At 44.3% G+C, this 109,235-nt stretch overlaps 1 protein-coding gene across 5 annotated transcripts; it reads left to right on the top strand.

Moving 5' to 3' along the window:
• Positions 1-8,145: 8,145 nt before the first annotated feature.
• Positions 8,146-59,985, top strand: OCRL (OCRL inositol polyphosphate-5-phosphatase). Of its 5 annotated transcripts, none has more exons than XM_086387208.1 (24): positions 8,193-8,405; positions 8,680-8,750; positions 13,115-13,194; positions 16,211-16,249; positions 24,436-24,546; positions 25,007-25,096; positions 25,806-25,926; positions 26,015-26,176; positions 27,482-27,583; positions 28,099-28,213; positions 29,295-29,411; positions 29,518-29,705; positions 31,655-31,766; positions 33,291-33,400; positions 35,770-35,905; positions 41,282-41,392; positions 42,002-42,167; positions 42,437-42,672; positions 51,858-51,881; positions 54,642-54,758; positions 55,658-55,742; positions 56,330-56,457; positions 57,227-57,338; positions 57,544-59,985. In XM_086387208.1, the coding sequence occupies exons 1-24, from the start codon at positions 8,367-8,369 to the stop codon at positions 57,666-57,668; spliced, it is 2,697 nt and encodes an 898-aa protein (XP_086243334.1). In that variant the 5' UTR covers positions 8,193-8,366; the 3' UTR covers positions 57,669-59,985. The 5 variants fall into 5 exon arrangements, with proteins under 5 accessions (XP_086243336.1, XP_086243334.1, XP_086243333.1 ...); XM_086387207.1 differs by having other exon boundaries at positions 8,226-8,405; positions 8,671-8,750; XM_086387210.1 differs by lacking the exon at positions 51,858-51,881 and having other exon boundaries at positions 8,146-8,405.
• Positions 59,986-109,235: the final 49,250 nt, after the last annotated feature.

Raw genomic sequence — 109,235 nt, 5'->3', positions numbered from 1 at the left:
CTGAACTGAGCCTTTCCCTTCTCCAGGGGAGAACCCAGGGATTGAACCCAGGTCTCCCACATTGCAGGCGTATTCTTTACCAGCTGAGCCACAAGGGAAGCCCAAACAGGGCAGGAATAGAGTAGCAAAGGGAAGGTGAGATGTAGAGAGTTGGAGGAGGCCTTTTCAGGGCCTCGTGTGTCAAAGGAGACTAGCTGTGCCTATTCCCTTCACATGAGTCTTTTTCACCCCACATTCTATAAGGAATGAAAAGTATAAATGGAGATACATAAATAAAAATGAGCTCTTTGTTATGCTGCTCTGCATGGAGCACAATATCTATGTTGGATTTGTGTATTTGAAAATCGAGGCTTTTCAAGTAGTGATGATTTAAAAATCAATGAATCATTTATGCCTCTGCTCAGTCTGTCTTCCAGCCTCTGGCTGCTGACTCACCTACGAGAATCTTCTTCCCCAGCCTCATCTATGTTAGGCAGGCTTGTTTTTGCCTTTGCAGGCCCTACACACTCTTTCTGGTGAAGGCTTCAGCCGGCATCATATTAAACATATTAAAATGCGTCCTCATCCTGCATTAAAAATTTATATTTTTGCTATAAATTTTTGAAAGGGCTTTTGTAATTTTGCTCTTGAAATTATGTGTCTGTGCATAACTAATTTATAATGGCTGTGATTTCTCCATAATCATTGTGCATACTTGGAAATTCTTGGGAAGTCAGAAGATCTAACCTAAAAATTGCTTTCAAAGACAATAAACTTTTTTAATAAATGTAAAATTAAATAATTAATGAACTAGATAGAATGTTATATTTTGTGTCCTTTTAATTGAAATTATTTTTTAGTTTTTTTAAAGTATTTTATAGTCTATGTTAAAGATCTCACTTTTTTATTTTGAGAAAGCCCAGAAGTCCTAAGCACTTAGTTATAGTTGTTTGATAGATAAAGGCAGGCACTGAACACACATTTATTCATGTGTATGTGTGTTGAGGGGATGGTTGTGGTGATGGTGAATGTGAGACTTGAAGCCAGAGTTTCATTTCTTTGAATTTTGTTCAATGACCATTTAATTCTTTGAACTGGATGCCTCTTGTATGTAAATACAAGTATAGGACATAAGACCTTTATTCAGTTAGACAAAATGCCATCTGATGATAGATGAGAATGATCAGAGCTATACATATTAAGGAATGTACTACAGAATTGACAAAATTTAAATTGTTAGCTATCAGAGATGAAGGAGATGCAGAGTTCAGGGATAAATCTGGTTTCAAACTTGGTGACTAGATAAATAGTAGTATCATTAACAACCATAAGTAAGTCAGAGGGCAGTTATGGATAATATAATTATTTTAGCCATCTTACAGAAATGCTTAACATATACAGAAGCCCATAACTAAGTGGGGTACTTAAAGTGATCCTAAAAAAAAGATGTACAATACTTTGCTACAGTAGTAGGCCTAGAGATCAGAGATCAGATCAGTCGATCAGTCGTGTCCGACTCTTGACGACCCCATGAATCGCAGCATGCCAGGCCTCCCTGTCCATCACCAACTCCCGGAGTTCACTCAGACTCACGTCCATCGAGTCAGTGATGCCATACAGCCATCTCATCCTCTGTCGTCCCCTTCTCCTCTTGCCCCCAATCCCTCCCAGCATCAGAGTCTTTTCCAATGAGTCAACTCTTCGCATGAGGTGGCCAAAGTACTGGAGTTTCAGCTTTAGCATCATTCCTTCCAAAGAAATCCCAGGGCTGATCTCCTTCAGAATGGACTGGTTGGATCTCCTTGCAGTCCAAGGGACTCTCAAGAGTCTTCTCCAACACCACAGCTCAAAAGCATCAATTCTTCGGTGCTCAGCCTTCTTCACAGTCCAACTCTCACATCCATACATGACCACATAGCCTTGACCAAACGAACCTTTGTTGGCAAAGTAATGTCTCTGCTTTTGAATATGCTATCTAGGTTGGTCATAACTTTCCTTCCAAGGAGTAAGCGTCTTTTAATTTCATGGCTGCAGTCACCATCTGCAGTGATTTTGGAGCCCCCAAAAATAAAGTCTGACACTGTTTCCACTGTTTCCCCATCTATTTCCCATGAAGTGATGGGACCAGATGCCATGATCTTCGTTTTCTGAATGTTGAGCTTTAAGCCAATTTTTTCACTCTCCACTTTCACTTTCATCAAGAGGCTTTTTAGTTCCTCTTCACTTTCTGCCATAAGGGTGGTGTCATCTGCATATCTGAGGTTATTGATATTTCTCCTGGCAATCTTGATTCCAGCTTGTGTTTCTTCCAGTCCAGTGTTTCTCATGATGTACTCTGCATATAAGTTAAATAAACAAGGTGACAATATACAGCCTTGACGTACTCCTTTTCCTATTTGGAACCAGTCTGTTGTTCCATGTCCAGTTCTAACTGTTGCTTCCTGACCTGCATACAGATTTCTCAAGAGGCAGGTCAGGTGGTCTGGTATTCCCATCTCTTTCAGAATTTTCCACAGTTTATTGTGATCCACACAGTCAAAGGCTTTGGCATGAGTCCAGCTTGCCTTTATCCCCCTCTGCTGGCCCTAGGCTGAGTAGATAAAAATTTTTACCCAACTTTGAATACATCCTAAACACCACTTCAGACTCCCTCACCCCATGGCCTCTGCCTACTATACTAATCCCCAAGCCTAAGCACCATCTTGGGATATTTTCCCTACTCCTGCTTTCCATCTGCCAAGCATTGTAAGAGACAGTTACAGACTCATACTGCTTTGGACCACTATGGTAGTCCATGCCATCTGCCTCCAACTGGGCTCTCTCTGTCGCTCTAAAACCTTCATTAACTTTTCTGGATTCACTATCACTCTCTACCACTAACTGTTCCCTCCTCTACCTTGGTCATGTTCCTAAACCCTCTACTCTCAACTTCAATTTCATCAGAAATTACATCAGATTAAATGTGATCATTCAGGCAGAGCAGTTACCATAGTGCCTGGCACATAGAAGTTTCTAAATAAAACACTTACTGTTATGACTGTGAACATCGAATGAATGCTGTAATGTGTTGGATTAAAAGCTCAGACTTTGGAGTCAGACAAACCTAAGTTTGAATCCTGATTCTGACATCAACTAGCTAATGAGTAAGTTGCTAAACCTCTCTGACTCTCAGTTTTCTAATCTTGAAGATGGAAACAATATTTAGTATTAGTATTATCCAAAGTAGTATAATGTAATATTATACTATAGTATAAAATATTATACAGAGTAATATAATGATATACTACAGTATAAAAAATACTATACAAAATTGCATAATATATAATATAATATTATACAAAGTAGCATAATGTTACTACTTTACAGGAATTTCATGAGAATTAAATGAAAATATGTATGTGAAGCCATGTAAAGAATGCCTGTCATAGGAATTCAGTGTTAAGCCACCAGGATTATTATTTTGTTATTTCTATTAAAATATCCACTTATTACTTTTTTTAAAAAAATCATCATCTCCCTTGTAAGAGACCACAGTTTTTAGTGTCATCACCTCAGTAGATTTCCATTTCTTCACAACCTCTTATTCTTGGTTTTGTTTTTTTTTTTTTTTTGCCACCTCTAGGCTTTTGGGATCCTAGTTACCCTAACGGTGATTGAACTTGTGTCCCCCTCCTCAATGACTCCTCCTTTGCTTTAAGGAGGCTTCACATTTTGGCAAGAATTTTTGTTCAACCCTTCAAACTAATTATATTAAAATTATATTTCGTTCCTTTTTATTTCCAAACTCCTTCAATACATAGTCTCTTGCCTCCATTTTCTCTGAATATAGTCTCTCCTCAATTTCCTGTAAACTTGTTGCTACCCTCTCGTGCGTGCTGCATGCTCAGTTGCTTTAGTCATGTTTGACTCTTGGCAACACCATAGACTGTAGTCTGCCGGGCTCCTGGGTCCATGGGATTCTTCAGGCAAGAATACTGGAGTGGTTTGCCATTTCCTTCTCCAGGGGATCTTCCCAACCCAGGGATCAAACCTGAGCGTCCTGTGACTGCTGCACTGAAGGCAGATTCTTTATCACTTAGCCACCAGGGAAGCCTGCTACCCTCTTATTGACCACTTATTGAAATTACTTATTTCATGGTCTCCAATGAACTCCTTGACATATCCAAAGAGACTCTTTCAATTCTCATTTTCTTTGTCCTGTTTTCAGTGTTTGACACTGATAACCCTAAGCTCCATATTATTTCTTTATTTTTCATCTTCATTGATTGCATACATTTTCAAATGTAGAAAAGTACATGGAATGACATAACCAACATATGTATCCTCCATTTAGTTCTATCAAATCTGGCCAGATCAACTTTCAGATTGTGTTTGAAAAAATAAGTATTTCAGATTATAGTTGATATTTCTTTTATGCCCTTCCCCAGTCTCAACCCTCTCCCTTTCTTGAATTTAACAATGATCATGCTCTTTCATATTTATATCTTATTACTATTACACGTATGTAGCCATAAGCAATATATAATCTTTTCAAGCTTTATATAAATGGTATACTGTACATGTTTTATAATTTTTTCTTTATGCTCAATATCATATTCTTGAGATTTAACTCTGTTTATACATGTTGCTTGAGTTATTCATTTTAATTCCAAAATAATATTCAGTTTCATGAATACCAGGGTTCATTTTTTCATTCAACTCCTGATGGACATTTAATTTGTTTCCTTTTTTTTTTTTTTTTTGAGATTGCCAATCATGCTGCAATGAGCATTATTTTACATGTATCCTTATGCACAAAGCTTAGAATTTTGCCCAGGTCTATAGCTAGAAATAGAATTTCTGGGTTGAAGGGTATTATACAATGTCAAATGGCTCTTCATAGCAGTTCTATCAGCCTCAGAGTTCTATCTGTTCTACATTCTCAACAACACTTGGTGTTGTCTGAATTTTTACATTTTTATCAAACCAATGATTGTGTAATAGTATCTCATAGCTTAAAATTTAAAAAAAAAAAACTTATTGGGTTATAATTGATTTACAATATTGTGTTACTTTCAGGTGTACAATGAAGTGAATCTGTTATACAAATACATATATCCACTCTTTTTTAGATTCTTTTCCAATATAGGCCATTACAGAGTATTGAGTAGAGTTCCCTGTGCTCTACAGTAGGTCCTTATTAGTTAGCTGTGTTATGTATAGTAGTGTGTATGTATCAATCCCAATCTTCCGATTTATCCTTACTGGCCCCCCCATAACAATAAGTTTATTTTCTATACCTGTAACTCTATTTTCTATACCTGTAACTCTATCTATTTTTGTAGATAACTTCATTTGCAGCTTTCTTCTGGATTCCACATATAAACATATCATACGACATTTGCCTTTCTCTGTCTGACTCACTTCACTTGGTATGAGAATCTCTAGGTCCATCCATGTTGCTGTAATGGCTTGAATTTTTAATTTCCCTGAGTAGTAATGAGGTGAATCATCCTTTCATTTCTTTTTGTCCTTTCATATCCTTTGGATATCCTTGATTATGAATTGCTTAGTCATTTATTCATTTATTTATTTTGGGCTGTGTCGGGTCTTCGTTGCTGCATGAGCTTTTCTCTAGCTGTGGCAAGTTAGGGCCACACTCCAGCGGCAGTGTGCAGGCTTCTCACTGAGGTGGCTTCTCTTGTCTCAGGGCATGGGTTTTAGGGCGCAAGGGCTTCAGTAGTTGCAGCTCCTGGGCTCTAGATCACAGGCTCAGTAGGTGTGGCACAGACTTAGTTGCTCCACAGCGTGTGGAATCTTCTTTGACCAAGTATCGAACCTGAGTCTCTAGCATTGGCAAGTAGATTCTTTACCACTGAACCACCAGGGAAGCCCCTTTATTCATATATTTTGTCAGTTTTTGTTTGTCTTGTTTTTCTGGGGGAGGGCATGCCCCATGCAAGGCATTTGTGATCTTAGTTCCCCAGCCAGGGAGCAAACCCATGCGCCCTGCACTGAAATCGTGGAGTCTCAACTACGGGCTCTCCAGGGAAGTCCCTGTCAGTTTTTCTACAAGGTTTCTTTCTTTTTTCCTCACTGATTTGTAGAGGTTCTTATACATTCAAGATACAAATTCATTTATTGATTTAATCAATATTTTTCTAGGATCTACTTTGTTCTAGGAATGGTTCTAGGTGCTGGGAATTCAAAAATGTAAGAACTCCTGCCCTTCCAGAACTCACATTCTGATAGGGGAAGGTAAACAATAAATGAAATTGATAAGTAAAATAAATTAATGAATAGTGAAAAATCTTCAGGAGAAAAAATAAACAGGAAGGAGAGATAGGGAGTATGTGTGTATGGAAATGGGAAAGGAAATTGTTGAACTGCAATTTTTAAAAAACCTTTATAAAATTTAAAATGTCTCTGCAAGGATTTAGACACCAGCTAGGGTCTAAAGCCGGAGAAGGCAATGGCACCCCACTCCAGTACTCTTGCCTGGAAAATCCCATGGATGGAGGAGCCTGGTAGGCTGCAGTCCATGGGGTCGCTAAGAGTCGGACACGACTGAGCGACTTCACTTTCACTTTTCACTTTCATGCATTGGAGAAGGAAATGGCAACCTACTCCAGTGCTCTTGCCTGGAGAATCCCAGGGACGGGGGAGCCTGGTGGGCTTCCGTCTATGGGCTCGCACAGAGTCGGACACGACTGAAGTGACTTAGCAGCAGCAGCAGCAGCAGTAGCATAGGGTCTTGAACAAAAGAATCAGTTCAGTTCAATTCAGTCGCTCAGTTGTGTCCGACTCTTTGCGACCCCATGAATCACAGCAGGCCAGGCCTCCCTGTCCATCACCAACTCCTGGAGTTTACTGAAACTCATGTCCATCGAGTCAGTGATGCCATCCAGCCATCTCATCCTCTGCCGTCCCCTTCTCCTCCTGCCCCTAATCCCTCCCAGCATCAGGGTCTTTTCCAATGAGTCAACACTTTACATGAGGTGGCCAAAGTATTGGAGTTTCAGCTTTAGCATCATTCCTTCCAAAGAAATCCCAGGGCTGATCTCCTTCAGAATGGACTTGTTGGATCTCCTTGCAGTCCAAGGGACTCTCAAGAGTCTTCTCCAACACCACAGTTCAAAAGCATCAATTCTTCGGCGCTCAGCTTTCTTCACAGTCCAACTCTCACATCCATAGGTGACCACTGAACAAAAGAATAACACAACTGAAACATTACTCTAGGAAGAATATTCTTATGACTGTCAACAGAGTAAAATGGTCAAATGAGATATCACAAGGGCTTACACTCCAGTGATGGCAGTGTGAATGGCAAGAAAACAAAGAATCTAAAAGTAATTCCAAAGAACATATTAATAAGACTTGTTGGCTGATTGGATACGGAGCAATCAGGAGAGAGGAAGCAAGCATATGGGGCTTCCCAAGTGCATGCGTGCTAAGTCACTTCAGTAGTGTCCGACTCTCTGCAACCCTATGGACTCTAGCTTGCCAGGCTTCTCTGTCCACTGGGATTCTCCAGGCAAGAATACTGGATTGGGTTGCCATGCCCTTCTCCAGGGGATCTTCTCGACCCAGGGATCAAACCCCCGTCTCTTACATCTTCTGCTTTCGCAGGTGGGTTCGTTACCACTAGCGCCGCCTGGCAATGCAGGAGACACAAGCAAGCACATGGCTTTGAAATGTCAAACCTGCATCGCGGTGTGAAATAACCGTGGGTTTTTGTCATCCAATGCTTTCCTAACAATGAGTTATATTAGGCAAGGGATGTGGGCCAGGGATAATATATTTGGTGTTTGCCTGCTTACAAGTGAGCTTAAAGGGGGACAGAGAAAGCAAAGGTATGATCTCTGGGGATTTTTCCGATGTAGGGTGTGGAAGGATGGAGTGAGGTGGGAGGACATCTGAGTAGTAGGATAACCAGCATGGTCCATTCTGTAAACCATAATAAGGATATTTTGAATGGAGGATATGGGTCCTAGTGGCCCCAACACCTTTGAGTTATTTGATGGGTATGACTGTACTTTGTTTCTATTGCAACCTTCAAAATCCCCAAAACAAGTCTGGCGTCACAGACAGCCTTGAAAGCTTATCCCTTGCTGGACGTGGGGGAGACGCCCCCAGTCCGTCGAGTTGGCCTGCAGTTCCACAGGTTGGCCGCAGGGGGCGGAATCTGCGGCGGCCTGGAAAACTGGCGGGGGTGGGAGGCGCCGCTCTCTCTCGGGTCAGGCTCCCGGCTCCCGGCTCTGGGCTCCAGGCTGCGGGCTGCCCGCGCCCAACACGGAGCTGTTTCTCTAAGGACGCGCAGCCGAGGCTAAGGGGTGTGAGGACGCGGGAGGCAGTATCGTCGGATCAGCCCGCAGTCCGCAGTCCCGCCGAGCCTGGAAGCCGCCGGGATGGAGCCGCCGCTCCCGATTGGAGCCCAGCCCCTTACCGTATCCGCCTGAGAGAAGGGGGAGGGGAGGCCGCGCAGGGCGGGGGTGGGGGTCCGCGGGACTGCGGATCGCGGCGGAGGGGCGGCTAGGGGGCAATCGGGCTCCGAAACCCAGCCGAGCGGGAGAGGGGGGCCGGCGCGGGAGGCGCTGCCTCGGACGCTGGGGAGGAAGGGTGGGCAGAGGGGCAGGAGCCTCTCGCCACCCTGCACCGCGGGTCCCCTCCTGGGCCGCGCTTGTAGAGAAGACCCTTGACTAGCGCCCGCATACTATCGAGGGTATGGAGATGAAGGGTCCTCTCCGGGAGCCCTGCGCGCTGACCCTAGTCCAGAGGAACGGGCAGTATGAGTAAGTAACCACCTGATACCCACAAAGGAGGGGAGCCTGCCATTACCTCCCAACCCCAAACCGCGACAAGCCACGCACCCTCCTCCCACTGAGGCCACGTGGGCAACAGGTTCGGCCCGGGTGTGAAGTGCCAGTGCTCTAACCACCCGGCTTTCTCCCCAAGTTTGCTCCTGGCCTGTGGCTCAGGAAAGGGCTTCAATGGGCAGGCAAGCAGGAAGCCTGGGTTCTTAGTTCCTGCCCTGCAACTGACATGGGTTGTGTAATCCTGGGCTGGTCAATAAAGCTTTCTGGGCCTTAGTGTCCTCATCAGTTTAATAAAAACATGAACTGCCTTACCTTATAGCCTTTGGAGTTATAACTGGGAGAATAATAAATACGAAAGTGGTTTACAAAGAAGTAAAAGTGCTGTAGAAATGCTTCATTGTTAACCTTCTCTTAATCTCATTCAACTGGTTCCTCCAGTCTCCCCACCCCTTTATTCCATTTGCTTGAAGGCATATTCATTAATTCAGTCATGATTTTGTGTAGGCCAGTAACTGCTTCACTTACTGACTTGACTATTAGAAAAAGTAATGACATGTGTAGAAATGTAAACGACTTTGGGCCTTTCATCAGGGTGTGTTACCTTCCACTCTGCCTTGGACAGTTTGATCAAAAGGTTTTGATAAGCCATCACTATGGCTGCTGATCTCACTTCTTTGCCACTAATGCTTCATCTAAAGTATCTCTGATGACTATCCTATATAGGTAGGTCCCTATCCCCTTATGCCCCAGCCACCGCCCCTGGTTGTTGGCTGGTTTCTTGACATCAGTGAAGAATTGTCAGTCACTTAAATCCTGCCATCCCCCAACAATGGATTCTGCTTAAAAACAATTTTTCTCAGCCCCTGCGTTTAGATTGTCCAGATTCAATCTTTGTCTATGCTGTCTAGTTTACAGAGAAGAAATTTCCATTAGCCTAGCCTGCCCTATTCTGAAACTCTTGGTGCCATTCAAACTGGATGTCAGCTGGTTCTATGGAAGTAGCTCTTCCCTAGATTCTGCTTGGTCAGTTCTGTTGATGTGATAAGTTCGTATTTTTCCCAGATTTCATCAAACTGGAAGACCAGTTTAATGAAAGTAAATTCAACAGAAAAGTGAATTGAAAAGTGGAACACCAGTACCACTTCCAAAAGCAAGAATAGAATGGGAAGATGTGAACCTTGGGCAAACCATTAAATTTTTTGTGCCTCAGTTTCCTCTTCTTTAAATTATGAGGATTAAATAAAAATAGCTACAGTGTTGAGATGACCACATCTCAGGATCTGTTCCCTTGGTTCTGTAGGTTTGGAACTGTTCGGCTGATAAGGGAACAAGCAGCTGGCCTTGAGAGAAACACCTCTTTCTATCTGGTCTCATGTACTGGAAACACTTTTAAACTTGCAATGGTAGCTCTCTTGATTATTTTTGTCTTCCCCCCTAGAGAAATCAAATTCTATGTTACAGTTCTGTATAAGTTATGAATATAGCACAAGTCACACTCAATGGCTTGATGTGTGTCAGGTACTCTTCTAAGCACTTGCATGAATTAGTTCATTTAACTCTCATGTAAGGATTGCTGTGAAATTGTAATATTATCATTGTCATCCCCTTTTTCTTGGTGTAGAAATGGAGGTTTAGAGAGGTTAAGTCATTTGTTCACAGTCAGGAAGTAGCATAGCTGAGATTTAAAGGCATGTAACATCTCAGAATTAGATCATATTTGAGAAGTTTCTTTTGAAATCATTTATTAGAGACACTACATTATTGGTCTATATAATCCTTGTCTCTTGGGTGCCTTCTTTAGTTTTGTAGTTCCTGCTGTTAACCATAGGAGAAATTTACTTGAGAGACTAAAATTACAATTGAAAACGATTTTATTGCACACAAGGACTCAAACACTGACGTTCTTTTTTTTCAAGGTAAATAGATTATGATGCAACCTGTTGTTTCATCTTTAACCTTCCTTAAACAAATCAGAGTATTTCCTAGGGAAATATTTGTGGACTTGACTTGATTTCCCAGTTTATGTTTTTTGGTTTTTTTTTGGGGGGGGTCACATTTCTTTTTTAAATTGATATTTATAACATTATGTTAGTTTCAGGTATACGATATAATGACTTGATATTTGTATATACTATGAAATGATCACCACCATAAGTCTTATTAACATTCATCACCACACATTGTTAACAATTTTTTTCTTTGTTTCTGTCTTTGTGCCACGTGGTATGTGGGATCTTGTTTCCGGGGCTAGGGATTGAACCTGCACCCCCTGTATTGGAGGCATAGAGTCTTAACCACTGAATTGCCAGGGAAGTTCCTTCAACATTTTTTTTCTTTTGATGAGAACTTTTAAGACATATTTTCTTAACAACTTTCAAATATACAGTACATTATTATTAACTATAGTCATCATGCTATACATTACAGCCCCAGGACTTAACTATTTTCTAACTGGACATTTGTACCTATTGACCTCCTTCACCCATTTCACCCACACACCCCCATCCTCTGCCTCTAACAACTACCAATCTGTTCTCCATGTCTTTGAGTTCAGTATTTTTGGTTTTTGTTTTTCTGTTTCACACATGAGATCATATGGTATTTGTCTTTCTCTGTCTGACTTCTTTCACTTAGCATAATGCTCTCAAGGTCCATCCGTGTTGTCTGTTTTGTGTTGGTTTTTAACAAGACAATCCAGTTGAAACTTTACTGTTGATGTTCAACATCATTTCTGTATTACTTTACTTGGGAATTACATTGGTTTGTGTTCATTTTCCTTAAAGTAAGCTCTTTCTCGTTGACCATTGCTTTGTCCTTCTTATCTAGTTTCTGGTCTACATCTGGGTTTATAGGACTGTACTCAACTCATGAACTTTGCAGTTTGAGAAGGACCTTCCCCCATACTCTTCTTTCTAATCACGTTAAACTATAAATCCCTGAAAGTTAGGCAAGTAGAATCAGAGCAGAAAAATGGCACTAATATTTTTATCTCCCTTAGTTCTATCTAAGCATTTCTTTCCCCCAAGTTACCCCTTCAAAGTTAACCAATTTGAAAAAAAATTCAAAAAGCTAAAATGACAAGCCCCCAAAAGACAACAAAATAGAAATCAAGCCCTTCTAAAGAATGACTTCTAAGGTCAAAAGTTGACCACATATGTTTAGAAATTCACCTCTCTTTGTAGCTTAATTAAATGTTTATTCAACTAAAGTTATTGATCATCTATTAGGTAAGAGACAAAACTGAATATGATAGGGTCTTTGCTTTCATGGAGTTCAAATCTGAGGGATTCGTATGTAGTTTTTTGTATGTATGTATATAGTTATATATGTAACTATAATGGAGTCTGTTAAGTGCTATGTTTGAGGGACACGCAAAGGCATGAGGCCACTAGTTCTGCCTGAGGTTACTTGGGAGGAGTTTCACAGAGGAGTTGATAGTTTGAGCTAGGTCTCAGGGAAGGAAAGAATAGTGCTCCTGGCTCAAAGAACCACCTGAAGAGTGATTTGGGGGAAGTTAGGAGATGTTCAGGATGACCTTTTACCAGTAGGTTACACCTTGATTCTGGACCACTAAGATTAAGTAGTAAGTGAAAATTAATATTTCAGGAATACATAGGAATTTGGAAGTCTTGTATTTCATACTGAGGGGCAAAGTTCAGTTATGCTTACCAGAAATACTAGCATTAAATTGTAAACCATGATGAAAACACAGGGATATAAAAGCAATCTGGTTGTGATATCTGCTACCTCATTGGTCACTGGATTATTTTGACTAATGCAGCTGGCTGGGCATCTCCTCTTACTTCTCCGTGAACCTGTATACTTATTTGAAAAGATAGAATCATTCTTTGATAAAAGCCATGGGAATAAAATCAGAAAGCTAATTGATGAAATTTATAATCCATTTATTCAACAAACGTGAGGGACTGCTACATGCCAGGTGTTGTACTAGGTGCTAGAAATACTGTGGTGAAAAGACAGCCATAGTCCCTTCTCTCATGGTCTTCACACCTAACTGTTAGTTCTTCACTCTGGTATGCGTAAGCTGAAGGTGTGTGTACTATATCTCATGCTCTTAAAATTGTAAACTGTTTTTAGGACATAGACTGTGTTCTCCATGGCATTGAACTGTGGGTATTCAGGTACTGATCATCACTAACATCCTTTTAGACCTAAAGCAATATCTACCATGATTCTCAGATCCAGGTAACAAGATCCAACAAGTCTAATAAATACAGACTAGATTTGTATAACAATACAGCAATGTATTTTGTTGTTAAATTTTTTTTTTTTTTTAGTTTTTTAGTATCTATTCATTGATGCATTCTTCTGTTTCCTAGGCTAATAATCCAGTTGCACAAGAAGGAACAGCGTGTTCAAGATATCATTCCTATAAATAGCCACTTTAGATGTGTTCAAGGTACTAGCTTTAATTGCTTAGTTAGTTTTATAATGTTTTTTTCTTTGGTCGTTATCATTGTATAATATACATACTTAAATTTGTCACTGCACATAAAATGAAATGCATTACCCTCTGTAAATAATCTACCATTGAGAAGATGATAAATTCTTTGTCTAAGAGTACTGAAGGATTATATTGAAATATATATATTCTCACCTGCCACCCTGGCTGGGGTTAGAGATAGATGTGGTCTGTTACCTATGTAGGTAGTCTTTTATGCTGATGAACCTATATGTAGATTTTAATCACATTCTTGGGCTTAACTGATAAACTGCTCATTGTAAACTATCAAGGTCATTTCGATTCACATGCGTTCAGCACTTTCTCCCCACACTATTTGAAATTAAAACATTTGGCAACATGTCTTGCCAGATTGTAGTACCTTACATTCAATTGTGCTGATTCTCAAACCTTGACATTGGTGAATCATAAGAAAATCGACTCTGGGGAGGAAATACTTGGCTTCCTGCCTTCAAATTTGGGGAAAGGGAACAGAAAATCTGTTGTTTCATCTGCTACAATGAGACTCAAAAATTGGGAGGTTTGTGTAGGAGGTGTTGCTTCTGTCATTTCACATTGCCCTAGAAAGGAAATTGATTATTAGAGAACAAATGCATTATGTTTCCAGTGGCTCCATTGGCTTATCTGACAGGCATTCTGTGTCAGCTACAGCTTCTTGGAAAACTTGAATCCTGCCTTGCATAAATTCTTTCTTAAACTACATGCAACTTTTTTGATCACAAAAGTAATATATGTACTGTAAAAAGTTGGGAAAGAACAGAAAATTATAAAGGAAATAAGTAAACTCACGTCCTTCAGAGATAAAATACCTAACATTTTCCTTTTTTCTACACATGTAACTTTTAGGGTTGGTGGAGCTCATATGTATGTGGTTTTTGTCCGTTCTATTTGCTATCATGTTTTGAGTGCTTTTACATGCTATTAATAGTTGTATACTATTCAATTTTATGAGTGACCTCTACTGTAGTTATTCCCTGTGTTTGACATTTGAGTTATTTTTTGTTAGTATAAATAATGAATCTTCCTGCATGTCTCTTACTTCCTTAGAATTTATTCCTATAAGTAGAAATACTAAGTGGGCATGACTTTTTAAGAGAGCATATATTAAGAATTAAAAATACCCACTGTGAATAGAATCCATATTGTGTAGTAGAATGAAATCTTTTATTTAGCCTGCCCTGTGTAAGAGAGACATTGAAGGAGGCACCTGCGTGCTGAAATAAGTTACTGTGGTCACCTCATTTCTGATAGCATAGTGCTTTTTGTTACATACTCAGCCCTTTAAGGAGGAGAAAAGCCAAAGACAATGATGTTAGTATCTTGTTGACCCTATACCTTCTTTGTGCTACTTCTAGAATCTCTTTTACCCTGTTTCTCTTGGTATTGTCTTTAATAAGAAATAGATGGCAGATTGCTAGGTTGGAATCTAGGAAAATTTGTGTGCATGCACATAGTAATCCTCATGACAAAAGGAACAGATACCTCCTTGAGTTTTCACATCCTTTCTGTTTCCCAACCTGTACATCTATTTTGAAAAATCTATGAGTACTTGGGTTTTAAAGAATTAAAGTTACCAAAGAGCAGTTGTGAACTAATACCTCTGTCTTGAAGCACTGTTGTCCCTTACTTCATTCATCATGCTAGTAAAAGTATTGAGACTATTCTCTAATATTAGACAACTTGGGGCATCCGGAGAAGGCAATGGCACCCCACTCCAGCACGCTTGCCTGGAAAATCCCATGGACAGAGGAGCCCGGTAGGCTGCAGTCCATGGGGTCGCTAAGAGTCGGACACGACTGAGCGACTTCACTTTCACTTTTCACTTTCATGCATTGGAGAAGGAAATGGCAACCCACTCCAATGTTCTTGCCTGGAGAATCCCAGGGACGGGGGAGCCTGGTGGGCTGCCGTCTCTGGGGTCGCACAGAGTCGGACACGACTGAAGCGACTTAGCAGCAGTAGCAGCAGCAGGGGCATTATCAGTTCTTCTGTTGTGCCTGAGTAATGGAGCCAAATTACAATCCAGGCAAGTGAGGGAGCTAGAAAAGGTTGAGATTACTCCTGGCCGAGGTGGATCCAGACTCATCCCAAGGAGTCAGTGCCTGCGTGCTCAGTTGCTCTTTACGACCCTAGACTGCAACCTGCCAGGCTCTGTCCGTGGAATTTTCCAGGCAAGAATACTGGCGTGGGTTGCCATTTCCTCCTCCAGGAAGGAGTCAGTACCCAGAGGGAGTACCCGGAGTTTAACCAGCCAGGAGGGTCTGACAGGTGCCAATGGCCAAATCCAGGGAAGTCCAAGAGGAAGTGATGAGTTGGATCTAGACACTAGAGGTAAGGGAGGAAGTCTAGGTGAGCCATGGAGAGAAAACAGAACTTTGAACTTGACCTGTTTTATACTTGTTGGGTGTGGTAAGCCTTGGACCCACAACTGTTAATGGTAGCCTGAAGATAACTTCAAGTATTCTCTGTTCCTGTGTGGGGCAGGGGTGGAGGTAATGAGGTCATTGGAAGTTTTTCAGAGACTAAATTTGAGTTAAGAAAGTAATTTACCTCTAGGCTTTTGGGGTCACTTTCTTGGCTTTTTATAAGAATTATCTAAATGATACAGTTAGATTATATTAAGTTAGTGTGTTATAGTTGAGGGGAATTAAACTCACCTTCACTTGAATTAACATGTTATATTCCCTACTATTGTCATTGCTTGATTTGCTTTGAGGAATTCCATGTGATTACTTGTTCAATGCATTTTTGTTTTAGTTGAATTGCTTATAATTTTTAGGACACAGTGCTATTAAAATCCCCTTTTAAAAGTGCTAAACAAAAAAGCAAAGGATTTTTTTTAATGTGTTCTAAAACCTAGGAGTGGTGATTGAAAGAAGTAGTTAGGTGTGTACTTCTGTGGGTTATAATGAATGGTTTTCTCTTCCCTGATCCTATTCTTCTTTTCCTTTAGAAGCGGAAGAAACTCTTTTAATTGACATAGCTTCAAACAGTAAGTATCTTTCTGAATGGAGTTGATTTTCATTCAACAAATATGTACTTGAAGACCCACTGTATGTAAGACACCTTTTTTGCACAACTTTTATCTTACCATTTTATCCTGTATTCTCTATTTTCATAATGCAGCCATACAAATTAGTATTGCCTCCCCAAAACACTTAGCCTAAGCTTAAGAAAAAGCAGGTGGCTGGCAAGAGTCTTTAAAAAGTTGAAAACATGATCTGCTTTTCTGATGCTGAACTTCTTTGAGATACTAGTTTTTTGTTGCTATCAGTTAAGTCATTCCTGTGGAGTAGGAAATTGTAGGAAGGGTCATAGAGTGTTTAAGGCACAAAAGGTTTATGAGGTTTTTTTAACTACTGATATGTTTTAAGCTTTTTTCTCCTACCTACTTTTGATTTTTACATGTTAAATCATAATGTTTTCCTTAGTTTATTATATTATTTGGGAGGCTACAGAGTCCCTTTTGTACCAGGGAAATCTTTTTTTTCCTTAAAATAATTTTGGTCTTTTATTTAAGACCGTCTTCTCAAGGCATTTCTTTATCAGAGAGAACACGGTCTTCCTTCTCACTGTTTCCATTCTCGCATTTTTTATCTGTCTGAAACAAATCATCTTAGACTTTCTGTGCAAGCTGTTCTCCATTTATCATCTAAAATTGTGCTTTGTTAACATGGGGAGGGAAAAATGGGCACTTGAATGCTACTGTATCTACTCTGTGGTTGCCATGGGAAAAAGTATGTGACGACACGAATCCAAATCAAATGGGGTGCTTTATCTCTTGGTTGAGTCCTTGGATGCCTGGGACTTGGCCCTTAGCTTGGGGCTATCAGTTCATACATAATTTTGCTTAGACATAGTCCCCGTCCTTGGCACTATTGTTTTGTATTACACAGTTTAGGTACTTCTTCTGATTTGGATTTTATTATTCTTTCCTTTGGTCATAAATTTTGGAAGTCTTAAGGGCTGATCCTAAAAGGCTAAGCACATCCAACTTCTAGCTTCTACTGCAGATATCCAGGAGAGCAAATAACCTAATACCTATGTCTTACTGTACTTAAAAAGGAGAAGGCAAGAGCAATACTAATAAAGCACAATGTGAGCAAAGTTTGTTCAGCAGTGACTCACATTGGTGCTGAAATCTTCTGAAATTAGATACCTAAATGTCCTATTCTTAGTATGGAAATAGGTATTTCCATAGCTGAAATGTTAAACTGAGCTTTGCCTTTTCTCTTACAAACACCTAATTTATGGCGTTGGTTTAGTTAGCCTCTCCTACATGGAAATTAACCATGTGTTGCTGTGTCCAGAGTTTAAGTTACTAGATTATATGGGAAGGAGTTAAGTAACCACTTGAATAAAATGCTTCATTTCTGCCTATTTATTAACATTTGTACTGAAACTAGATTTTGTCTTGATCCTTAGGCTTCACATATAAACCTTTAGAGCATAAAATATGTTGCTGGAGAAGACCTTGGGTTTGTTAAGCAAGGCTGATTTAACTGAAACTTTGTTTTTTCACACTGTCTGGATGTTGGTATTAAACATTTTAAAATATTTTTTCTGATTATAGAGATAATACATCCTTCATTATGTACAATTTGTAAAGTTCAGGAAAGTTTAAAGTATAAATTAAAATTACACTCCTGTGACCTAGAGATCACCACTGTAATTAACATTTTTATGTATCTCCTTCCAGTCCTTTACTTATATTTTTACATAATTGGAATCCTAATATATAGTTTTTATCCTGCATTTTCATTTAACAGATATTGTGACCTTTCTCATATCATTTAAAATAGTTTAAAAATATGATTTTTAATGGCTAACATTTCACCATAGATATGCACCAAATTTTGTTAATTTAACTCCTTTGTAAAATTAAGTCACTGTCAAGGAACATGGTATATCTCTTTTTACTTACCGAGGTTCTGTTTATATCTCTCAGTAACATATTGTGGTTTCTTCATAGATAGCAAATATTTGTAGGTTAAATATTTTTTGATGGATTTTTTTGCTGCTATTGTCAGTGGAACTTTTTTTGGGGGAAGCTTTTTCTCTTCTGTTGCTTACCACTAGTATACAGAGCAGCTGTTGACTTTTAGATATTTATCTTTTATCCAGCCACTTTACAGAATTTTATTTTGGGGGAGCCTTTTATTTTCTTTTTTGGTTTTGATAGCCCTAGTCATCTGCAAATAATAGTTTTGTGTCTTTCTAGTAGCTATACCTGGAGAAGGCAATGGCAACCCACTCCAGTACTCTTGCCTGGGAAATCCCATGGACAGAGGAGCCTGGTAGGCTAGTCCATGGGGTCACAAAGAGTCGGACCTGACCAAGAGAATTCACTTTCACTTTTCACTTTCATGCAATGGAGAAGGAAATGGCAACCCACTCCAGTGTTCTTGCCTGGAGAATCCCAGGGACGGGGGAGCCTGGTGGGCTGCCGTCTATGGGCTCGCACAGAGTCGGACACAACTGAAGCGACTTAGCAGCAGCAGCAGTAGCTATTAGTTTTGATTCCTATCTCATTACACCAACAAGAATTTGGAGGTCAACGTTAAATGATGATGATGATGATGATGACATTTTATGTTTAGCTCCTGATTCCAGTGAGAATGCCTCAAGTGGTGCTTCACTGTTGAGGACATTATTGCTTATTGATTTTATAGTTTTATTTTACAAAATATTAAGAAACTGCATATATTTCACATTTGTATGAGTTTATTTAATTTTTTTGGCCATGGCATATGGGCATGTGGGATTCTAGATCCCCAACCGGGGATTGAACCCACGCCCCCTGCAGTGGAAGCACGGAGTCTCAACAACTGGACCACCAGGGAAGTCCTTTGTGTTTTTAAAATGATGAATACATATTAAATTTTATCAAATGTCTTTTTAGTATGTATAGAGATGATTCTATTGTTCTTCCTTATTTGACCTATTGATGGACAGTATGATACTAATTCCTTAATACTGAGCCCTCTTTTATTCATTCTTCAACAAATATTTGTAGAGTGCCTTCTATTTGCCAGGCAATATTCTAAGTGCTGCACAGTTGGTAGAAAATAACATAGATAAGGTTGCTGCTTCTGCTTTGGTTCTTGCTTCTGTGCTATTTGGTACTAGTGTCACATTGATGGCTATAATCCGTTAATCTTTTCCATAAGTTGATGAATACCTCTTATGTGCCACGCACTATGCTCTAGGGATACAGGGAAAAGCAGCATAGGCATGGTACTTCATGAAACTTAGTGCAAGAAACAGCTTTTATTTTTTTATTTATTATTATTTTTAAGAAACAGCTTAAAAAAAAAAAGAAACAGCTTTTAAACTGATAATGTATGGTTACATAGTTGCAGGGTTGTTGTTGTTGTTCTGTTTTCTTTGGCTTCATCACCCACAGCTTGTGGGATCTTAGTTCCCCAACTCAGGATTGAACCCAGGCCCTCTGCAGCAGAACCCTGGAGTCCTAACCACTGGACCGCCAGGGAAGTCCTCATAGTTGCAGTTTTGATAAATACTATCAGGGAGAAATAGAGAGAATTGATAAGACTAAATTAGTCAAGGTCCTTAGGGAAGGCCTCTTTGAAGAAGTGACTTTTAAGTTGAGACCAGAGGGGATAAGTAAGAGGTGAAAATGGGCAAGAGAAGATTCCAGGTAAAAGGAACGTCATGGGTATAGGCCCCAAATTGGGAAGTAGCTTGATACTTTCTTTGAAATGAAAGAAGGCCAGCATGCCTGAAATAAGTCTCAGGCACTAAGGTAGGCCAGGCTAGGACCAGATCCAGTAGAATCTTGTAAGCCATGATGAGGAATCTGGATTTTTAGAGTTTAAAAATTGAAAGAATATGAAGGATTTTATGCCCGTGTTGGGTTGCCAGGAGGCTCTTTCAGTTTAAGCTAGAGTGCTAGAGGGTATGGTGGCAGTAAGAATGGAGAGAACTAGACAGATATGATAAATTATTTTGAAGAGTAAATCAACAGAGGCTGGTGTGGGGATAGGGGATAAGCTGAAGAGAAGTTGTCAAGGATGAATCCTAGGTTTCTGGCATGAATGTGGTTGGTGGTACCATTTGCAGAAATAAGAACATTGCAAGAGGAATGAGTTTTCCTGGGGCTTTAGCCATGTTTACTTTGAAATTTCTTTGAGACATTTAAGTGTAGATGATAAATTGGCAGTTGAATGTATGCATCTGAAGCTCAGAAGTAAGGTCTGGGTCACTAGCACAAAGAGGGTGTTTGAAACCATAAGAGATTATGTGATTGCATTGTATAGCTGTGCTATCAGTTATAGTAGGCACTAGTCATATGTGCCTATTTAAATTAATTAGAACAAAATTAGAAAATCAATTCCTCAGTTGCACTAGTCACATTTCAAGTACTCATTAGCCACATGGGTCATTGTTTACCATATTGCACAGTGTAGTTATTACAGCATGTCCATCATCACAGAAAGTCCTATTGGGCAGTGCTGATACAGAGTGAGGACAAAGATTTAGGATTGAACTCACTCTACTTTTTCAAGTTTGGGTAGAGGAGAAGATACTTCAAAGGGCACTAAAAATTAGTGACCAAAGAGAGAGAGAAACTAGATGAGTATGGTGTCATAGAAGCCTTTTAAAGAGACTATTTCAAGGAGGGATCAACTGTTGATTTCTGCTGATAGATCTGATAATATGACTGAAGAATATCCATTGAATTTAGCAATATGGAGATTATTGGTGACCTTAACAAAGCAATTCCAGAGGGGTAATGGGAGCCAAAGTCACACTGGAATGGATTAAAGAGAGAAACGAAAGGTGAGCAAGTAGTAACTTAACTATGTGTCATTCAAAGCTTGACTGCAGAGGGGAATGTAGAGATGAACTGGAGTTGGAGTGGGATATGGGGTCCAGGAAGGTTTTTTGTTTTAAATAAGGAGAATTTAGAACATGATTTATTTAAATGCTGATAAGAAGGAGACTATGTGAGGGAGAGGTTGAAGATACTGAGGGGAGGTGTCTAGAGAATAATTGCAAGGGTAAGATTCCTGAGAGAACCCAAGGGGTTGTAATTCCTCTGATCTTCTTCCTTGTACCAGAAGGGAAAGGAGAAGATGAATAGAGATACAGGTAGGATATGATGGCTTCCATTTCCTTTGAAGTATAAGGTAAAGCAATCTGCTTGGGAAGAGTGGGATTCAAAGACTGATGATAAATGTGAAGTTGTGAATTGTTTTTCCAGATAGTAGTTGGAGACAAGTTGACTATGGAAACTTAGACTGATTCCTATCATACAGGGCCCTGTTGAGGTTAGCAGTCAATTTATAATGGGGTGTGTGTGTGCTTGTGTATCTGGTTTTATTCCCTCAGATATAAGTACAGAGAACGCAGTTAGTTGGATTTCTGAGTGTTGAGAGTTAGCCAGGTAGGCATTAGCCAGAACAGAGTGAGTGGTAAGGCAGTTCTGGGTTTTTGCAGCAGAGTGAAATGATGGCTTCTGTTTGACAAAAAGGAAAGCGAAGGGCTTCCTGGTGGCTCAGTAGTAAAGAATCTGCCTGCCAATACAGGAGCTTCAAGAGACATGAGTTCAATCCTGGGGTTGGGAAAATCTACTGGAAGAGGAAATGGCAACCTATTCCAGTATTCTTGCTGGGAAAATTCCTTAAGCACAGTTGCAGGGTTAATGCCCTCACAAAGAAAGGTGGGGGAGGGTAGTGAAAGCAAGAGAGAGTGAATGAATACTGAGAAAGTGAAGGGATCAGTGTGTCAGAGGTTCCCCTAAGAGCAGGTAAGTGGCAAGGAGTTCAGAGTAGGTGTTTGAATTAAAGATTTATGAGGTGATGGTGTTTCTGTGACAAAAGATCCAGGGTATAACTGAGTAGTCCCAGTAAGACTGAGGGAATAGGTGGCTGAGGTGGAGGGGCAAGGTCGTTGGATGAGGAAGTTGAAGGTGTTGACTGAGTTTTCAGTGCTAATTTTGAAGGGATGCAAAATTAAAGCAAAAGTGTGAGTGGAGAGGAAGTCTTATGAATCAGGCCTGGATTCAGAAGTTTCTGGGAGGTTGGTGCATGATCTCATGGAGGAGGGAAGGGAAAGCACTGGCATAGTCCAGTGGGTGAGTCTCAAAGGAGAAGGGATTTTTCCTGAGGGAGGAGGAGAGGGAATGGTCTGGAGATGGCATTAGGACAAATAAGGACACCAGTCTTAAATTACATAGTATGTGAGAGACTATAAATAGCCTCTACTCTGGAGGGCTGTGGGGGAGCTACTCTCAGGGGCTGGCCAGTTTGCAGGTGACTCTGGTTTTCTGGATGCGCTAGATCACCTGGGGGAGTGTTTTTAGAAACTGCCAGTGGGCTTCACCCCCAGAAATTCTGTTTTCTTGGCCTGGGGTGGGGCCCAAGTGTCAGTATTTCCTGAAAGTGCCTCTGGTAATTCTGATGCTCCCTGAGTTGAGAACTACTGAGAGATTCAGAGAGTATTCAGAGAAGTTGAGGAAAGAGGAGTGTTAGCTGATCTCAGAGGCCAGAAGGGCTGGCAGGGAAGAGAGTGGACGGTTGGGTGGAGGGGGTCATTTGTTCTCTTTCCCATGCAACATGGTGAGAGAGCATCTAGTGTTTTTTGTTTTGTAAGCAGTTTCTGGAATCTTCTGTTAAATGGGTCAGTTTATTTTTTTATACTTGCTAAAATGTATCTTTCAAGATCCTGGAACAGAGAGAACACATGTTCCTGTTCTAAGTTTCTATCCGATACAAGCTGCTCTTTTTAAGTTTTTTTTTCTACTTTTAATATAAATTATCAGAGAAAGAGAGGACTATTTGTGTCCTGAAGGAGGTTTTCCCTGTATCTTGAAAGCAGTTCTAATTGAAAGTCCTTATTCATGCTCTTTTTTTTCTCCTTACAGTGGCAGCCTCATTAATTTTCTTATTGCTGGTCCTCTTGCGTGCTTTTTTCCCCCATTTTTATCCTCTATGTTTTTCTCTTTCTTCTGGTCACTAAATCCGTGTAGATAGAAACGTAAAGAAATGCAAAGAAAGAGAGAGTCAAAGGTTCAGAAGTGGATTTCTACCATAAGACACTATGATTTTCATTTCATTTTCTCATCTCTGTTATTTACAAGTGTGAAAGAGTCCAGTTCTATAGTCATTAAATGCCTTCTGTCTGTGAAGTCTGATGTCATTATTATCAGTAAAGTAACTCATGAACCCAGTTTTCCTGGGGCTTTCCTGGTCTTACCTTTAGAAGTCTTGAGTCCTGAGAAGCCCCTCTGTCCCAGACAACCCCGGGAAACCATTGAGAGTGTTATGTTGGGTAACCCTTATGTGCAACCTGTCTCTTGCCCTCAAAGAGCTTATAGTTTCCAGGGCCATGAGAAAGCAGTATGTGTAATAAATCAGTTAAAATAAGAATATAAACAAGGACATGGGTTTCCTGGATCACCATAGCCAGAGAGTTGATACAGATGGTAAATGTAAGGCTTTAGAAAAGGGGAGACAGTATGTTATATACATAAGAAACTGAAGTCCTAGGTAACTTTGCGTCTAATTACACTGTTTTCCAATTGGCTATACTTGAACCAGAACACTCGTGGACATGGGTCATTATATTATTTTTGTGAGTTTTTTCAAGACATAGATTTTTTACTGGAGGTAAATGAGGTATAGATGCTTCTTTGCAGAATAATTCAAGCCGATCCCATTATGCTTTTCTTTTTTACTTAGCTTATAAATTCAGTTGCCTGAGTACAGTCTGTACCTAAGGAACAAACCATCCTATTTCCGTTTTTCCCTTCACACTTCAGAGATTCGTATTATGTGATTTGGATTTGAAGTGGTAGGAATTTCCAGCTAGGAGGTATGAGGGGGGTGGTTGGGGAATCGATCTTTTGCTAGAATTTGAAGGTTCCTACAGTGACATATGAACAACATATTAGAATGTAGGAAACTATGATTTTATTATACATCATGTCACTATATTAGGCTGCTCATTTACACAGTTCATTAGCCTACATTAAATTTTTCTCTGCATCACCCCCAATACCACCACCACAACGAATCCCTTGATCTTATAGGTATGCTTCATACATTAGAGGTCTGGAATGTTTGCTATCTGGATCTTCTTCTATTAAATTGGTAAGTTGAAAATATGATCCCAAGAAAACATTATATGTATATGGATTTCTGTTCTTTTTAGGTGGCTGCAAAATTAGGATTCAAGGGGACTGGACCAGAGAGAGACGCTTTGAAATCCCTGATGAGGATCACTGTGTGAAGTTCGTCTCAGAGGTCCTTGCTGCTCAGGAAGGTAACTCAAACCTCAGCAGTTTTCTTTCTATTTGTCTGGGACATGCATACAGAGACACGTGGCCGTTAGCAGAGTACCTTGCTCATGGAGCCTTGATAGGTGATTTTTTTTGTTGTTCAGGAATGACCCCAGGGATAGATTAGGGTAAGTCTACTCAGCTTTAAGGACCCTGAGTCAATTTCCAGAATCTTCTGTTTCTTGCCATGGCCAGCTTACTGCAGACAGTAATCCTCCTCCAGCCCCAGATGGTCCCAGAGCTGCTCTCATTTTCTTAGTCTCTTCCTTTGTGTTCAGGAATGGTGCTAAGTGAATGGCCTTTGGTGGTGGTGGTGGTTTAGTTGCTAAGTCGTGCCCGACTTTTGCAACCCCATGGACTGTAGCCTACCAGGCTCCTCTTTTGGTTATGGTAAGTTCCATTCAATGGAATGGTTGTTCCACTCTATGACCCCTATCTCTCCAGCTCAGTCACAGCTTCTTGTTCCAGACCAAAAGGAGTCATCCAGCTGGTACCAGAAATTAGACACTAAGGACAACTCTTCTGTTTTTTCAGGTACTGAAAAGATTCTTTTTTTTTCCCCTGGTCACTATGATGATTGCAGAGTCAGTAGATTTTATCTGGGCAGATAAGATAGTATGGAGTAATGTCAATGTCAGATACCTTCTCCTATGGAGTGGTTTTGGAGTCTGTACTCACCACCTCATGTTCAGTCCTGTTACTTTCTATGGCATGTTAGCTCTTTTGGAGCCAGCTTAGCAGAGGTATAAAAAATGCAGACTCCAGGGGCAGACTGCCTGGGTTTGAATCACAGCTCTCTGACTTCATAGTTATATGACCTTGGTCAAGTTACTTTGACATCTCTGAGCTTCTGTTTCTTTTTCTGTAACTTAGGAAGATTTTTTAATAGCACCTATCTCATGAGGTCTTTGTGACGATTAAGTGAGATAGTGATATAATCCCTAATTATCAACCAGGCATTGTGTTAAAAGTCTTCTATAAATACTCGCTCTTTTAGTCATGTTCCAAGTTAATGTAACTTACTAGTTATGTTTATCATTCTAGTTAATGTGTCAGTGGTTCAGGGACAGATGTGCTTCTTCCCCTATCTATGTTATCACTGTTCGTATACCTTTCTGTTTGGTAACGCCGCTGAGCAAATAGGGGTCAGATCAAAACCGCTGACCAAAGCAAAGTCCTATCTATCCCGAACAAGTTGGATGTTATCTTCCCCCGCTTTGACTCTGGGTTTTGCATCCTTCAGGGCTTCTTGGATTTGAGGATAATTTTTCATCTATGAATTTGGACAAGAAAATCAATTTGCAGAATCAGCCTATAGGGGTTCACCGGGAACCTCCACCCCCACCCTCTTCAGTGAATAGAATGTAAGTCCTGTGTTGAAACAGATTTCCCATGTGTGAGACTTCCCTGGTGAAGGCAGTTTCACTTCTGAATTGCTCATTTATTCACTAGGCTTTCACGTGAAAAAGAAGCTTCTAATAAGGAACCCCCCAAAGTGACCAACACCATGCGGAAGCTCTTTGTACCAAACACCCAGTCTGGACAGCGGGAGGGTCTCATCAAACACATCCTGGCAAAGCGAGAAAAAGAATATGTCAACATTCAGACTTTCAGGTTAGTCTCTCTCCTACTTACGGAGGTGAAACATTAGTTACATTAGATGGTATAGCAAAAAATGTTCTTTTGGTATTTAAGATATTAGTGTAATTAGCTTATTTCAGAATAAAAGCATAATAAAAAAGAATGGTGAGCTGATTCAAGCGCCTGTCTTTATGTGGTCAGTAACCTACATATCCACAATAATGCAAATGCTACAATTTCCCTTGGATTTTCTAAATCCAAATGATTTAGATTATAAATCATGTGGTATATTACTAAATGATACCACATCTACTAATACTATCCACTCTTAGAGAACGAAGTCAAGCTCACATGTACTAGAGAATTGTCTCCTAGCACACTCCATAAGCAGGTGTGTTTATCTGTCTGACCTGCCCAATTTCTTCTTGCCAGTATCGGCAGTTTAAGTCCACTGTTGCTGCTAGCCCTTAATTTTCATTTTCCTACTTTGCTAAGTTAACTAAAGGAAGTTTCACCCAATCCTCTTGATTGGGAGGCCTATCTTGAATTCTTTCCTCTATTAGATTTTTCATTTCATTTTTACTTGTTGATATCCTCTTTTTTGGATTCACTGTGTGTGGCGTGTGGAGTGGTGTAGTATGCCGTGTATCTCGATGTGCAGAGCAGCAACACTTTTCTTTGTTATTTGCGAACAGCATGTACCCTTTTAGTCCAAGATTCCAGACCCATCTGCTATCCCATTATGCCTCATTTATTCTAATTCAGTCATGACTATATCCCTGTGCTGAAGCCTCCAGTTCTTCAGATTCCCCAGGATGCTTATATTTGTATGTAAACAGTTAAGACAGTCATGAGTTTTCCCTTCTGCTTTCCCCCTTAATACTATATCTGTCTCAACAGAATTTCCTCCACAGATGTCCTTGTAATCCTTCAAGAAGTGAGTTTTTGGATTTAACTATGGTTCCTTATGGAACAGTTATCCATATTAGACATCCTTACAGAGTGAAGATACCTCTTTCCCATCCAGAAGCTCTCCCTTCAAATATGTTTGGATGGAATGTAAGAGGAAGGATATGTGGTAGAGCCATTAAATTTGTGTTTTTTAAATAGAAACTTGATTCCTTTCTGTAGGTTTACCTGATGTGAAATTTAGAGAGAATAAGCCCACTGCCTTTGCATTCTACAGGCAAGAAGGGTTTTTTGGTATGTGTGGCAAAGCAGCTTGAGAAATTGCACTGGCTTATTGTGAATATACACTTGTATAGAAATAATGAGAGAACTTTCTTTAGTTCACACTTTACCTTTGTTTCTAAATTATTTTTTGGTATTATGTATTAGATTTTTTGTTGGAACGTGGAACGTGAATGGCCAGTCTCCAGATAGTGGGTTAGAACCTTGGCTGAACTGTGATCTGAATCCTCCTGATATCTACTGCATTGGGTAAAATACATGTCTGGAATTTCATTTTGGCTATATGTTTGGTGTTACTTTATGTGACATTTTGCCCTTTTTTCCCCACTGTTTGTAAAAACCTGCTGTAGACTATGTATGAGAGCTAACTTGTGGGTCAAATTTGTGAGATCATAAAGGAAGAGATATCTAAAATGCTGTGAGGAAGCATCTAGTCCTCTTAAAACCCCTAGAAAACTATATTCTTCATAGAAACTGAGATCTGAGGTTAATTCTAATAGTGACTATTCCTAGGATATATAAGCAAAGCTCTGTTATCCCTTATGGAAGTTTTTTTGTGTTTTGCTTGGCCTATGCATATACTTGTGGGGGAGTCTTTTGAAAAGAAAACTACTTGTCCTTACTGATCACTTGAATCAATAGAGCAGTTCTCTAAAATTCCTCTCTCCCACATTCCTTTTTTCACCTAATGTCTCAGAAAATGGGACAGGAGGTAGTCAGAGATAATTATGGGATGTGGATCTCACATCCTCTTGTTTTCTCAGATTCCAAGAGCTGGACTTGAGCACAGAAGCCTTTTTCTACTTTGAATCTGTGAAAGAACAAGAGTGGTCCTTGGCGGTAGAGAGGAGTTTGCATTCCAAAGCCAAGTATAAGAAAGTAAGCCGCATTTAATTATCTTTTTTAGTATATGACTAAATAGCACTCACTGGAAGTTACTCTGTTTATAGCTTGTTCCAAAAGAATGGATTAATTGAATTCTTCCCCATGTGTAATACCGGATAGGGCAGACTAATGCTTTTCATTCCTATTTCCTAGAAAAAAAATTCCCTAAGCTTCTCGATTCTATAGTTTCATTGCTTGGCTAAGTTTTAAGAGAAAGGAAGAATTTTACTGTACTGTTAGCAATAATTAACTCAAATGACATATAAGTGACTTTTTGCAATAAGATTTTAAGATTGAAATTGTTTGCTTACATGGTCAGAACTGGATGCTTTACAGAAAAGCAGTTTGAAGCATGTGGGTGCATGGGGTAAGCTTTGGAATTGGAGTAAAAACAGGAGTGTTGTGGAATTTAAATGAGTTTAAAACTTGGTTGTAAGTCAAGAGTAGAGTTGACTTTAGCAAGGTGACCCAATTTGTTGGTCTTTAGAAGGCAAATAGTAGAGGCTACCAAAAGAGTTATTTTAATTATGCAGCTACCATACCAAGCCCTTCAAAAGGAGTCATCTGTCTGAGTAATTTTCATCTGCACCTTCTTACACCTGATGCAGGTGATAAGACTGCTGAAGATGTTATTCCTCTCATATAGACTAATACATATTTCAGACATATTTCTAGTTCACAAAGAAGTCAATAGGATTGTTACACATTTTATTAGGAAATTGTAAATCAGAAACTAGGAAGGAGAGGCAAAAAGAACAAGCTGGGATAGAGGCTTTGTCTTTATTATTCAACTTTTTAATACTGCTTACTCATGGTAGGCTAAAATGTGATTAAAATAATGAATGTAGAGCTGAGGGTACTCGTTGTCCCTGAAGACTTTTACTGGTCAGAGCCAGATTAGCACTTTCCTGGAAAAATTTGTTTCCTCTTTATGAGGTCCATTGGGAAATTAGAGGATTTAGATTCAAATTGAGGCATGATTATATCTTCTTGGTGGAAAATTACTTGTGGGAAGTTAGAGATGTGCAAAGAGTGGTATTAACACAAACCTCTTCTAATTCCCTGGAACTTAAAGGTTCAACTAGTCCGCCTTGTTGGGATGATGCTCCTGATATTTGCCAGAAAGGATCAGTTGCGATATATCCGTGATGTTGCTACAGAAACTGTTGGAACTGGAATCATGGGAAAGATGGTGAGTTACTTTGGAGTTGAGCTTGATTATGATTTCATGTCCATATGAAGTTCAGGTGCTCATTGTGTCTTTTGTACTAACTGTGAATAATTACTCTTGCTAACAGGGAAACAAAGGTGGGGTAGCTGTGAGGTTTGTATTTCACAACACTACCTTTTGCATTGTCAATTCCCACCTGGCTGCCCACGTGGAAGAGTTTGAGAGAAGGAATCAAGATTATAAGGACATCTGCGCACGAATGAGTTTTGTGGTCCCAAATCAGACCCTCCCACAGCTGAACATCATGAAACATGAGTGAGTGGTTAAGTCTTCTTTAGCCTTTGAGTAGCAGAGCTGAGAAGAGACTAACCATGATGAGAAACTATAGAAATGTGCAGAGTGAGAGATTCTGTTTTGGGATTGGATTCACAAAGAAGAGGAAGGTTTTGAGAACTAGCAGATGCAATGAGTCAGAGAAATTAGATTTGCTATCAGAGGAAAGGTTAGTTCTATCAGTGGACATCTGAGTAGTGGTGGAGGGGATCTGTCAGTTGTAATCAGTTTTCATTATTTTTTATTATAAAATAGAAATATGTATTATAAATATAATAAAAGGTGAAAGGAAAAAACCCATCATTTCTTATCTCTGCTTTCCCCAGCCAGTCCCTCCCTCCAGAGAAAACCATTGTGGACAATTCAGTGTGTATCCTTCTAGATCTCTGCTGTCCAGTATGGCAGTCCAGTAGCCATAGGTGGCTATTGGGCACTTGAAAGTAACTAGTCCAAACTGAGGTGTGTGGTGAGCATAGACTATGCACTGAAATTATGGGGAAAAATGTAAACTATCTCAATTTTTTAAATATTGATTACATGTTGAAATGACAAAAGTTTGGATATATTGAGTTGAATGGAATTTGTTGTTAAAGTTATTTTCACTTGTTTCTTTTATTTAGCTACTAAAAAATTTTAAATTACATTTGTAATGTGTGTCCTATTTCTTCTGAATAGTGCTGTTCTAGACTTTTATCTATGCACATGCACACACATACTCATTATATAGGACTGTATTATCCTATTTTTTGTGAATTATTTTCCAAGCCAGTAAACATAGATCTACATGATTCTTTTCACTGACTGTGAATCATTCAGAAAAGGGGCCATGGTGATTTAAAGACACCAGTGGTTAATATGAAAGGTTAGTGAATAATGAAACTTAATAAGAACAGAAACAAAAATCAGTTGAGGAATGGATTGTTAGTAGAAAATAGCTGTAAGGAAATTAACACTAGTAATTGGAATTCTGAGAGGGTGATGAGACTTGGAATAAGTGGTTTGAGATAGGAATTAGCAGGAAAACAAAAGATAATTTGAGGGCTATTAGAATCAATAGAGAGTGGGGTAATTGAGGAAAGAGTAGGGCAAGATAGTGATGTTGGCCTGTTCCATATTGTCTCAACATTTAGGATCATATGGAATTCTGCTTCACAGTGGTAAAGCAAGGCCTTGACATCAGTGGTCATAAAATTGACCTGAAATTCCATAAATTTATTTACCTGGGATTCCTTAAATTTCATGTTGCATCAAAGATTGGCAAGGAGACCCATTCAGAATTTGAAATAGCCCGTTTTGGTGCAGTCATTTCAGGGTCTCCCCTGTGGGGCTCTAAGCACACCTGGGGGTCTGTTGCTGTGATTGGGAGCCTGTGGGCTGCCAGTCTCCTTTCTTCCTGGGACTTGGACTGTGGTTCCCGGGCAGGGGTAGATAGACTGGTGACAGCAGAAAGCCCTGAACCTCTGTTCGCTAGTGGGCCCTGCCTGAGAGAGGTGTCATTCAGACTGTGCAGACCCTCGTGGAGAGCCAGTAGAACATCAGAGCTTGGAGAGGTAGAAAATGTTCAGATTCTCTTCCCCTAGAGACCTGGCAAGCAGCCAGGTGAAATTTTGAAGCTAGTCCAGCAAATAAACTACATGCTTCTCTGAGGCAGTTAACTCCTTGGCTCCCGAGTCCCACACACACCCCATATTTCTCCATCTTTGTTCCTCATGCGTGCAGTGTCCGTCCTCCCACCTCTTTTCTCATCCCCTTGTCCCTCTCAGGCGTTGATAGTACTCATCCCCAAAGGATAGTTAGCGCTCAAACCCCTTGTCACATAGTGATAAATGAATGTTATCAGTAATCTACCCATTTTCCTTCTCTGCATTCTCCTCTCATTGACTTTTATGCTAATTACTGCTACTCTTACTCATATATTTTTTGATCCTCAGTGTCGTCATCTGGTTGGGAGATTTGAACTACAGGCTTTGCATGCCTGATGCCAGTGAAGTGAAGAGTCTTATTAACAAGAATGACCTTCAGAGACTCTTGAAATTTGACCAGGTAAGTAAAATTTTATCTTATAGGTACTTTCTTACATAGCAGATAAAATTGTTAAGCCCCATGGGAAGTGTGTCTTAATCTAGAAGTAGATGGAAAGGTCTCATTGTCTTAGGAAAACATTGTGATAGTGAAGCAGTGAATACACACAAGGTTTTTATGAAGTACTTGGATGGGAGGAGGGGAGATAATATTAGTGATAAATAGTCAATGTAACATTTATTCATTAAGTCTTTATCAAGAAGAGATTTCAGAGATTTGTATAAATGAGTTGGAGAATGGGTGGGGTTAATTGGAAAACACTTCCTGGAGGAAACAGGCCTTCAGCTATGTTGATGTGGTTTGGCAGATGGAACAGGGTAAGCTGCTCTATGATTACTTGGCAGGCTCAGCAACAGCTTGGAGGTAAAAGAGGGAGGCCCTATGAGGGGATTGGGGAGCATAGAAGAGAAGTTTGTCTGGGACAGATAGCACAAACTGTGGTCTAATGGGAACTGATGGAGGAGTTGAGACTAGCTGTTTTATAGATGTTAAAACTTGTCAGGGAAGCATTGATATGGTAGCATTTATATAAAACGATATTGAGGAACCTAGTTTTCTGGCAGTTTGCCTCAGAACCTGGCACAGGACTTGAATTTTTTAGTTCAGCATATGGATACTACTGCTAAAAGTGAATGCTTCTTATTGAGGGGAGAAAATGTTTCAAATTGACTTGAATGTCTATTTTTTTAATGTTTTTAAATCCTAGTATGAGGCTTTTAACCTTCAGATATGGTCAGAATTCTGGTGTTTTGCAGTAGAATGGTTTTTATAGTGAGCCTATCTTCACCCTGTCTACCTTCACATTGAAGTTGGCTAGCTAACTTCTTTGCATTTTTTCCTCTGTCCTGCCTCCAAAGGGGGTACAATTGGAATCTTATGTAATTCTGGTAAAATACTTGAGTGAAGATAATTTTCAAAATGATCTCTAACTCTTACTGAATTTGGCTTTTGGAATTATCCAGTCAACATTTGTGTGCTTTTTTTAAAAAAGCTGTACTCAAACTATTATATATAGGATAAACAAGATCCTAGAATATAACACAGGAAACTATGTTCAATATCCTGTTATTAACCATAATGGAAAAGAATATGAAAAAGAATATATGTATAATTGAGTCATTTTGCTATACAGCAGAAATTAAGAAAACATTGTAAATCAGCTATGCTTCAATAAATTAAAAAAAAAAACATGCTAACTTCAGGGAACTTATGATTATTCAGGTTTCATTTTTCCATTGTACCCTGACCACCATTAGCAATAAAAAATTAGTGACATGCTTATATGAGCATCCTGTCTGTGGGTGAGTTTAGATGCTGTGGGAATGTCAAAATTTAATTCATAAGGCACAGAAATATTATCTATGTACTCTGACAATTGCAAAAGATACAGAAACTAGATGCACAGAAAAATAGCTGATCAACCTGATTATCACTTCTATTAAGATGGTGTTACCTTGCTTATATGATACATTTTTCTATCTCTAGCTAAATATTCAACGCACACAGAAAAAAGCTTTTGCTGACTTCATGGAAGGGGAAATCAAGTTTATCCCCACATATAAGTATGATTCTAAAACAGACCGATGGGATTCCAGGTAAAATAACAAGAACCTCATTATGGAATAGGTTAAAACCTGATCTTACTTCTGTCCCTCTGAATTGCTGAGGGACTGGGAAGTTTTGGGGTTTTGCCAGAAGCAGAGATAAAAACGTAATGGCTCAGTGCTCTTAAAGAAGAGTTTTTAATTCCTGTGTACTCACAGGTGAGCTCACCTTGCTTGCTTGCGCTTCCGCTCAGTTGCCCAGTTGTGGATTCCTTGCAACTCCACCAGGCTCCTCTGTCCATGGGGTTTCCCAGGAAAGAATACTGAGTAGGTTGCCATTTCCTCCTCTAGGGAGTTCACCTTAAGAGGGTGTGAACTGCTCTGAAGTTTTATGAGCTGCCTGTAGCGCCTTATTCTCTCACCTCAGCAGACTGCTTATTTGATTTTTGCCTTCCTGATCTTGCCCCTATTTCCTTACCTAGTGCCCTATTCTGCTTCTTTGCCCAAACTCTTTTTTCAGCTCTTTAACTCAGGATACCAGAGGTGAAAACAAAGCAGCATGAAAGGTTCTTCCAGCACAGTGATTCTTGATCCTGAGTGTACATTAGATTCTCCTGTGTGTGTGTGTGTGTGTGTGTGTACGTGTACGGCTGTGTCTGACTCTTTGCAACCCCATGGATTGTAGCCCGCCAGGCTCCTCTATCCATGGGATTCTCCAGGTAAGAATACTGGAATGGTTTGCCATTCCCTTCTCCAGGGGATCTTCCCGACCCAGGGATCAAACCTGCATCTTCTGCATCCCCTGCATTACAGGCAGATTGTTTACCACTGAGCCACCAGGGAAACCCTAGAATCTCTTGGAGGACTTTTAAAAATACCAGTGCCTGATCCTGGCCTGCATGACTGCCAGGGGAAGCTGAGAATCCTGTCTAGTGGGGGGCTATTGATTTCCTGATCACCCCTAGTAAAGTGCCTCTGTCAGTATGTGCCTGGTGGCTGTGTGTCTTCTTACTGTTTCTTCATTCACTATGGTTTCCTAGTTGTTTGAACCCAGAAGTTTGAAAGAAAGAGAATTCCCGGGCATCATCAGCTTCTTTAGACTTGGAGTGCCAGCGTGGGGAGGGAGGAGCCTGTCTCTCTGTCCTCTGAGGGAGGGAGCTGCTCAGCAAGTGAAAAGTGACTCTGACTCTGACAGATCCTGTGCACATTGCTTTGTTTCTTCCACTCGTCTGACTTGAGAGTCAACTGAAGAGCTACTGATATGAACTTTATTTGTGTCCCCATCTGGATCAGGTGTAGTGTTGCTTATTTTAATAGAATGATGAATAGGCTTTTTCCCTTCCTTTGGTATTCTTATAGGCTGTTATGTGTTCAAACTTGCATGCTTAGATTTTTTTAGTTCATCTTTATTAGAAGCTCGACTTGTCCATAAAAGTCTAGGTTTAAAGAAATCTCTGCTATTAACCCATCTCCATTGATTCAACCCACTCTAGAAGTATAGGATTGGATTTTTAGAGTTCATTTGTTGTCTATCTGTTGTGAAGTGTCATAGCAGTTGATAAAACAAACAAAGAGGAAGTATTCTGAATATAATCCTACCCTTCTGAGGTTATTTTGCTGCTGCTGCTGCTAAGTCGCTTCAGTCGTGTCCGACTCTGCGACCCCATAGACGGCAGCCCACCAGGCTCCCCTGTCCCTGGGATTCTCCAGGCAAGAACACTGGAGTGGGTTGCCATTTCCTTCTCCAGTGCATGAAAGTGAAAAGTGAAAGTGAAGTCGCTCAGTCCAGAAGGTGCTATTCTACTTTCCCTGGGGCAACATTATTGAAAATGTAAATCCTGATCCTAGGAGCACTGTTTATTCATTCCCTGATAGCTCAGTTGGTAAAGAATCCACCTGCAATGCAAGAGACCCTGGTTTGATGCCTGGGTTGGGAAGATCCCCTGGAGAAGGGATAGGCTAACCACTCCAGTATTCTTGGGCTTCCCTTGTGGCTCAGCTGGTAAAGAATCTGCCTTCAATGCAGGAGACCTGGGTTTGATCCCTGGGTTGGGAAGATCCCCTGGAGAAGGGAAAGGCTACCCACTCCAGTATTCTGGCCTGGAGAATTCCATGGACTGTATAGTCCATGGGGTTGCAAAGAGTCGGACATGACTGAGTGACTTTCACTTCACTTCACTTCACTGAGCACCTACTTTCATCAGATCTTGTGCTAGGGGCTGAGAATTCAGTGGCAAACAAGACAAGTCCCTTCACAGAGCTTGCAATAGAGTAAGGAATAGTTGAAGTCGTTAGGAAAGGAGAAGCAGATAACAAGAGGGCCGAACTCAGGTCTGAACCAGTGTGGTAGATATTCCACTCTTGTGTGGTATGTTCTCCTTCTAATCCCTTGCTATTTTTTTTTTTTTTTTTTTTTGCAGTGGGAAATGTCGGGTGCCAGCCTGGTGTGACCGAATTCTCTGGAGAGGCATTAATGTTAATCAGCTTCATTACCGGAGTCACATGGAACTGAAAACCAGTGACCACAAGCCTGTTAGCGCCCTCTTCTGTATTGGGGTAAACACTTGTTTGTTTACAAGTTGTTTGTTTGTGTGTTAAGTATCTATTCTTAGGGCATTATTTAGACTCAGAATGGATCAGTAATTCCGTGAACCATAAACGTTTTCAATTCATAGCCAAATAATTGTTTGCAACATTGAGAAGTTAGAGCCCTTGACCCTCCTAAATGCTGTCCATATGGCCTTTTAATGACACAGATGTTTCTCATGCTGCATAATGTCTGGGTAGCACCCTTCACCTCCTAAAGTTATTATACATAAAGAAGAGCTTGAAGCCAGGTTTTAAAGGATGATGAATAGCTTTGCATCAGAAAGATAGAGAAAAGAGGAAGCACTGGGAGAGAGGTTCCTGGTGGAGGGCTGGGGACAGCAGAAGCAAAGAGGCACAGACTGGTCAGAATACATCATCTGTATGTAACTCTAAGAGGCACAGTGTCATTCCTGCTAACTAAGATACTGAAGTCTTCCCATCCAGAAGCATGGGTTTTTTTTTTTTTTTATTGTTGTTGTTTTTAAAATTTATTTTTTTATTGAAGGATAATTGCTTTACAGAATTTTGTTGTTTTCTGTCAAACCTCAACATGAATCAGCCATAGGTATACATATCAGATCAGATCAGTCACTCAGTCATGTCCGACTCTTTGTGACCCCATGAATCGCAGCACGCCAGGCCCCCCTGTCCATCACCAACTCCCGGAGTTCACTCAGACTCACGTCCATCGAGTCAGTGATGCCATCCAGCCATCTCATCCTCTGTCGTCCCCTTCTCCTCCTGCCCCCAATCCCTCCCAGCATCAGAGTCTTTTCCAATGAGTCAGCTCTTCGCATGAGGTGGCCAAAGTACTGGAGTTTCAGCTTTAGCATCATTCCTTCCAAAGAAATCCCAGGGCTGATCTCCTTCAGAATGGACTGGTTGGATCTCCTTGCAGTCCAAGGGACTCTCAAGAGTCTTCTCCAACACCACATATCCCCTCCCTTTTGAACCTCCCTCTCGTCTCCCTCCCCATCCCACCCCTCTAGGTTGATACAGAGCCCCTGTTTGAGTTTCCTGAGCCATACAGCAAATTCCCATTGGCTATCTATTTTACATATGGTAACGTAAGTTTCCTTGTTACTCTCTCCATACATGTCACCCTCTCCTCCCCTCTCAGGAACACAGGTTTTAAATTTCTCTTTAACTCTGTTGCATCCTTGGAGAAGGCAATGGCACCCCACTCCAGTACTCTTGCCTGGAAAATCCCATGGATGGAGGAGCCTGGTAGGCTGCAGACCATGGGATTGCGAAGAGTCGGACACGACTGAGTGACTTCACTTTCACTTTTCCCTTTCATGCATTGGAGAAGGAAATGGCAACCCACTCCAGTGTTTTTGCCTGGAGAATCCCAGGGACAGGGGAGCCTGGTGGGCCGCCGTCTATGGGGTCGCACGGAGTCGGACACGACTGAAGCGACTTAGCAGCAGCAGTTGCATCCTGGGCTGGAATAATGGCCAATATTTGAATTGTTTTGTCTCCATTGTGAGTAAAGTTTTTGTTTTCCTGTTGTATTTTCTAGGTGTGTATTATTAGTACACAGGTTATATTCTGGGATCTTGTTGACTTAATTTAGTACAGCTAGTACATTTAGATTATTCCATGTAGATTTTCCAGACCTGAAGTCATATAATCTGACAGAATCTGTATAGGACAGTGCTTGATAGAATGGACCTTATAGCTAGGCGGCTTAAACTCTCATCCCAGCTCAAACTCTTTCTAAATGTAACCATGGAAAATCTATGCAACATCCCTGTACTTCAGCTTCTTCCTCTATAAAATGGGGATAATGGTATCTCCTCAAGAGGATTAATGAGTTCAGACATGCCAAGAGCACAGTGGGGTGGATTTCTTTCCTCTGTGCATATGTAAATTTTTTTGACTTCTGAGATTGGTTCTCAGCAATATGTCTTATCCAGCTCCTGTCTTAGAGGGTAATGACTTTGGAGCATTTCCTTTATGTAAAAATTTAATTCTTGGTCTTAGATTCTAAATTTTATTGAGTCAATCATGACTTGACTTTCTTCCATTTTGATATTTTAAAATAATAATAAGTAATAATAGTATATGTATGTTCCTCAAGTAATAGCTAGTATGTAGCAGACACCATGCTAGGCAATCTATACACATCTCATTTGCTCCTCACAACAATGCTTTGAGTTAAATATTTCTCGTTTAACAGATGCATGTTGATGTATGGCAAAACCAATACAATATTGTAAAGTAAAAAAAAAAATAAAAAAAAACAGATGAGCAAGTGAAAAACCAGTGAGTTTAAATAAACTTCCTTAAAAAGCATTTAGCTAGAAGAAGAGCTGAGATTCAAATCTTAAGCCTGTCTAATTCCCAAACTTACAGATGATCTTTCCACTACCCCTGCAAGGCCTCCAGAGGTCCAAAGAACTTACTGAGTACATATACATTCAGATACTACTTTTTGCCCACTTAATTTCTAGCTTAGACTTGTAGACTGCCATGTTTTCTTCATTTGAGTTCTCTCAATACATTTTTAAAAGGATATCTTCCTCCCAAACACTAACCTTTTAGTTTCATCAGCTATGCTTAGCTTTTCTGTGTATATTTTTTTCAGAACCTCAGAATATTTCTAATACTCCATACATATTAATTCAAAGCTCCCAGAAGGATATTTACAGTTTTTCCATGCTTTCTGTGTATTTTTGTGTATCTTTAATAAATGTGGCTCAGATGGTAAAGAATCCACCTGCAAGGTAGGAGACCTGGGTTCGATCCCTGGGTTGGGAAGATCCCCTGGATAAGGGAATGGCTACTCACTCCAGTATTCTTGCCTGAAGAATCCCATGGACAGAAGAGCCTGACGGGCTATGGTCATTGTGGTCACAAAGAGTCAGACACAACTAAGCGACTAACACATACATGTTAATGCAGAGCTCCCAGCAAGATATTTACAGTTTTTCCATGCTTTCTGTGTATATTTGTGTAAATATATTATATCTGTAATAAAGGTCTACCTTTCTAGTTTTTAATACTTTTTAAATTACACAGAGATGCAAATATGTTTTCTCTTTAAATAAAAATAAGCAAAATTCACAAGTAAAGCTGAGATCTTCAGCACCTGTTCTAGCCTCCACTCCCACTTTTGCCCAAACCCCCACTCCCTAACAAGGCCAACTACCCTTATGAATTTCTTTTCTTTCTAGACCAGTGCTCTCCAATAGATTTTCTGTGATGATGGAAATGTTCTAAATCTATCCTGTCCAGTCCAGTAGCTACTAGTGGCTACTGACCACTTGAAGTGTGATTTAAAGAACTGAATTTTCAATTTTATTTAATTTGGAATTATTTAAATGTAAATTTCCTTATGTGGCTACTGGCTGTTACATTGGTCGGCACAGTTCTCAATGTTTGCATTTGCTTTTCTGTTTACCTATACCCAATATGGTATTATTTGTGTGTTGCTGTGTATATATCATAAATGGTCTTATACTATATGTGTTGGTATACAACATACTATTTTGTAATTCAGTGGTATATTCTAGAATGCTATTCATGTCTTTCTATAAAGATCTAGCTCATTGTACTTATTTCTTAATTCTAATTTTGTTGGTAATTTCTTTTTCTAAAATGGGTGTGTTAAGTGGTGACATTCTGTGGTGACATTTTCCCCTTCATTACCCTTCATGTGCATTAAGGGTTTTGATCATGATAATGCTCTGAGAAGAGCTTTGATTTTATTGGGTAACCACCCCATATTTTGGACTCTTAGGCATGCTATGATTAGAGGCTTTAAGAACCACATTACGTTTCTTACCACCATTGGCATCAGTGACTGTTAACAAAGGGACCAAGTGCTCAGGGGCCAATTAACTTAAGACTTGCTGTGGGCTGGCTGAGATTAAGCTGAGATGGGGTTCCAACCCCTGCAATTGGTAATGGGATCTGTTGCATTAGTTCTCAGACTTTGGTAGATTTCAGAATTGCCTAAGAGCTTCAAAATTCATGGACCCTGTTCTCTGGAGATTTTGATCTGTGGGCTGAGGCATCTGTGTTTTTAAGACCTACCCAAGTCACATACCTGGAATGTTGGAAAGGGTCTTATGCTAGAGGTTCAGATAACACCTCTGCTGTTAACTAGCAGTGAGCAACTTAGTTGATTTTTTTGTACCTCGAGATTCTCAACGGTGAGAACAGTAATCCTTGCTTTGGTCACCTCACAGGTTGTTGTGAAAATAAGATGACATATGTAGAATACTTTTTGAAATGAAACTTGCAAAATGTTGAAGAATTTAAGAAGTATTAAATTCCTCTTACCCTAATGATGGGTTACCCCTCGATTCTCTAAATATGGTTCAGATATGTAAAAACCTTTGAGATATTTGAGATACTTGCCTCAGCTTTGATTATTTTTCATGCTTTCCTTACAGCCTCTACTGTATGCATCAGTCTGTTTTTTTAAATTGAATTTGTAAAGTTTTCTATTTTGAAAAAGAAATCAGGATCTTAATAAGTGAAAAGGCTATGTTAATTTTGTTCATTTGGAGCATCAACTTGTATAAAGTTTTAACAGTAAAAAAAAAAGGCACAGCTGTGTCAGGAAGCTGAAAGTGCTGTGTCAGATGGGAGTTTTTTGATCTGTTAGTCAGAATGATTTGTTTGTCTGTTGTCATGCTTTTACTCTGGGACATTTTGTATCGGCTGTTTTCTAAAATGACCATAGGGTCTATTTACTAACATACCTTTATCATCATATAATCTGAGCATCAATATTATGATTCTTGGCATTGTGCATAACAGCTAATAGAGTTAAATGCTTTAGTAATTATTTTGTGTTATTTCAGTGCTTCATAATCATTGTTGGAAACAGGTATGTTTTGACACTGTCAATTTGTATAGTGCTGGAAATAATATTTAAGCACAGTCATCACATTTTCTCCACCACTAAATTACTTAACAGTGGAGCAAAGAATATTCTTCCTAAATATTTATTGCCAAGTTTCTTAGCACAGAGGTGTAACTTTTCCAAGAAGTTAACCAATTAACCTTACCTCTACCTTGCAGTGTATGATTCTGTAACGCTTATTTAATTTCTGTTTGTTTTACTGACCTTTGAAAGATAGTTAGATTCTTCGAGATATATCAGTTGAGAGCACAGAAAACTAAATAAGGATCTATCTGTTTTTTTTTTTTTTCCCCAGATAAAAGGTGTGAATGAAACGAGATTTCAGAAAGTGTTTGAGGAAGTTGTTTGCACCACAGTTTATTTGACATGATTGCTGTAATGACTGGTTTTAAACTGTTAGGTAATCTCGAAGGAAGATGAGCTGCGAGCATGCAAGACTGAAAAGAAGGTTCGTTTTCTTTCAGGTGAAGGTTGTGGATGAACGGAGGTACCGGAAAGTGTTTGAAGACATTGTACGCATCATGGACAGAATGGAAAATGATTTCCTTCCTTCCTTAGAACTCAGCCGGAGGGAGGTGAGCATACCCAGCCACCTGTCTCCTGCCCATAGTGGTCAGCACACGGGAAATCGTGTAACTAGCAGAGTTGTGAAGACTGTGTGAGCTGAAGGCAGACTGCCTCTGTTCCTGTCCCTGCGTTGCAACCTAGTAGACATATGACCACAGGCACCTGTCCTACCCTCTCTGAGCTACAATTTCCTTTTCTGGACAAAGGGACAGTTGTGAGGATTACTTGAGTTAATACATGCGAAGCCCTTAAAACAGCACTGGGCACAAAGTAAGCCCTCAGATGTTAGCTCCTCTTATTTAATATTTCAGATTTGCTGGTTAATTCATATCTTAGGAACCAGAAGTTGATCACAGGATACATGCGCTGATCTGAGGTCAGGTTCTCCTCTCAGGATCCCAGGAAGAATCAGTAACCTAGAGAAGCAGTGAGACCTGCTTCATTCCGCTGCCATTGTGAGAGGGGACAGTGGACAGCTGGCTCGCTTGGCGAGTACATCAGCAGTTAATAATGGTTAATAATGACCTTATTCTTTATTCATATTCTCTATGGAATAATCCAACTGACTTTCTTCCCCTACTAGTGATGCATGTTTGTGTCTGTCTGTTATTCCCCAGTTTGTGTTTGAGAATGTGAAGTTTCGGCAACTACAAAAGGAGAAGTTCCAGATCAGCAACAATGGACAGGTTCCCTGCCATTTTTCTTTCATCCCTAAGCTTAATGACAGCCAGTACTGCAAGCCATGGCTTCGGGCTGAACCTTGTGAGGGCTACTTGGAGCCAAGTGAGTTTCCCCTTTACCATTGTCTCTGCTCGCGATGTACTGTCCCCTCATGACTCCCATCCCCTCCCTTTGTTTAACTTCTTGTTTTCTAACCACACGTCTCTCACCTTCACTGTCATTATATTGGGATTTCTCCATTTTTTGTGTGTCCCATCTCTCCTTCATCACTTGATGATTTTTTTAGAGGACAGTTCTTCTGTTGGTTCTCATCCCCTTTCTGCTTTTCCACTGGAAGTTTCTGTTACTGTGTATCATCTCTTACATTTCAGATGAGACCGTGGATATCTCCCTTGATGTATATGTCAGCAAGGACTCTGTGACCATCCTGAACTCAGGGGAAGATAAAATTGAAGATATTCTCGTCCTCCACCTGGATCGAGGCAAAGATTACTTCTTGACCATCAGTGGAAATTACCTCCCAAGTTGTTTTGGTACATCCTTAGAGGCTTTGTGCCGAATGAAAAGACCAATCCGAGAAGTTCCTGTTACCAAACTCATAGACTTGGTAAGAGGCATCGTAAGGCGTGAATCTCCCTAAGGTGGAAATGTAACAATGCTTCAGTGATGTCCTCCTTGTCTCTGTGCTTTCTCTTTGGTCAGGGCTGATGGGAGGAGGTGGGGGGTGGACCACAAGTGGTGAATAAAAATGTCACTTTACCCTAGCGCGCCTTTCATAGGATTAAGCCTAAAAGGAAAGAGAAGAGAGTAATCTGTAATTGACTCTTGTCGTGGCTATAATTGATAATACAAAGTTCACTGAGTGAGATTAAAGCCTCCCTTTTCAGAGATACAATGCTTAATTGTTACGCTCTTCATATTTTCAAGTCATTTTTTAAATAAACTAACATGTATGTGAGGTCCAGTGAGGGGCAGGGCAATATTATCCTCATCAAACTTACGAGAAAACTGAGGCACAGAAACAATAACCTGCCCAAAGTGGAATAAGTTAGTGATGAATCTGTCACCCAGATTTTCTCACTCCCAGTCCAGAGCTTCTCACTGTATCATCATATCTGATCCAAGTCAAACTTGGCTGTTTGTTGGAGCCGAGACCATAATGAAGCTCAGGGTATCTGCCTCAGAGCCCCTGGGGGTCCTTACTTAGCTGCAGGCCCATCCCCCTGCTCACCTGCAGCAGTGGAATCAGAATCTCAGGGTGCAGGGTCTGGGGATTTGTGTTTTTGTCAGCATCCCAGATGGTTATAATGTGCGCTGAAGTTTGATACAAGTTTAGTGTGACTCAACTGGAGAAACGAGAAGAAGAGGATTTCCGTTTCCCAACACCAAGCTATATCCTTAAGGAGGAAATGCTTATTATCTTCAGGAACATATATTATTTAGTAACAACTGTTAGAACCGTTCTCCTATGGAGAAGGAAATGGTAACCCACTCCAGTATTCTTGCCTGGAAAAGTCTATGGACAGAGGAGCCTGGCAAGCTGTAGTCCATGAGGTTACATGACTGAATGTGCATGCAAGAGGAAGGTGGAGGGAGATTGGTTGGTAGCAATAAACTGGTAGAACTAAAAAAAAAAAAAAAAAAAAGAACCTTTCTTCTAAATGAAAATATTGTATTTGTGTGCAGACCTGTCTGGGAAGTACACTCGGTCTTTTTTTTTTTTTTTTTTTTTTTTACACTCAGTCTTTTACCAAAGAAAATTAAATGATGTGACAGCCATATGTCATCATTACCACCAGTGTTCACATTGATCCTTTTGGCTTAGCTGGAGCAGTGATTGTATCATCTGGCAGGGAGGACTAGACTGGCGGGCAGGCTGCTGGCTTGTCAGAGTGTGATCCGTTCTGTTGCCATGGAATTGTTGTAGCGATGACTCAGATGGCAGATTAAAACCCTTGAGCTCATTCACAGTGTTCTTTCTTGGAATTATGCTTGTTTCCCTAGAGCCCTCATGACTGAGTGTATTATTTTTCATGATACTTATTTTTTTCTTCTACCATCATATTTCTGTGTTTTAGATTTATTATTTCACCTTTGAAATATATTCTAAATGAAGTTGTTCCCCTTTCTTTTTCCTACACCTTGCCTCCATCCCAAACGCCATTTCCCAGCTTTCTTGTTCCCAACTTTTATTATGAAACTGGCACATGTGCAGAAGAATTGAAAGAACGGTACAGTAAACAACACCCACATGCTTTGCACACTTATACTGACATATACCTTTTTTTTGCTATGTTGTTCAAAACTAAGTGGTGATGTGTCACTTCCCAGTATACACTTTGACCTGCTTCTCAAGAAAAAGGACACTTTCTATATCAGCACAATACCATTATGACACCTAAGAAAACTAGCCAGTCAATATTCAGATTTTTCCACTTGTCCCAATAATTCCTCTCATAGCTTTATAAAGCCAAGATCCAATTCAGATTCATGCAGTACATTTGGTGAGGTTTCTGCAGTCTCTTCTAGAGAACAGTTCTTCCCTTTTTTTCTTTTGATGACGTTGGCTTTTTAAAAATCCAGGACAATTGTCCAGTCAGGGGCCTGCCATTTTAAAAATTTGTCTGATTGTTTCCTCTTAATGATTTTTTAAACTTATCCTTTTGTACTCCCTCTAACTGGAACCTTTTGCTCAAAGTTGGCTCAGGCACTATATACTACTTTTTACTGTAATTGTCCCATCTTAATTAAAGGGATGGGAAGGAGACTTAACCACCATTAAGGAAAGTTTCTTTAAGATATTATCAGATAATTCAGCCACATTTGACCATGAATAGGAAGTAGCCAAAATCTTTAGTGGAGTTAATGGCTCTGTAGGAAGCCTTTTTCCTTCTTTTTGTGCATACATGATTCAGAGTTTGTTTGTTTTTTAAATAGAACCCTGATCATTTTTTTCTTACAAAACTGTTGAGTTCTTCTTAAATTGTATGTGTGTGGTCACAATTTATTCTGTTTAAAGCTTTAATTTTGTAGGATTTAGGGTCCCGATTCTTTCACAGCCTGTTGCATTTAATTATTATTAAATTCCTGGATCTCATTGATGAGGAAATTATCCATATTAGTGTGGGGCAACAAACAAGAATCTAAGATTATCTGTACCCCATTTGTAATACCTTCCCATGCTGTTTTGGCTTGATTTTGACCGTCTGAAATGCTTCAGATTGTTTGTTCTTGCTTGTTCTAAGACCCAAGATGACATTTCAAATCCCATGAGACGGTACCTATTGTCCTTTTTTGTATTATTTACTCTAAAATTTGAGTGAAACTAGAAGTGAGTTCAGTGCCTGTGTTGACTCTCTTGTGCTGTTTTCACCAAGATTCTTCTGCTACGTGCTCTTCCCCGCAAGTGCAGAATAAAGTAACTGGTATAAATCCTTTTCATTCTCCCTGATAGTGACTTTGCTGCTACTAGAACTGTTAGGATTAGCACAGGTGACAAACAGGATAATCTCTTTGTAATTATTCTTTTCCAGAATTAAGGTGGATTTTTCTGGTTTATTAAGTAGCATATACTCGTCAATATGTATTTGTTGTATATTGAATACAAAGTATTACAGAGTTTATTGGGTTCCTATAATTCAGTGGTGATAAAAGTTTACTTGTATTTACAATATGGCTAAATTCTAAACTGAGGTTAATAGGAAGTTTGGTTAGAGATCATCTAAACATTAACTTCCTTTACTGGCCCATGTCCAGTGTGTTGGGTAAGTCAATATTTTGGAAAGTTATTTAAAATGAGTCATTTAGAATGTGGAACTTGTAATTTATATTAACAAATAGATTCCTTTCCTGTGCTGCTTACTCAAGCCCTTATATGCTGTAAAAGCTTACTGATTGATGAGCTAATTTCTGTGAAAATCAGTCTCAGAATCAGCCTATTTTGGTGTGTGAAGCTGGCTAAGTAGGGTGGGAATGGGGGATGGAGAGCCTTGAAGTCAACAGATGAGTTTATACTGGAGCCAGAGGGCATCTAGACCCATTGGAAGTCTTTGATGAGTAGTATGTGGTTGTAAATGGTCACATTAGTAGGTGGTTATAAATAGACACATTTGGAGGGACTTTCTAGTTTGTGTGTAGATTGGACTAGTGGGAAAGGAGACTAAGCTTGAACCTATCAGATTTAGCTAAAGGTTTGGCTTGTAAATACAGAGATGGAAAAAGTTGAGGGATGAGGGAACCAGCTGTATTTGCTTGGGGACCTGTCTATTAAGGGCTTTTCTGGCCACTTAGATGGTAAAAAATCCACCTGCAATGCAGGAGACCTGGGTTTGATCCCTGGGTTGGGAAGATCCCCGGAGGAGGGCATGGCAACCCACTCCAGTATTCTTGCCTGGGGAATCCCAATGGACAGAGGAACCTGACAGGCTACAGTCCATGAGGTCGCAGAGAGTCAGACACGACTGAACGACTAAGCACATCACATGTCTATTAACAGAACAATATCAAAAATCTGAAATAGCATGAATAACAACTTGGTGATTAATTTGTTCCCAGTGATCTCTTTAGTAGATGTTTATTTTGTCTTTCTGACCTAATGACCCATTTCTTACCCTATGAAGTTTAAGGTTTGTGTTTCTTTTTAGATTTCACATGAATGAATCCTTTCTAGAACTTCAGTATCTGTTCAGTTTTCTGCTTTTTATTTTTAAATTTGAATCTGCCTCTAAATGACTTTTTTACATGATTTTCATTGCATTTATTACTGGGAAATTACCTCTAAGGCTGAATGCTGGGGTGAAGAATGATTTGCAGTGTATTTGTTATAAGCCAATGTTCCCGCTGGTGACTCCTGGGCTCTTTTCCCTTTTTTTTTTTTTGAACTTTTTATTTTGTATGGGGTATAGCCCATTGACAATGTTGTGATAGTTTCAGCTGAACAGAGAAGGGACTCAACTGTACATATACATGTATCCATTCTCCCTCAAACTCCCTTCCCATCCAGGCTTGGCTGCCATATAACGTTGATCATAATATGATCAACATGTAACCTTTTGCAGCCAGTAATCAAGTCAGTTGAACTAACTGATTAGCAGCAATGGTAGGCCTGCCTTAGGAGAATGCTCTTTTTTAGTGGGGGCTAGCAATGGCACCCCACTCCAGTACTCTTGCCTAGAAAATCCCATGGATGGAGGAGCCTGGTAGGCTGCAGTCCATGGGGTCGCTGAGGGTCGGACACGACTGAGCGACTTCACTTTCACTTTTCACTTTCATGCATTGGAGGAGAAATGGCAACCCACTCCAGTGTTCTTGCCTGGAGAATCCCAGGGACGGGGGTGCCTGGTGGGCTGCCGTCTATGGGGTCGCACAGAGTCGGACACGACTGAAGTGACTTAGCAGCAGCAAGTGATGTTTCTCGGAGAAGGCAATGGCACCCCACTCCAGTACTCTTGCCTGGAAAATCCCGTGGATGGAGGAGCCTGGTAGGCTGTAGTCCATGGGGTCGCTAAGAGTTGGGCACGACTGAGCGACTTCCCTTTCACTTTTCCTTTTCATGCATTGGAGGAGGAAATGGCAACCCACTCCAGTGTTCTTGCCTGGAAAATCCCAGGGACAGGGGAGGCTGGTGGGCTTCTGCCTATGGGGTCACACAGAGTCGGACACGACTGAAGCAACTTAGCAGCAGCAGCAGCAAGTGATGTTTCTATTTTCAGAGTTGAACCTAGAGTTGAAATAAGTATAAGTTACACCCACTTTCTGCCTGCAGCCAGAGGAATAAACTATCAATGTAAGTCTGCTGCACCTCCACCAGTACCAGAGACCTTTTGATTTCAGAGTTTTCTCTTGTATCCATTCATTTTTTTTAAAAAAATGTTATGTTCCCATTATTAGGTGAGGTGCATACTCTCTCCCACTTGATCTACCTCCTTAGCCTTTTAAAGATTCCCTCTGCCTCTATTTCCCTAACCTTGCATTTGCCCTCTTCAGGGCTGTTGGACTGATCGGTTTGTAATATAACTATGGGGCCTATGGTTTCCTTGCTTAAAGGCAGACCTTTGGCTCCCCCACACCTGCTGAATACAATCCAAATTGCTTTACCTGTCATTTAAGGCCCTGCAGAGTCTGACTTCAATATACCTTTTTAGATTTATTTCCTGATAGTTTTTTCATTCCCCCTTTATCCTCCCCCAGGAACCATATGATCAACTTTTCCCTAATCTCGCCACCTTTGTTTCTTTTTGCCTCCCTGCCACTTGTAATGTCCCCACCTCATCTCTACCCTTTAAAATCCTGTGATTCTTTTAAGGGCTAGTTGGACTTCTTCCTTTGTACCCCTGATTTTTTATTTATTTATTTTTACCATTTATTGAGAACTCAGATTGGTGAATCACAATAATGCCAGGCCATAAATTCTGGGCCTCTTCACCCCAACTCAGTTGCAAACTTGAGTCAAAGACCATGTCTTTCCCCTCTCTGTAGCCTCACTTTTCACACCTGCCCCCACCACCACCCCTCAAAGACACTTAACACAGTGTCTGCACTGGTAGATAGTGCTCAAAGAAGACCTTTTTGATGGTTTGGCAGGTTAATATATAAAAACTCTGCCTGGTTTTACTCATCACATCATATGGCACATATTCACGGGAGGGAAAATAGAGAAGTCTGTCAGACAGGAAGATTCTCTGTTAACAAGTAGTTCTAAATTTTAAAAAAGATTGTACTCCAAAATTGAGTTAACTTAGATGTTTGGCCCTCAGAATTGACTTCCAAAGTATTATAATTACAATACTATAAATTTTGTATCCTTTATAAATCACTATTATTCTGATTACTTTTATTTCATTCTATATATGGTATTTCATTGTATATATGCTACAAAAGCATGGTTAGCTCATAATGTAGCTACTAATACTACAAACTCTACCCATCATATGGAACAGGCACGTGGGTCCAATGTACTCAGCACTGGTTGGAGTGTCAGGAAACACTCACTTCCCCACCTCCAAGCTCCTGCACAGTTCTGATGGTGAGATCAGGATTTCTCCTTTCACTCTCAGACCGAGACATGGGATTTCTATTCAGGTTCTTGGTGGCCCCTGACAGGGTTGGGAATTGTTGGGGAGGTGCAGGGAGCTTTGAGAGACCTGGCCTGCTGCTGGCCTTTTGCAAAACCACTGCACACCCTCCGCCCCCCTCCCCTACTCCGAGTTTTAGGCCACTTCCGTGTGCCTGTGAGGTAAATGTTGTTGTCTCTGGTTAGAGATGGAGAAACCGAGGCTCTGTGAAGTTCAGTAGCTTGCCTGCAGTCCGTACAAAATGAATTAAGAGGTAGAATGAAGATTCATACGCAGGACTGCCTGACACCCATGCCTGTACTCTTTCCACTAACCCTGCTGCCTTTTAACTGTCTTTAGCCTGCCAGAAAATAGAATACATTCTCGAAAATTTCCTCCACCTCTCTGTCTAGGAAGCAGTCAGTTTATACTTTTCTGAGTTACCTAAGGGAGCATAGTGGTCATGACTGTGGAGTCAGTCAGACTTGGGTTGTAATCCAGATTCTGCCAATTAATACCTGAGAGTGTGGCTGTGGGCAAATAATTTGATCTCCCAGAGCCTCAGTTGCCTCATTTGTAAAGTGGGAGTAGTATCTACCCCTGTTCGGGCGCCACCTGCCGGGGTTCAGCCTCGGCTGATCCAGGAAGTTCGAAGCGGGGACGGCGTCGGCGAGGATCAGGATACAATAGCTTCAATTAGATATTAATTAGAGATGTAAGGAGTAATAGAATGAGGATAGCTCAGTAGGAAAATTCAGTGGAGAAAAGAGGCTGAGTAGCTTGGTTTACGCGGAGGACCAATAAAACTTCAAGACAAGAAGCTTGCACCACTTACGTAGGCCGCAGGCGTCCTTCCGTTCTCCCGAAGGAGAGGAGACACTGAGGCCTCCCCGTTCGGATCTTAGAAGCCCAGGCAAAATTAGTAAGCTTGGTGGGTTCCACGCTCCAGATGGAGACTCAGCCAGAGTAAGAGAGAGAGAGACATGGGGAGACCAGTATTTCGAGAAACTGATCCCAATTCTTTATTTTCCATGGTCTACTTTTATACACTGAGATGTTATGCAAAAGTCACGCGGGGTCAGCAGTCCTGACTTTCATCAAAGTCAGGTGCTTCATACAAATGTATACAGAGGTCTTAGGGGTGTTACATCATCTTCTGGCCAGGGGGGCCTGCTGACAATTTATGACCCTCTCCTTGTGACAGTGGTCAGTCAACCAGGACACTTATTTCTCCAAGGGTGATTATTCTCAAAACAGACGCCACCCAAATAAAGTTACATTCCTACAGGGTGAGGGTATAGTGGGTTTTAGTTAAGTAAAGAATTTACTTAGCCTAAGGTCTAACGTGATTAATATCAAAGGTTAATACTTATTTCTTCTATATATTCATCAATGTGTGTAAGGGCAGGGGATATGGAGACTTAGCAACAAACATTGGCTCAACAAATGAAAAACCCTTCACCAACACAATTTCTAATCAGCCCACTATACTTATAGTTTTCTAACTTCTCTAAAGAACCTGTTTTTAGAGGGTTTAAAGCATCTCGTGCCTCTCACGGTTGGGAGGCTGTGAGCAATCACATGTGGCCAGACGAGCCCGTCAGGCAGGCTAGAGAACCTTCAGAGGAGTTTGTAGGTTAAAACACTCTTGTCACGCCCAAGAGTTTTTATTGACTGGAGCTCTAGGTTAACTCCTTCTCCGAAAGAGGTGGTGGGGGACAGCCCCCCGTAAAGTCAGAGGTGTAGGTGAGAGCACAAAGTAGTAAAGTAGGCAGGCTCTGGTTATGGGGGTAGATGCTCAAGGATTTCCAGGGGGACTCCTGAGGCTCGATCCCGCCTTTGCGTATGTCGAGCCTCCTTCCTCATGACCTTTGCCACGGGCGGAGTACCTCACTCTGGCCCCCAACAATCTACTTTGCGTTTGTGCGGAGACTAAATGACATTGTATATGAGCCCGTTGCAATTACTGCTGGCAGATACCCCTACATGGCAGATACCCCTTAAGTGGTGGCAGTAGTTATTGTTGCTGTTGTCTTTGTTAGATGGTAATAATGGTGAAACACAAAGATGATTAAAAAGATACCTTCTTCCCTCTTCTTTGCTTCTCTTTTTTTCTGTTATGCCTTGTAGGAAAACACACTAGGGGATAATGATGGATCTTATGGTCCACAAAGGTCTGGAATGAAATGAATTTGTATTTCAGAGAGACTTCATATTTGGGGACTCTAACGGCCCTTGAGGAGGGGAGAGGGTACCAGGCAGGGGAAAGGAGTGAGAGAGACTGCTAGCTAGGCTGAGAGGCATGGCAGTGGAGAGGAGAGATGCTCACCATCTCCTTCTGCATGGCTGCTCTCGGGCTCACAACCACATTCTTCCATTGAAGTGGCACTAGGGTGAGCGAGATGCCGCCCAGCAGCGCAGGAAGAGGAAACCCCAGTGGGCGTTTGGCTGATCAGCTGACATCTGCAAATGGACACCAAAGTCTAGGACTGCACACGTATGTTTCTTGAGTGATAGTCTCAACAAACTGCCCAAAATTGAATATGCATAATCGAGAAATTTGTATGTGAGAATATGTTCCATTTTCAACAGAATTTATTTGCAGAATTTAAAGCTGTTTAAAATATATGTATCTAGTAAGCTAGTGCATTCTGATAATACTGATCTGTTTCTAATTCTGTAAATTAATTCTAATCATTTTCTATCTGTCAATGACTTTCTTTTCCTGCTCTGCTCTCAGGAAGAAGACAGCTTCCTAGAAAAGGTAATGCAATCCATTGGTGATTATGCATTTCCCTGTGCTTGGTTAACATTTAACCATGGTCCTTGGAATTTATCCCTCAGCTTTCCCATATCAGAGACCTCTGACTCCATGAGAATCCCCCCAAATTCTGCCAGCTGTGTTTAAATGTGTCTAAAGTACAGGAAAGATACTTACTACACCTGCCAAGTCATTGAGACCCAGAACATAAAAGCAAAGGACCCAAAGTTCCAGATTACCATTTTTTGAAATGAGAAGTAACTGAAGAGCTGTCTTGATGTATATGAAAGCTCATAAGATAGAGGAGGGTACCGCTTAGCCATTCTCCATTTTCAATGATAGTAAAAGCAGAAGTGAATTTCTGTTCTTTAAGAGTGATTTGGGGGAAGTTATAAGAGTAATTACTGAAAGAATGCACAGATATGGTCAAGAATAGAGCATAGAATAGAATCCTAGACCTGAATGAGATCATAGGGATCATGTGGTAGAGTTCCCTGCCTTCAGACAGGGTAAGATGTCGTCTCCATTATAATAGACACCCCAGGAAGGTTGAGAATCTCACTGAAGTCATCCTGCTCCTGACATCAAGGGTGTGGAGCACAGGGGACTAGAACCCGGGTCTCCTGCATACCCAGTGCAGGGACCAAGTGAGCACTCCTTCTGTGGTGCTTTGCCACCTCTCCATCCTCAAGCTGGAGGGTGCCCAGCTCTACACAGGGTCATCTAATAGAGAAATACGGGCTTGAAAACCATTCTTAAAGCACTTTCACACAGTATCTAATGTGACCTCCCCATTTGGTGGAGTTTAATGTGTTTTCATGGTAGGCACGGCATACTGTTTTTGTGCTTCAGTTAATAGCACGGAGGTTACAGAGTATGGACTTATCAAGCACTGAATGTGTCCCATTGAAAGAAGACACAGCGTGCCTGGTTTCTCTTTGAAAAATTAGAGTTCAGGATCATTTGTGGACTTTTTTTAAAGTTTATTTCTTGGGTGTAATCTTTCTCTAGACTTCAGAGACAACAAGCATGACATTTCATATTAGCACACGTGAATTTGAAAATGGATAGTGGATGGTGTATGTAACCTGGTGGCATTTTATTAACCTTTTTAAACCACTAAGGATTGAGACGGCTCTGCTTCCCAACCCTTTCCTGTTAATAGCAGGCCATGTGTCTTTTCATCTTGAACAGTGCCTTGTGTTGCCTTAATGCCTTAGTACAGGAAAAGTGCTAATTGGATGTCGGATTTTTTAAAAAGTACATGAACTAGTGCTGAATAATTTATTCTGCTGAAGAATACATGTGTTGCATTTGGTCCAGAAAGTGAGCAGAGTGCATTATGGACAGTGTTTTGGCTCAGGTGTCATGTGGATGCCTGGATTTAATACTTGCAAGTGGAAAGAAGTTAATGGATGAGCCATGATTGAAGGTCTGGCAGCTCTAGGAGACGTGAATATAAAGTGATGGATTGCCAGGGAAAGAAAAGAAACAAAATGAATGTGAAGAAGATAGATTTTAAATGCTAACCAACTGTCACGCTTCCTTCTCTTCCTGATGCCCGTAGAAAGGCACAGCGGCTTTAAAAGGTCACCCGTGCATGTTGAAGAACAGAACACTCTTCTTAGCCCTCTGTCTGTTCTACTGTATGCACTCACTGAAAGTAGTGAGATACTTCTCTTCTTTCCCTTCAAGTGACACAGCTAAGGGTTGTGGATCAAATTTACAGCACTTTCTAAGTTTGCGTATACATAATATGTGACCTTAAGCCAGAGGTGTAGGAGGTGGAAGATGCCAAAAACTGGTCACCATTTTCTGCACTAGATTTTGTATGAAGGCTGCCTTCAGATGCCTTTTAACCTATTTCAGAAATCTTTGTGATATATTTTATATTTGACTTATATAAACATGAAATAATTGAGTTTATTCCCCATTTTCCAGTTCAGGTTTAGTTACTGATCTAACTTATGTCGCTTCTGGGTTTTCCTCTGAGATTCCTTCAGGAGAATCTAAGAGAGAGTAGAAAGTTAGGTGAATGGAGTCAAAGGCCTGAGAACTCTTTGCTGAGCTGTTACTATAAAGAATAACTTCTGGACTCAGAGCCTAGACTTTTCGTGGTATTTCCGGCTCTTGGGATGCTGTGTTCAGTTTACTATTTTTGGATCTTAGGACTTTGAGTTTTAGTGCCTTAAGATTAGAGCTTCTGTCAAGCCTGAAATATTCATGCATGTAGGTCTAATGTGAATTGTCTTTCATTCTTGAGGACCAGAGAATGCCATTTAAATCAACAATGCAAGCTCTGATATTTGTGGTAAGACCTAAAAGAAGAATAAATTAAAAGTCAACAAAAAACCTCAGTAGCTGCTGCTCTCTCCAAGTGCTCTGTTGACAATTGTAACTTAATGGTCCGTGAGTCTCTGGTAGTGTGTGGACCGTGACTGTATTGCCGGTTCTCAGTGTCACCCTTGAAAGGATTTACAGGGCACAGTGCATCGATGTGAGAAACATAATAAACCCAGATGGAATGCTTAACGGTTAAGTGAAGCGTCTTGTTAGAAAAGGATATCATTTAACTGTGGAAATCCATATTTAGTGCCTTCTGACCAGGAGCGTCCCAGGAAGGAAAAAAAAAAAAAAATAACAGTGTTAAGAGCTGAAGATCAGATAATACCCATATAAGCAGAACTGGAGTGGGGGGAAGATGGTTTGACACAGGAATTTTTATTGAGACCCTTTTGACTCTCACTGTTTTTCATCTATTAGGAGAAATCCCTTCTGCAGATGGTTCCCTTGGATGAAGGTGCCAGTGAGAGACCTCTTAAGGTCCCCAAGGAGATCTGGCTCCTGGTAGACCATTTATTCAGATATGCCTGTCACCAGGTGAGTGAGGGCAGGCCTCCGGGCACCTTTGGAAGGCACCTGAGTCTACTGGGAAATGATAGTACCTCGCGTCAGTATAGATAGTGCTTTTAACTTTCCCAAGCCACTTCTGCAGAACAGCACTGTCACCTGAGAGCACCTGGACAAGTGGAAGTATTCCCATGTATAGCTGTGAGAGCTGAAGCAGGCAGGCTGGGGGATTTACCTAAGACTATGGCATAAGTGTAGTGGCAGAGTAGAGCCCAACTGAGCTCCCCTGTCCCCTGGCCACACACGCTTTCCCCTGGACCACTCAGCACCTGAGTCCAGAGCACCTGCTTCAGCTGTCACTTTGGCATCGCAGATTTCAAAGTCCAAAGCAAACCATTTTTTAAAAATTTGTCCTTACTTTTCAGTCCCATCTAAAATACCTACCATCCCCAACCCATTCTTCCAAAACAGAAAGTTTTCTTTGGCCTACATTGAAAGATAATGTTATCTTACCTACGGAAAAGTAACAGAACTTGAAAACAAGGTTTGGTGTGGACATACCCTTGACTCCTGCCCTAGCAGTCTGTGTGTCAATATTTGGATATGATCCCCTGTTTGGACTCCACCTTCTGTACCTGTCAGGAGCCTGGAAGTGGGAATGCCTGATGTCCCCGTTGAGTCATCCAGTCCCCTGCCCTGTCAGGTGCAGGCTGAAACCTTGGACGATAATCTCCTAGTTTGAAAGAAAATTTCACACGGATTACAGAGATGATAAAGGGAAAAGGTGCCATTGTCACACCTCTGTTCCTCATCATGAATGATGCTTCTTCCTTCCCCTCGCTTCCTGCTGCTCTCCTCATCGCTGGGTAATCGTCAGAACCTTAGGGATGGTCATTTTGCTGTTTCATTCATTGTAACCTCTTTGGTAGGAGGATCTGTTCCAAACCCCTGGAATGCAGGAGGAGTTACAGCAGATCATTGATTGTCTGGACACCAGCATTCCCAAGACAATACGTATCCTTTTCGACAAAAGCTTAGGAAGCTGGATGTGTACTTGCCCAAACTCTTCTTCCCACCTGCGTGTGATTTTTGTGTTTTCCATATTTATTTTATTCGTAACTGTCTTTTGACTATACAGTTCTCAATTCCCTTTAGGAACTTTCACGCTTTCTCTGTATGAGATGCTTACTAAAAGGAATCAAAGGGTAGATAACCATGAATTGTAATTTGCATGGGACATATGACCAACAGCCGTGGTGCTGCTCTGCTTTAGGCCAGTGATCACTCCTGCCACCACACAACCGGGAGGAGGATGGGAAATCTTGGTGATGAGTTTCCAGTGTGAACTGTCATTCTGCAGGCCACGTCAAGTTCCCTTGACTCTCGAGTCAGGCCAAACCTCCCAAGAGTGTTCGATCAATTCTCTAATAACTCAGCTATAGCACACCTGGACCACTAAAATATCAAACCCCAATTAGGATCAGGGTGCCCTGAATAAGAGGAAGAAAACCACCCCTGAGGGAGCTTGAGGGAGGGAGCACATTGCATCTAAGTGTGGCCTTTTTCCTGGAGCCTCTTTCCCTTGACAGAAGGCCATCCAGCTGGCAGTAACCACTCAGTGGCTGAGGCACTGCTCATTTTCCTAGAAGCCCTGCCGGAACCTGTCATCTGTTATGAGCTCTATCAGCGATGCCTCGACTCTGCTCAGGATCCCCGGATCTGCCGACAGGTGAGTCTTGTTGCTCTGAGAATGTGTTTGAGGCAAGTTCCCCCACAGAGAAATCAGTCATTTTTACAAAGCCAGCTGGACAACCAGCTGTGTGCTAGGATGGGTCTCGATCTGTTCAGAGCAGGACACCAGCATTGAGAGTTGGGACCCTTCAACTGTAGGCTGTGTTATTTCCTATTATATTTGCCACCCTTTTCCAGTTAGCCCATTGAGCAGGGTGCACACCTCTTCTCCAGGGTAAGATTGGTAAAGTGATCACATGCAGCATTCTGGCCAACATGACCAGGAAGGGTGGGTGCCACTCGTGAGCCTTTCTTTTTGTCTTCTTGGTGTTTGTTTTTAATCTTGAAATGCTTTTGAGGCACAATAACTGAGAATACCTCTCAATCAAACTAGTGAGTATCGGGAGGCACTCGCACCCATGCCAAATGGCATTGCACAGAAAACCATTCAGCTTGGCAGATGCCACCACCACCTGCCTGGGGAGGTTGGGAGAGAGCAGGCTGACACCCATCTGCTCCTGAGGCAGGGCATGCGTATGACTGTGTTAACGTGGCCTACTCATTGAGTGGACAGGGGCCAAACAGGATGACCATTCTGCCATGTGAGTTATCATTCAACAGGTAGTATTGGTCATGAGTCAACAAGGGACGGGTCCTGTAAGGGTTGAATTATAAACCACTTTCATGGCAGCTGTGAGCTCTTCTTACTACCTTCCTCCATGTTATCCTCACTGCCCACCCCCCTTTTTTCTTAAAAAAAAAAACAGGTGATTTCCCAGCTTCCAGGATGCCATAGAAATGTTTTTCGTTATTTGATGGCATTCCTTCGAGAACTCTTAAAATTCTCCGAGTACAACAATGTCAACGCCAACATGATCGGTAAGAACACTTCCTAGGAATGGCCACACGGGAGCATTGGTCAGGACTGTCCGTGGATGGGGGACACATGTATTCCCTTCTTCGTGTCCAGGCGTGTAACAGTCACTTCCTCCCACTGCCCTCATCCCCTGACCCCCATCCCTGAGGTTTTGCTTAGGTTGTGTCTAACTGAGGGTTTTCCCCTTTTCTTTCTCTCTCCCTCTAGCTACTCTCTTCACTAGTCTCCTCCTAAGGCCTCCACCCAACCTTATGGCAAGACAGACTCCAAGTGACCGCCAGCGTGCTACCCAGTTCCTTCTGACTTTTCTACTTGGGAGTGATGAAGACTAATGATAAGCCTTTTCCTCTTACTACTCCCCGAGGTTCTAGAGGCAGAAGATGTTGGGCCTCGAGTATTTCAGAATGATTTCAAAAGTCATGCCACAGGAAGGGTCCGTTGCAGAATTTCGAGGCTGTTGGCATGAAAAAGTTCTGTTTCTAGTGTGAAAGGAAAAGAGTCTCCTAACCCCTCCCTTGCCATATTCTACGCAGCAAGATACTTTTAGACTTATATTGCCAAGCCAAAGTTAACCATATTTTGGTGTTTTTGTGTTCTCTCTTCATAAGGCAAAGAGACCTGTATTTACACTCCTTTACCTGGGGATGTGTGTGTTGCCCTCCAGCCCAGCCATCATGACTGTCCTTAGCACCTGAGACCTAGATTCTGAGGTGTTCCCATTCTAGGCCCACAAGCACTACTTGCCGTAGCTCGGACTTGTCCGTAGTCCTTGGTCTAAAGCACTTTGGCACTACCGCCCCCCCGTAGCACCCTTTGTCCTCTACTCCACTAGTACTACCATGACGAAGAAAGTCAGTGAGGCTAGTGCCTCCTTGGGTGTCTCCAGCAGTGAGCTAACCATCTCCATGTGGTTTTTACATGCATTTGTGCATTCCTGCCACAATGGTATCTGTGCCCCTCCCTGACATTGGCCTTTTATGGATCTATGATGAGTGGAAGCATATTCTCTTGTCTCAGACCACACTTAGTAGCAGAACATTAGGGACTATTAGAGATGACATCTCATTGATGTGAGAGAATCACACAGTGGAAGCACTTGAGTGTTTCAGGAGTGAGAATATTCATGTTCGACAGGTCCTGCTTCCTACTATCCCTTTTGGTTCTTATGCAAATTGTACACAAGAACCAACCCTGGGTGTCTGTGGGGCCCACACCTCACTTAGAAATCCACCTCCAGAGCAACGCTTGTACCACAGTCAAAAAGGGAGGCTGCACCCCAAGTGGGCCTCTACAGAAACTGTTCCTTCCCCCAGCAGGGGGATTGAGGATAACCCCGAGAATCCCCTCTCTGCTCTCCTGACGTACCGTCGCCCCCTCCCGCATCAGGACTGACTGGGGCTCTGCAGCCAGCTGCCCTCGGCTCCCAGTCACCTGTCCAGTGCTGCGTAAAAGAGACTGTGCAGTGGGACAAAGCAAGCACCTTCTCTCCCTCCCAAGACAACCCTCTGAGCTTGTCATTTACTCAAGCTCCTGTGGGGCAGCCCCTTTAAAAAAATTAATCTATGTTGGTTGGCAAACCGGCCACTGACTGCAAAACTGCCTGATGTAATTGACTTCCTCCTGGTTTTCTTTCATTAAAACCACCCTGAGTTGACTCATTGTCACATGTTCACATGGAAACCCCAGAGCCGTGTGTATAGGCTGTGTGCAAGATCTTAGGCATTGACTCCTGACTCTTCTAGAGCATCGAAGCAGAGAGCCAGGAAAGCACTGCCACTGAGTGGTTCTTCAACTCCCCTGTCTCATGCATTGAGTTCTTTGGGGGAAGAAAGGTATGTATCCTGTGATATTCTGCCTAAAGCCTTTCCTGATTGGGAATTATGGAAGTAGGAGTCAAGTTATTGGTACCAAATAGCTGCAGACCTGATAAGTCAGGGGCTGGGTGCTGAACTTAGTTACTGGCCGACCGAACACAACTGTTTTGTCATGTCCACTAGGTCAGAAAGGGATCTGAGGAGAGGCAGGTGATAGATAGACGCTGGGGCAAGGTGGTCACACAAAGACAGGGAAGTGCCTGTCCGAGACACATTCCCCAGTCGGCTACCCCCTGGGGCCTTCATGTGGTCAGGGCTGCGGTTGGTGGGGGCCGTGGGCAGCATCCAGCTCGCTCTCTGAAAGGCAGGTGCGCTCGGTTGCTTCACTGCCTCCACCTTCTGTCCAGCTCCGGTCCTGGGATGTAGACAGGGTCAAGGGGATTAGACAATCTCTCAGGATGGGAGATCAGAAACAGAGCAGACATAAGAAATCTGTTTCCCTGCCTACTCCAGCACCCCACTCTCTAACTCCTAGGTACCTCTAATGTACTATTTTCTAGCGCCTCTGAAGTAAGGAGTTTAGATCCAGCTGGTAAGGAAGGACTCTGCGGTTGTCGTTTTAGGGAAGAAATGGTTTAACCCCTCATGATGATGTTGCATTAGTCTCCCTTTCACTGTTTCCTAATTTTTATCCTGTAATGACTGGTTTGTTATATTTCCCAAAAATGTCTTGGTCACTAAGCAAAGCTGCTAGTGGGATTCTGTATTTCGTGTCATCTTTTTTATTATAATTTATTGCAAATTTTTTCTGAATAAATATATGTTGTGTGAAAAACCAAAGTGTGATCTTAGGAAGAACTGAGAGGGAGGCTTATGTCACCAGGTCCCACATGACTGCTGCCATCCCCCCCCAGCTATGCCTGGAGTGGCATTTCCTATCTTGAAAGGAAGTAGTATCAGAATTCTCAGTGTACTTGCCCTTGGAGAGGAGAAGAAACCACGTATTATCAAAAATAAACAAAGCAGTCACAGTGCTTTCAGAAGTCAGCCAAGGAGCCTTATTTTGACCCTGGGGATTCAGGCAACAAAATAACACTGTTAGAAGAAAAGATGTTGATTCTTGATGGCCACAAATGTCACACTGAGTCAGATCCATGATTGCGCCAGCCCCAGGAATCCGGCATGCTCTGTCATACGCATTTTTGGAGAACTGCTTTGGCCTTGGCACCATAGCCTCAGTAGTTTAGACTTGCCTCCCAAAGAGCCTGTTTTCACATCCTTCATTTGCAACTTTAAAAAAAAAATCTGTTTTGAACTTGTAGTACCTCTTGGGGTGACAAAGCCCATAAAGTTAGTTGTGCTTTTTTGAACTTGAATCTGAGCTCCATCACTTGGAAGAGAAAGCCCCTCATTCGAACATAGTGCCTTTATTCCCCTGCCTCCAATCTCTGGTATGGATTTGGGCATTCTGATTCCTTTCCCTTCAGGACTGAAGAGGCCTCAGCTGGAGGCTTCTTTTCAATCAGGGTCGTCTTCCAGTCTGCTCTGTGAACTTGACCCAAATGCATGTGCTGATTCAGTGTTGTCATGAACGGTTTTTGTAGCCCCACCCAAAGCCTTGGCAGAAGAAGGTGTTTCCTTTTGCAAGTGATTCCCCACCGTGGATGGAGCAGCAGGCAGTGCGACAGGGTAGCCTCAGTGACTACCCTCCCGGAGGTTAGAAACTGCCCACCAGCTGCTGTTACAGGAGACCCATAGTAGCTTTCCTGAGTGCAGGGCAGGTGGAAGCCCTGTCTCTTAGTGTAGCCTAGCAACCTAAAGGAGAAGGCAATGGCAACCCACTCCAGTACTCTTGCCTGGAAAATCCCATGGACAAAGGAGTCTGGTAGGCTGCAGTCCATGGGGTCGCTAAGAGTCGGACACGACTGAGTGACTTCACTTTCACTTTTCACTTTCCTGCATTGGAGAAGGAAATGGCAACCCGCTCCAGTGTTCTTGCCTGGAGAATCCCAGGGGTGGGGGAGCCTGGTGGGCTGCCGTCTGTGGGGTTGCACAGAGTCAGACACGACTGAAGCGACTTAGCAGCAGCAGCAGCAACCTAAAGCTACATGTTGCCCCGGCAAGATTGCTGCTAAGTGTTAGAGAACCCTGATGGTGGTCTAATCCAATCCTGTTTTTTCTCATGGTCAAAGTCAGGCTCAGAGGGGACAATGAGTGACTTAATGTCACTTAGGTTAGTGATAGAGCATGGCATACTGGGGGAAAAAAGAGCTCCAGCTCTTTTTAGAACTAGTTAGACCTAGTTCTTTTTTCTAATTTTTTTTTTTTTACAAAACTTTTCAAACATGTACAAAAGCTGAAAGAAGAGAACATGAACACCCTAGACCCCTAACCTGTGCTCACCAACTGTTAACGTTCTGCCCTAACTGCTGTATCTCAGAGGGGCCTGGTTTCAGTCTGGGTTTGGCCACCACCTTCTTGTGCGTGGGCCTGGACTAGCTAACCTCTAGTTTCCTGGCCTATCGAATAGAATGGGCGGAGTACCAGTCTTGTATGACTTAACTACATCACTTTCATCACTTCCTTCTTGAAAACCCTTCAGTTACTTCCCAGTGCATTTAAGAAAAAAGGGCAAACTTTCCTATGCCCCACCAGGCCTTGCGTTATTAAATGAGAAAGAAACAAAGTGGCAAACGTGGTGCCTGGCACATAGTGGGTGCTGTGTGGATGCTACCCATCCCCGCTCCCCCCAGCTCTGCGCCAGACAGCATGATGCTGGCTCTGCTGCCCTACCCAGGGTTTTCTCACTCTCATGTGATGTTAACAACCTTGGCTCGGTAAAATCTGACACCTGCTCAGCCTGCTCTGCTGCCCTCCTCCCCCCACCACAGACACACCATCCAGTCCCCTTCCATACTTCCATATTTCAGTTTCACCACACATCTTTTTGGGAGTGGGACTGAAGTGTCAATTAAAGGATGAATAATGAGGTGCCATCACCAGCATGTCACACCTGATTGCAGTGAGCCTTGAACTTTGGAACCCCACTCATGGCTCTGCCCATGCCCACCGCCGGCTTCCTTTTGCTCCTTCCTGTGCTGCCCACCCTCAGTGCCTGGCTCCTAGCCCTACTTCCTCTGCCTGTGCCTGGGATAAAGTGTCCCCCCCCCAGCCCCGCCCAGTTACCACCTTTGCTGCTCACCTAAGTTGATCCTTTTCCAACTGATGCTGCCTTCTTCCTCACCTCGGTCCTGGTTCCCTGGGAGGAGATGAGGTCACACTTTGAAGCCATGGCTCTGTGCTGGTCAATGACCCCATCTTGGCTACTAGAATCATCTAGACCATGTTTCTCAAAGTGTGGGCCCCAAACCACCATACTGAGCACTGAAATGAATTCAATAAATATAATCCCTGCCATCTACAGTCAGGCCCCCAACCACCAACACCTGGAAACTGGTCTAAATCAGTGGTTCTCAACACCTACTGCATAACCTGGGGTACTTTGAAAAATACCAATGCCTGGGCTCCACTTTGGATGGTTTGCACCATCCCCCATCCCTGCCACTATACTGTGACACTGTCCTTTCACTCCTCCCAATGAGCTAAGCTCTTTCCCACCCCAGGCCCTTTGCAGATGCTGTTTTCTCTGCCCAGAAACCCCCTTCCTCATGCACTTCAGAAAGCCTCGGCCTCCATCTTTGCCATGCTTAACCCTGAGTCACCACCTGCCCCACCCCGTGGTCCCCTTCACTTTGTGCTCCCATTCCTAGGTTCCTGGCACAGCATACTGGCTGGCTGGCTGCCCCTGGGCCTGCCATGTGCCACTCATTCCACAGGCCTCTTTATCTCCTCCAGATCCTTCATATACCTGTGCCTTGGGGACCAGGGAGGCAGGGAACTGCAGAGGTTCTTCACATAGGCTCCAAGAGCCAGACTGCCATGTCCTAAATGTCTGACCTTGGGAAAAAGTGAATTGACCTCCCTGGACCTCACTTCCCACATCTTAAAATAGAAGTAATGATAGTGCCTTTCCTCATAGGATTGTCATGAGATGAAATCAACTAGTCTGAGGGGCTTGGAACAGTGCCTGGTGCATAAGTGCTAAATAAATGCAACTAGTACAATTATTCCAAAACCCTCCACTAGCCTCAGAGCCCAGACCCCTCTTTTGCTGCCCTTCAGCTCTCAGCAGGTGACTGCACCCTTTGTGAAAATGTCAAAGCGGTCAGCCGAAGCAGTGCACTTGAAGCCCTGCACTGCATATCAAAATGTCTCCAGGGTCCCCTCATCCCTCCCCCTTCCGTCCTGTCTTGGAAGTAAGTGATCTCCCCCGCCCAGGCCACTCCTCCTCCCCACCTCCTCCACCCTCACTAGCCTTGTTCCTGCCACCATCACCCCTCCTTTCTCATCTTCTACACCAGCCATTCATTCAAGTATTTACTGAGGCTCTCCCTTGCACCAGGTGCTGTTCAAGGTGCTGAGGATATAGGAGTAAACACAGTACAGTGGCTGCTCTTGTGGTACCTTCTCCAGGAGGGTGAGACAGAGCAGGGAAGATGCACATAGAAATAAACTGTGCACAGGGTAACTGGAGATCACGATGAGAGCTCTAGAGAGAATAGAGCAGGGTGCTGTGCCAGAGGGCATGGCAAGGGGACTTGCTCAGGGACACTTGCTTTGAAGTCATGATGTCTGAGCTGAGATCTAAATCTCAGGAAGCCAAAAGATCCCGTATCTCGATTTGAATGAGGATTACAGAGCATACATACTCCCTTGTCCCAGAAAAAAGCTAGCTGCACAAGATCTGGCAAAGAACCTTCCAAGCAAGAAAGGAGCAAATGCAAAGGTCCTAAGGCAGCAGAGAGCTTGCTGAGTTCAGGGGGCAGGCAGGCAGAACACAGCTGAGGGGTTGGGCAAGAGGCAGGCAGGGACCTGACCAAGTGCGGAGCCCAGGAAGGAGGCTGTCTTATTCACCGTGCAGTGGGAAGCCATGATGGCATTACTCAGGAGTCATGTGATTTATGCTCCCTCTCCAAATCTTAGTAATAACTCATAACTATAGCTATTCTTTGCCCCAAGTGCTGTATGAATACATTTAACCTCACCTTAGCCTTGACAACCGTCTTATAGGGTACCACTTTATCCCACTTTCACAGGTGAAAAAAAACCCTTAGGCTCAGAAAGTGAAGTTGCTCAGCCATGTCCGACTCTTTGCAACCCCATGGACTGTAGCCTACCAGGTTCTTCTGTCCATGGGATTTTCCAGGCAAGAATACTGGAGTGGGTTGCCATTTCCTTCTCCAGGAGATCTTCCTGACCCAGGGATTGAACCCGGGTCTCCCGCACTGTAGGCAGATGCTTTACCATCTGAGCCACCAGAGGCTCAGAAAGACTACCTAATTTGGTACTTGGATAGTGGCAGACCAAAATATGACCCCAGACCAAAATTTGTGCTCTAAAACACAGACACTATCACCCCAGCTGGAGTGGGGGTGAAGGCAGGGATGTTCCTTAAAATCTCTCTCTTTTCTAGCTTGTTGTTGTTCAGTCTGACTCAGCACACCAGGCTTCCCTGTCACGATCTCCTGGGGTTTGCTCAAACTCATGTCCATTGAGTCGGTGATGCCATCCAACCATCTCATCCTCTGCCACCCCTTTTCTCCTTTTGCCTTCAATCTTTCCCAGCACAGCCCAAGATTTCAAGTCAGCTGCATAACCCGCCAGTAGCTCAGATTCAACCTGACATTGACCCTGACCAGCTTCCCCTGGCATCCTGCTCTCTCCCACCACTCAGACTTGACTCCATGCCTTGGCACCTGCCCCACTTCTAATCAGCAAACAATGGCAATCCAACAAGTATTAAGTTTCTGGTAACTGTAGGCCACTATGCAAGGTTCAGAAGGAAACCTAAATGAGTAAGACTGATTATTGTAAGATATATGTAATACTTTTTTTAAAGAAGGAGAGAGGGAGAAAGGAAAGAAGGAAGGAGGAGAGGAGAGCAGAGAGGAAGGGAGAAAAGGTGGGATGGGACATCCACAGAAAAGAAGCTAAGGTCAAGTCATTCACAGCCTCCATCGGGCCCCTCCTTGTCACTCCCCACCTTCTGTGCCACACCACCGAACTCAAACCCTCATGACCTAATCCCTTTCTAACTAATTTCTCAGCTGCCCATAGCTTTCCCTTTCAGTCTACTCTACACACATCCCTGCACAGCTTGATGTCATTCCCATAAACCCCTCTGGGCCCCTCACCCCCGCTTACCACAGAAGTGCCAGTTCTTCAGCCTGGCAGTAAAGCTCTGGGTCTCTTCCGCCCATCTCACCCACAGAATCTCCCTCTATTGATCTTCTCATGCCTGTGTCAGCCACCTAGAACCCTCCAGCCCCTACCCCTCCACCTGCCCAAACCCCACCACAGCCACTGTCCCCTCCTCCTGGAAGCCTTTCCCCATGACTCCTGCCTCCCTTGAACTCTTAGAACCTTCCTTTGGTACCTCTATTTCTAACACACCACACAACAAAGGGTGGTGTTGCCACCTTCGTGAGAGTGGGATTTCCCAGAAACCCAAGCTAGACATATTTCGGGTTTCCCCATGATGCCTCACAGAGACCGAGAGCTCAACAACATTTGGTTAACAAATATTGTCCCTCAAAGCACTTAAAGACACAAGTCTGTATACAATAGGTGTTCCTGAAATGTGTAAACATTTAATTATTCATATTGAGATCTTTTAACTTTGGAGACACTCGTGTGTGTGCAGTTAGTAAAGTATAGTAATGTAATACAAGAAGGTGATAGCTTTCAGCAATATCCAGTACTATTTTCTATTGTTTTGTAGACAAGAGAATTAGCCTTGCTGAATTTGCTTCCTAAGAGTTCTCAAAGTTCCTCAAAAATTTAAAAATAGAGCTACCATAGGAGGGATTTCCCTGGCAGTCATATGATCCAGCAATCCCACTTCTGGGAATAGATCCAAAAGAATTGAAAACAGAACTTAAACACATATTTGCACACCCATTATTCACAATAGCCAGAACACAGAAGCAACCCAAGTGTGCACTGACAGATGAATAGAGAAACAAAATGTGATACTGCATGCAATGGAATATTATTCAGCCTTTAAAAGGAAGGAAATTCTGACAAATGGTACAATATAAGTGACCCTTGAGGGCACTGTGCCAAGTGAAGTAAGCCAGCCACAAAAGGCAAACACTACATAGTCACACTTACCTGAGATGCCTAGTCAGCTTTATAGACATGGAAAGTAGAAAGGTGGTGGCCAGGGGCTGAGGGGAGGGAGAAATGGGAAGTTGATATTTAATGGAGACAGAATTTCAGTCTTGCAAGATGAAAAATTTTGGGAATCTGTTGCACACTACTGAACCATAACCACTCAAAAGGGAAAAAAATAAAATTAACCAATAGTGGTAAATCTTATGTTAGTTGTTTTGCTTTTAACCACTATTTAAATTTTTTATTTTAAAAATAGGGATTCTCAAAAGGCAATTTTGACCACACCACCCTGGTGTTTAAAACTATTTAGTCTCTGGAATTTTTCCTGGGATCTGTCAATACAAGGCCTAGAAGGTCTGAGCGGCTCGCCTGCAGCCTCCACCCTCATTCGGCCACCCGGATCCTCTTGGCTTCAGCCACACGGAACTTCTGTCTTTGACTGCTGTCTGCCTCCCTCACCACAAAGCCAGCTCCCCTGCCACGCACTGCACTCTCCTCACACCCTTTCCTCTCTCCCAGAGAACTCCTCCCAGTTTGTAATTCTACGTTCATTATTTGATCAGGGTCGCTCTCTCCCACTAAGTCAGGAAATCTGGGGAGGCAGACACCACATTCTTTTTTTTTTAATTTTCTTGCTAAGGTGTCTCCAGCATGCAGCCTACTGTTTGGCACCCAGTAGCCTATGTCCAGCGTAGGCACAGGTGAGGGGAAATCCACATTATCTATTGTTTGTCAAAGGGTAAAGGAGCCTCACCTTGCTAGAAGAAATATGGCCATGTATATCAAAGAGCCTGGAACCATCTGTACTATTGATGGTAATTCCTCTTTTAAGAAATGATCCTGGTGGTTCAGTGGTTAGGAATTCACTTTCCAATGCAGGGGACATGGGTTTGATCCCTGGTCCAGGAAGATGCCACATGCCAAGGTGCAACTAAGCCTGTGTGCCAGAACTACAAAGCCCACATGCTCTGAAGCCTGCAAGACACAGCTAGAGAGTCTGCACTGCAATGAAGACCCCCTCTGCCTCAGCTAAGACCCAGTGAAGCCAAATACATTTTTAAAAATTAATTCACAGATTAATTAAATATTTTTAAAAAGAAATGATCCTAGAGGGGCACACAGACATAGATTCATGGAAGTTCATTCCAGCGTTATCCATCAGGGCAAAACCTGAAAGCAAGCTACATAAACTTCCAAACTGGAAGGTGGATCTACACATCGCAGATTTTTATGGATAAAATACTATGCAGCATTTATAAATAATGTTTCAGAGGAATGGTGACATGGAAACATGCTAAGATGTGCCATTGAGTGGAAAATAAAATATAAGCGGGTATGTACCAAATGTCCTAAATTTAAAAAAATCAGATATAAAGATAGTACATAAAGATAAGATATATAATGTACAGCATGATGACCATAGTGAACAATACTGTATTGTATATTTGAAAGTAGCTAAGAGACTAGGTCTTAAAAGTTGTCAGTCATCACAGGAAAAAAAATGGAACTCTGTGATGCAGTAGAATCTTTTTCTGGTGGGGGGGCCACTCAGCAGGTACGACCTTCATATGGAGTCTTAACCGCTGCACCACCAGGGAAGTCCCGTGTGCAGTACTGGATGCTAAGTAGGCTTATTGTGATCATTTCATAATATATATAAACCTTGAATCGTTATGTTGTACACCTGAAACCAATATAGTTATCTATTAATTGGATCTCAATAAAAAGTAAATTTAAGAAAAGATAACACACATGCACAAAAATGGCAGACAGTAGTCACCTCCAGGTTTGGTGGCACTGTGGGCAGTGCGCTCTGCAGGAAGTCTGTAATGCATGCTTTAGAAGCCATTCGAAGAGGGGCTAGGGACTTTCTCCTCAAACTGCAAGCTGCTCTGCTAGGCAAGCAGAGGTTTCCCTTAAGTTTCATGCGTATTTGGAGTGACTTTGGGGGTGCTAATGGAGTTTGCAGTAAAGCCCCCCAAGCCACCCTCTGGTGCCAACTTGAATGATGTTTTTCCACTTTTATATTTGTTTGGTTTTCTAAATGTTTTACAATGAGCATGCTTTACTTTTTATATCAGGAAAAGATTAAAGAAAACATTACTCCTTAAAAGAAAGAGATGTCTGTGTGTTGAATGAACGGACACAGTGTCCTGCTCAGGCATGTAGGCGGCTGGAGAGGGCCTCCTGGGCACAAAGCCGGGCCCACTGCTCACGGCTTCCTCGCATCCCAGGCCTGCTCTGTTCTTCTTATCTGCAGCCTTCTCTCCTGTGGCTTCTGGCACTTCAGACCAGAACACCACCAGGCAGCCTCGGGGCTCCCTGGCTGGCCAGGGTCCCATCCTGACTGTGGGCCATGGGGCTCCATGGGACATGTCACTGTAAGTCATGTCCATGCACAAAGACACTTACAAGGGCCGTTCAGTGATCTTGGGCCACTGCTCTACCTTTAATTATGGTGGCCCTGGCTCCAAACACCAAAGATTATTTACCGATCGCAGCTGTGGCCAGTAGATGGCAGAGAATGACTGTCCCCAGTTGTAAAACTGGTATTTAAAGCTATAGAGACTTCTCATTTTCTGATAATTTCTTTCTATTTGGAGGAGTGTGACTATTCTTATAATCTCTTACTAATGGCCTGAAAAATCCACAAAAACATCTTTTCAAGAGTGCATTGTAATCATCTAAAGTCCATGGAGGTGTCAGCCTTCTCTTTTGCTGAAAATCAGGTGGAATTAAATAGCATTTTCCTCCCTTGACTCCTCCCCCTCCCCTTCCAAGTTATTTAGAAATTTTCACAGATAGTCAGTGGGGAGGTGAATTTGTCACTGCAAGCTGAGGAGTTAGATCTTCTCTGGAGATGGGTAACTTGGGAAAGAGGGCTTGAGGTGATGATGCAGTTGGAGGCAGGGGAGACGCAGTTGTGAATGGGGAGAGACAGAATGATCTCTGGCCAGCCAATTGGAGAGGAAGTGAAAACAAAGGAGACCAAACGGCTGGCTACTGGTTGAATTATGTCTCCCCACTTCCAATAAATTTGTGAGTTAAAGTCCTAACCCCAAGTATCTTAGTTGCTCCAAGACTTGTGCGATCTTCCCCAAACAGGAATGGAACCAGTGTCCCCTGCATTGCAAGGTGGACTCTTAACCACTGGACTGCCAGAGAAGCCCCATCATCTGTTTTGTAAATAAAGTTTTATTGGAACACAGCCATGCTCATTTATTTGCATGTTGTCTATGGCTTCTGTTGTGTGGCAAAATCAGTGCTGAGTGGTCCCGAGAGAGACCATATGGCCCACAAAGTCTAAGATATGTAGTATCTCGGGCCCTTCACAGAAAAAAATTTGCTGACCCCTCCTCTAGACTGGGGTGGTCTGAACCGCCCACCACTAGAGGCTGTGGCCCCCTAACAAAGCACCCACAAACCCAGAGGTTGGCCCTGGTGGTAGTTACATATTGCATGGCATTTAAACTGCAGGAATTCACATGTAAGTGCTCAGAACAGAGAGATAAAAATCACTATTTTGTGCAGCAATTTCACCCTCTACCACTCAATGAGCAGATAGCTTGGCTGAGCATGAGATTCATGGGAATCATGACTCTGCTGTTCCCTCCATCTTAGTGCCCATGTGGGTCGCTTGCATGAGCATCTCTCCCACTGCTGTGCACAATTCTAAGTGTTGACTCTGCTAAGCTACCTCCTGGTGGCTCAAACAGTAAAGAATCCACCTGCAATGCAGGAAATCTGGGTTCAATCCCTGGATCGGGAAGGTCCCCTGGAGAAGGGCATGGCAACCCACTCCAGTATTCTTCCCTGGAGAACCTCATGGAAAGAGGAGCCTGGTAGGCTACAGTCCATGAAGTCGCAAAGAGTCAGACATGATTGAGTGACTTTCTTATTGGGGCACCATAGAGCTGGATCCAGACCTTGCACATAAACCAAGACAAATGCCCTTCATCAGAGACTGAGAAATTCTTTCCCCACCTGAGGAGGTCAGGTTGGAGACATGAATGATGACTGATGCCTTGTGGAACCCAGTGATGGCAAGAAATTGCATTGATGGAGTTGGTCTACAGCAGGTGGCCCCCTTGCTGAATAGAACGTGGCCCCTGGGGCCTTTCACCTGCGTATCTCTCAGCACTGGCCGGGAAGTGGGGCTAAAACACCATCTAGGATGGAGCAGGCCAGTGGCTCATGCAAGGTGAAAGACTCCGGAGTGTGTGTTGACATCACAAGCAGATCGCAGCCCCTCAGCCCAGGAGGTCAGGCAAACTGTTGTTCATTAGTTACTGGAAGATAATTGGGATGCTGCACTGCTCAATGACCATGACCATGGTCTCCACCCACAGCCCACCCAGATGCACAGAACCTCAAGAAGTCCTCATTCTGAGAGATTCACAGCCCATGGAAAAGATGCCCTGTTTCATTTTTCAAGTAGACAACTGGAGACCCAGCAATGAAGTGAAAGGAAGAGAACTTAAGGCACTTTAGACCCTGCTGCTGCTGCTGCTGCTGCTAAGTCACTTCAGTCGTGTCCAACTCTGTGCGACCCCATAGACGGCAGCCCACCAGGCTCCCCCGTCCCTGGGATTCTCCAGGCAAGAACACTGGAGTGGGTTGCCATTTCCTTCTCCAATGCATGAAAGTGAAAAGTGAAAGTGAAGTTGCTCAGTCGTGTCCGACTCTTAGTGACCCCATGGACTGCAGCCTACCAGGCTCCTCCATCCATGGGATTTTCCAGGCAAGAGTACTGGAGTGGGGTGCCATTGCCTTCTCCGGCTTTAGACCCTAGCTGGTGTCTAAATCCTTGCAGAGACTCAATCTCAGACTCTGAGAAGTGCTCACCTTAACAACAATAACAAAACAGGTATTAACTCATGTACTGATGAGGTGAATGTTATTGTTATTCCCATTTTACAGATGAGGCACATGGCAAGTTGCATATTTGTCCAAAGTCCTGGGCCCTAGAAAATAGAGTCCAGGGCCCCCAGGGGCCATGGCAAACACTGATGGCCAAAATCCTGCTAGAAAGCAAAGGGTGTGCTATTCCTGGAGCACACCACCTCCAGCCAGATAGCACTTGGTCAGTGATCACCTCAGCCTCCTCCACCCCCCACAGCCTGGGGTATTCCCAGGCCCCCACAGCAAGTGCCTTGAGTCATACAGCAAAGGTTAGAAGCTGAATTTCTGGAGCCGAGTTCCTTTTTAAATTCCTCCAGACTAGTCTTCTGCTCCTGCCCGCAAGGTCATCTGAGGCCCCAGGTGTCTCAGCTCCCCAGCTTGGGGCCCAGAACCTTGGCTCTGGCTGCACACTCAAAGCCTCTGGTGTGGGAGAGAGAGTGGGTGGGACATTTGCTCGTTTCTTTCCTTCTCTGGCCGAGACCCCAGAGAGGGTGGTGGAATGCTGGAGAGCTGGACGGTCACCCTTGATGATGGCAAGGCCCACTGTGCAGTTGGCAACATGTCCACTGTGGGGAACCCATCTGTCAGAGCTGCCACCCCTCCACAGGCACGTATGGGGAGGGGATCCTTAAACACAGCTACCTTTATTGGTTTTTATCAAATATGGAAGACCGAGAATTTAAGGGACTCTGACCAGTTCAACCCTGAGTCCTAACAAGGACAGAGACCTCAGGGCCTGGCTGTTCAATTCTTCAGGTGTAATCTTGGGCCACCTCTCTACCAGCAGGTTCACTGAACAGATGTGCTGTTCAGATCCGTAAGAGCCAAGGAGTGCCAACAGAACTCCTGATGGATGGCCACCAGAAGGGGCAGGACCACTGTGCCCTGCCGGGGAAGAGATCAGGATGGTTAACCTCTCCCTGTAAACCAGTCCGAAGACCAGTCTCCCATCTCACTTCAGGCTTCCTTGGTGGCTCAGACGGTAAAGAATTCTCCTGCAGTGCGGGAAACCTGGGTTTGATCCCTGGGTTGGGAAGATCCCCCTGGAGGAGGATATGGTAACCCACTCCAATATTCTTGCCTGGAGAATCCCCATGGACAGAGGTGCCTGGTGGGCTACAATCCATGAGGTTGCAAAAAGTTGGATGGGATTGAGCGACTCAATCCAAAGGCAAATTGGAAGTGGCCAAACAAGAGATGGCAAGAGTGAATGTCGACATTCTAGGAATCAGCAAACTAAAATGGACTGGAATGGGTGAACTTAACTCAGATGACCATTATATCTACTACTGCAGGCAGGAATCCCTCAGAAGAAATGGAGTAGCCATCATGGTCAACAAAACTGTCTGAAATGCAGTACTTGGATGCAATCTCAAAAACGACAGAATGATCTCTGTTCGTTTCCAAGGCAAACCATTCAATATCACAGTAATCCAAGTCTATGCCCCAACCAGTAACTCTGAAGAAGCTGAAGTTGAACGGTTCTATGAAGACCTATAGGACCTTTTAGAACTAACACCCAAAAAAGATGTCCTTTTCATTATAGGGGACTGGAATGCAAAAGTAGGAAGTCAAGAAACACCTGGAGTAACAGGCAAATTTGGCCTTGGAGTATGGAGTGAAGCAGGGCAAAAAGGCTAATAGAGTTCTGCCAAGAGAACGCACTGGTCATAGCAAACACCCTCTTCCAACAACACAAGAGAAGACTCTACACATGGACATCACCAGATGGTCAACACTGAAGTCAGATTATTATATTCTTTGCAGCCAAAGATGGAGAAGCTCTATACAGTCAACAAAAACAAGACTGGGAGCTGACTGTGGCTCAGATCATGAACTCCTTATTACCAAATTCAGACTTAAATTGAAGAAAGTAGGGAAAACCACTAGACCATTCAGGTATGACCTAAATCGGATCCCTTATGATTATACAGTGGAAGTGAGAAATAGATTTAAGGGCCTAGATCTGATAGATAGAGTGCCTGATGAACTATGGAATGAGGTTCGTGACATTGTACAGGAGACAGGGATCAAGACCATCCCCATGAAATAGACATTTCTCCAAAGAAGACATACAGATGGCTAACAAAGACATGAAAAGATGCTCAACATCACTCATTATCAGGGAAATGTAAATCAAAACCACTAAGAGGTACCATTTCACACCAGTCAGAATGGCTGCGATCCAAAAGTCTACAAGCAATAAGTGCTGGAGAGGGTGTGGAGAAAAGGGAACCCTCTTACACTGTTGGTGGGAATGCAAACTAGCACAGCCACTATGGAGAACAGTGTGGAGATTCCTTAAAAAACTGGAAATAGAACTGCCTCATGATCCAGCAATCCCACTGCTGGGCATACACACTGAGGAAACCAGAAGGGAAAGAGACACGTGTACCCCAATGTTCATCACAGCACTGTTTATAATAGCCAGGACATGGAAGCAACCTACATGTCCATCAGCAGATGAATGGATAAGAAAGCTGTGGTACATATATGCAATGGAGTATTACTCAGCCATTAAAAAGAATACATTTGAATCAGTTCTAATGAGGTGGATGAAACTGGAGCCTATTATACAGAGTGAAGTAAGCCAGAAAGAAAAACACCAATACAGTATACTAACGCATATATATGGAATTTAGAAAAATGCTAACAATAACCCAGTGTAAGAGACAGCAAAAGAGACACTGATGTATAGAACAGTCTTATGGACTCTGTTGCACAGGGAGAGGGTGGGAAGATTTGGGAGAATGGCATTGAAACATGTATAATATCATGTATGAAACGAGTTGCCAGTCCAGGTTCGAGGCACGATACTGGATGCTTGGGGCTAGTGCACTGTGACGACCCAGAGGGATGGTATGGGGAGGAAGGAGGGAGGAGGGTTCAGGATGGGGAACATATGTATACCTGTGGTGGATTCATTTTGATATTTGGCAAAACTAATACAATTTGTAAAGTTAAAAAAAAAAAAAAAAAGACCATCCCCATGGAAAAGAAATGCAAAAAAGCAAAATGGCTGTCTGGGGAGGCCTTACAAATAGCTATGAAAAGAAGAGAAGCGAAAAGCAAAGGAGAAAGGGAAAGATATAAGCATCTGAATGCAGAGTTCCAAAGAATAGCAAGGAGAGATAAGAAAGCCTTCCTCAGCGATCAATGCAAAGACATAGAGGAAAACAACAGAATGGGAAAGACTAGGGATCTCTTCAAGAAAATTAGAGATACCAAGGGAACATTTCATGCAAAGATGGGCTCGATAAAGGACAGAAATGGTATGGACCTAACAGAAGCAGAAGATATCAAGAAGAGGTGGCAAGAATACACAGAAGAACTGTACAAAAAAGATCTTCATGACCCAGATAATCATGATGGTGTGATCACTGACCTAGAGCCAGACATCCTGGAATGTGAAGTCAAGTGGGCCTTGGAAAGCATCACTATGAACAAAGCTAGTGGAGGTGATGGAATTCCAATTGAGCTATTCCAAATCCTGAAAGATGATGCTGTGAAAGTGCTGCACTCAATATGCCAGCAAATTTGGAAAACTCAGCAGTGGCCACAGGACTGGAGAAGGTCAGTTTTCATTCCAGTCCCAAAGAAAGGCAATGCCAAAGAATGCTCAAACTACCACACAATTGCACTCATCTCACATGCTAGTAAAGTAATGCTCACAATTCTCCAAGCCAGGGTTCAGCAATATGTGAACCATGAACTTCCTGATGTTCAAGCTGGTTTTAGAAAAGGCAGAGGAACCAGAGATCAAATTGCCAACATCCGCTGGATCATGGAAAAAGCAAGAGAGTTCCAGAAAAGCATCAATTTCTGCTTTATTGACTATGCCAAAGCTTTTGACTGTGTGGATCACAATCAACTATGGAAAATTCTGAAAGAGATGGGAATACCAGACCACCTGACCTGCCTCTTGAGAAATCTGTATGCAGGTCAGTGGGCAACAGTTAGAACTGGACATGGAACAACAGACTGTTTCCAAATAGGAAAAGGAGTACATCAAGGCTGTATATTGTCACCCTGCTTATTTAACTTCTATGCAGAGTACATCATGAGAAACGCTGGACTGGAAGAAACACAAGCTGGAATTAAGGTTGCTGGGAGAAATACCAATAACCTCAGATATGCAGATGACACCACCCTTATGGGAGAAAGTGAAGAGGAACTAAAAAGCCTCTTGATGAAAGTGAAAGAGGAGAGTGAAAAAGTTGGCTTAAAGCTCAACATTCAGAAAACGAAGATCATGGCATCCGGTCCCATCACTTTATGGCAAATAGATGGGGAAACAGTGGAAACAGTGGCAGACTTTATTTGGGGGGGCTCCAAAATCACTGCAGATGGTGACTGCAGCCATGAAATTAAAAGACGCTTACTCCTTGGAAGGAAAGTTATGTCCAACCTAGATAGCATATTCAAAAGCAGAGACATTACTTTGCCAACAAAGGTCCATCTATTCAAGGCTATGGTTTTTCCTGTGGTCATGTATGGATGTGAGAGTTGGACTGTGAAGAAGGCTGAGTGCCGAAGAATTGATGCTTTTGAACTGTGGTGTTGGAGAAGACTCTTGAGAGTCCCTTGGACTGCAAGGAGATCCAACCAGTCCATTCTAAAGGAGATCAGCCCTGGGTGTTCTTTGGAAGGAATGATGCTAAAGCTGAAACTCCAGTACTTTGGCCACCTCATGCAAAGAGTTGACTCATTGGAAAAGACTCTGATGCTGGGAGGGATTGGGGGCAAGAGGAGAAGGGGACGACAGAGGATGAGATGGCTGGATGGTATCACTGACTCGATGGACGTGAGTCTGAGTGAACTCCGGGAGTTGGTGATGGACAGGGAGGCCTGGCGTGCTGCGATTCATGGGGTCGCAAAGAGTCAGACACGACTGAGCCACTGAATTGAACCGAACTGAGCGGCTCACGTCCTCTCCCCTCAGCCTGCAGTCTGCTGTGTGACCACTGGGAGGTGCTGTTGGCTCACAAGAAGCTCTGAGAAGCCCCGCCACCATTCCAGTCCTAGCCTTCTGGTGGTGAGGAAGGCCCTAAGGAAGCCTGTGGCTTTTGGGAATTGTTTGGGATTTTCCTCCCTGGCAGGAAAGATGTGTCCTAATCAACCTCAGAGGCCTGGGCTGGGAACCCCATGCCAGTCGTTGTAGAGCATGGAACAGAGAGGCAAAGAACAGAAGCCTGAAGGTGGCCCGGATGACACTCCAGGCTGCAGTCCATTGCTGATAAACTGGACCAAACAAAGGGTGAGACCAAAATTCAGAACCAAGCAGATATGGAAGCCAAGGAGCTGAGCAGAGGCATATGGGGAACTGCAGGATATCTTGGCTCCTGGTTTCAAGGATCTCTAGGAGGTTTTAGGAAGAACCCTTTACCTCGGTGTGTGTGGTGTTTGGGATGGGGTGCAGTTAGAGGACCAGACACAGAGCAAGCAGCTCAAACTGAGAGTGGATATGATGTCTGATGCTTCCTTCTCATTTTCCCTCATCCACAGCATCTCCAAGTTCGTCCATTTCTGTCTCCAGAATACATCTTTAATTTTTCCACTTCAATTCCAATTCTACTGCCTCCACACTAGTCCAAGCCTCCATCATCTCTCCTTGATGACTCTAGGATAGGATTTCCAGATAAAATATGAGATGCTCAGTTAAATTTGAATTTCAGATACACAATGATTCTTTGTATATCACATACAACATTTGAGATAGACTTACACTAAAAACTGTTCTCTGTCTGAAATGTCAATTTTAGTGGACATACTGTGGTTTTTTTCCTTCTGTTTTGTTTTTTTTTTAATCTGGCCACCCTAGCAAGCACTTCGCCAGCCTTACACTCCTACAGCCCGTTCTCTACAAAGCAGCCAGAACGAACTCATGGAAATTCACCTGTCAGTACCCTGCTCGGAGCCCTTCAAGGACTTCCCAGTTGCCCTGGGATAGGGTCTAAGCCATCCGAATGGCACACAAAACCCTCCACCCCTTGAACACCAGCCAGATCTCAACGTCATCTCCCATTGTCCCCCCCAACCCTCACTATGGCACCAGCATATGAAACATTCTGTCATCACGTGTATATGTCCCGTGCCTTCACACCCACACCCATCTCTGTCCAGAAGGCCCTTAAAGAACGTAAAGCCAGTCATCAAACTCAACCACCACCTCTTCTTGCCAAGCTCTTCCTGACATGTCCCCTGTCCCTCCCTCAAGCCAAACAAAATGCCCTTTAACAGCCTTTATTTCATTGTATCAAAATGATCTCTCTGTGTGTCTGTCTGTCCCTCGAGACTGCAGCCCCCTAATCAAGGCCCAGCAATGAAGTCAGGGAAGAAGTACAGGATTGTAGATAAAAAAGAGATGTAGCCAATATTCAGTTCACGACTCACCCGGTTTATTGCACAGGTTGGTCAGAGTGGGGAAAATAGAAAGGAGAGTAAGGAACCACTCCAAGGAGGAGCCCGGGGACGAGGCATCAGGAGCCACCATCTCAGGTTCAGCAACAGGTCTGGCCACGGGTCTCACATGCGTGAGCAGGGATCACCCTCTGCTCGAGTCGTACCTCCAGCAGCAACCCTGTGAATAGCTCTCAGCAACACAGAGCCCAGTCTTCCAATGAGGAAACTTCAAGTTGCTCAGCTCAGTGGTTCCTTTTGAAGAAGTCCATGAGTAGGGTGTAACAGTTATGCCCCAGGGTGTCTTTTCTCTGTCAGTTGCTCTTGTTCCAGTGAAGTCTTTTTGTGGATGTTGCCAAACAAATTTCTTACGTAACACTCTTTGATTTAAGACACTCTAAGACACTCGCAGTCCTATACCACATGCTTTAAAACCACTAATATGGAAGTTCACATTGGCCACTGTGACTCGATTTAAACTGCTTAAGATGGCTGAACAAACGTATCTTAAATCCTGTGTGCTGTGGTACATATACACAATGGAGTATTACTCAGCCATTAAAAAGAATACATTTGAATCAGTTCTAATGAGGTGGATGAAACTGGAGCCTATTATACAGAGTGAAGTAAGCCAGAAGGAAAAACATAAATACAGTATACTAACGCATATATATGGAATTTAGAAAGATGGTAACGATAACCCGGTGTACGAGACAGCAAAAGAGACACTGATGTATAGAATAGTCTTATGGACTCTGTGGGAGAGGGAGAGGGTGGGAAGATTTGGGAGAATGACATTGAAACATGTAAAATATCATGTAAGAAACAAGTTGCCAGTCCAGGTTCGATGCGCGATACTGGATGCTTGGGGCTAGTGCACTGGGACGACCCAGAGGGATGGTATTGGGAGGGAGGAGGGAGGAGGGTTTAGGATGGGGAACACATGTATACCTGTGGCGGATTCATTTTGATATTTGGCAAAACTAATACAATTATGTAAAGTTTAAAAATAAAATTAAATTAAAAAAAAAAAAACTGAACTTTCTAAAAACGAAAAAAAAAAAAAAAATCCTGTGTTTCACAGAATGAGTAGGAATCACAACACAAAAGAAATCACATCATAACGAGGCCCCTTCAAAGAGGAGTCCTAATGTGATTCATCTATGTTCCCACAGTGTACAGCACAGAGCTTGACCCAGAGCGGGGCCCTCGATTCGTGTGAGGCCTGAATGAACGGGCGAATGGCCATAAGCGATCCTAGATCTGAAACCTAGCAGGCCCTGGCAGCAGCTACAGTAGCAACGCAGTCCACCAGGGGACAGAATAACCTCAGTTTTGTTTGGCTTGTTGAGGGAGTGGTACAGAAAGCTGCCTCCCTGGCATTCGGCTCCCTTTCCCAGTTCCAAGTTTTTGTTTATGTTTTGTTTTGTTTTGTTTTTAAATCATGGAAACACAGAACAGGAAGCAACCTTGTGAGACTATACAGACCAGCCCTCTGCTTTCAGATAGTTTAAAAAAATTATATTTCCATTTAATATCTGCTTTCAGACAGTTGGTCTTCCCATGTGGCTCAGCTGGTAAAGGATCCGCCTACAATGAGGGAGACCTGGGTTCAGTCCCTGGGTTGGGAAGATCCCCTGGAGAAGGGAGAAGCTACCCCCTCCAGTATTCTGCCCTGGAGAATTCCACGGACTCTATAGTCCATGGGGTGGCAAAGAGTCGGACGTGACTGAGCGACTTTCACTTCAGATAGTTTAAAGCATTCTTTGGTTTCTTACAGATAATCACAGGGACCTTAGGACACCTACTCCAAATTATACAGCAAGAGATGGAACAAGGAGGCCTGTGGCCCACAGGTCAGCCAATGGCATTTCATTGGCTTCTACTGCAGCCCTCTGAGGGCGGCACCACCATCACCTTCCACCTGAGGACACTCACAGAGAGGTCGTTCTTTAGCCGAGTCAGTCAGTGGGAGAGCTGGGCCTCAGACACAGGTCTCCAACCTTCCTTTCCACTGCTCTTACCTCCCTCATAGTCACAAAACTTTGCTTGACTTTTTTTGGGGGGTGCGAGGGTTGGAGGTGAGGGGTGCTATTCTCCGGGCAACTTCCTTACAGGCCTCATCCGGGCTCCCCCTGGAGGAAAGTCTATGTTCTGGGCCTGCCCGTTTAAGGCAAGGTTGGTTGCCATGGCGGCCCCAGACCCTGTCCTCCATTCCTCCAGCTACTGGCTCAGCCTCACCCTAGAGGGACCACAAGGAAACCATAGCCACGAGAGCTCTGTGAAAAAAGCTCAGAGGGATGGAAGGTTTTCGGGGATGGAGTCTCACGCCGTGTAACTAGTTTGTTGTGGAGTCTTGACTCAGTGGGGTACAGACATACCAAGCTTTTCTTTTTCTTCAGTCACTACCCCCAACCTGAGAACTGTCTGGGGGCCTCCCCATGTCAGAATTCCCTGAAGTGGAAGAAGCTCTTCAGCCATACAGATGACATCAAATATGTAGAAGCCCTATAGAAACTGTGAAGTGCTGGTCCAAGGAGAAGTGCTAATTATTAACCAATTAGAAGAAGCTGTGTGTATATGTGTGTTAGTCTCTCAGTCATGTCTATTCGTTTGAGACCCCGTGGACTATAGCTCACCGGGCTCCTCTGTCCACAGGATTCTCCAGCAAGAATACTGGAGTGGGTTGCCCTGCTCTTCTCCAGGGGGTCTTCCTCACCCAGGGATCAAACCTGGGTCTCCTGCATTGCAGGCAGATTCTTTACCAACTGAGCCACCATGGAAGCCCAGAGGGAACTGTTCATACCCTTGAAGAGTTTACAGGGATTGGGTGGGGGGAGTGCAATTCAGAACAGATGATAACGGAAGTTCAAACTGTGGAGGGCAAGAGAGTGTGGTGGTTATAGTAGGGGGGTCTTAGAATTGGATACACCTGGAATCTTGCAGGTTCTGCTGTGTGACTTTGTTTGAGCTTTTTTGCTTTGTTTTGTTTTTATGGCCATGCCACTCTTGCAGAATCTTAGTTCCTCAAAGAGAGATCAAACCTGAGCCCTCGGCAGTGAAAGCTCAGAGTCCTAACCACTAGACTGCCAGGGAATCCCCTACTAGGTGACTCTGGATAAGTCGCATGCCCTCTCTGAACTTATTACCTCAGATTTAAAGTAAGGATGATAACACCCTCCCCCCTCAGGATCCAGAGGATCAAATGAGATGGCATTCAGGTCGTACGAGCTAGTGAAGGGCTTGGTGTGTAGTGGTATGAGGTAAATGTTGGTTAGAGCTATTGGTATTAGATCAGCAGGAATTAGAAGGGAAGGGGGAGTAAGGGAAGGCTTGTTACGGAAGGTTAGGGTTAAGCTTGGCTTTAAATTTGGAAGGTCAGATAGAAGAAGATTCTCGTAAATCTTGCCAAGCATTTGAATGAATGAATGAATGAGTAAAAGCAAGGCCTCAAATTTCACTTCCATCCTCTCTCATGGATGGGCTGAAGACATGGTCACACAGGTGGCCTGACCCAAGAGGGGCATACCACTGAGAAGTCACAGGGAAACTGAAGTCTTGAAATGACCCTCCTACTCCTGAAGAACTTCAAACCTCCCCATGGGTAGAGGAGGGGTAATCCTAGGCCAAGCTGTGTGGTCTGCCTGTCCCTCCAGCCCTCCTCTAAGAAATGGATCCCTAAGAAAGTGCCTCCTGGTCATTAGTGGATAAATAAGTGACCCCTTCCAGGGAACTGGTCTGCATTTCAATGGGGGCTGTCTGGAGACAATGCCTTATCTCCTAGGGTTCCCCAACTTTTTAGCAGCAAGAACTCTTGTTTTCTCACTTGAGAGCTCCATGAATTCCTGGAGCAGTTTACATCTTCATTGTTGGCTGAATCCTGGGACCCAGAAAGCCTGATTTGATTTGCGTCTGTTTGAATACCCCACGCTCACTGGATCCACACACAGTCCTGAGGGGCAAGCTGGGCCAGAGGGACAGTGCTGGTGGCGCTCCTCCGCTTCTGCTCTTGTTTGGATAAACACGGTCTACTCTGAGTCCTTTTCTCTGCCGCCGTGCGTTGCTTTAGGTAGGCCAGGTTTGTGGCAGTGACACAGAAGCCCTGCAATCTCAGTGGTTTACCACAGGAAAGGCTTGTTTCTTGTTCACGCAGAGTGTGATGCAAGTTGAGTGACAGGTAGCAGGGCTGTCTGGAATATGTGTCCTCTAAGAGCTCCACAGCAGGGAGGAGAGAGACAGGGAAGCTCGAATCTTAGTCATCTGGGGCGGCCATGACAGACTACCACAGACTGGGTGGCTGACACAACAGAAATCTACTCCCCGCAGCTCTGGAGGCCGGGAAGGCCAAGATCAAGATGCTGGCTGATTTGATTCCTGGTAAAAGCTCTCAATGGACATGAGTTTCAGCAAACATCGGGAGACAGTGAAGGACATGGATGCCTGGTGTGCTGCAGTTCATGGGGTCGCACACAGTTGGACATGACTTGGCAACTGAACAACAGCAACAAGCTCTCTTCCTGGCTTGCAGACGGCCACCTTCTCACTGCGAGCTTCCTGCTGTCTCCTCTTATCAGAGCAACAGTCCCGTCAGACTAGGGTCCCATGCTCATGACCTCATTTAACCATAATTCCTTCCTGAACCCAAATACAGCCAGCCCTCAACATATGAAGCGGAGACACAACTCAGTCAGAGCTGATAACAAGTCTTAAGCCCCTCAGCCCCCAAAGTGATGTACGTGGCTTCCAACGACTCTCTCTCGGTCAGAATTCCTCACGTGGACCAAACTTAACTCCAAGGGAGGCTGGGAAGCATCGGGGAGCAAGTGGATATCTGCTGAGCACGACGCTTGCCACACATGGTCTGCTGGATAGGGTCAGGTGAAGAAGAAACATTTTGAGAGAGCAGCAGCACTGAGATATAAGGGAGGAAACAAACTCCTGACGTGGCCTTCCAGGCAGGTTTGAGGAGCCAAGACATGGAACCCAATTCTAAATAGGATTCTTGGGGATGGGGGTGGGAGGGTAGGAAATTTGTCCCTGTGGTTGGGATATTTTGAGGTTTTACTGTGTCTCCTGCCCAGGATGTGGACACAAACGTTTCCTCACAGTTATATCAATAGGGACTCAGGAAATTCAGATGAATTGGGCAGAGACCAGGCTTTATATTCCATTTTTTTAAACTGACATACTGCATATTTCCCTTCCCAAAGCTCCGTTTCTTATTATTTATAAAGTCATGTTCTACTGCGTGCGTGTGGGCTGTCACTTCAGTCGTGTCTGACTCTTTGTGACCCCGTGGACTGTAGACTTCCAGGCTCCTCTGTCCATGGGATTCTCCAAGCAAGAATACTGGAGTGGGCTGCCATGCCCTCCTCCAGGGGATCTTCCCCACCCAGGGATCAAACCCGAGTCTCCTGTGTCTCTTGCCTTGGCAGGCAGGTGGTTCTTTACTGCTAGCGCCACCTGGGAAGCCCTCATGCCCCACTACACATATACAAACAAGGGACTTAACAATCGCTGCCAAGGACAAGTCTTCAGGAAGCGACCTTAACGACTGGATACTTGAGCAATGTGTTCTGACAGGTTGTTTGAGGAGAGAGTATGGGTCACGGCTTCCCTCCTGGAGGCTCACAGGGCCCACGCCTGCCTCTCCAACCTCACCCCTCTGCCTAACGACCCAGGTTCACTGGCCTCCATTCTATTTCCAGAGACTTCAAACCCTTGGCTGCTCTGGGGCCTCTGTGTTTACTGTTCCCTCTGCCTGGAATGTTCTTCTCCCAGATCTTTGCAGTCTGCTTCCTTTTCATCTTTCAAGTCTAAGTTCAGACCACCGCATAGAGGTCTGACTACCCATAAAAAGCCATAAGTCTCCCACCACCCCCCCAGCCACCGCATAGACAGGTACCCTTTATCATCAGTAGGTTTATTTCTTTGGTATTATATCAATGATCACAATCTGCACCTACTTGGGTTTTTAAAATATTTTTAGTCCATTTATTTATTTGGCTGTGTCAAGTCTTATTTGGATGCGCAGGCTCTTTGCTGCAGTGCTTGGGCTTCTGCCCTTGCGGCATGCGGATTTCTCTCTAGTTGAGCTGCACAGGCGCCAGAGCCTCAGGCTCAGTAGTTGTGGCGCGCAGGCTTAGTTGCCCCATGGCATGTGGGATCTTCCTAGACCAGGGATCGAACCCACGTCCCCTGCACTGGCAGGCGGATTCTTAACCACTGGACTACCAGGGAAGTCCACTGTGCCTACCTGTTTGATTACTTCCTTCTGAATGGCTTGCAAGTGATTTCTCAGGTCTGGACCTATTGAACTGAGTTTCCCCAGGGAAAGTATAGGAGACTGTGATGTCTCTATCCTTTGTGTCCCCTGTGGGAGGGAGGGCCAAGGCTGACTCACGTATAAGAATATTTGAGTTCTAACATGGCAGGAAAGTCCCCAAACCCTGGGTGAAAGTCACACGTGAGATTCAGTTGGGCACCTGCTGTGTATAAGCTTAATGCCCACTGTGTTGTAGGGATCTAGGCAATCCTGGCCCCTGCTTGCCTTCATGGAGCTTGCAGTTCCTATAGAAGGCTCATCAATTCAGTAGTGACATTACATGTACCCCTCCTGCTCCTTATTCTCCTCCTCATGACTGTTATATTGATAACACTATCAATAGCTAACATATTCTGCTCATATGTGTCATTCTTGATGTGGTGGGGCAGAGGACAAACATTCTCACCTTATACATTCATTGTCTAGAAAGAACTATACAAATAATAAGTGACACTTGTATAATGCTTATTACCTACCATGTTCCAAGCACCTTACATCTGTTCATTCATTTTAAGCCCTACCGCGGCCCTATGAGGGAGGCACTATTATCATTCCCATTTTTACAACGATACTAAGGCTCAGAGAGGTCAAGCAAGTTGCCTGAGGTGGCCCAGCCAGTGAAAATGAAATGAGCTATTATTAGTCCCTAGCCGGGGAGTTCCCCTGTTTCTGTTGTGGTCGTTGTTGACCTAAGTTGCTTAGGAAGTTCTCTATCAGCTCCTACTGCAGTTTAGATCCTGTGTGCTGGTAGTCGTGATAAACAACATTGCTGGAGGTGACCTGTGTGTGAACAGAGCACTCCTGAATTTTCTCATGGCTTTTGTATGTGATTGAAGAACTTTAAACCTCAGTGAGGCCCTTCCTTCAGAGTGACGATTGCAGTAACTGATCTTGGCAGGGAAATCATGTTTATAAGATTTTTTTTGTTTTAAATTAGGATCTCACCCTGACCATTTTACTGGCTGTATTCCCAAATACCAAGCCTGCCCCTCCGGAATGGCTGAGAACGCATGAGACTGTAAACACCATCATATTTTGCATCATGCTCAAAAATAGTAGAAATCAGTGAGTTCATTCAATCAACATTCTTCTTGAGCACCAACTCTACGCAAGGCACTGTTCTTGGCACTGGGGCTACAGCAGTGAGCAAAACAGCCTAAACTTGCCTGCCTTCATGATCCATACAGTGTGCCAGAGAGATAAACAGACAATAAAGAAAATGAATAAGTATAACATATCATTTGATGATAAATGCTGTTGGAGAAAAGTAAAGAAAAGAAAAGGAGAGCTGCGGATAGGTGCCCTTTTAAATAGGGTGGCCTGGGCAGGCCTTACTGACAAAGTGACTCACAGGCAAACCTCTGAAGGACTGAGGGTGTTTCCTGTGGCCTAGCTGGAGACTTTCGTATACACAGACCTAGGGCACTGGCTGGCTTGCCAGGGCCTGGGAGGTGGATGTTCCGCGTGCTCAGCAGCTAGTGGGTGGGGCTTGGCATCACTAGCTCAGACCAAGGGCACACGCCCACCCTGCCAGGGGCTTGGGAAGCTGCTGTGTTGAAGTGACCCCACCCCTGTGCTTCTCCTGCAACTGAAGGGATGAGTGAACAAGCACAAGAAGCTCCCAAAGTCTCAAAGGGGCAACCCTCACTCCGCAGTGCCTTATCAGTTCCCTGCTGAGCGCTTCAGCTGTGTCTGTCCTTCTGACTTTGTATCTTTACTGTGGAGGCAGCCCTGCCATAGGCCCTCTGTCCCCCTCCGACCACCAGGGGTGCACTCTGCAATCTCTTCCCTGCTGGAGGTTGTAACATTTGCATCAGAAAGATGTTCCCAAAGCCTGGAATGTGTGTGTGTCCTGTGTGTGTGCACTCCGCGCGTGTGTGTGGGTGGGTGTATTCCATGTGTGTGTGTGTATGTGTGAACGTGTGTGTCCTGTGTGTGTGCCCGTGTGTGTGTGTGTGTGTGTGTACTTTGGAAGGGGGGCTGTATTTCAGACCTTCACACCTATCAATTCCTGTCTTGTGCTTCCAGCACACGACTGCTGATCGAAGCTTCTTGCCTTCGTTGCACAGTGCAACACGGCGCGATGAGCCTGACTCCAGCATCAGACTGACTTGCCCTTCAATACCAGTCCCACCACGACCCACGTGCTCTATGGCCTCAGACAGGTCGCTTGTAACCTCTCTGGGGGTGCATTTTCTCATCTGTAAAATGGAGAGAAAAGCAGCACCTTCCTCACTGAATTGTCCAAATTAAATGAGATGAGCCAGCAGTGGCCAGCAGGGGCCAACTTGGTTCTGCTCCTCACCTGCCCAGATCCAGCTGCCGCATCCATGAGACCTTGCAGTCGGGCACTCAAGCATGTGGTGTGGTCCCCACAGAGGCCAGGCCAGAGAGAATCCCCAGATCAGTGCACCACCCACACCCGCATGGTCCACACTCCCTCCAGTGCTGGCGTGGGGCCAGCGTAATGAGGCCACTGTGTCTCTGTTCCTCTCCTCAGCTTCTGGGCCACAGGCGGTGTGTCATCACTCTCTACCATTTTTTGGGAAACGGCTTCCTCTCCTTGTCCGAGACTCTTCCTATTCTCTTTTGGGCCCTTTTCTTTGGCCACCTGCCAATCCCCCAGTCTCCCACTCCCCCATCCCCGTCCTTATTCATCCCTAGTCTTGGCGGTTAGTGGATCCCTCTTGTCATGGGGAGGCTCATTGGATCTTATCGTATGCCTCACTGGGCATGACAGCATGGCCCATTGTTGGCTGCTGTTGGTGAGAGAGGAGGAGGGAGAGGAACGGAGAAAAAAAGAGGGGACTTGGTCTCGGCCCTGGCTGATGGTGGAGGGTGCCACCTCACGCAAGAGGTAGGGAGGAAAGTCTAGGGGGATTCTGTCCATAGCCCAGTGCTAGACTCTGCAGCCTGTACTTTATGCAGCAGAAGGAGTCTGCACTTGGGGAGTGGGGGTAGGGCTGGATGCTGCAGGAGAGGAGGGATTGGCATGGGGCAGGCAGATTGAGTTCTGGCCGAGTTGGGATGCACTCATCTGTGTGAGGGCTGGTGGAGGGGACCAGCAGGCCTTCAGTGAGGATGGAAGGAGATGTGGGTCAGGTGCAGGCAAGAGGGTGAGCAGCCAGGTGGGGGCAGAGGTAGGGGCAGCAGAAAGGCAGAGAGGGATCTTGGGCCAGATGGCTGCAGAGGCCATGGGGCCGCCCTTTCTCTCCACCTCACATTCTCTTTTCTTTGTATCCTTTATTTTCTGCACGCATCCCTACTCTCTCTCTGTCCTTTGGGTCTCATCGTCATCCCTTTTTTCTTCTAAGTCTCAGTTATTTCATCTGCCGAATAAAGGTATTCGTGCTAGAGACGGCAGGCCCCCAGTGTCACCTCTCCTGCTTTCCCTTCAGCCTCTGAAATCTGGTTCCATAAGAGCTGCTGCCTCCGGGCTGTGGATGTTGCCCAGGCTGGCAGTGGGGCACGAGGGTCCAGACCTTGGCTTCCCTGTCCCTGCTTGTGTAGCAGCGGTTGCGGAACAAACCTGTTTCACTTCTCACCCAGGTTGGACATGGGAGAGGGTGCCGAATCTAGAAACAACTTTTCTTCCACAGTCAAATGGCTTCCTCTCAGCGCCAGTCCCTTTAAGATGAGAAGGAAACCAGAAAAGGAGATCTTTGATGTTGTTCAATTGAGAAATCCATCAGGTGGGAGAGAACCAGAAATGCCAGAGAGAAGGGTTCCGTGGTCGCTGCACTGGCGGGAGCGCTGCCTGGACTTTGTTTTTGTTTTGATGGTAAATATCCCCTGATATAAACATAGGCAGAGCAGGGTAAAAACAACCTGTGGTCCTCAAACAAACAAACGGAACCTGCCTTGCACGGGCGATGGGTCTTGCTGCAATGATGCAGCTCAAGGGGCCTTCACTGTGGAATTTCCTGCCTTGAGCATGATGGATTTTCCATTCTTGTCCCCGGATGAACACCCGCCTCAGTGCCTTTGCCCTTGGCAAAGCCCCCCAAGAACTGGACAGCACTGTCTCAGCTGGGCCCAGCTTCAGAGGCAGGTGCCTCCCCCTCTGGAATCGGGGCTGAGGTGAGTGCTGGAGACTCATTGCCGTCAGATCCCTGGTGACTTAACTGGAAACCACCTTCCTTTTCTCTCCCATCTTGGACTTCTCCCTTCATGGGCCAAACACTTCAGTCCTAATAGACTCATCTCTTCTTTCCAGGAGGGGGCCATCTTTTCCTGCATCCCTGACTGTCTGCTTATTCCGTTCCTTGGACGACTCTTCTCCCACCCCATTTCTGCCCATCCAAGAGACAGTGTAGTCTAGTGGTGACAAGCACAGACTCTGTCTAGATTTGATCCTGGGCTCCCTTGCTTGCCATCTGTATAGCCTCTATGCCTCCATTTCCACACCCATTAACTGGAGATAATAATGGTTTTTCTTTCGTAGGATTGTGGCTAACCCTAAATGAGTTACCATGTGTAGTGCATGCAGGAGAGTATCTGGTAAATCAGAAGCACTATATGAGGGACTAGTAATTCATATCCAAATCCAACTTCTTTTCAAAAGTCAGCTTCAATGCCACCTCCTCCATGAAGTCCTCCTGATCCACTCAAGTGAAAATACTCTCTCCCTCCTCTAACTTTCCACAGGGTTTTAATTGGATGTGTCCTGGGGACACACTTGGTATCATAACAAGACACGTACATGTGCCAGTCACCTAAGGGCTGCGATCCCTCCTGTAACTCCCACAGGGCCTTATATCCAGGAGGTGCTCATTAGGTCCTTGGGGAATGATTGCACGGAGTTGAGAAGGGGTGATAATGGGACCCAGGGGGAGACACAGTTGCTCCTCAGTCCTGGCTGGCCTCCCCCACGGGAAGGTGGGGAACCCATCACCAGGGAGGTATGAGTGCTGCCCCTGGGGCCGGCTCACATGGATCCACCACCACTCCCTGATCAGGCCCTCCAGGCTAGGGCACAGTCGACAGCAGACCCCATGTTGGCCTCTGACAGTAGTGGTGAAGTACACTCTGGACCACATTCGGGCTGCTTGGTGCCCCCTCTCATCCTGGGATTCTCAGCCAGATTGACCAGGATCTCAAAGCCAAACCCCAGAGATTTCCTGCCCCCCACCCAGGGCAGCCCGCTGCTCCCCTTCCTGCATGGTTGACCCAGATCTACTGACCTTGGGCTCCAGATGCTCTCTCTTCCTTTTCCCCCCGCCTCCTGGCCAGCGATTATGGACACATTTAGCACCTCCTTGAATCAGACCCATCATTCACTGGGGCCTTGGGCCCTATGAGGGTGCTGAGCTGTTTTCTTGGTGGCCCCAAGCACCCCCATATACCTTTAACTACTCTGTTCAAATTTTTGTTCATTGCCTATGCCACCACTTGCTGAAATGACTCTGTGGCCTTCAAGCAACTGTGGCTTTTGCATACACTTCATAGCACCTAGCATGATGGGGTGAAAGTTCTGGCCTTGCACACAGTAGAAGCTTCCTTAATCCTTTCTAGTTCGATTGCTGAATTAAGGCGTGGGAGGAGGGAAATACAGCTGCAGTCACTCTGATCATATTCTTCTTAAATTTGAAATTCTGACCATACTAGAGATCCCAGAGTTACCAGGTCATGCATGCCCCTTGAGATCTAAACGATATTACTTTGAGTTCTCCCATCCCCACCCCCAAGCCATGACCCAGGCAAATCAAGAACCGTGTCCAAGGTATTGGTCAATCCCTTAGGGTGAAGGAATAAATAAGATTTATATTCTCACAGCCTCCTGTGCCACCCAGGTTCCTGGAGCTTTGGGCGTGGTCTCCCTATTGACTTCCACCCTATTGACCAAGGCAAGAAACCTAGACCCTTCCCATCAAGAAAACAAGAGTAGAATTGACTGAAGATCTTTGGCTGATGGACCCCCAGGGAAGGAGTCACATCACACACAATTCACAGACCCTCCAGCTCCCCGTCTCCTCTGTCCCTCTTCCTCTCTGCTCCTTACTCTTTCCCTCCAGGGTTCCTAAGATTGCCCCAAGTTATTCCTCCACTCCCTGAAGCCTTTGGGACCCTTTTGTCTAAGTCTTTTTACCAACATAGGTAGTTCTTGCCCTGTGGATTCTTGTCGTTAAGGAATAAAAATTTCTCCACCTCATTATATGAGCAAGCTCCTTTTCCTCTCTGCGCCTCAGTCTCATGATATGTAAAATGGTCTACAATCACTAGATCAGCCCTGTTCAATAGAAGTATAATGAAAGTCATAGATGTAATTTAAAATTTTCTAGTAGCAGCATCAAAAAAAGGAAACAGGTGAAATTAGTTCTTGTTTATCTTCTTGGGTAGCAGTGAGGGAGCTACTAAAGTATTGTTTAACAACATCAGAGAGGTAAAATTGATATATAATAAACTGCACATATTTAAGGTGTACAGTTTAAGATCTTACATATGTGTATACCTGTGAAACCATCCTCAGAATAAAGGGTCCTTGTGCCTCTTTGTAATTATATATGTTTAATAGAATACTTTATTTAAGTCAATTTATCAAAATAGTCCTTTTTACATGTATTCAATATGAAAATTATTAATGAGGTATTTAACATTTTTTGAATACCAGGTTTTCAAATTCCAGTGTGTCTTTTCTCACCCTTTTTTAAAATTGAAGTATGGTTGATTTCCAATGTTGTGTTAGTTTCCTGTGTACAGCACAATGATTCAGTTGTATATATATGCGCATTCTTTCTCAGATTCTTTCCCATTATAGGTTATTACAAGATATAGAGTAGAGTTCCCTGCGTTATGCAGTGAGTCCTTGTTGTTTATCTATTTAATGTATAATAGTGTGTATCTGCTAATCCCAAATTCCTAATTTATCCCTCCCCACCAAATTCTAGTGTGTTTTACACTAATGAGGTGTCTTCTTTCACACCAGTCACGTATCATGTGGCTGCTGGTGACTGTTTTGGACAACAGAGATCCATGGGATTTCTCAGCACCCTTCCCTTTGTCTCACTGAGGGGCTCTCTGTGTCTGTCTCTCTCCCAGGCATCGCCTGATGCATGCCCTCGTCTTTGGTCTTCAGACACTACAGCATTCTGTCCCTGGATCCTTTACTTGGCCCTCTCTGAATAGGGTCCAGCTTGGTAGCTTATGCCTTGGGGGTGGTGAGCAGGCTGCTTCCCAGGGTTCAGTATGGCTTGAACCAAACTGTAGCTGTGGTGTGTATGGTCTGGGTGCTTGTCCCCTGCTGCAGCCCGCCATCTGGACTCATGGTCACCCCCACCCTGGTGGAGACATCCAGGAAAGGGCCACTCACTGAAACCTCTCTTATGCAGTTCAATTCGAGAGAAGGTTCTGGATGAGGCCATTTCCATCAACAACAGAGTTAAGGCAGATCAGCTGTGACGTGTATGACTAATCATAGAACAGCTAAGTGCAGACGAGTGACCTTTTGTGATAAATGAGATTGGATTCAGCATCATTCTTATTTAAATAAAAGTAGAGTCAGAGTTCCCCACAGAGCAAAGTCACTTTCATCCCAGCAGGCCTTTTTAAATGGGAGAGAAAGTGGGTTATAGCTTCGGGGCTGGGAATCACGCATGACCCCCAGCCTGTCTTCCCACCCTTGAGCAACCGTTGAGGATCATGAATAGGTGCAGCCATGATTACCACATATGTCTGTGTGTAGGTTGGGGCAGGGGGGGTTGGTTGTTATCACAACCCAAGTATGTAAACAGAAGCATACTCAGAGTGATTGTGTTCTGTTGCTTAGTCATGTCCAACTCTGTGATGCTATGGAATGTAGCCTACCAAGCTTCTCTGTCCATGAGATTCTCCAGGCAAGAATACTGGAGTGGGTTGCCATTTCTTCCTCCAGGGGATCTTCCCAATCCAGGGATCGAACCCACATCTCCTGCATCTCCTGCATTACAGGTGGATTCTTTACCACTGAGCCACCTGGGAAGCTTAGAGTGAGTTGCAATGCATAAAAAGATTGAGGAGTCCTAGAACAGGGAAGTCATGTGGGTTAGACTGTCCAGAGTGAGAGGCCTCCATTGGCCTGAGGCCTAGCATTGTACACTGAGACACTGACATGAGGTGAAGAGGTGAAGGCCAGCAGTGCCCAGCCAGAGCACACTAGGAGGGGCCCAGGGAAAGCACAAGAGGGCAGTCAACCTTCCAGACCCCGAAGCCCTCAGAAGCAGCCCTTATTTTGGCAAAGCAGAGCAAACCCAGGGTCAGGCAGGCCCAGCTTTCCCTTACGCCTATGGGGCGCCCTGTTGAGGGTTGAGGGAGCTGCCTGCTCTACTCAGGGACAGGGAGGGAGGCTGGAAGGGGGATCCAACAGCTCCCAACCTCTAGGACGGGCATTTGGGGCCAGAGGGAAGCGACATCTTTGCTTTTGCAGCTGCAGCGGCAGTGAAGAAAGCGGGAGGGCATCCTGAGGCGGGAAATGCCTATCAGTGTCATCCCCAGCTGCTTCCGGCTTCCTCCTTCAAGGATTCCATGGCTCCTCTGTATCCCCGCCAGCCCCTGTCCCCTGCCCTGGGTTCTGGCCGGCAGCTGTGAGCCCCCCTCAAGGCCCACGTCATGGGGCCACCGAGGGGCTGTTGGCTCCCCATTGTTCTCAAGGCTTCTCTGGCATTCCTTTGACTCAGGAGGGGAAATGCCTGAAGCTTCCCCTCCACCTCCTCAGAGATGCTTGGCCAAACAGTCACTACCAATGCGGATCTCTCAGAGGACACTGCAGGGAGGGTCTGGTCATGCCAAAAGTCCACCTGCTGGAGGCCAAGGATGAATCTGAGGCACTGACTTGCTCTCTGCTTCTTTGGCTGACCCTAAAGGCCCTTCTCTCCCTCCTGAGTGCAGTCACCCCACAGTTACCACACACACACACCTGCACCCCTTGTTCCCCATCCTACCCATTTCCACACAGTTCTGCACACACTGTTGTACACACACCCCACCCCACCCATTCTCCCCATAAAGCCGTCAGGGGTGGCAGGGCCAGAAGCTACGGCTGCTGTGGATGTGACTCGAGGCTCTTTTAGAAGCCTTCCCTGACAATAGGCACAACTTCCTGGGTGGAGGCTGCCCCCAACCCCACCTACTGTGTGCCAGGCTCATAGACACCAGACCGAACCCCTGACCCTTCCGCAGTTTATGTTCTAGTGAGAGGAGGTGGAGAACAATAAACAAACCAGTAAAATGGACAAGAAGGTGGTGACAGAGGACGAGATGGTTGGATGGCATCACTGACTCAGTGGACATGAATTTGAGCAAACTCCAGGAGACAGTGAAGGACAGGGGACCCTGGTGTGCTGCAGTCCATGGGGTCGCAGAGTCAGACGCCACTTAGCGTCTAAACAAAAACAAAACGGATAATATGACACATGGTGCTAAATGTTATTGGATGAAAAATAAAGGAAGAAAGAGGAATAGTGACTAGAAGAGGGTTTGCAGCTTTAAATACAGTGAGTAGGGAAGGTTGACCAAGAAGATGACATTTAAGCAGATACTGAAGGATGTGAAGGAGTAGATGGTGCTTATATCCAGAAGAACATGATGGACATGGAAGTAGTACATGCAAAGTCCCTGTGGTAGGAATATGCCTGGAACGAGCAAAGACTAACAAAGAAGCCAGTGTATTTGGAGTGGAGGACTGGAAGGAAGAGCAGCAGGAGGTGAAGCTGAAGATATAATGGAGGCCAGATCCTAAGGGCCTTATTTGCCATTGTAATGAGGGAGATTAGGGCCACTGGAGGGTTTGGAACAGAGGCCCAACCTAATCTAATTTAGATTGTAAAAGATTATTCCAGCTGCGGTGTAGAGAATAGAATGCAGGGGGACAAGGGCAGAGACAGGGAAACCAGTTAAGAGCGTCTTCAAAATAATCCAAGTGAAAGGCGATGGTGTGCCCCAGAGGTAACGGTGGGTGAGACATGGCAGAATCTAGATCTATTCTGAAGGTAGAGTTGACAGGATTAGACAGGAGTGGGATGTGAAAAAAAGAAAATAATCAAGGACGTCTCAAAAGATTTCCACCTGATCCACTTTGGAGTTGTCATCTACTGCCATTTCCTGCAGGGGGAGCAGGTTTGGGGGTTGGAGCAGAATCAGGCAGGTGATTGTGGCCATATTTGAGAAGCCTGTAAGATGTCTAAATAGGCAGTAGGGTACATGAGTCTGAAACTCAGGAAAGGAACCTATATCTTCTCTGTGCACATTTTTAATGTTTTTATTATGCAGTGTGTATAAACAATTTCTATGATTGCTTTATGAGTGTTTAAATTCTATATAAATGATACCATGTTCCTGTTTGAGATTGATTATGTTGAAACATACCGTTCCTTCCAGTTAACTCTATAATGTCATTGTTCCATTATGCCCCAATTTATGGATCCAGTCCCCTATTAATGGACTTAGGTTGTTTGAATTTCTAGCTTTTTTTTTTTTTTTTTTCTTATTCCATGGAGTGTGATGCAATGCTTTCTGCTGCTGGGCATACAGATACAAAGTGATTAAGTGCTTCTGTTTACCTCCATCTGTGTGTCTCAGATCATTAATTCCAAGGTATTAGGAAATAAACCATATCTGTTGATTTCACTGTGCCCTGTTTAAACTGGGCCCAGCCAGATTTCTCCTTGATGACATTTGGTTAGCCGTGTTGTCCAAACTACTGGAAAGTAACAGCAATAATTTGAACTTCATAAGTTACCCCCAAACTTCACAGCTTCAGACGACAGGCATTTTTTTTTCAAACTTTAAACTTCTTATTTTGTATTGGGTTATAGCTGATTAACAATACTGTGGTAGTTTCAGGTGAACAGCGAAGGGACTCAGCCATACATATACATATATCCATACTCCCCTAAATGCCCCTCACATCCAGACTGCCACATAACATTGAACAGAGTTCCCTGTGCTAGACAGTAGGTCCTTGTTGGTTATCCATTTTGAATATAGCAGTATGTACATGTCCATCTCAATCTCCCTAACTATCCTTTTCCCCTGGCAACCATAAGTTCTTTCTCTAAGTCTGTGAGTGTCTTTCTGTTTTGTAACTAAGTTCATTTGCATCATTTCTTTTTAGATTCCACATATAAGGGATGTCATATGATATTTCTCCTTCTCATGACAGGCATTTTTATCTCATGGTTTGTGTGGGTCAGGAATGGGGTACACTTAGCTGGACTCCATCTCAGGTTCTCTCAAAAGCAGTCGAGGTGATGGCCAGGTATAAGTACCTCAAGGTTCACCTGGAGGATGGTCACTCCCAGCTGTCTTATGAGGCTGTTGGAGGGGCTTTCAGGCACTCACTGGCTATTAAATTGAGAGCCTCTGTTTCCTTTTTTTAAGTTTTATTTCTTAAAGTGAATGATAGGTACATGTATCACTTTCCATATCCTCCTGTATTTTAAACATTGCCTAACTCCAGTACTTTGGCCACCTCATGCAAAGAGTTGACTCATTGGAAAAGACTGTGATGCTGGGAGGGATTGGGGGCAGGAGAAGGGGATGACAGAGGATGAGATGGTTGGATGGCATCACCAACTTGATGGACGTGAGTCTGAGTGAACTCCGGGAGTTGGTGATGGACAGGGAGGCCTGGCGTGCTGCGATTCATGGGGTCGCAAAGAGTTGGACACGACTGAGCGACTGAACTGAACTGAACTGAATGCAATTTTAATCTGAAGTACATTTAATTAAAATATAAATTGCTAAAACATATAATACCTCTTGATGAAAGTGAAAGAGGAGAGTGAAAAAGTTGGCTTAAAGCTCTACATTCAGAAAACTAAGATCATGGCATCTGGTCCCATCACTTCATGGCAAATAGATGGGGAAACAGTGGAAACAGTGGCAGACTTTATTTTTGGGGGGCTCCAAAATCACTGCAGATGGTGACTGCAGCCATGAAATTAAAAGACGCTTACTCCTTGGAAGGAAAGTTATGACCAACCTAGACAGCATATTGAAAAGTAGAGACATTACTTTGCCAACAAAGGTCCATCTAGTCAAGGCTATGGTTTTTCCAGTGGTCATGTAGGGATGTGAGAGTTGGACTGTTAAGAAGCTGAGCACCGAAGAATTGATGCTTTTGAACTGTGGTGTTGGAGAAGACTCTTGAGAGTCCCTTGGACTGCAAGGAGATCCAACCAGTCCATTCTGAAGGAGATCAGCCCTGGGATTTCTTTGGAAGGAACGATACTAAAGCTGAAACTCCAGTATTTTGGCCACCTCATGCGAAGAGTTGACTCATTGGAAAAGACTCTGATGCTGGGAGGGATTGGGGGCAGGAGGAGAAGGGGACGACAGAGGATGAGATGGCTGGATGGTATCACTGACTCAATGGACGTGAGTCTGAGTGAACTCCAGGAGTTGGTGATGGACAGGGAGGCCTGGTGTGCTGTGGTTCATGGGGTCGCAAAGAGTCGGACACGACTGAGTGACTGAACTGAACTGATGCTGAATTTTATTAAAACTTTGTTTAAAAATTAATTGGAAAAAAATCCTAACATGGAACTTTAAAACTGAAAACTACTCAGAGATCCCCTAACTAGCTACTTCACAGAACCAAAAGAATAAAACCAGAGAGGTTAAGTAGTTGGCCTATTCATCACTATAGACTGGATCTACTAACTTATACTCTTTTCATCACAGGAATATGGGTTGAAAACAAATTGACAGCAAACATTATTTCTAACACATATTTGGAACTGAGAAAATTAATTTTCTATGGATCATAAAATACCTGCTTTGCTATGCTAAGCACTCCCTCTGCATAGTCTCACTTGACCTTATAAGGTAGGTATCATACTACCAGTATCCCCAGGGCAGCTCACAACATGGTAGCTGGCTTCCACAGCACCAGCAAATGAGAGATGATGGGAGAGTGCAAGAAAGACAGGGGTCACAGTCTTACAATCTAACCTTGGACAAAGCAGCCCATCACCCTTCAGTTCAGTTCAGTCGCTCAGTCGTGTCCGACTCTTTGTGACCCCATGAACCACAGCACGCCCGGCCTCCCTGTCCATCACCAACTTCCAGAGTCCACCCAAACCCATGTCCATTGAGTCGGTGATGCCATCCAACCATCTCATCTTCTGTCGTCCCCTTCTCCTCCTGCCTTCAATCTTTCCCAGCATCAGGGTCTTTTCAAATGAGTCAGCTCTTTGCATCAGATGGCCAAAGTACTGGAGTTTCAGCTTCAACATCAGTCTTTCCAATAAATACCCAGGACTGATCTCCTTTAGGACAGACTGGTTGGATCTCCTTGCAGTCCAAGGGACTCTGAAGAGTCTTCTCCAACACCACAGTTCAAAAGCATCAATTCTTCAGTGCTCAGCCCTCTTTATAGTCCAACTCTCACATCCACACATGACTACTGGAAAAACCATAGCCTTGACTAGACAGACATTTGTTGACAAAGTAATGTCTCTGCTTTTTAATATGCTGTCTATGTTGGTCGTAACTTCCTTCCAAGGAGTAAGCGTCTTTTAATTTCATGGCTGCAGTCACCATCTGCAGTGATTTTGGAGCCCCCAGAAATAAAGTCAGCCACTGTTTCCACTGTTTCCCCATCTATTTGCCATGAAGTGGTGGGACCAGATGCCATGATCTTAGTTTTCTGAATGTTGAGCTTTAAGCCAACTTTTTCACTCTCCTCTTTCACTTTCATCAAGAGGCTCTGTAGTTCTTCTTCACTTTCTGCCATAAGGGTGGTATCATCTGCATATCTGAGGTTATTGATATTTCTCCCAGCAATCTTCATTCCAGCTTGTGTTTCTTCCAGTCCAGTGTTTCTCATGATGTACTCTGCATATAAGTTAAATAAGCAGGGTGACAATATACAGCCTTGACGTACTCCTTTTCCTATTTGGAACCAGTCTGTGGTTCCATGTCCAATTCTACCTATTGCTTCCTGACCTGCCCTTGCTGCTGCTAAATCACTTCAGTCATGTCCGACTCTGTGCGACCCCATAGACAGCAGCCCACCAGGCTCCCCCATCCCTGGGATTCTCCAGGCAAGAACACAGGAGTGGGTTGCCATTTCCTTCTCCAATACATGAAAGTGAAAAGTGAAAGTGAAGTCGCTCAGTCGTATCAGACTCTTAGCGACCCCATGGACTGCAGCATACCAGGCTCCTCCATCCATGGGATTTTCCAGGCAAGAGTACTGGAGTGGGGTGCAATTGCCTTCTCCGGACCTGCCCTTGACCATATTCTATTTGTGAGAAGCGAGTCACTAGGTTCAGCCCATACTCCAGGGAAGAAATAGACAAGGGTGGGAATCTCAGGAGGTGGGGATCATGGGGACCATCGTAGAGGCTGCCTACCACAGAAACCAGAGGACTTAGGTGGAGAGGGGTCAGTGAGACCAAGTGCCTACAGAGACACACACTAAGAAGGATGAACGGTGAGATGGGGAAGGGGACAGAGCCAGAGAGCAGAGCTTGGGGACGACTCTGAGTTGAGCCAATGAAGATATCTGGTAGAGATTCTTTTTTTCAGATTTGGCAGTGAGAGCGAAGTGCCTATCAGTGAAGAGATGAGAAGCTTGTAGCACATTTGAAGGTCAAGGGAAGGAGCCAATGGAGAGGTGAACATTGCAGATGGTGGAGGGGGAATGAGAAATTGTGGAGCCAGACCCCCCCTAGGACAGGACAAAGGGAAACCTGTCAATTGCTGGGAGCATTTACATAGTGCGCTGTAGGCTACAGGTGCTTTTACATGTATGTACTTATTTGATCCTCATACCAACTCAGAAATGTTAGCAGGGCAAGTTATAGCATCACCCCCATTTTACCCCTGAGGAAACAGGTGTAGAGAGGGGCTGTCTGAACCAGGGCTAGAATTCAGGTATTCTACCTCCGAGTGTTTCAAGTCCGCGTGGCTTCCTCACTGGGCCCCAATGCTCTCAGCGTGCTACTCCACTGCTCAACAACCAGCCTTGGCTCCCTCATGCCTGTGAAGTTGAGGAGCTTTTCTCACCCCGAGGGGACTGATGAAGGGCAACAGTTTCACTTAAGGCAGGATTGCAGATGGGAAGGAGTAAGAATTCCTCAACTGCCAAGGGGGCTGTAACTCAAATTCGGCAGCTTTGGGATATGAGAGGGGTATGGGGAAGACCCTGCAGAGTGGCTTGGTGACATATATGCCAGGGTCCACGGGATTCTGATTAGACACTGTGAGGCAGCGTATGGGGACAGTTGCCTGGTCAACGTGGGCCAACAAGGCCCCCGAGGCTGACTCTCCCAGTGGAGGGGTGGTCCTCGTGAGCTCCTCTCTCAGCCACTCAGCGCGGCTGACTCTCCTGACTTTGGCAACATGTGGAAACTCACTGTGGAGATGTTGGCCTCCCTCTGGGAACTCCAGCTCCACCTCCCCCCCCTCACTATGGCCTTAACCTTGCCCCAGAAGACCTGGAGCACCTTGGGACTGGGGGCTGTGTCTTGCCCAGCAGGCAGGGAAGCCAAGCCCTGCCCTTGGTGAGCTCCAGGACATACATACAACTCATACACAGCAACACACACAACAATACCCACAACTTACCCTGGTCCCAGGACAAGGAGCCAAGAACACCCGGCCATCTGGAACCACCTCAGCTACAAGGGTCCTCAGAGTCTTTTCAGAGCCTCATTTTTAGATAAGGAAAATGAGGCAAAGGAGAGGGAGCTACTGAGTGGCTGAGAGGGAGGGAGGCTGAATAGTCTGAGGGAGATGCGATGCTAAGTCGGGAGTACTGCTAAGGAGAGTGTGAAGGAGCTGATGAAGGCAATACTTGAGAAGGCCTGGGAGTGGCATACTGTAGGTGCTTAACAAATGCATCGTAAATAAATAAAAGAGATTCTTGCTGCAGGAGTGGGGGAAGGACCAGGCCACAGGGGTATAAAACTCAGTCCTGCTAGGTTCAGATCTGTGAGACTGGAATAGCCTGGCTGGGCTTTTCTTTTCAGGGGACACAGCTCTGACAGGAAATGGGGGTGGGGACAATGGGGAGCGGGGTTAAAGAGAGGGAAGCCCCACCCTTAACTGAGGCAGACAGCTCCCTCCTTGCTTTCTCCTACAATTTTTATGGAGCATTTACTTAGTGCCAAGCAAATGCGTGGGCACACGCACACACACACACACACACACACACAGCAGTGACACACTATCAACACCTCCGTATTACACATCAGGAAACTGGCCGTGAGAAGTTCAAGACCTTGCCCATAGTCTCACAGCCGATAGTGGCCATCTGGTTTCAGTGCCTGCGCTCTTAACCCCTACACTACATGCCCTTCTGGCTGTAGGGACAGCAGGGCCCTAAGGAGACTGCCCCAGGGAGGCCTGCAGTCACAGAGCTCCCAGTCTAGAGACAGAGAGCAGCTACCAGGAGTGACACAGCCGTGGGACCAGGGCCCACACAGGAGCAATGAGAGGGCCATAGGCACCACGAAAAGGGGCCAAACCTAGATCTAGTCCAAGCCTGGTCTAGCGTGCCAGGGAAGGTCTCCCTTGAGCACTTGACTCTTTCAGCTGAGATCTAGTTTGATTCTTGCCACAGCCCAGTTTACAGAAAGGACAACTGAGGCCCAGAGAGGTCAGATGACTTGCCTAGGAACACAGAGTCACAGAGCTGGGATCCAGAGTCGAGGCTCAGACTCCCAGGCCCCTCCACTGCCCCGCAGTAGGAGCAAATGCGAAGGAGGGAAGCTGTGCCATGAAGGAGGGTGTGAGGCAGCGATTCTTGGAAAGTCTCCGGTGGGAGCCTGCACACTCTGGCAGTTCCTGGGGGCAGACAAAGGGGGGCCACACCCACCAGGCCACCAGCTGGGACGTAACTCCATGTGCTTCTGCCCCAGACCTTCTGTGTAATGGACGCGGTGTAAACGACACCTTCCCCTGAGTTTCCATGGCAACTAGGAACCATCTCGCTCCCCAGTCACAACTCACAAGATGTTCTGCCTGTTGTGGCCAGCAGCTGTGTCAGGTTGTGAAGAATAACAGATGCCTGCACTTTGAGACTCGATTTGTTCTCCAGTCATCTCTGATGGGGCAGAGGTAGATGTGATTTTAGTTGGGGGGAACAGGGTGGGGGAAGGTAGTAAGGGGTTTCTAATACTTCAAATGCATCCACCTGTCTCAGATCAATGTCACTAGAGATAGACCATGATCAGCATTCATCCCACAATCCCCTGCTGGAGCTAGTAAGGCAATGTCTCTGCTGAAGACATGCTCAAGATTCAATAGACCCAATCTTCAGTTACCCTCGAAGATTCCATTTTCTCACCTGCTAAATGAAGATAATTTATTTTTCTTTTTGGCCGTGCCACATGGCATGTCAGATCCTAGTTCCCTAACCAGTGATTGAACCCACGTTGCCTGCATTGAAAGTGTGCAGTCTTAACCACTGGACCACCAGGGAAGTCCTGGAAGAAAACTATACCTGTCTAAATAGATTATTATAAAGAAATAAGATGACACCTAGCACAGAAAGTATGTTTTAGTAAAATGTGTAGCACACAGCAGGTGCTCAAAAATGTCAAATTTGGAAGGTCCATTCTAAACATTTTTGCCTGTCCCCACAGATCCTTATTAAAACCTCCATAAATAAATAGAAAGACAGAAGCCCCAGGGGTCTTCGAGAATTCAAAAAGCCCGAGTTAGAGGTCAATCAGATGTGCATAACACACTGGTTTATTGACAGTGGGCCTACCAGCATGAGAGTCCTGCGTTTCAGTCCTGGCTTCCCTTGTAACTCAGCTGGTAAAGAATCTGCTTGCAATGCAGGAGACCTGTGTTCGATCCCTAGGTTGGGAAGATTCCCCTGGAGAAGGAAATGGCAACCCACTCCAGTATTCTGACCTGGAGAATTCCATGGACTGTACAGTCCAAGGGGTCACAAAGAGTCGGATACGACTGAGCTACTTTCACAATGATTGCTTGTGGGGCCTTAGGCAAGTCACCTGCCCTCTTTGGTCCCCAGTCAATCTTTCCATTTGGACTGGCTTAAGCAGAGGTTTTTGACTATGTTCCACAGAAGCTAAGGTTCCTCAGGGACACTGTGGTAGGGAGAAGGACAAGACTGAATGGGGAATGCCCCCACCCATCCAACTTTGATGGAATTCATATGTGCCACAGCTTTCAAAGTAGTTTGAAAACTCTGGCCTCATGGTCCTGGATTTGCTAGGCAGACACGGCACCTTGGCTGCTTCCTTAGCCCCAGAGGGTAGTGAGTCCAGTGGCCTGGCAGCAGCCATACCAGGACATGTCCCCAACCCCAAAGGTATCCCAGACTTCATTTTCCCCCATGAAAAACCAGCCCGAGCCCTCTTCCTGCCTTGGCACTTCTCCCTGACAGCCCCAGTGGCCCAAGCCCTGGCTGCTTCAGCCAGACACCCCAGACCTGTATGGTGAGGGGCCTGGGGCAGAGAAGGGGCCTCTGAGGGGGGACAAGGCTGGGCTGGCTGACTCTTCTCCTGGGGGGAACAGCAGGAGCCAAGCCCCAGGACACTGGACCAGTGGCCTGCCTCCCAGGGTGTTCTTGCTGAGTGTGGTGGGTGGGGGCCTAATCTGCATTTGGGACAAAGCCTACCCGGTGCTTGAGTGTTGTTGCCATAGAGACTCAGAAAGGTGTTATTAGCATCTTTTCAACTCAGTGGCCCTGTGTGGTCCGGTCCTGTGCAATCTTAGCAGTAGCACACCATCACCCTGGCAACCCATTAGCCTAGTGTTGTTACCATGGAAACCCCAGCAAGGTCGATCAGCCCAGGAATTCCCCGGAGGAGATGTGTGCTGGGGGACCCGCCCATGGCAGTGCCCACTCCTCAAGCCTCCCAATTGACAGTGCCCCATTCCATGGGCACCAAAGGTAGTTTAGGATCTTTTTTGGACGAGCTCAGAGTCAGTGTGACAGGAAAGAATTTGGCCCTGCAGAGTGGCAGATCTATATGCTTCGTTACCATGGAAATGGTGCTTTTTAAGGATCTCAAAGCACAATGCAAAACTAACTCTTCCAGGGGATTGAGGCTGGCAGGAAAGGAGGCTTTGAGCCTCATTCATTTGTGCATTCATTCATTCAGCATTCATTGGCTACCTATTAATACAGTGAAAGCTGTGTATGTCTTAGGTGCTTCCCTGGTGGCTCAGACAGTAAAGAAGCCACCTGCAAGGCAGGAGACCCAGGTTTGATCCCGGGGTCGAGAAGATCCTCTGGAGAAGGGAATGGCAACCCACTCCCAGGTGGCACTAGTGGTAAGGAGCCTGCCTGCCAATGCAGGAGACATAAGAGATGCAGGTTTGATCCCTGGGTCAGGAAGATCCTCTGGAGGAGGGCATGGCAACCCACTCCAATATTTTTTCCTAGAGAATCCCATAGACAGAGGAGCCTAGAGAGCTACAGTCCTTAGGGTCACAAAGAGTCAGACACAACTAAAGCAACTTAGCATGCAAATGTATGTGTTGGCTTCTAATTATAGAACCATCTTCTCACTCACTAACCCCAGTTGAAAGATAACTAATGAGATGGGGGTAACCATCCTACTTCCTGCTTCAGTCTCCATTTGAGAAGATATTGGCATGCCAAAGGGAATGGAATCATAGGGCCTCTGTGTGTCTAGGGATACAGGGAAAATATTTCCTTCTGTTGTCTCCTGTTTTAACTTACACCCTACTTGAGTCTTCAGGAAATTGGGATCTTTGTGTAGTCTGGATCACCAAAGGCTTGGCCAGACATGTGAGAAGATTCTAGCAGCCACAGTTGCATGAAGTCAGAATAGGCTATGCTGGTGAGTAGCGAGCTCTCCGTCACTGGAGGTATGCAAGCAGAAGCAAAACAGCTGCTCAGTGAAGACTGTCTATAGGCCATCAAGCACAATGATTAAGAACACAGGTTCTGGGGGCCAAACGCCAGGCTTCAACTCTTGGCCCAGTTGACTCGCTAGGTGACTTGGGGCAATTTTCCTAAGGTTATCAAGCTTTGGTTTCCTTGTCTATAAGATGAGAATGATAAGAGTTTCTACCTCAAGGGGATGTTGTGGGGATTACATGAGTATAATATATGCAAAGCACTTAAAACAGTATATAATAAGTGTTCAATAAATAGTAGCTGCTATTATCTACTAATTGCTCAAATAAGGTCCCTGCCAACCCCAGGACTCTTGGTTACACCTTGGGGATAAAAAAGAGATTCTGGCAAGGCTAAGATTGCAAGATCCCCTGTTGGGAAGCTGCCTGAGGGAAGCTCTCACTCCTTACCTGCTTCTAGCAATGGTTTCTGTCTCCAAGCTCTGGGAATCAGTGACTCCATTGAGCCTCAAGACAACTCAAGAGGTACAGTGATCATCAGCATGTTACAGACAAGAGAGGCCAAACTCGGAGGGGGAGGGTGACACTGCTACCAAGGGGCAGAACAAGGATGGGAGCTTCCTTTCCATCATGCTGCCTGGCAGTCCTCAGGGCCGCCATATGGGGAAGATGGCAGGTGGAAGGGGCATGTCATGGGGCAGGCAGAGGAGCCCTGCCCGGGCAGTAACTTGTGGAGAGCAGCTCCGCACAGTTCGCATTTTTCCTAGGAGGAGCTGAGGCCCAGGGAGCAGAAGAGGGTGTTTCCTAGAAATGCTGTGGGTGTGGCTGGTGTGCATTACCCATGGGCAAAGGACAAGGCCAGGCCTGTTCATGTGTTCTTACTTGAACCTAAACTTGAATCCTTCTGAGCGCCCATCCCTTTGATCTCACTGAGAAAGCTGGGCCTTTGGGCAAAGTCCAAGGGAGTCATTAGACTCTCATCTGACATTTCTGTTCTCAACCTAATGGCGCAAGTATTTAACTGATGGCTGGTGGCCTGAGCAAGTGATTTTGCTTGCTGAGACTAGTGAGGTGGACCAGTGTTTTCATGCCATTTGGAGACGTGATAAAGAAGGGGGCTGTTTAAATAGAAAAACCTGCTGTTAGGCTGGAGAACAAGAGTAAGACTCATGGTATCCTGAAGCTCCAGGTTAATACATACATATATATATATATATATATATATATATATAAAACCTGGGAGTATAGGAAATGGACAGGGGTGACCGATAATCTTTAATAACTAGCATGGCATGGCCATTAACTGATCGGAATGTTCAGAAATACCCAGGAAGGCAGCACTAGAGCATACCAGGAAAGAACAGCCCTGGATTGGGCCTTGCCAGGCAGTGGGATGCTCCTTTGGGCCTCTCCTGGGAGCACGTGCAGAAATCAGATTTGTTGTTGCCTCCAGAGGCTGTAAGATTCCCACAGTAGCTGCGGGTGTGCAGGGGTGGGCCTGCTGGGGGAGAACTGGTGGAAAGGCTCTTCGGGAAAGCCCAAGACCCAGACAGCCTAGGAAAAGTCTGGTATGGAGGCAAATAGGGCCCAGCCTGGACTCAGAGAGCCGAATGCCACCTTTTGAAGCCACCAGCTGGAGAATTTTAGCCCGGCATCCTTAGGTGGTAATTTCTGTCCCTCTTCCAGGCACAAGCAGGAAACATGCAGGCATACAGTCCATGCCGCGGAGCAAACACACATACCTGCCCAGACAGTGTTCACACACACAGTCCACCTGTGCGCATGACCTGTAGATACCTTCTCAAGTCGTGGGAGCTCCACACTCACACCCACAAAATCATTCACAGATTCAGAGTCCTGCAGCAGAAGCAAGAAAAACAGTCAGCTTTCACTAACTCCAGTTGGTTGCCCTCCACATACACATTGGTCTTTGCCCTTCCTCACACCTCCCGGTGAACCACAGAGTTGAGGTGACCTCAGGAACTTTCCTTCAGTGGCCAGTGAGAAGTCCCTGCCATTCCCAGGCTCAGCCAGCAGGGGGCAGCCTCTCACGCCACACTGAATTTCACCAGTGGACGGAGGGGCTAGGAGGAGAAAGGGAGGTGGAGCACAAGAAGAGTGGAGCATTTAAGAAGCATGCCAAGTGTCCAGCCAGTCTGAGAGCTGGCCCAGGCACAGCCAGCCACCCGGTCCTGTGGGTGTGGGGCCTCAGCCCCTCCTGCCCAGCTGATGAAATCGATAGAGCCTTGGGCAAGCTAATGAGATGATATTTTAGTTACCATAGCAGGGCCCTGCTGTCGCTCTGCCCAGCTGAGAGCTCAGAAGGGAATCAGCTAGCACACACGACTTGAATGGAATCTCTCACTTTGTGAATCATAGCGCCTCTCAGGGCCCACTTTCTGTGAAATGGGTTTAAGAATAAATCACACATGCTTACTCCCTCCAAGCCGTGGGCTCCCTCTGCCAGGACTTCCTTTTTCTTGCTTTATTCTCTATTCACTCTGACGTCTCCTGCCACATACTTCTCAAGGAAGCGTCTCACACTCTCCTCCCCAACTGGATCCTGCCACTTCTCTGTGATAAACTTCCTCGAGTCCTGTGCTTGCCCACAGGGCCCTGACACCATGTGGTCAGATGTGCCCTTGGGACTTTTGAATAACACAGGTCTTCCTCACCAGGTTCAACGAATGTGGCACAGAGCAGCCACTCAAAGGCATTTGTTGAATGTTGAGAAATGAATTTCTACGGCCCTTGGCAGGAGACAAACTGGGCACCCTCTGAGGTAGGCATTGTTCACACCTGAATCACCTCTGTAGTGTAGCAAACTTTTCCACTTCAGAAACTTCAGCCTCTTGACAAGCCTGTGAGGAAGCTAGGGATTATCATTTTCATTGTACAAACAGTAAAACTGGGGCCCGGAATGGTGAAGTGTGACCCAGGCTTAGTGCTTGGAGGAGCCAGGATTTGTAAGCCTCCAGATCCCGTGCTGATGCAGGTAGACGTAAGAGACGTGGGTTTGATCCCTGGGTCAGGAAGAGCCCCTGGAGGAGGAAGTGGCAACCCACCACAGTACTCTTGCCTGGGAAATCCCATGGACAGAGGAGCCTGGTGGGCAACAGTCCATAAGGTTGCACAGAGTTGGACATGACTGAAGTGACTTAGCACAGCACAGCGCCCCGTGTGGAAAGGTGCTATCGTTAGATTCCCCTATCAGTCATCACTTTGGGCATCATCACCTCCATTGTGGTAAAGGTCATGCTCAGTCTGGCCAGAAAGTATATATTTGGCAAGGACACAGGCTTTGGTGGAGGAGCAAGCCTGGATTATCTGGGCATCGCCTGCCCGTGACTTTCAGGGCTGCAGGAGCATCTGGTCAGGCTTCATAAGAGAGGCGGCCTTAGCTGGCACTTGAAGGACTGGGAGAATTAGAGAAGGCAGAGAGTCAGGGAAGGGAAGGCTGGGGAGACTAGAGGTGCACCGAGAAATGGGGTTTGGGTGACGTAGGCCAAGTCCTTCCCAGCCTCTGCTTCCTGAAAGATACATGAGATGCTCACTTTGTCACACTACTGCTGGGACCATGGCAACAGTCAGGTCCCGCCCTTGCCAAAGGCAAGGAAAGGAACAGTCGTCTCTGCAGTCACTCACCTACCATCCTGCACAGAGTAGGTGCTTTTTTTTTGTTGAGCTCATTGTCCAGGAGATTGATTCTTTTGAATCAGTCTTGGGTGGGGGCAGGCAGAACAGGTTTTTCTTGTGCTTTGGTTCTGAAAATATTAGCCTCAGCTGAGGCGAGCTGGAGCTACTTTTGCAACTTGCACAATGCATGGGACCTGAAACTTGACAGGCCATTCGGGAGCTGGGATGGGGGTAGAGAGGGCTATGGGGCTGGGCTGCGGGGTAGCCCAGAGTCACCTTGGGGTGGGGTAGGAGGGGAATCAGTGTGAAACTCCTGGGGAAAGTAGCATCTGAGGTGATGGAGGTACAAGGGACCCAGAGGTGAGAACTCCCTCCTGAGATGCCTCCTCCCTGTATCCCCCATCCCTGTGTGCTCTCTCCCCTCCCTGCTTTGTTTTTCTTCTCTTATCATTCAGCTTAGGAGTTCCCAAAAAGGTGTGTGTGCTAAGTCACTTCAGTCGTGTATGGACTGCAGCCCACCAGGCTCCTCTGCCCATGGGATTTTCAGGCAAGAATACTGGAGTGTATTACTATGCCCTCCTCTGGGGGATCTTTTCAACCCAGGGATCGAACCTGTGTTTCCTGTGTTTCCTGCATTGGCAGGCAGGTTCTTTACCACTAGTACCACCTGGGAAGCCCCAAGAGGACTCTAGGCTATGAGAAAGTTTGGGGGTCTAGAGACAGGAAAGCTTATGACAGTGCCAGGGTCACTGACGCTTGTCCCCACACTTGCTGGGGAAGAAGTCCGAGACATCCCTGCCTAGATGGAAAGCTGGCTTCTTCATCCAGGCCAGGCCAGTGTCCCAGATCCTACAGACACAAGTATTGCTGCTGCCGTTGGACTGAAGGAGCCAGAGTGAAGGCTTCCCCATCCCCGGGGAGTAACTGCTTGGCATTTCACTAGTGCCTTTGGCTTCCTTTAAAACAGTGTCACCTGGGTCCTTATTCCGTTACATACCACAGAAGATCCTCAGACGAACTTAGTCTCTTTGTGCCTCAGTTTCCTCAGGTGTAAAATGGAGTTATGATGGGGACTAAGTTAGCTAGGACAGGCGATGCACTCAGAACAGTGCTTGGCACCCAGGAAGCGCTGGCTCCCTACGTGTCTGTTAGGACCGGCTTGGCAAGTCCCTTTAAGTGAGTCTCTTTCCTTTTCTGAGCCCAACTTTCTGTAAAAAGGAAGAGGCTCAGCAGACTGAATGGCCTCTCAGGAGCCTGCCAGCTCTGCCCTGCTAGGATTCTGTAAATCCGAGGGAGGAGGAGCTGGAATTCTTGTCCTGTGAAAATAGGTGAGGGGGAACTGGGATCCCCAGAAGATGAAATGACTTGCCTAGGGTCACACAGCCAGTTACAGGCCAAGCTGGGATTAGGATCCCAAGTGCTGAGCCACTAACTTCAGGCCACTGGGCTGCAGCCTGCCAATTCTCTCACACTCAGCGAAGGTCAGAAAGCATTTGGCTTGCAAGATGGGAGCAGTATAACACGGAGGTTCCAAGGACTTCCCTGGTGAACCAGTGGGTAAGACTTTGCCTTCCAGTACAAGGTGTGCAGGTTCGATCCCTGGTCAGGGAACTAGGATCCCACATGCCTCATGGTCAAAAAACCAAAACATAAAACAGAAACAATATTGTAGCAAATTCAATAAAGACTTTTAAAAAATAAAATTAAATGAAGGTTCCAGCAGCCTCTGGGGCCAAGGGACGCTTAGACAGACCCAGAACCCAGTCATAGACTTCCTCACTGGCCAGGGGTCCTGTTTC

Source organism: Bos grunniens, chromosome X (genome assembly GCF_055505025.1).
Source record: "Bos grunniens cultivar Pamir isolate PY7600 chromosome X, Bosgru_T2T1.0, whole genome shotgun sequence".
Taxonomy (NCBI): domain Eukaryota; kingdom Metazoa; phylum Chordata; class Mammalia; order Artiodactyla; family Bovidae; genus Bos; species Bos grunniens.
The sequence above is the reverse complement of the archived record's forward strand: the minus strand, read 5'-3'. Positions and strand labels throughout refer to the sequence as shown.

What these genes read in the sequence shown, in the direction of transcription:
- OCRL (XM_086387207.1), top strand. Translation starts at nt 8,367, where the DNA reads ATGGAGCCGCCGCTCCCGATTGGAGCCCAGCCCCTTACC. An exon ending in CCACTTTAGATGTGTTCAAG is followed by an intron (nt 13,195 to 16,210) that starts GTACTAGCTTTA and finishes CTTTTCCTTTAG; the next exon opens with AAGCGGAAGAAACTCTTTTA. An exon ending in GGTCCTTGCTGCTCAGGAAG is followed by an intron (nt 24,547 to 25,006) that starts GTAACTCAAACC and finishes CTATCTCTCCAG; the next exon opens with CTCAGTCACAGCTTCTTGTT.